This window comes from Ixodes scapularis, unplaced genomic scaffold (genome assembly GCF_016920785.2).
Source record: "Ixodes scapularis isolate PalLabHiFi unplaced genomic scaffold, ASM1692078v2 PGA_scaffold11__112_contigs__length_91849675, whole genome shotgun sequence".
NCBI classification, from domain to species: Eukaryota; Metazoa; Arthropoda; class Arachnida; order Ixodida; family Ixodidae; genus Ixodes; species Ixodes scapularis.
Window position 1 is genome coordinate 7688448 of NW_024609837.1, and position 144179 is coordinate 7832626.

General features: G+C 44.5%; 3 protein-coding genes across 3 annotated transcripts; all 3 read left to right on the forward strand.

The window, feature by feature from the left end:
* The first annotated feature begins 3248 nt into the window (after nt 1-3248).
* LOC121047722 (adult-specific rigid cuticular protein 15.7-like) lies at nt 3249-92440 on the forward strand. The gene is made up of 3 exons (XM_042289129.1): nt 3249-3293; nt 90279-90368; nt 92102-92440. The coding sequence occupies exons 1-3, from the start codon at nt 3249-3251 to the stop codon at nt 92438-92440; spliced, it is 474 nt and encodes a 157-aa protein (XP_042145063.1).
* Nucleotides 92441-112924: 20484 nt separating this feature from the next.
* LOC120844672 (adult-specific rigid cuticular protein 15.7-like) lies at nt 112925-117079 on the forward strand. The gene is made up of 3 exons (XM_040216589.1): nt 112925-112936; nt 115414-115497; nt 116765-117079. Exons 1-3 carry the CDS (start codon nt 112925-112927, stop codon nt 117077-117079), a joined length of 411 nt encoding a protein of 136 aa, XP_040072523.1.
* Nucleotides 117080-119746: 2667 nt separating this feature from the next.
* On the forward strand, nt 119747-131479 carry LOC121835171 (cuticle protein 14-like). Its single transcript, XM_042289130.1, has 3 exons — nt 119747-119924; nt 123894-124015; nt 131138-131479. The coding sequence occupies exons 1-3, from the start codon at nt 119747-119749 to the stop codon at nt 131477-131479; spliced, it is 642 nt and encodes a 213-aa protein (XP_042145064.1).
* Nucleotides 131480-144179: the final 12700 nt, after the last annotated feature.

A 144179-nucleotide genomic window follows, 5' to 3' on the forward strand; every position in this document is an offset into this window, starting at 1 on the left:
TCGAATCTGGAGAGCCGATCGCTGTGAGGACGAGTAAATTGGTTCCCAGAAGCGTGTGGGCAATGGGCGTAACATTGTAACCAGTGGAGTTTCCATCTTTTTTTGCGGTTTGGGTTGTAACAGGAATTCTGTCGGCGATGGCAGACTCTGTGTGACCTTCCTCTCGTGGTAAAGACTCCGTCGTTGCAGCCGTTGATTTGACGGCTGAAAACACAAAAAGGTATGCCTCAAGCTCTGCACATTGTATAAGATCCGAATATTGCGTGATTTAGTGTGAAATTTAAGGAATACAACCTCGAGGCCCTATGCTTGAGTATCTGCTTGACTACGAAGCAGGTCACGGGCCAATCAATTCTATTTGCGATGCTCAAGAAACGATTTCGTTTGGAAGCGAAATCTACACAAGTCATGGACAAACAGAACCTCGCGCTCCTGTTGCTGCACTTAAATTTTTAATTCGTGTTTCTTTTCCATGTGTGAAGGGGTCAAGGCACAAAGATTAAGGAGGTAGATTATTCTTAAAGTGGAATGCTCATAGGCTACTTAGTACATACACAACGTTTCGTGATTTTTAGAGCTTTAATTATTGCAATAATCAACTTACGATGGTTGATCATTATTACCTGGCAACTAGGCAACACTGCCTGTAGGTAGTCACACCATGGTGCCCATAAACCACTTGATCATGAGGAGTAGCTGAACAGTCTCATTCTAGGCGTCCCCATGCTCGCACAAGCTCGCCTCGCTACGGTACAATAGCACACTCCCAAGCTACTTGACTACTCCTAAGCTATTTTCGTTCTCGTGCCCTTGTCTTTTGACCTTATACCCTGAATGCACGTTCTCAATCTCCACGTACGACGGCGAGCTCGTCCGTGACAATCTTGTCGTCGTCGTAACTAGAGCTGGTTGCTAACGGTTCTAAGTCGAAATGACCGTCTTCCAGCATATCTTGATGACAATCACTCTCATCGCTGCTGCGGTCAGTGTCGAAGACTCCGACGAAGCGAGCGATGCCGTAGACGTAATCGTCTCGAAACCTCGTGCTCGAAATGCGGTAGGCGTTAACTAGGAAGCTGAAGCACAAGACACCGAGAGAGCCAGGTGTACGAGTGCGTCCAGGGAGACGCCGTTCGTTGGGCGAATTACGTCACCGACCCACCAAACATCGCGGCCTTTCCCAATGGGATCAATCCGAGTGACCCGCACATAAATCAGTTTATCCACAGAACTATCGTGCCATTTTCAAGACAAATTTCGCAAAAATATAGGAACGTACAACGGGTCCCAGCAGTAAAGGTATTTCCATTTTTATATTTTGCGTGTGTTGACCCCTTTAAGATTACTTTCTAATCGTTTTGCCAAGTCTTGTAAAAACATGTTACGAAAGGAGATGACTTTTGTTTACTACCACCAGATAATGCTTGACTCCCGCTAGTGACTTACTGCGAGCCGTGGCAGTACAATTACCTTTTAAAACGCCGGTATCAAGAACTGCTGTGCCTGTGATCCCATACTCGGTGGAATCTTCTTTTCTAGAGGGCTGCGTTGTTTCTTCTATATTCGATGAGTCAGCGCCTGAAACTTAAAAGGGTTGAGTTCAAGATATCCTAGAAAGCATCTTTAACATGTGGCTGCCAAACTCAGAGAGACAATAGAAGGTTATTTGGTGCTCGCATGTTTAAACGTGGAATGACCAACTGTGTGATCATCAAATATTAATTGATCAATGATTTGTAAATTTTTTAACGAAGTGGCAAGGTATTTTTTTTTTATTTTCATGTATGTGTGATGTATGTGTGCGATGTGTTTCTATTTAAACGAGAAGTTGGCCTATAAGGTATTAGACGAAGTTTAGCGAAAGTTTCATCGTTCAAGCAAACATTTACGAGAAAGCTACATATTAAAAATTGTGCTAAACAGAACTCATTAGTGGTAGAAATAAACAAGTGCTTAACGACTTTGTTGCCTCGTCGTTTTGTGCACAACTTTTTATTTCATAAAATCTAGCAGAAAAACAGAATATAAGTTATGCTATTGTTTGTTTTATGTTGAGAGCACTAACATCAAGAGTGTCATTGACTCCTCGGCTAAAAACGTACCGAAATTGCTTTCTTGTTCGTAAACCCGAGTTGGCCAAGGCAGGAAGTCAGTATCTTGTCCGGCACTCTAGTTATTGGCGGTTTCATAAAAACACCACTTCACCCCGTAAAACATCCAATCGACGCTGCAACATGAAGCCCACAATACCTTTGTGACGTAAGTTATTTCATAAATTTCGAAACGTCTTCCTTGACATCAATTTTCAAGTACGAATTGTGAGCATATATTGCCTCCGAGAGTAAAGAAAGAATACTGACGAAACATAACTTACCAATGACCTGAACAAGCAGGACGATGAAAAGCAAGCTCTCGACACCCGACATCTCGCAGATGACTCTTCAGTTCCAGACGCTTCTGCTAGCGTGGTCCTGAGGCAGTTTGTCACCGAACCACCGTAGCTGCTTTGTACACTGGCTGAGATACGTTGAAATGAAAAGTCCGGACGTGGAGGAGAGTCCATTGATGGATTGTCCATCGAACTATACTTCGTTCACCCCTCAGGTAACAATGCAGTGGAAGTGACGCGTTGGCTAGGGCAATTAACCGCTCACCCTCTATCACCTGACCTAGCTCTCTGCGCGTGGGTAAGGACGGTGCCATTATCACGTGATGAAAAATACACGTGTGACGGGTCCAACGAGCATGAAGCATTCATCGTACTGTCAGCTTAGGGGTGAATGGAGCATGAACGGGGTCATACCGGCGGAGTCGATTGTTTGCGAACCTGACGCTTCCCTTCCCGTCTGGAGCGTTGACCTGCTCAGAGGACGCATGTTGCTGCCGATATGGTTCATGGGCTCAGGATGCGGAATCGCTGCGTTTGAGTTTTGTATGAATCGGTAATTTGTTTTTGTCGTTACATGTTGTTGTTTCGCTTATGTTTGAGAGAGGCGAATATGCCCAACGTAACTTTCCACGTGAGCTGAAAAGACTGAACCGGCGATGCTCACACGCAAATGCGACTTTCTTGTTACTGTCCAGGAAGCCATTTCGGTGATTGTTCTCTAGATTTATTAATGGCGTCCGACACTTCGCGGCACCTTTCGGTGTCGGTTTAGTGTTTTCAAACATTGTAATACATAAAGAAAAAACGTATACATTTCGGAAGTTTGAGACTTATCAATGCTCCAGGTGTAATTGGGAAGATGCTACATATCGGTTATCTAGTGGAGCAATTGACACAAGAGCGGGTTAGTAAGACCCAAAAATGCAACTCGACAGCAGAGGCGGTTACTCTTCCGCAATATGAACGTAGATTAAAAGTTTCATTACCGATCTGTAACAATCTCGCACGAGAACATTACATTAGCATACCAGACATATTATATTCAGTGTGCCAGGTTATCAGAAGCATCGTGCTGGCAAAATTGATCATTCACAAATGAAGCCGCCTGAATTTAGCGTCGTTTAGGAACTAGCGAGCACAATTTATTTATTTATTTATGTAGTATACACTGCGGATGTTTTGAATATGCATTTATAGGTTTTACAACATATAAAATTTCGCAGCAATCGCAGGTAATAAAAGAAAACGTGTTGAAACATATATTTTATGGAAACAAGACCTAATATATTATGGAAAAATATAAACAAACAACGGCAAAATACTCTGTATTTGCTCTGCCAGGGCGTTACCGACAGATACAATTTTAACAGATTATTTTATTTGCTATGGGAACTGGTTATTCATGGACACCAGTTCTTAAACTGCGCGGGCATGGAAACCAAACATGAAAAGAGAAATAATAAAAATAAAAATATTTATAATGCGAGATTAAGAAGTAAATAAGCGACAAAGGCTATTCAATATTGCATTATTACGATCTTCTTTCATGGTCAACTTACTTTGTGAAAGCGCAAAATACAAAATAACGCTGCGTTTACTGGCAGCTGCCAAGCTGCTGCCAGCAGAATTTCAAATGGACAAAAATGTACAGAACCAGCAATTTAAAACGAGCGCATGTATTTACCATCACCATGAAATCACGTGCTTTTCTCTTTTACTTTCCCTAACATGCGCTCACGACAACGCTAGTTATGCTTATTACGCGCGCTGGTTTATTACATTACGAGTATTTATAAAGTAGTCACACTTGTCTTACTTCTTATTTTTATAAGCTGGCGTTAACGGCTAAGCATGGCGTGAAGAGGATCATTGACAAAGGCTACATATGGAAGCAAACAATAAAGGGATTACTCCAAATTCATTATTGCTAGACACCCTTGCAACGTGTTTCACTGGGGGAACTGTATAAGGCCGGAGCACGGTGTAAGATATACATATAGGTGTTCCAACCGCGCACGTGGTAGCTTCCAGATAAAGTTCTCCCCTTAGTTGCAAGCGGAACCACCAGTTGACTCTTCGGTAATAGGCCAGTAATAGCTTGTCGCGAGCCCGGTTTTCCACGCTTCTTTGTGATGCTCGTTTTTAAAAGTTGTTTTTTTGGTGTGCCCTAGTTTGACCCTAGTTTCGGGCCTCAACGGCGAAACTAACAGTTTTATGACCGCGTTGTATCGGAGAGATATCTTGGCCCGGTGTTCAAGCCGGCGTCCGTCGAGGTGAGAATAAATACGCCGAGGGGGGAGCACGTGTGCCAAAGTGCCATGGCATAGCTTCTTCTATACTCACAAAGCCTGACACTTCGACGACGGAGCCATAGAGTGCCCGGTCGCAAACTCAGAGCGCGAGGATCTGGTAGCACAGAGCATCAAGGAGCCATTTCTCGGGGAACCTGGACGTCAGCGCACAGCTTCTGCAGCGGCGAGGACCCGAAACCCACTTGTTCCCTCGGGAAAAGTGCGTTTCGGCGACCCGCCGCAGCAGGGCGCCAGTCACGTGGCTCTCCTCTACCCCGTTGTCTGCCGCCCCTCTTTTCCACTTCGGCGGCCGCTTCTCGTGGCGATCTGCCAGGCTTCGTCAGTATATGGAAGGCTATGGCCATGGCAACGAGACTTTTTTTTTTTTAATCCTCGGTTGGACTGTCTGGCTGGCGGAGACACTGTCAGGATAGGCTGCTCAAGCGCGCCCCACTAGGACTTTATGGGATCGATCGCGTCGTAGCTTTCGCCATGTTGAATCCTCAACCAAGGAGTATCTTACACAGTATGTAGGAGTATTCAAAAAAAGAAAACAATCTGCGATGTCTTGCGCGGCACCACTCGCGCATCAGAAGACAATGATCGGACTTGCCTGCCTGAGCTCGTGATCTGAGAGCGTGGACAATAGAACTGCGAGATACCAATGACGCGAGCTAGACGCTGATGTCCCGGAAAATACACCTGCGACTAGCTAGGGCTGTAGTGTCTTCCTTTATTACGCGGATACAACACATTCCCTCCCCTATCGGGTCTGTAGACTAGTCGTCGTGGCTAATTCTGTAGCTCGTAAACAAAGTTCTTGGTTTTCGGACGCAGCTGTGGAGTTCCGAAGGTCTTGGTCACGCGGGGAACTTTGAGGGCTACTTGGTGTGCGGGCTCACGTTCCGCAAACTTTCGCGGTACGTGAGCTCGTTAAATGAAGCGGCTGATTGAACTTTTTTTTTTTTTTCGTTACGGAGAGGCGGACGAGCAAGCACATATTTAGTTTAAAAGGAAAAATATTTATCATCTGGCAAAGTGACCCAATGTTTATAAATTCCTGGCAGAGTTTGTGGAAACCTTGAACCGAAACAAGTATTGCTACAGTTCGGACTCCAGTAAACCATTATTCCCCAATCAATATGGGATACTCTCCGATAATACGTCTTTCTTTTTTTGTCGTTATACAGATTACAAAATACCGAAAATGGGCTCCTCATCACTGCTCAGTGGACTGGCTCATTATCAATCTACTTAATTGCACTTGACATCAAGTTCGAGCGCGGCTTGCCTAATTGTGATTGGTCAACCGATTGCCCACGGTAATATGGGCCGCGTCTCAAAGGTTTTCAACCTCGCCGTCTTGTACTTTTGCCTTCGAAAACCACACTTGCTCCACAGCGTTGCTCTATTTGTGCTGCTATGTGATCCATTAGAGTACATTTGCAACATCGCCATGGTTAATAGTGCATAAGAGCAACCGTGCAAATTTTCCCCCTTCATTGATATAACTTGCCTGAACAGCTCAACGATCCACAAATTCGCGATCGATATATAATACAAAGACATTAACGCGTGACCCATCTTCAAAGCTTTGGTGCGGCGTCGATTCTTGATTGGTATCCAAGCGTGCGAAGGCACAGAAACACAACGCTTCGGCGTGCCGAGGAAGCTTTAATCAAGCCGCGATACCGGCGAAACTTGCTTTCGACGAGTTGTGTCGTTTTCCTGCGGCACTGTGCTTTCGTTAAAATGTCCACGTGTTTTGAACGGCAAGTCTCACAACTTACACAGGGTTTAAAAAAGAACTACTTCGGTGAATGACGGCGAACGAGTAGAAAACGTGTCTTCAGCACGCTGCAGCCAGACTCTGCAACGCTAGAAAAAAACGCGGTTTCGCCGCATTCAAGATGGCCGACCATGGCCGCACTCACGAAGCGGGGCAGCGCGATCCAGCAACTGACATAGAGATCAGTGGTGCGTACACGACATGGACAATGAACAGGTGAAACGTCATGCTCGCCGTTTCTGCGCACATAGGATTTATTTTATCTAATCATATTCTCAGCTTTCTATCCTACCACAGCAGCACCACAAGTGCATAAAAGTGGATTAAATTGTGTTTCCAATCAATCATATCTCTAATTCGCGGAGACCCTCCTGTTGTTTGCCGTGATTTGATGTCTTCGTTATCCGCCGGAAAATAAACTCGGAGACATTTTATTTTATCTGTATCGAGTGTGAGCTCGCCTGTTTATCATTGGCTTTCGCATCGCGCTACAATAGTCACTCATAACGTAAGAAACGCATAGCGTTGCGAGAACTCTTCATCTCCTTATCACTGCAGTGTCAATGAAATTGCTGCCTTAGCCGATAACAACAACGAAGAAGGAATCAAGAAACGATAAGGGTAAGCAGGATATACCACGCCCAAGCTGTCAGCGTGCATGCAATTAACTTTTTACGTATCATTTATTGGACGGCCAGGACTTCGTAGTCAACGGACGGCGGTGGCGATTACGCCACGGACAATAATAACAATCACTCTTGGCGGCAGGGTTGGTGGAGGCGTCGGCGGTGGCGGTCTCCGTGTCGTTGGCGGCGGCGTTGTAGTTGGAGGTGGTGGAGATGTAGGTGGCGGAGACACGCAGAGGTACCTGGCATATGAGACGATATAAATAATATATATACACCGGGTAATATTTGTACAGCGGAGCAGTTAAGGGCTATGGTTTCCTAAGAGTCGCGTCCGCCAGCAAATAAATGTCGACACAACACTCCTGACAGTTACCGCCATCTATGGGCGACGGCGGCAAGCCGGCTGTCTGGTTGCCGCCGTCGCTCATAGATGGCGGCAACCTTTCCAGTCTTTCCACTTTGGCTTGCCAACTTGTGGCCGGCCGTTACTTCATTCCCACCATAGTACAGCTTCAATCGTCTTCCTTCTTCACCAGAGTGGAAAGGCTAACAGTTTTTTGTTGTTTTTTTTATTCAAAACTGATTTTTAAAAAAGGCGTCTTTACTGCTACGTAAATGCCGTCTTAACTGTGTGTTTCTTTTGCTCGATATTTGAGAGGCGAACAACCGGCACAGTCTGGTGAGAAATCAACAAAAAATCAATAATTCACTTCTTAAATAGTGAAAATAGACATATGGTTCTCTATAGAAACTCGATGAGCGTCATTTCAGATAACTATATCCGTAATTTTCAGAAAGACTCTGAGCGCGGGAGAAGCGATGTAGTGCGCTAAATTTACCACATGTGTAGGAGGTACAAGGCTGGGGCTATGATAAAGAGACGGAATATTACGCGGGCGTCTTATCGGATTGGCAGCCTTGTACCCGCTACACAGGTGGTAACTTTAGCGCACTACATCGCTTCTCCCGCGCTCAGTCTTTCTAAAAATTACTGATTCAATTGTTTTAAATGACGCTCAGTAAGTTTCTTACTGGACCCATATGTCTATTTTCCCAATTTAAAAAGTTAGTTAACGAGTTTTAGTGAATTTCTCACCACACTGTGACGGTTGTTCGCCCCTCGAGTGCCCTTCGAGCTCAATAATCACATTGTGAAGACGGCATTCACGTTGCAGTAAAGAGGCGTGTTTTTTTAATTAGTTTTTAATAAAAAAATATCACCCGGTATGTATAAATATATATATATATATATAAAGTAAGGTAAATATAAAAACAATGGACCGGGAAAAGTTATTAAGTCAGAGATACGTACTGTCGGAGTTACTAATTCGAAGTTTATTACGACGTTTCGAGCGGGGACCGCTCTTCATCCAATATATATATTGGATGAAGACCAATATATATATGGATGAAGGATGAAGAGTATATATCCAATATACCGCTCTTCATCCAATATATATATATACATATATATACGCGGGACGACCCTGTGAATCAGGGACATTTGCTAAACTCGGTGTTCTAATTGTCTCACTATTAATTGTTATCTGTCTTCTTACTATTGATGGTAATAATCATTCGCACTCATTAGTAATCACTCATTGTTATATCAATGTGGTTATGTTTCTTAGTACCTGACAACAACCGGTACCACTTTGCCGAGTGCCGTGACCACGTAGCGGATACCGGTACCACACGGCACCAACCGAGTGCCGGGGGCATTGATGATCACTCCTGGCACGGTCCTCACGTGCGGGAAGAACAGAAGGTTACCGGAGCTCGAGGCTGGGCTTCTAGCAGTGCGGTTCAGCGTGCCAACTTTCATCTGGGCCTCTACGTCGCGGGAGAACAGCACTAAAATAGTGAGGTGAATAGCTTGGTTAAGCATACCAAACATAAATAGCGCGAAAGACAGACAATGAGACGAAGTAGTCCAGTCTTCTTCGTGACCAGGGTGTAAGATAGACAGGTGGGGAAACGGCCCATTGAAGCCTACCGCAGCGCCGTGACCGGATTGTGTACTCGTCTGCTTGCGGGTACCCCCGATTTGCGAGAGATGGCGCTGCGGCGAGAGGAAAAAAAGTCGGAATCGGATTTACGTGGAACTCTATGGGAGAGTGGGCAAAATAAACTGAGAGCACGACAGTCCTCTATTGAAAATTTACGAGGAACCATCTCCCTCAATTTAGCCGGTCGCCACCGGTCGCCCATCCTGAGTGAGAGTTCGCGGTGCTCCACATAGATGGCGCCACAGAAAAAGAGAGAACCGAGGGGTACACAATCCGGTCGCTCATTTGGCTCTCGTTTCCCCACCTGTCTATCTTACACCCTGTTCGTGACCTTGTCAGTCGCGCTATTTATCTTTTATAGAAAGGACCGCGAAGGTACGACTGCAATAATTATAATTTAAATATCTCATCCGGTAGTGGACTGCCAGTGGAATTGTGTTTTGTATCAGACAGTGTAGCAATGAAATTAATTACGCAAGTTGGATCGATCGTAATAATGCCGTTATTAGCTTCGATGTTTCCTATTAGACGCTAACGTATAGAAGTTTCATACGTCAAATCACGCCAACCTATTTAGATAGAAATTAACAGGTCCTGGCGTTTGAATTTTCTGACCATATTTCTGTAAATGTGGTGTCGTTTTAACTTATATTTGCTTTTCTTTGAATATTTTTGGTGCATAAATCTCATAATGATGAACAAGTTAGCCAGGCTTCCTAATGTTATGCTTTCAATTTTGCAGTTGATAGACAAACATGCCGATGATTATTCGCGGCTCTACAAAACAATTTATTCGAGCATTGGGAAGCCTCGCTAGAGTCTGTTGTAGAGCATTGTAGAAACGCTACCATTTCTGGTTATATTAAATGCAAACTTTAAAACACGGCAAGTTCACCACCACTTTAGCAATGTGTACCGCGCGTTTGGATTGCATTTGACTACAAAAATTTAGCAACCTATCACAGATATCAGCATTTCTATTAACTCCATATTAGAAGCACTAATAAAATTGAGGATACCAATTGAAAAATATATTTATCTCAAGAATAGTTGCGCAAATCTATAAATGTAAATACCGGAACTGGTCCCCATAAATACTAATTACATACTTTCACCCTCAGTTACTGTATTACAACTTTAAAATTATAATTCGTTAACATACAAATAATTCTCTGAAAGTCATTGAAGAGCAAATGAAGCCAATGTGTATTAGTAGCCTATTTCAGTATTTTCTCTCTTTTTTTGAGAGATAAATTAGGAACTAATGTTTTGGTGAGAATAAAATGAAGTTTATGAAGACACTTTTCACACAAAAGAGACACTTTTCACACATTCCAGCATGGCACTTTGATATCGGTTCAAGACGATCTTACAGGGTAAGCTCGGCAAATTACAGGGCAGTAAAAGTGCTTTAACTAAACAAGAAGTTTGTAATGCTCCACTGAGCACGACGTGAGTGCGCAAAACGCTCTGTTCAATATTGCATTCCATATTTTATAGCTACATTTCTGTCGGCCTAATCATTTGCAGTGATTGTTTCCTCGTGTAGGCTGAGGAAAAGGGAAATGAAGGGAATTCTGGAATGGATATGCGCCGAGCCATTGGTACGATCGGTTCACGCTTAGTTTCGTCAATTTGTAAAGAATGTATTGATCATTTCGTTTAGAATTTGATATAAAATTATGGTGTACTTTTACTGAATCATACAACCATAACATCAGGCTTTGGGAGAGCCCTCATTGCCCATTTAAAACAAACAACAACAGTGGTCGGAAAAGGAGCGGATTTGTTTTGCACGCAATACTAACACCATGTAAAACAAATATTCAATGGCGTTTCATAAAATTGATCCAGTGTCTATTACTGACGCGCAAAACAAAATGTACGTACCAGATCTGCAGTGGGAGAGCAGAAGGACATATAGGAGCCAGGCGACCGTAAAAATCATAGCAGGGTTTCACAAATGGCTGCGATCAGCTGCAACCTGTCTTCTCAAGGCAGTTCGCACCTCAAAGACACGTGTCACGTAAAGTGATCTCGATTCATTTTGGACGCTCGTTCAATATCAAGGCCTCGGAAACGGACAGGGAGTTTGTGTGAAGGTCATGGATTTGCCGCACACCCTAGACGACAGCGCTTCAGAACAGACAGCGGGTGTTTAGTTTAGGTACACAGCTTTTGTCCCTTTATTTTGTTAACGCCGTTCGACGCAATGTAAGTTCCGGCAGGTGAAAGTAGAGCTAGCTAGACCCGCCATTGTGTGGTATGTCATTGGTTTTCGGGTCACAAAGCGGGCACAAGAGCAGTTGGTCCCCTTTTATTTTCCTTCTTTTGTTAAACGAATCACTTTTTGTAGAGGCATGTTGGAAAGTCCTGCCCCATCCAAGCCTCTACGTTCGCGAACCAGTAACTTACGGAAAGTGCATGCTTTGATGTGATTTTACACCCTGAGAAATCTGGTGTGCCTACCTTCCTGCAAAGCCTTTGGGAAAGTCAATTGATGTAACCATGTTCACTGCCACACCGCAGACCGTTTCTTTTTTTTTTTTTTCTTGTCTAAACATATTTTAGTTCCGTCGTTAGCGGAACACCTTCTTAAAATACAGCGATTGACTTTCCCAAATGCTTTGTGAGGAAGTAGGCGCACCAAATAATTGTTTAGAAACTCCTTCTTTAACATTTTTAGAGCCCAGCCCAACGCAAGAAATTCTACTGAAATACCTTTTCTTTTATAACACCGGTGTTGATTTGAAGAAACGGCCAGTGCGATGAGATCATTCTTTGAAGAGGAAACTACAAGCCTGCGACACATGCGTAATACAGACCGTAAAAAGCTCTCACACTTAAATATCGCAGCCCAAGGCAAAAGCACAAAGTTACGTGACTTTTTATTTAGAAACCGTTGATTGGCAAAAGTAACGTTATAATGGAAATTTGAATCAAGCGTAAAATTGTGTTCAGTGTTTTCTTTTCTATCTTAGAGATAAACCCAGTTATTGCCTTTGGGAACTTTACGAGTATAGATCATGTTCAGTACAGGTTTACGCCATATCATTGAACAACGAATGATATAGCGTTATTCTGATATGAGAAACACCATTAAAAATCCTTACGCACCCTCCTTTTTTATTCGTTAATAACCCGACTAACCATATCTTGGGCTGCGGGACAGCCCATAATTTCCGTCACCCGCTGTATCTGGCGCTCTTCCCGTGCCATACCCGTAGGTCCCAGGCACACCCGACGCCGTCACCTGGACACCGCTTCCAAGAAGTACTCCCGTTCCGGAAGCCGGTCCCGGTACAGCGACTGGCTGCACGTTCACGTACACCGGGACGTTGAGGATAGCTGGTCCGACTGGCACGACGGGCCTAAGCACAGCCGGGTAAGCGTAGTAGTAGTATACCATCCGTGGTGGTACCAAGACGACGCGTCCTCCTGTTGCGGGATAGACAACTGGAAAGGCCACCATCTTCCCGGACTTCTTGTCTCGATCTAATTGGGTTGTACTATCAGAGCTGGGGCTTGGCATTTGTTCCTGGAGACTGACTGACGACGATTCTTGTCCGTCAACTCCCACGGCCTTCGATTGAGGAACTCCAGACGCATGAGGACTATTATGTGTCCTTGCCATCTGTTCGGGGAGACTCCCTGCTGACGGTCCTTGCCCATCGCCTTCCATGAACCTTCTTTGGAGAACACCAGGCTCCTGATGACGGTTATGTACTGATGGTAGTTTGGGCGTGCGATCTGGAGCGTTCTGTCCAGCTTGGTCCAATTCTGCAGCTCTTATTGATCCTCCCGCACGACGTCTTGGTAGTCCTTGCATAGCCCTCGTCGCGAACCTGCCTGAAATCATATCTGGGCTCTTGTGCTGCTCCTCTTTCACGGGGTTTGAAACTACCCCTTCAAGATCTGTGGGCGTCGCAGTACTGTCTAAGCCTCTACCTTCGCTAAATGAACCATCAAACTGTGAGTAGAGTGGTACCGCCCTTGATGCGTCGAAGCTATGACTTCTGCGTAGCCCTGGTAGCGGTTCCTGTACAATGCTAGCGATATGTGTGTACGGGTTGGGTTCGCTGCTTCGACGTTCTCGGTGACTCGAGATAGGTGAGTACGAGAGAAGATTAGACTTATCATTTGTTCGTAGGTTGTTTCTCCTTGGACCTTCTTGACTGATGTCTGTCGGTGGTGGGCTGTCAACATTGTACCTCTCGCGATTGTGGTCCACCGGCTGTTCCGTGTCTGTTAACTTTAGGCCACGTTTAAGGATTGAGCTTGAAGTTAAGCTGCCCCCTGTAATGAGATTTTTTTTTTAGATATATCAGTGCATGATTTCAGCTGTCGGGCGAAATTACAATGCAGCGCATTATAAGCAGAGTTTTGTGTCTTTAAAGTTTGTGTTTGGTAAATTCAAAGCATGTTTCCGTGTTCATTTTTATCAAAATCTCGGCATTCATCGGGTACGGTTTGGTTCAATTTTCGATTCTATCGATCGCTTGTTGTTTTTATGTAATATTCCTAAATCCTCGAACTTGATAATAAATTACATATAGCTATATACCAACCAGACATAAACCTCATTTTCAGTTAAGCACATTGTTTACATTAAATCTGTGGGATCATGCTTCCACAAATTAAAATACTGGCTCCTCCTTTCCGTAAGACAGTGGTTTCCACCATTGAAGTTTCGCGGACCCCTTGTAGATCGGCGGAGATGATGGAGGACCCCGTTCGTGGTGAGAGGAGAGGAAAGGTAGAGATTAAATATAATAATGATTTAATAAATTGATATAACTAACAACTAGTGTGAAGTAGCCCTCTTTTATTGACATACACACGAGAAAACTCGCCCGAAAGCTGAAACATATCTTCTCGATCTGCAAAAAAAAAAACTTTTATTGCCGTGATTGACTGATGAGACAGGGCTTCGCGGGCCTCTAAAATGCCTTCGCGGACCCCCTTTTGGGAACCACTACTGTAAAATATCTGAATATTAAATGTTAAATGCAAAACCAAAGTAGTGGCCTGCACAATTACATTTTTATAATCGATTTTTTTGTAGTTCCAAAAATAGTGTTAAGGCCCATTCACACTCTTGCGACTGCTTGCGACCTCTTAAACCTGGGTTCCTTAAAACTTCTTAAACCAGAGAACACACTGGCGCCATCTATTGGGAAGCAGTGTAAACTCGGCGGTCCGGCATATTTTTTTTTATTTCTCGCGCAATATCCTTTCTTTTTTGGCTCGAAAAGCTTTTGTCAATGTTATAAACGAGCCTTTCTATGGGTATTACGCACATTTGACCTCAGAAATCCCGCAAAACCTTCGCTTTTGTGAAATGCAGTTCTAGGGTCACCGCATAGATGGCGCCACAATGTCAGTGTGTTCCCTCATTCTAGAGACATTTAAGAAGTTGTAAGAGATCTCGTCTCTCTCAGTCGTACTCGGTCGCAAGAGTGTGAACGGGCCTTTAAACTGCATGATTTATTGGCCTGAAAAAAATGTTGACAATATGCCCTTTTTTGTTTACACAATAGGACTAAGAAAAGATATGATGGTCTCTCTTCAGGATTGCCTTTTCAGCACTCCTGCCACGACAGATTAGAATAAACTTGAATTGCCCAAAAAGAACCGACAAGGGTGATTCAATTTTATTTTTTTCATTAAAAAAGAAAGACTGCGAAGTAGGGGAAATTATTTTGCTAGAAGACAAGACCAACAATGTTTCAGAGTATTTTTGTTACGTGAAAGCCCACTTATTTTTTACTAAAACTGAAAGATGTGATTATAGACTGATATCAGGAACACAGCAAGGATTTTACAGACGTCGTGCTACTGCATAAAGGCAAAAGATTGTGACTACGAAATGTCCCATTTGAAAACTCGCTCCATCTTGAGAATAGTGACAGCTACCCACCGCCAACGCCCTCATAGCTGGACAAAATGGACCAACCCTTCTATGCTGTTTAAGACCATCATCTAGCCCCATTCTTGTCCAACACGTTCAAAACCTGCTCGGCGAAGAATCGAAGGCTACCATAACGAGCTTTGCACACTGAGGCAAAAATATGCGTTTTCTCTGTTTCTCTCTTGAATTTTAAAAATAATTAACGTGTAGTGCAAGCGGTATATGATACTAATAGTAATTTTCTTGAGCACGGCATTCGTGACAACAATGCATTAAGATAGAGTGGCCGACACACTATCAGTAATGCCTGTGTAACGCTAATTAGCTGTTTTTTTTTAATTCTTTTTAAACAATGAAGGTTTCCTTAATTTATCTGTGAGTTATAAATTAAACACTGAACAGCGCAGCCATCATTCATATGGTACAAAAAAGTGAAGAAACCTTCAAACATTTAGTGCTGCACAAAAATAAGCTTTTTACATTTACACCTTTATCATTATCTTAACTTGACCTTCACTGCGATTAAGAACATACCACTCAATGTTGAGCGAAGCAACTACGCTGATTGAAGACAGCTTGAACGATTAGGTTTTCGGTAAGCACTCATGAGGTCCGAAAGATAAAGATTTAGTAGATCGTCCTGACACCTTCGGTTTTGATACACGATACCCTATCGGCGCTCTTGCACAGGCATCATATTGTTACCTGAGCGCATAAACGATACGCTAAAAACCTAAGAAAATATCCGCCCTAGCGATTACCGAAATAAGGAATACCTACCCGCTGCAAGGCCAGTTCCCATAGCAAGCAAGCCAAGATATAACAATATCCCGTCATGTTGATATAAGGTAGCCGACCACATCCACGATGCCATCGTTTCCTGGAAGTTCTAACGGAACCTCTGCAGGAGCGCCAAACTTGATGATAGCCTTGAAATATGTTTTAATGGACGAGAGTCACCCTTCTGTTAAACAGAAAGCAGTCGCCCGTTCCATCGCACATGGCAGAGAGGAGTGCTCCATCAACTACCCTAGAGTCTTGTTTGTAATGTCATATACCATGGGATGATTGAGTACTTCTTTGTTCAGATGGAAGAAGCGCACGTGTGTGCAAACTGGATAATCTAAATGACTGTTTTCTCAGGGACGATGCCAGGCGGTCATCAATCGAGTGAGACGACGCTTCGGCACAGAGACGACACACTGGATATTATTGTACCCACCTTCAAGAACTATTTATCGATATTCCATCGAGCACCTTTCATAAATTAAAAATAGGGCTGAAAAGAACACACAAATTCGCGAACACAGCACTGCGTTGATGTCTCTTCGCAGTTGGTTTTGAAACTCAGATGTTTCATTCGTCAAGCTTATTTAATTAAATCGTCGAAATTTGCAGCGTCATAAGCGGAGCTCAAGTTCACGTTTTCCAGTTGTATTTTATTTGTTTAGCTCAACTGCATAGCTGAACAAATCAACTGAACGGGTCAAAATGGTTGAGATGTGTTTCTTCCTGGTCCGATAAGTTTATTGAATTGACCTTACTTAGAATACCCAAGGCAATATTCTACTAAATTTTGTTGTCGGCCAAATTTTATTTTAGCTAGTTTTAGTATTCGCCTAGATTATAATTGACCTCTAGTGATTCAAGATAACCTCTTGTATATTACACAAAATTGTACACACAAAGCAAACAAAATTTTGTCATATGCGGTGCACCAAGTTTATATACTTGAAATATTTATCTCTAGCAAATTAATAATACTTGTACAAGGAAACACTATCACTAACATACCATTTGACAAAAAAAGTTTGCAGAAAAATATTGACACGAATAAAACTTTCTCGTGCGTTCATACCTGAGAAAAATCTGTACAATATGCCATATAATCTATTGCACGGTAATGTGCTCTAGCTTACTTATAGGCGCTATAAAATTTTTGAATGGATGTAAGTTCATTTTCGTTGACACTTCGATTAAATGCATTTTTCGCAGACACGAGACCTTAGTCCGCTTAATTTACGACAAAGTTTGCTTCTCCTATATTGCGTTTTTTACCGGTATAGTGCTTTAAGATATTTATAAAACTATGCTAGTCGTGGGTGGAGCCAGAGTCTCGCGAAACTTCTCCGTAACGCTATGGGAGTGTGCTAGTATCGACAAGGGAACCAAAAGCCGCCCCCCCCCCCTTCCCCCCTCCCCCCAAATATAGCCACCAAGAGATTGTAGCGTTGCGTCATCGCACTGGCAGCGTCTCTCGTTAATGTAAGCGTCTTCACCTTTGTATGCTCAGTCAACTGCTCAAACTTTATTTTTTTGTAACATTCACCGCAATATTATCGCGCATAATTCCTTCTTTCTGCCTTAAAAAAAATATCTCAAAACTGGTTTTACCGTCAACATTCTTCGCCGTGAATGGCGCCATCAAGTACAGGCAATGCGAACCCGTGTATTAAGTTGCCGGGCACGTATTTCTTTTTTTTTTTTTTAACAAACAGCAAAAGTTTGTTTGTAAGTTGAAGATTTAAAAACAGCGCGAACAAGACGAATGGCAAGACGAAACGTAGACAGACAGCGCTCTCTCTGTCTACGTCTCCTCTTCTCCTTCGTCTTGTTCGCGCTGTTTTTAATTCTTCAATATGCAAAACCGACTCGCCCAATTATTCACCCTACTGCTTGTTTGTAAATATTTTTGATAAATCTATAGTGATCGGTGCTTGAATACAGTCATGAATTACAGACGTAGCAAAACGTTGGTATATCAGATATTGTTTGTTATTTAACCACATGTTACTGCGAATTTGGGGTGGCTCACTGAGAGTGGAGTGACAAAGAAAAAATGTCCCCTAGGAAGAGTAGCACCCCTGGCGACAGCTATTGGCCCTGTGTCAAACTTTGGCCGAAGTTTTGTGACCAGTTGCGTATTGAGGAGCACTGGTAAAGCTTACAACTAAGCACTCTGCTGCTTGGTTTCGTCTCGAAAATTGCGCGTCCGACTCAGAGGCAGATCCGGAAGAATCCCTAAGGGTTGCCCCACAATTAAAAAAAAAAACGGAGGGGGGGGGGGGGCAGAGAGGGAAGATTGTTAACATGTTCATTTATCCATGAAACCCCAGCAGCACGCCTCATCGCGTGTTGGACCTTTGCTGAAAGGCACGTATAAATAGTAGAAACGGGGCTTTACTTTTCGGCAACACCAAGTGTCTTAATTTAAAACGTGATTGCGATATCTTCTGCTACGAAGCGGGAGAACATGGAATCTCCATTTAACTCTATGCCCACTTCGCACTACCTAAGACGGCCTAGTGTTTCTGTAGTTACCGATAAACCACAAAACTTAACACCCGAGTCGGTTTTATCAAAAGCGGGGACAACCAAGAAACTTCGAGCTAATGGTGTCCTTTAATAAAAAAAAAAAGAAAAATACCCCAAGCTTTGCGGGAAGAAAATCTTCATCTAAAGTTTTATTTTGACTCAAAACACCGCCACCAATGAACTGTAGGCGAGGTTGGCTCTTGCTCTGGAGCCCCCCATCCCGTTTCTTTTTCTCGTCGGTACGGGAATGTATTTCGATCATTCCGGTCACACAAATGTTCCACGGAACTTGAGGAATCCCGTGCCCTGTCTCCTACGTTATCTCCGATAAACCCCGTTTTTAGGTCCAACACCAGACGTTGTCACCAAACAACACCGAATCTGCGGGGAAAACTGAACACCTATAAAACATCTCCCATTCCGACTAAAACTAAAAACACGAAACCCTGCCTTAGACCTACGAGCTAGGCAGTACCAACGTGTGAAGAAGCGCTCGAAGCAATAAAAACTCTAGCTAGCTAGACGGCGCGCTGGAGGTTGACCAGGCTGACTCGCGAATGTTTATAGGGACTTACTTGAACAAACAAAAAATACATGAGATTCTCTTATCTTTAAGCAAGAATGCGTGTGAATCCTGTACTGATGAGAAAAAGGAAGGGGTTCAGGAGTCCGAAGGAAGAAGCAGCCTCGCAGACAGTTCAATGTGGGCCGTGTTCCTGTTCACAGGCAGTTACAATTTTTTTTTCATTCTTTCTGATTTATAAAAGCAGTGCAGGGGTAACATTCAGATTGTCACCATTTTCCGGAAACCGGGAATCCTGCTTATGAGCGACACAAATTCTGATCATCGGCGTCGAGTTCGATAGACAACTATCTCTTTTGGATCTTCATAAGAAGTTTCAACTTCTGAGCGGGGGAAATTTGTGCATGGGCTATTATGTGACGAAACGCTTGCCTAAAAGCTGTAAACCAGAATGCGGGGTATAATAAAGCCGGCAAAACACGTTCGAATATATTATCCAATTATGCCCTGAGTACACTTTTAGCCTGATCCGCTTGTTTCAGCATATAGCCAGAAAAACGAGCGCTAAAAAGTTAAGGGCAATATGAGAAAGCTTACCATCTTCGCTGCGCTGAATAGGGAGTGATTTATCCGATAAGGTTGAAATTGGCCCGAAAAACCTGGTCGGCTCTGACACTGTACGAAAACCAAACACTAATCACAAATCCCGGAAATCAAGTGTGACCATAGGGCGCAGGCTTGACCACCTTCACCTAAGCCAAGCGATTTTTCCAAGTTCCTACGCGGGGACCTCACAAGCATGGAGCGACAGCCAAGAACGTTGAAATTGTACAAAATGACGCAAGCTGCTCCCCTTTTGTTTCTCGGAATGAGTTTTTGGGAATGGCAACAAAAGGTTTTGGAGGTTGGTAATCAGTAGCCTTTGCCATACAGAAGTGGTAATGGTAGCTCGAAGGCAGCTCGCCTGGATAAAGTACTCGAAGGAAGGTGATGACTCTCGAAGACGGGATACGCTGCGCCCGTGGATGTAAGATCATTCCATTCCACTATTCCACTGTTGTGTCCAACTCTGCTTATTTTCGACAGTTCTTCTTCTCCTCGGGGATGGCGACGTTAATCCCCTCTTGCCGGCCGAAGCCCCACGAGAACGACGGTGTCTCAGTCCTTAAGTTAGTCTTTTTTTTTTTTTTTAACGCCGCGTTGTTACAAAGACGCAAATTAGCCCCCTTCCCCCCTCCCCCGTACCCCGTCCTCTCCCCGACTACATTTCTGAGCACTGCCTTGAGTTGTGGCGCCATCTCATGGAGACCGAGTAAAGTACACATTGCGAAGTGCTCTGTAAAGCGCAGCCCGAAACCGTAGCAGATAAATGACAGTTTTTGTTTTGACCCCATCGAAACCGACATCAAGTATTTCATTAGAACTCAATTGCTAAACGCTATTAAAACCGCAATACCGAAATGATACGCAAAAAAATCCTCACGCTCCTTTACTTTTGAAAACAAATTTCCCGCCAAAAGGGAGTCTAGTTGGCAGCGCCGCCAACAGATGTCACTCCTTCCTCGGGCAAGGGGGTTTCATAGCCTCACTTTCTTCGCACTGTGGAGCGAATATAGATTTCACATTTAAATATTCTAATCTTAAATTGTAAAACAAAATGGCTAGGTGGCGTAAGCTACCGCCCGATCCAAAGGGCTCAGCCGTATTCATCCATCCATCCATCCATCGTGTTGTGTCTCTCGTACAAAAGCCACTACGTCGCACGATGCCAGATAGACCTGCCGGATGCGATCGCGGATCTTAGTGGTCTGTGTGACCCTTTCCCCTTCCCCTCCCCATAAGAATGTACCGTTTCACGTTTGTGTGAACGTTTGCGTCTTATGTGCGAGCATATTCAGATTGGTTGACCCGTCTTATGATGCCAAACATTAAATTACTAAAAACGCCAAAACAAAATGCTTTCTTTTGTGTCGTGCGCGTAAAATATCGAAGGCAACGGCTTAAATGAACGCGTGAATGGAGCTGATGTGTTTCAAAGGATGTGAGAAGAGGTAACACACATCATGATCTATCAGGCACTTCAACAGAATATAATATTTCTTTCAACTTGGTAAAAATTAAAAAGCAAACACATCAAGAATTAAAAGCAAGTATTCGGAAAACGTTACCCTAAGTTATCATAATACCATGAACCTCTAAAAAATAAAGAATGCATGATATTAGACCAAATAGTTTTATGAAAGTCTCATTTTTTTTTATAGATTATCCATCAAATTATAAGCGTCCAGTAGGACAAGCCATTAGAAAATTAACGCAAGCTAGTTGAACTACTGTATTTATTTTTGAGAAAACACAAAAGGGTCGGGGGTCAGTTTAGAATTTTAACATTATGTAAGTTGGGAAAAATAAAGACAACGTTGGCTATAGCGTTAATGGTATCGAAATAACTGCTTATAGTGTGATCCAAGCGAACCTGTAGGACATTCTGATGTGCTTGATTTGCATAATGTGAACTAATGGAGATCTGAAAAATCGTGTACGAAGACATCAATGCGATAACAATATGAAAAAAAAGCAAATAAGCAATATATTTAAGAAGTGCCTCGGGAACGACGCCGCTGAGATCCCTCATATATTCAAGAGAGGGAAAACATTCGACGGTGATTAGCTCCACCTATCAAAGATTTAAAAAAAACTATCGCAGGACAATATCTGACAAAACGATGATAACAAGACGAAATATACAAGTTTCTGTTATATGACAAGGGCGGTAAAGAGGCAAACAGGATGGGTCTGAAATTCCGTAGGAACAGCTATTCAATATCGAAATTTACAGAGCACCAGAGTGTTGAACCGAAATTTTTATCCGTTCGGTTCGGGTTCGTGTTTACGGCTTTCGGTTCAGTTCTGGTACAGCTCTGGGAAGCAAAAATAAAGGTTCGAACCGGTTTGAACCGCAAACTATATATAAATTTTTCGTGTTTTTTTTTTTTGGACATAGTCGTTATTTGTGCCGTGAAGCGCGAAATTTTATAGCTTTTTATCAGTCATACGATCCAGTTTTTACAAAAGAACAAAAAAATGCATTATTTAATTTCAACGGAACAGTAAAACAAAAAAGCTAGATTAACATACAAAACGTCGTGTTTATACGACTCAACATCCACTTCTATACCTCCGTCGCAAATATTTTACCTGAATCGAAAGGTCATCGGTCTCGTATGTCACCTAAGATAGCCGTGATTGGTACGCCTTTGCGTCACAGTATCAAACGTTGATTCCTACTCGTGCTCTTGAACTTTGGAATTAATTACAGCGCATAAAATGTTGGAATGGGCACATCCTCGCCGTATATATCTTGAAATCTAGTTTACGAAATAGGTTTCTCATTATATATGATGACGACGCAACTGAGCTAAAAGCAGTGTTGTACACGCTCCTCAAAAAAAGGAACGAAAGATCGATCCTCGTTCCTTCCGATTTTCGGAACGCGTTCCCTTTACAAGGTTAATCTGTGAGAAAGGAACTCGTTCCCGTTACCGTTACAAAAAAACGGAACGTATTGTTACATATACATTACATTTCTGAACTGGTGAAGGCCGAGCGGGTTGAACATGAATACATAAAATTGAAAGAATAAAACACAGAGGACAAGCACAGGACAACCACTTTCTCTGAACCACTTTCTTCCTTTGAACAACCACTTTCTTTCTTTGAACAACCACTTTCTTTCTTTGAACAACCACTTTCTTTCTTTGAAAGAAAGTGGCTGTCCTGTGCTTGTCCTCTGTGTTTTATTCTTTCAATTTTATGTATTACATTTTTGTTTTCCTGATTACCACATTTAGTTGGATCGAGCAAAGTTCTTTTTTTATCTATCCCATCAAATGGGAACATAGGAATATGAATGCCGAGCTGCAAGAGCACCAGGAGAAGAAAACAAAGTGGAAGCGGGGTTTCATTGTTGATATATTCACCTTCAAAAATTTCAGCTTTTAATCATATTCATGTTTCTCGTGGGCGATTCAGATGAGCCAAATGTACTGTTACTCCACATTGCACGAGCGTTTTACAACAACTTCACACGTTTCATTCTAACAAAGTCTCTTGTTTTTCGTACTTAACAGCAAATGATTCTCGATGTTGCTGTCCGCAAGACGAGCAAATCAAGAAGAGGGTAGGGCTTTTGGAAGGTCAGTCTTGAAAGCTACAGGTCCTTTTTCGTGAAGGTTGAATTCTCTTTCAGTTTGAAGTTGGGGACAAGGGGAAATTAATAAAGGTTAATTTTTGCGTATCTTTTAAGTGAACAATGTTAGGGATACAAGGGTATGTTCCATGTCTGGTAACCTGTTCTTTTGTTGTAGCTGTAAGTCTTTGTTGGAAGTTCAGTGGTTGCTGCAGTCAGCCTTAGATTTCTTGGTGTATGAGAATTTGTGGATGCAAAGAAAGTAGCTAAGCTTCAAACGTCCCTCTTTTTGTTTCTTTCCCTTCGACTGAAAGTTTTGCTTTGTGAACCGCAGTCTCGGGCACCGAAAAAAAAAAAAAGATGTCCATCAGCTCTCCTGCACCCGACTGTTACCAAGCGAGGACCATACTAAATAAACCCCAATATAAGTAACCAAAAAGTTAACGATATCCTGCTCTTCGTAAGGATATGCCTTTTATACTTTGCGAATGTCCCTCTTTGAAAAAAAAATACACTACTGGACAAAAGAAAAAGCAACGCCGTTCCTTCTTCCGTTCCCGTAAAAATGGAACGTGTTCCCGTTCCAGTTCTTCCGACGCAAAAAGAAACGTCGGTGTTTCTCCGTTCCTCCTAAAAGGATCCCGTTCCAGGAACGTCGTCCCTTGGCACGCCACTCCATACAACTCTGGCTTAAAGTAATATTGCTTTAAAAACGTGACGCCAGTTTCAGAACAAGCCCTCGCAATCTACTTTTTACAGAAACAGTGATCGGCAATCACAAAGCTAGTTATCCTGGCCAAATATGTTCACTTTCTGCACCGTGATGCAGGCGAATAATCATGGAAAAAAAGTGTGATTCAAATTGTCCGCTCTAATCGATACGAACCTTCATACTCAGATCGAATCTGTACTAAATTAGCGCGAACCCTAATGAACATTTTTGGCATAGCTTGGTGTTTGAGATTTCTACTTGACAAATTGCCGGTCGACTCATTTGGCAAATAAGCCTCACCCTTGCTAATTAGTGTGTGCGTGTGTGTTTTTTTTTGTTAAATAGAACAAATTAGTAGTTTTTATTCTACTCGACATTGCAACTACTTAATTGGTTACTTTTTTTCGCTCTGCGTGCACAATAGTCATAGTTCAGCCACGCGCCTCTGTGTACTTTGTTTTTGACCTGCCAAAAGACATAAAATTGTTGTTCATTACATAAAAGACGCAAGAACAGATTTTTATATGTTTGAGAAGTTAAATGTATGTTAGAAACACAGTTATTTAAACATCTTCAAAACCAAACATTTGTCCCCCCCCCCCCCCCCCCCCCCCCAAGGCTCTCCCAAATAACTTATAGACGTGCCTATCCAGGACAAAAACGGCGAATTAGAGTTCCTGAGCTTATTTCAGATAATTTGGGCGTATATTGGCTTATGGGGTATATCTTAGGTTATCGACCCTTTGTTCAGATTGTCAAATATTCAGTCAGTAAATCCATACATGTTTATTGTCATCAATAGATTTAACTGTATCAAGTTCACATAACCTCTTGAGACCGACGTGGGAGGACGATACCTGAAATCGTCAGCTGTTGGGTCTCCGGCAACTTGTTTCTTTGTTCGCTGTCTGGCAGTGCGAAATAACGGGTCGCAGAATATGCCAAAAATGACTGTGTGCTCACAAAATAGACATGAGGGCAAGTACACGAAGTGTTCAGAAAGAGAGATAATGTTATTCTTCGAAGTAATCCCATACACGCCTTACTGCAAAAAGAAATGCATAGATACGCATGCAATTATATACCTAATTACCCAAAAATAGCGGGTATGACAGACAATATAATTCTAATATATACCACATTTAGGCATCGGCTTACACGCGCTCGAAACTCCGCATAATACTGTCTCGGGAGACTTATGTTATATTCGGTTGTTTAATGTGCACTTGTTTTGAGCCTTCACTGTACGACTCTGTGCTTTATCAGTCATGCGCGTTCTGATATTTTATTAGGCTGCCGCATATAATCGCGAGATTGCTATATATACTGCAATACTTTACAATTTAAACATTCAGTATTGCTAGTCTTGAGAAGATCGCATTTCACCAAAACACTGAACTGTTTAACAAGGTTTGCACGGGACGTCATTCCACTATATGCTGGTGGCCATTGTGATTTGTTCTTGGTGAGAAAATCAAATCCGGTGTTACAAAATGCACGCTGCAGAAATTTCGCGCTCAGTGCAAGCCATGTATTCAAGAGACAACATTATTTTTGTTTGGTGCAGCGTCGTGATGAACGGCGCGAGCGTCTGGCACAACGAAAACGCGCTTTCTGGCGAGTATTTTTTGCTGCAAACAAAGCAATTTCCAGGACCACGCTTTCTGGTCTGTGCCGAAGGTGCGGACCAGGGGAACATTTACAACACAATGTTTTTACAAACCCCTCCCCCCCTCTTCCCCTGGTTTTTTATTTTTATTGTTGCGATGCTCCTCCAGAGAATACTTAATATTCCTGAGGGACTATCTTCTCCATTTGGGGGTATTATTTCGACAATTGTATTTGCGTCATATTACTTATTAACAGTAATCCTCCATTTCTGTTATTTTGCACCCGAAAACTGTGAAGTTCAAACAAATACTGAGGCAGTCAAACTTCGAGAAAGAGCTCGAAACCGACACTCCTGTGAGAAGGGCAGCGGCTGCTAAATCGCTCGGCTGCCCCCCCCCCCCCCCCCTGCCTTCCCCGCCAAGACCGGAAGAATCTTTCTTTTCAGGTATCCCTCCCTTAAAGACTTGTAGTTTTATTTATGGTGAGATTAATAACTCATAGCTAGTCCTTCCAATGCTTCCATTCACGGGGACAACTTTCTGAGACAGTCTAGCAAGAACAAAAACATGTTTGGGTGCCTGAATGATCTGTACATGTAAAATGGGTCGTGCAACAGTTTTTTCTACTTTCGGCGAGTATACCGCTGAGAGTTAACCTCTGATGTTGATAATTTGCAGAAACACCCATTAGTTTCCCTTTCGCTCAATGGCAGACGAAAAAAAAAGGAAGAAAACAGCTTTTCCCTTTTCAACTCGCTACTAGAACAAGCGGCCTCGTGATCTGATGCTAGCTATATACCGTAAGAGTTCATCATAGTCATGCGCAGGGGTTGGCAAAAAATAAAGCATGTGTTAAGCTTTAGACAATGTTAGAGTTCGGCTATTCTCAGCTTTGATTTAAAACGAGTAATTACCCCAATGTTTGGCGATGCTGATCGTCGAGAACACGAGCACTCGACTCGGGCTCATGATAATCGAATACATTACGGTGTCACGTGACTCGTGGTGAGAAGTCGTGATGCCATATGACGTCACGGTGTCAACAACGCTAATGAATCTTGTGACGTACTCAATTTAAGTCGACTTAACGCAATGAGTCACATGACTATGTCACTGGGTCACGTGGCGTGACATTATTTGACAGGATATCTTGATACCAAGATGTCACATGACCACGTGACATGATTAATCATAGTGCCAATACAAGAGTGTAACAAAAGCCCACAATTTCTCATGCATTGCAATGCGCTATTTGACAATTTGGTCACAACATAGAAACACAGCTGCCAATTTTATTTCTCCAAACATTCATTATGTACTCAAAAAAAAATTTAAAAAAAAGATTACCGTTAACCGCTTGGAACCAGTTACCGTTTTATATATTTTTCCGGTTCAGTTTCAAGATGGCGGCGAAGATTTCAGTTAGGTTCAGTTCCCGTTCGGCTAAAAATAGCGGTTCGGTTCCGGTTTTTGGTTCGGTTTGTTTTCGGTTCGACACTCTGCAGAGCACTACAGGTCAAGAACTCGTGGTCCAATAATTTACGCTTTGAGTGATGTCTAATTACATGATATTAAAGAATTCAATCATGAGTGCTTAAAATCACCTTAGGGAGGGTGAATAAATGTGTAACTGTTGAAACCGGAATGAATGTAGCGCTAATGAAGAACACATCTATTTGTAAACCCTAGCAGCACCCCGGGTGTAAAGAGAAAGGCAAAAAAAAAAATGTTTTCCTTCATTCAGCGACTTATTTGTGTACGACCGAAATCGGGAACCGCCGCTTCTGTAAAAAGTCAGTTATTAAAATATGCACTTGTGAGGCAGAGCCTCTACTTCGAGAACATTATTTTTTATTGTCAAAATGTACGCAGAATAGAATGCGCTGACATCCCAATATTTCCACAAAATAAATTTTAAAAAAAACAACAGGGTATCCAGTTGAAAACAATGACACTATAATGCGTTCTTTTCCGTTCAAAACGCAGAAAGCAGTGACGTTTTAGTACCTAGATATCGCATCCCTCTGAATGCTAGTTCCTAAGAGATTACTCGTTCTAATTAATATTTTAACACCTTCAAATAACTTTCGTTAATTAAAGTTGTTGCCTGGCAAACACGTCTTTAATGTCAAATACTTCGACAGTCCGCGAGAGTTTAAAAAAATCGTTTAGTAAAGATCGTCGTAAGAATTCCGTTCACCTTCAAGAGTAAGTCCGCAGGTTGCAGGGGGAATAGCGAGTGAGCGTGGTCAGCTTACATAATACATTCAACTCACGCCTCTGACAGATCACGTATACACTAAAAACAAACATCATCCGCGACACGCGGTGGCCGAGAATTGTTTTAGGAAACAGAACGAGTAAGCGTACGGTTTATCTATTATGCATTTCGTGCCTTCGCTGTTAAAGGGGTAGTGAAACGAAATTTTAGCGCCGATCTTGTTGCATAAATATGGGCTAGGGACAGGCACCACCTCGGAAATATAAATATTGCGCTGTAAAACACAGGAGAACTAATTTTAAACATAATTAAACGATTTCAAATTCTCATCTGGTGGATGGGGGGAAGTTCTCGTGACATCACTTGTGCCAAAATAGCAGCGCCGTTCTGCGGCAATACGGCGTGCCGGCAGAATTCGCCTAGGCCTGAATGCGTTTGCAAAGCCTTGGCGGAGAAAGCCAAAGCGTAGTTGGCCACAGTGAGCTCGTTCTCGTTGCGGCTCTTTGCACGACACGGCCCGAGCATGCTTCTGGCACGGCCGGTATTAGTTGCTGCGAGCCGCGAGCTGCAAGCCGACGTTAAAAAGGATATGTTTGAACTACGAGGCTGTCAGCAAGAGCCACGCAAATGCCAAATACCTGTTCACACTGGGAGCGGACACGCGCGTTTGATCGAAGTGCTGGATTCGCTCTGTTAGACCGCGTTTCGGTAAGCGCTTCTGGACCGATCTTTTACGATTGCAACTCGATACTGACATGACACTCGGCAAAGAAAGGTTAGACCGACATCGCGAGCGTCGAGTCAGAATAAAAATGGCATACTAATAACAGAGTGTACATACCGAGTTGCCAAGGTAATCCGTATGGCGTTTATTTGAGCTCTATATCACACAAAACAAGGAGATAGAATCAATGAGAGTCCCTTTTCGACGACAGCGTTCGTCACCGCTGTCTCGGAAAACAAGGAGATCGAGATGACAAGGGGAAAATATTGACCTCTGAAATTTAGTTCAGGGATCAAACTACTCATCCGGTAAGGGTCCACAAGGGTCGCGCGGGCATATTCCATTCGGCAGGCCAGCCGGTCATGGACAGACGGTCTTGGCCAAGGACCGCCGGAGCAACGGTGCGCCGAGTCGATGTTGCCGCTAGGCCTACTATATTCTGCCGAGCTCGCTCGGTCGGCAGAATCGTGGCTGTTGTAGCTCTTCTCGTGTGTTTGTGGATCCTGCGTTCTTGATCGTCGTGGTCTGTTTTAAGTACTCCTTCCTTTTTTCTTGCTGGTTGAAGTCGGGACGCACGAGAAGAGCACGAAGAAAAATAAATGTCCGTTGGTGGCCGATACCAAGTAACTGAGCGACGCTGTCGGCCTTGTTGATTTGATCGTAAAAAGTGCGTAAGACAGCTTCGGAGCTGTCGTAGGATTCTGTCGTAACCTGCGCAAGGGTTACGACAATTTCGTTTCGAGAGCACGGGTTTTCTCTTAAATTTGTCGTGCGCACTTTTTTCGTCGTGAATTCGCTTTGAGAATCCGGCCTCAAAGCTGGTTTTGTCAGTGCTGCCGTGGTTGCCGACTTGCCGTGGTCCCGTGGTGCAGCGTGCGTGCAGCCCTTGCACATCTCAAACGGCCACGTTGTCACAGGTCGTAAATCGTCGACGCGTCACCAAGTGGCAACGCTCGTAACCACAACATTCACGCCGTAGCCTTTCCCGACCGGCACAAGTGACGTCACGAATGCGCCCAATATCCCAAGACGCATCGCGCTCTCCGATGGCCGATTTTTGAGCGCGCGCCCAATCGGGCCCATCAGGGTGAAAAATATAGCCATCCGTTCAAAATACAAACGCGCGATTATGATTTATGAATATCATTGATCATATTGAACCTATTTCTGACCATAATAGGTGTATTTCAAGTTTCGCTTCAGTATCCCTTTAAAGCCTTTCTTTCTTGCATTTTGCGCGGAGCACTACTACTCCGCAACTATTCTTTCCTCGTTCCGATTTTCGTCCCATACTCCGGCTCAGCGCAACTTGACAAAGAGCGAACGCTACGGCCCCTCCTAGCCAATCGGAACGAAGGAGGCGACCCACGTGACAGCCCTTACCAGAAGTACGGGGGCGAGGGCGTATCCGAAGCAGTTGGAGAAGAGGGAAAGGAGGAACTCCTACTCCTTACCCGGACACCCTTTCATGCGCCCCAGATGTCGTTCTTTTTTTTTTCTATACCTATAAGTTCCTATACCTATAAGTTCCTATACCTATAAGTTCCTATAAGTTCGTCTGGTCCTTTTGCAGTTGTTCTGGTGACGTCAGAATGCCGACCTCTGATTGGCTCTGGTTGAAGGGTAGTGGGTAGACATCATTGGCTAGTGAGCGGCCATAAGGTGCTCGGATTCACCTTACCCTACGTTTCTTAAGTTTGTCAATCACTATAGAAGATTGACCCGTCACTCAAAATTCGTACTTTCGAAGCATGCTACTTTTTTTTTTCTTTCCACCCGCGGCTTTGACAGCATTTCGAGCTACTAGTGACTTAAGACCAGTGTCTCCCTCCGGGACTCTGATTGGTTCATCGGGACCGTAGCCTTCGCCTTATTCCAGGTTACGGTGAAACGGTGTAGGGTTCTTTCTTTTTTTTCTTTTTTTTTTGGTGGGCCGGGGGTGGGGGAGGGGCAGATAGGGCGGGACGCGCCTGTTCATTTCAGGTAGTCGCACTTACCGCGGCGCCCGAGTAAAAATAAATACAAATCATGGGCCACTGAGAAAGAAAGAAAGGAGAAAATCAGGGAGTGGGGGAGCGAAAAGTAGAAATGCGAAATTTCCGAGCGTAGAGACCGAGAGTCAGCGAACCGGAGCGAGCGCACCAGGTAATTGTGTTTCCGCGGACAATCGCCTGTTTCCGTGTTTTGGCCTCCTCGCCTTTCTTTCATTTTTGTGTGTGTGTGTGTGTTCCCCTCCTTGCCTACTTACTCTCTTTCGCTTCCTTTATTTTTCTTTGCTCCTCTTTGTTTTCTTTCTCATTTTTTTTTTCGGTGTAAGGCACTTTTCTTCCTCTTTGCAGGCGAAGCCAGGAGAGAAAGTGACGGCATATGACTGCGCGCTATACAAAAGAAAGTTTCGCATTCACGGTATTATTTAAGGAAGATCTATTCGTAGTAACAAAACAAAATATATATATGAATGTGTCCAATGGAACAAATGATAGCATGTATGATCATATAACGACTCACATGCTCCTTATATACCTTATATTAGTTTTAGAGCAAATCAACTCTTGGACGTCGCGCCACTTCGGTGCGCCGATGTCGTTACTGCGCATGTGCGCACGAAAATCCGATTACTGCGCAAGCGCAGTGCCCACACCTTGTGTGGGTAGACGCGGTTCTGTTTATAAACAGTGTGTTGGTATATGTGCTTCGCATATTTACCGAACAAATCACGTATAAACGTTTTCTTCTTTTTTTTTTAAATAGGGAGCCGGTAAACCTGGATAAATAAGTGGATGGAGGCAACAAATAAGGTTCAGTGGCAACGACAACCGCATCATTCATATTTTTGAAAATCGATTCATCAAAGGACCACAATAATTCCTGCCGTCTATATACTCACAAGGTCGGCGTACTTTTTTTTACCTGGTTCCGAATGCACACTAGAAGTAGCTTTTCACTCACCCCACAAAGCGTTTTTTTATCGCTTCATACTTTTATTATTTATGAGTGCCTTTTTGGTCATAGCTACTTAATTTGCACGTATAATTAATAATTGATGTTACTAAAATCAGACGTACTATTTATTCATTAAGTAATGGCTAATTTATGTAGCGACACATTCACCTCAATATCTCAGAAGCTTCTCCTAGAACAGAGAAAAAAGAAGAAAAAAAAACGGCAAATTACTTGGCGATTGCGTAGCACCTGAAACGTGTGGCGTCTTTACTGTCTTGGCTCTCTTCACCAATTAATTTCACGACTCGCTTAACGTGTGGTATGTATACACACGATAGCGTTTCCTGGAATGGAGCTACCGGCGCTAACCCGGGTTTTAAAAACATGTGGCAGGGTGTCAAGTTGATATATCTGCCGGACCCAAGGAGGATGCTCCCCCGCAAGGCTTTTTCCTTTAAGTACCACCTCTACTCACGGCGATGTGTCGCGTGGCCTGCTGGACAACCCGTTCCATCGGGTGCGTCATGGGGAACTAGGGCTGTCAGATTTGTTTATTAGCCAAATCGTGTCCTTTTTCTGCGAGAACAGGAACACCCTTTTATAGGTGTGTCTATTCAAACTAAGCCATTACCTCGGCCATTTACCGTTTTTTCCGCGTTTCTTCTTCTGAAAGCGAGTTGACCAGACTACTTGGTTTTCATACAGAAGTCATGGATGCAGTGAAGTCTTTGTCCGTCCGGTTATTTTTCGAGCATTTTTCTTTAGTGAGCCAGGAAACTCTCACAGGGGATTTTGGTGGTCAGTTTGTCCCCGCCGGCGATCTATCGAACCAATATTTTGGTGAGAGGGATGGCGGCTAAGGTGTACTTCAGAGGGTGAAGCGCATGTGTGTATCACCCTCGGTGAGAACATTCTTTCTTTTTTTTCTAATTTATATACCAATTAAGGTGCCCGTTAAGGTGTGGTTGCCAGAAACGTGTATCGAAGTGCCTTGGACTGTTGACTGCGCATTGTGTAACACATCTGAGACAGCGGATCATGTTTTTATATTTTGCCAAGGTGCCATGTGTTTTTCTGGGATGTGCTCAAACGCATACTGAAAAAAAAAAAAAAAGAGTATTGTACTCGGGCATCCACTTTTTGAGCGGGAAGAGCGATGACGGTGTTCCCCACAATATATTTTTTTTTCTTCTCGGCCTTTCCTGTATCTGGAGTACGCGTATGGCTACCAGGCATGCCGACCCTACTGCCAAAAAAGTAGGCTTATTTTATTTCCTCACTTATTAAACAGGTTGAAAGTGGTGTGCCCTCCTTGAGCCCAGGCCCCACTGGCTGGGCATCTGTAAAGCTCTTCTCGAGATTCGAGTATATTAATATTTACTGCAAAATTTTGCTGTTCTTTTTTAGCATGAACTCCCATTCCGTGTTGTCTCGCAATAAAGAAAAAAGCTTGTGACATGATGTGCTGCAAAAACACTCGCTTAATAATTTCTACATGATCCTGGGATCGATTCCCGTCTGGCGCACTTACGCTTCTTTACTGCGCAGTTTCGAGCCTGTCGGTCACGCTTTTATCCGTGCATCACTTTCTGGCTTCCCGAAAGGCCGAACACATAACCTAAGTACGTCTCACGTTTAAAGGCTCGTCGTTAACATTATTAGCGTATTTTCATCATACTTTTCAAATATCAATTGCACTATAAGAAAATCTAAATAGTACCTTAAAATATATCTTGATTAGAACATTTTAGTATCCGATACACACTATGAATTTAAGTATATATATAGAGTACAATACACTGCTTTAGGATTATGTGTGGCATGTATCATAGATTTCGAAAAACCTTTTGAAATCATGCATCGCAATGGGGAGGGGAGGAGCATATCGCAGCTCTCGCTGTAAAAAGTGATGTCCCATGTCACCATCGACACACTGGACTACCCTAAGTAAAGAACACATGAAAGGAGGCTAGTCCTTCTTTCCGCTGGGGCTCTAAACTACACACCATATATTATGTCACGTATACGCTACCCAGATAATAGGACGTTGTTCAAACAACGTTCTCTTTAAAACTCAAACGACAAACAGGTTAAAGAAAACAATTTCCGGATTCTGTTATTTCTTAAGCTGGGACAGCCTCTTAAAAAACAAGAGTCCGCCTGTTTTTTTCTCGCGGAAATTAAAATCACGCCGTTATACACCACCATTCCCTCAGTACTACCTTCTTATTCTTTCAAATAACTTGTCTTATATTTCTTTTTTCGTCAAACCAAGCTCCACTTTCACTGAAAGACCGAAGTACGAAAACAAAGCGGGGCCACAAATCCCGCAAACCGGAAGAACGGTGGATTGCCGAAGCAGATAAATTAACTCTGCAGCGGTCTCGCTCAAGCGGAAATTACACAGCGCCAGACTGGTTTCAATTCCCAGCGGTGTGTCGAAACGAACAGCGCGAATTAACGCCAAAAGATTGTTCATTACGCATTTGATAATCGGCATCACGTACGCGCTCTATTAACTCCAGTGCGTCTACTTTCCCGTAAAGCACTTCGGAGAGCTATCGCCGGGGATCTACAGAGGCGGAAGTCAAGGCTTACGATATCTTCAATTTCTGCACGCGGGCATGGTTCATTTGGCTTCTGTTTGTGTTATTTTTGTTTTATCCGAGTGTTGGCGAGTCTTTCAGTCCCTTGTCACCGCCGCGAGGAGGCGGATGAGGCTTCCCTCTCAAAGTGGTCCACGAAGATGGATGTCGAGCGACACGGTCCGTGTTTTTGTTTGAGATGTTTACGACACCCTGCTACACGGACCGTCCTCGTACACGCTTGCTTTGATAGAGCAAAGTTCATGTGACTAACTTTTCATGCGACATGCATGCTGTGCGATAGGCGCAAAAGCATGGCCACATAGACTGTGTGGCCGACGCCAACGTGGGCATTGGCGTCGGCATAACCGCGCGTTGCATCATGAGACGTTTTCCCACTAAAGAGGACATTTTTCCGCTAAATTTAGCGGGGAAATTTTTTCACTAAATTTAGCGGGGAAATGTCCTCGTTAAATTTAGCACAAATAATTTCCCCGCTAAATTAAACGGAAAACTTCCCTTTCTAACTGTAGCGGGTTAAGTTTACCCGCTAAATTTAGCACGGAAATTGACGTCACGTGACTTCAATATCAATTTAGTTTCCCCGCTAAATTTAGCGCGGAAAATGACGCCACGACGTTGTGTCACGTCACCCATGAACAAATTCAGCCGCAGGAGGAGAGGACGAGGAAAGGACGAGAAGGTAAGAAGGAGGGGGAGAAGTGGAGGATGAGGGCGCAAGATGAGGAGGAGGAGGGGTGGAGGAGGGGAAGGAGAAAGAAGAGAAGGGTAGAAGGAGGGGGATAGGAGAAGATAAGGGTACATGAGGAGGAGAAGATGGGGTATACCCTCCCTTCCGTACCCTCCCCTTCTCCTCCTCAAGAGCTGCGCTCTAATTCGGCGTTACAGGGAGTTGTAAACGCCTTTCTTTTTTTCTTTTTTTTTCTTCATGTTTACGGCCCCCAAGTACACGGGCCGTCCTGCCTGAATCTCTGGCCCTCGGCAGCGGGTGACACAAACTGAGTCAGGTTCATGAAATTTGGAAATGATTTCCACGTGTTGAGTGGGGGTTGGGTTTTGGTGTTCCATAGATGTGTTGCGTTGTTTATCTACTCGCGTACTTCCTTTCGGTTGCTGACTTGTCTTCTGCTTGCTTGCTTTTGTGATATTGGCTTCGAATGTGTTTCGTATTGTTTACAGCTGCACTCCTGAACTTGGTTTGAATGTGTTTTATCTCGTGTATCCTGTTGTTTTTTGGTGTTTCATGTTTGCTTTTGGGCTTCCAGCGTTTTCATTCGTGCTAAGAAAACGCTGCGGAATTGGTTGCGTGCATGGCCCCAGGATGCTGCTAAACTTGATACAAGCAGAAACCAGAAGATTGGCTCCTGGATACCAAGCCTCGATCACCCCTTTGCCTCTGGAGGCCAACCTGCACGTCTGACGCCCTCTGGTTGTACAGACTTCCGTCCGCTGACTCGGAAACTTGGGACCCCTTACGGCTGTGGAGGAGTTTGGCTCGCCCGCCCTTGTGTGTACTCCAGTTTATCGAGTCCGACTGTGGTTGGAGCACCTGCTGGAAATGCGGTCAAGGAGAACGGCAGGGGAAGTTTCCTTGGGTTAGAAATATTGCCCCCGAAGTGTCGATTTCTAAATCGTGTATTAGTTATACTAATGTCAGTTACCTATTAATAGGCCGTTATTTGGACTGCTCGAAAGAATAAGTGAGAAGAACCCATTTACTATGTGGCATTGTGGACAGACATGAGAAAAACGACTGCGTTGTGACACTGAGCGTGACTTTAGGATTTCTTTTGGGAGCGCGTCAAACGTAAAGAAAAAAAAATAAACTAAACATTTTGAAAATTATATTTCCCTTATTTTGCGAATCAATGGTCGGAGTAACTATTATTATTTTTCCATTCTCTGGAGGTTCCTTACGTATTTGCTAACACCCCTAAATACAGCACTACAGCATTGGCCTCACAGGCGATTGCACTTGGTCTCAGGTAAATGGCGTAAAATACAGGCAAATATACACAAATTAAAAGTTCAAAGTCAGAGCGCACCTGCGAATGACTGGATGAGCTTGCTGATGAGCAGGCGCAAAAAGACGGCAAACGCCGTGACCTTGCGCTTTCAAACCTGTTTGATTGACCCGTCGGTTCAAAACTAGACTAGACCATACACCTTTTTAAATATCTTCGTAGAGCACACACACACACACACACACATATATATATATATATATATATATATATATATATATATATATATATATATATATATATAGGCAAAAGTAATGTGCACAGACACAGCAGCCGTAGGATGATAAAAATAAAATTCTAATTTATTAGCGAAAAAAGTCACGCAAGAAAAAAGGGTGAAGTGCCGGAAAAAGTTGTATTAGTTTACGGGAATAATGAAGACTAGGCACAAGAACGCTAATTACGCGGAAAATAAACTTTTAGACAGGGCGGAGTGAAAGTCAAGGTTAACACACAAGAACTTACACAAATAAATTGTTAAATGAAAAACAAAATAAAGAACTAAAAATTAAAAAAGTGAATAAAAATAAGAAAGGGGCCTGACATCCGTTATTTTTATTCATTTTTTTAATTTTAATTCTTTATTTTGTTTTTCATTTAACAGTTTATTTTTGTAAGTTCTTGTGTGTTAACTTTGACTTTTACTCCGTCCTGTTTAAAAGTTTCTTTCCCGCGTAATTAGCGATCTTGTGCCTAGTCTTCATTATTTCCGTAAACTAATACAACTTTTTCCGGCACTTCACCCTTTTTTCTTGCGTGACTTTTTTCGCCATTAAATTAGAATTTTATTTTTATCATCCTACGGCTGCTGTGTCTGCGCACATTACTTTTGCCCATATATCAACGGAAGCATTTGTCAACATTCGTCCCTCTTCATATATATATATATATATATATATATATATATATATATATATATATATATATATATATATATATATATCTTCCGTCTTGCCCCCCCTACCCCCTCTCCCCCTCACAAAAAATAGAGAAACACGGAATTTAGCCCAATATTTATACTCCGAGACATCGTACCTTTGAGTTATGAGCGAGTCCGAAACGTCCTTCTATTTTCTGTTTCCAAACGTCGACCCCGACATATAAGCCTTTCTGAAAATTTCTCTCTATGAGTCTGTCAACGTAAGTATCACGCTAATCTTTGCTTTCTTTTTGTACGGGGGCGTTTCTTTTTTAATCTAATCATTCTAACTAGGAATTTAAAAAAGATGTATAGATTTTTTTTTTTCTTTTTCCCGGCAGCTCTTTACAAAACAATTCTCTGAGGCATTTTTGTTTTTGCCACTCATATTTACGAAATGTGAGGCATGACTTGTTAGTTGCACTTCTTGCCTCGTGATTGGACCTTCGGCCCTGGTATGAGCTAAAATTGTTGTGGGCGTTACCAAAAAAAAGATACCGAAATACGTAAAGCCCTGCATATCCGTGGATCACCAGCGGATCATCCGAGGATATCTGCAGTAAACTGCCGGATTGCGGATAAAAATGAAACCGATTCGGCGGTTTCATTTTTATCCTCCCTTTGACAAAAGGGTGCCAATTGGAAAGAAGATTATTTTTACGTCAAAGATGATTATATTCTCACCAAGGATCGCCTTTAGGACATTCTATCTCGCCAAAAATACTGTCCGTAAAAAAAAGTAAAGAATGAGGAGGAGCATCAGTCGACCCCGGAAAGCGTGTCCTTGTTTGGCAGGGAAAAAGCGGAAAACGTTCTTTGGGCAAAGAAAACCCTAAAACGTACAAGCCACAAGAAAGTGGAAGCCTGCAAGTCGCTTCTTCGGCTTCATGTTGATCGAGGGGAGTGGATTCGATCCTCTGGAGTGGTGAAACTTGCACCAGCACGAGTTTCCGCACCTGATTTTTGTAGGGCAGTTCGTGCATGCCATCAAAGCATCAGGTGCACCCACGGAGAGAGACTTCCCGTTAGCGGGTATACATTCAAAAGAGGCAAACCATGTTGACTACGTCCATGTTGACGATATTCTTTTTCTTCTACGCAGCAACCTCAAGAAGTGAAACGGTGCGTGTGTGTGTGTTTTCTTTTCTCGACAGTTGGTACTGAGTGGTTTTTAAGTGTGTGGTTCCGAGCATGCAGTTGAAGGTCCGCGTTTGAAACTGAAACCGATAGGAGGTGTTGCCATTGCTGAAGATCGTGATATTTTCCCAGTGGTGTACTAGCGGCTTACCACATATAGACGAGTATACTTTGCTTAAGGATGGCTAGTTGTGCTAGTTGGTTTTGCATCATGGTGTAATACGCCAAAACAACAAGGACGAAAACGAAGGGAGAACTGGACAGGACGCGGCATACATGGCTGCGGTGAGTGAGTGCTTTTCCTTTTCCACCTTGTTATTGTTCGAGCTAAATAAAATGGCACAATGTTAATAGTGTGCCCTTGGTTAATTTTCATATTTTTTTATAAATTATGCGTCTGCTTGAAGTCATTGACGAAGCAATAAGGAAAATAAATATTAAAATGTATTTCCTCTTGAGCGCATTTTCTGAACAGAGTGTCAGTGCCTCGGACTCCCAAGACAATCTCATAATTACTACGATTATATTTCCATCGATGCAAAGTGTGTCTGAAAGGATGATCGCTTATTGTACAAATACGATCAAACAGAACACGAGTTTTTTTTTTTAATTTATTTACGATACTGCGAACTTTTCGGTTCACGCAGGAGAGAAAGAAAAAAAATCTTTCAGCCTTTCCACCCTGGTGAAGAAGGAAGACCAGCGGAGCTGTACAATGGAAAGCAATGGCCGGCCGCAAGTCGGCAAGCCAGAGTGGAAAGGCTGCCGCCATCTATGAGCGACGGCGGCAACCAGATGCGTGGCTTACCGCCGTCGCTCATAGATGGCGGTAGGTGTCCAGAGTTCCCTGTCTTCATTTTCTTGCGGGCGACACGATCCTGGGGAAACTAGTCCTTAACAGCTCAACTGTAAAAAAAGTTTGTACAAGCAAAGCAAACACATTCTAGCACTCGGATAGATCATCTCACTAGATGACTTTGAATGACATTCACTGTATTCTGACATGAGGAGTTCTCTGTACAAAGCGAAGCATACGGCTTAGGGAGTACCATCCAGAAGCTTTTTTTTTATTATTTTTATTGCTGTTTGATTTAATTATGTAAAATGAATGCGCGGATTGAGGGTCGGATGCGGTTCCGAATTTTGTGGATGCGGTTCGGACGCGGATACTAAGTCTACGGATACGGATCGGATGATCACACTGCATTCGCGCAAGGCTTTAGAAGTACGTTACTTCTTATTCGCAAGTAAAAGTAATTTGTTACAAACTTACGTACCACCAAAATAAAAGGAACGCGTTAACGATACCGTTAAAAAGAATGCACGTTATTTTTTCGTTACGATTTTATTAATTAATTACATCGTTTGACTGTTTAAGCGTTTCAGGTATGCATAATCGCCCTATGTCAAGAAAGTGAAAGTGCACTGTCTGTGGACAAGAGGAAACATTTTGAAGGTAGGATGACGGCAACAATTCGTATAACTTGGCGCCCAGAAACGCAAAAACCATGGAGTGTAAATTTGTTTCAGACTTCGGGAGGAAGTATTAACGAGTAATGTAACCACGTCACAAGTTACTCGAAATGAGTAACGTAAATACGTTCTCCTTCACTGTTTTCAAAATGTAAAGGGTACGTTACTACCTTGCCGAAAAACAGTAACGCGTTGCTCGTAACGCCGTTACTTGTAGCGCGTTACCGCCGGCACCGCTATAACCTGACTAGGCGCGATCGAAAATCGACAGGGCTGCTTTCCCTTGAAATTGCCCGCGTCTTTCCGGAGAGAGCCGGGCGGTTTCTTGGTAGGGGGGGGGGGGGGGGGGGGGGGGAGCGCAGCAAAGCGGATCGACGCCTTGCGTTCCTGACCTCGAAAGAATGGCGCAACGGGCGTCCAAAGCGGCCCTACGTCCTTGCTCCGCTGGACACGGACCCCTGACGCTCTGGAATCCCAGAGCCAGCCTCCCTCGGGCCACGACGGGCACGCCACGCGGATGGATGTCGGCTCACGCGAACCCCGCTACGATTCTAGGCGCGCACGCAAACATACACACACACGCTCCCACAGAAGACCGACACCGGCATCTTCGAAGAGAAATAAACCTTCAAAGTCCGCTAACACAGCCGCCATTTTTTTTAATTGGTTATATTCTTTCATGATGATTGTAATATTTTATGTGGAAATAAAATGCGCAATTGAGAAACGACACGTAAAATGCCCCACAGAAAGCTAACGCATTGGGGCCGTGCCACAAAGACCTTTTCTTTCGAACTATTTTGGACTATTTTATTCAACACATATAGTACACCCGACGCATATGAAAAGTACACGCCAGTGTAGCCGTAATATAGTAGGTGCACTTTAATAAGATGGTAGTGCATGTTTTTGTTTCAGTCATATATTATAGAAAGGTATTCATGCTCAAATTATATTTTTATGCACTGTTTTGTGAAAAGGGGAAGAATACATACACTCTCAGTGTGTTGCATTTTTGTTCTGTGATTCTGCACTTTAATACAAATGCCTGCGCATCTCCTTTCTGACGGGCAGAAAGGAGATGTGAGATCGGCGAAGGGCCCAAGCCGGAAACACACTTTGACCTTTAAATGAAATATCATAAGGGTGCAGGTGAGCTGGTGAATATTAACTATGTTGGATTAACCTAAGACTTCTACGTTTAGATTTCTCCTCTCTACCCCAGTCTCAGGTTAATCCAACATGCTTAAAACTAAGCTTGCCCTGTGTAGGTGTTTAAATCACTTTTAGTCTAGCCTTCCCATTCGCCGAACTCACACCATTTTTCGGTCTGATTTCCTCTACGAGTGCTAAAAGGGAATGTAAAAGTACCGTGATTTTGTTTTGCATCGCAGTACGTTCAAATGCTCCCATTATTAATTTTATTTTATTTTTTTAATAAGAAGCAATTAAATGACAACTTTTTTATACATTTTTAGGAATGAAAGGTTTCCGATAACTTAAATCCAGAATGTTAGTAATTGTGGTAATATTTTTAGTGTCCAAAGTTATTACCCGATGCTATATTTTAAGTAAAACACACACAAAACAAATGCTTGATGAAAAAGCGGTTATATAGCATTTCTGATGGCAGTTCTATCATTCCCTTCAGACAGGACTTGTCCATGAAAATAGTTTTACCTTTTTGTTCGAATTTAATATATATGACTGCTATATGATTCCCAAAATAAGATGTTTGCTATTTTCGGCTGCGACACGACCGTTACCGTTTTTGTAGGCATCTTTTTTCTTTCTTTCTTCCTTTTTCGTTTTTGCTGCAAAGGCGATTTTGCAACTGAATTTTTCAATCAGATTTTCTCGGTGAAAGTCAGGCATGGAACGTTTAAAATGTAAACGTCATTTAGTTGCGCCTTAAATTAGAGTTCAAGAGCAGAATCATGACATTCTTCAGGAATGCGTATCTAGATTACGAACTTTTATCTACGTAGTGTATAAGGTCATGTCCAACGTACAAAAAAAAAAGTATCGAATTTAGGTCCGCCACAGCAATAATTAGATATTTCTTTTGGATTACAAAAGAAAAAACTAATACTTTTTTTTGGTTAACAAGAAATACTTTTGCTTTCAGCAGGCAGCTTGCACTCCCCCACAAAAAGCAATGAGGGTTTTGTTGTCAAATGAAGCCCCATGTACCCCCCTCCCCCCTTAGTCTATACTGTCTGCCATATGAGGTCTGCTTAGAGCACGCCCTAATAATCACCGCAGTAGCAAAATCTTCAAGCGAGAATCGGCATGCGCCTTTCTTGCTGTGACTGTGCTTTTGCAGCAACATCACTCGTATGTAGCAACAAGTGTGATCATCTTGCAGAATTTTTTTTTCAATAAATTATTAGAACGAAAACATGCGTGCCCTTTAGTAGAGGGCACCCGGCAGCTCACTCTTCAAACGCAAAACACACTTCAACACACTCGAACACAAACCCAACGGAAAATTGGGATCCAGTAAATGATTAGTCGAATATTACCCAGCAGGACGTAATGTTAGTTCGCACTTTTGTTATATCCGATAAAACTTTACTTTCGATTTTGAGTTTCGTAATTAACACTGGACCCTGAATTGTTCATGGTCAAATCAAAATTGTTATATTGCCGAATTTGGACGAATCGACTGCACTTTGGAGGAATTTGGGGGCTCGAAGAAATTCGTAAAAATGGCAAGCTAATTCTCCTCGACCAATAATTAGTACCTAGCCGAATGTGATGTAGCAAAATATGCAGGAGGCGAAAATATATAATATACAACTACTACATGCAAAGAGCATGCCTAAGTATGTATTTTGTTTTTCAGGCGTGTAAGTGTTTTTATCGCATCTTGTCTTCATAAGGAGCAACATATTTTCATCCAGTAATCATTTTCTCAAATTTTGGGAAAAATCATTTACAGACACATATCGTTCCCTAGGGGCTGAAGCTATAGATGCCATAAAAGCCACTGTTCTCAAATATGACTTTCTATGACGTTAACTTTATTGGACATCGGAACGAGCACGGGTACCTTTAGAATCGATTACGCGTTCGATAACGCAACCGCTGAAAGCCGGTTAATCAACTGAACTTTAGGCTTACATAAAATTTTTGATATCAATAAAAGTGCAGCGTGTGAAGCAGACAGATAAACCAAAAATCGCTAGAATGGGGCACAGAGCGATAGATCAGGTTCCGCGCTGCCCAGCGCTATTCAAGTCAGTCAAGGCCGTCAGTCAAGTGGCACCCAATTCTCCATTTTTCTTTTTTTGCCGCTGCCCGCTGTTGTTATTGTCGCCCTTTTCCCACGAACTTCGATCGGAAAGTGACGCCAAGCAGAAAAAGGTACCACCGCCGGTAATACGAGGACTGCATTCTTGGTAAAATGGTGGTCACAAAACCCGGTTCCAAAAAACGCCCCCCCCCCCCCCCTCATTTTCTTTTTTCTTTTTCTTTTTAATACAAAACAAGAGAGGCGTTTCACCCGGTGGCAAAGAGGTTTGTTCCCCCGGGGCCTTTTGGTGTGTCTTGGTATATAAGCGTACTTGCCCCAAGCGACTATCAGTCTCGAGCAGCGCTCCAACAGCCGCAGGTCATGATCGCAAAGGTGAGCCGATCGCAAGCCGGACATGGATATGCCACTGCAGTACTTGGAGACACCGACATAGTTTGCTCTAGGACGATTGGATTGCCATCCGATGGAATTAAATACAAGTTATTCCAAGTAGCGCGCCACATGGGGCCGTTATGAGGCCATTGCGGGCACAGGGAAGAGTCACAAGAGCCCCGTGTGCTCATACTGGGGTCATGTGGTGTCCTTCTTGGGTTGGAGAAGGAGGGCTAAGTTAAACGAGAAGCGCAATGGTGTATACTCGTTTAATTCAGCTTTATGTAGAGTCATCGTAGAATATTGCGAGTCAGCTATGAGTTCGCTCTAGGTTTGTATGGCAATACTGCCATATCAGCAGATAGACTTCAGGCTTCACATCTGGGATTGCCAAGTTAATGCTTATGTCGCCGTTGTCTTAGAAAAAACATTTCATAGTTTAGTTGAGAATATGTCTGGCTTGATCCATTAACTAAATTCAGCAGGTTTCAAAAGTAATTAAGAACTTTAACCTAATAAGTGATCTTTCTTTTTCGACCCCGATTCAGAACGCATCTCACGTGTTTAAACAATTTTCAAAACTATGTATGTTTAATGTCCCACATTTATGCTACAACAGCACGTGGCTAGAGGAATCAGTAATTTAATATCTCAAATAAATATAATTACATCTATATAACGTGCATTACTCTGTTTCTAGTTGATATAAAGCTTCGTACTGTAATATCTGAAAATTGCAGAAATTTATATTCGAAATATTCTTTTGTCAAACATCACCACTCTTTTAAATGTAGGACAAAATATTTTAATTGGTTAATGTAACCTCCTGTCAAAGTTCAATGAGTCAATACTTGGGGCTAGATGTTACAATAGAACAGAGACTAGACAAGTAGTAATAATCGCGCTAATATTCTTATTTGTGATGCTAAAACATTTACCTCGTCGATGCCCATGCAGTCTTACGTCATACGTTTTGTAATGTGGTCCTCGTTATAAATCACCTTCCTTTATTTTTCTAGTTGACGACGTTGTTGGCTCTTGCCGCCGTTGCCTTTGCGGGCTACGGAGGTCATGGTCATGGCGGATCCAGCTCCACTTACCGCAAGCAGGACGTGAGTTTCCTTTAAATCTATTCCGTGGTTCCGAGCTTACAAAAACCAGCTTGTTAATGCCGTGTCCACAGAAGGCGCTAGATGTTCTCCGCACACACACACACAAAAACAGAACCTGTAATTCTTGCAGCTCAGGATTGAAATTGATCCTATTTTTAAACTAAAACGCTGCCTGAGATTCGCTTTGTCTCTGGTCTTATGAAGCATCCATAGCGGCTGGTTTCCTGCCAGCTCTGGAGGGTGTCATAAGCCAGTGGGTTACCCTTGTGTGTATTGCTTGTTCTTAAAATGGGTATGTGAATTCACTTTTCTGCGTAGCCTGCAAAGTGCCGATCACTCTCATAAACTGTTGGTGCTTGGCGAATCATCATTATCAGATAATACTTTGATCAAGAAAATAAAATCGACCCCTGAAAACTGAGCATGGCGCTTCCAAGCGCACGTTGCCTCAGCACAAATTCGTTTAGCAAAGTTTATTTCGAAGGTTGCGGTAACGGTCGGTTCACCTGCTCCGCAGAAAGGTAAAAGCGCGAGACATTTCAGAGTAGCCCCTTCAGATACCAAACGTTTGCTCTGGCACGCGTACAGAGCCCTCAAACTTAATACCGCCACAATAGCAAAACAATGCCGAGTGACGATAACCAACTCCGTAAGAGGTGAGTTATCGGACCAAAATTCCTTTCATAAATTGCCTAAGCAGCAAAGGGCATGCTCCACGTGTAGTTGCACGCATTGTACGTGATGGCTTCTGCAGCAGTAACTGTTCTAAAGCAAAACTCTAAAACAAATGGCACGACTCTGCAAGTTCATACGTTAACGTCTTATTTTGAGTATTTACTTTAAATACTTGATACAGGCAAGGCGGTCGCGTGCAGAGCGTGTACTTACTTTCCCAGTATTCCCCTTGGTGCTGGGTGAAATTGGCAAAAGTTCTCGTATCGGACCAGCCAGCCCTGTTCGAGTACGGACCAAGGCTTCTGAAGGTGCTAGCCGCAACAATAATAGTGTCAAAGCCTTCGAACATGAAGACTCTCTTGATAACCTATATGTTGGACCCCTCGAAACATCATTCACTTGCCAATCCCAGGACCATGGCCACTACAGCTTCGGCTATGACATCAAAAACGGCTACGGCGCGGTAAACGGGCGCCACGAGACCGGCTCTGCCTATGGCCCCGTCCACGGCTCCTACTACCTGGGCGACATTGACGGACGTCATCGACGCGTCGAGTACGTGGCCGACAAGCTCGGCTTCAGGGCCATCGTCAAGACAAACGAACCAGGCACCAAGAGCAGTCTTCCAGCCGCCGCGCCTTACCACTCTGCCCACGGCAAGAGCGTCCCGGCTTACGGACATGGTGGTTACGGAGGGCATGGTGGTTACGGAGGCTATGGCGGTTACGGCCGTGGATACGGAGGTTATGGCGGCTATGGTGGTGGCTACGGAGGTTACGGCGGTGGCTACGGCGGGCACGGATTCTACGGTTAGGTCGTCTGTTCCTCTAGGTCACTGATCTTCTTTGTCGCAGATGTGAGCTGTCTTGTCTGCCGATGTGTGTTGTCGTAAGTATGGCAGTTCTTTTAATTTTACCGTTTTGTCGTTCTTTCCCACGTACTGAATTTAATAATTGTTTTCTCCCGCCCCCTCTAATTTAAATGGAGTATCACCGCGGCCAGGAGTTGCAATTGGCAAATGAATACATTTCAAATAGCTTTCTTCGGATGCCTATTCTGCAACTAAAACAGCTTCATATTTCTTTTTCGTGAGTGCTTCTTAGAGTGGACTCGCAGATCAAAGCAATTTGATAAAAAAATGCATTAAAGATGTCACGCGCATCATTAATGGCGTGCAGACATTTGCAGCATACAAAAGCCAGCCTGTAAAAGAGCACTTTGATAATCGCAGTTAGCACGTGCAGTTTTTTTTTTATTTAAACGCATCATATTGTGACACTCCAATGATTTTATTAATAATATTTGTAACACTACCTAGTAAATAACGTGCACAGTGAGAGGTATATCATTGAGGTTCTACAGGGCCAAAGGTAGTCGAAATACAAATAGACCTTGAGGATTCGGATTCAATGTTTACCTGTAGCAGCAGATCTATACACAAACTAGGCGCACTAAATATGTTTTTGTCGCATATTCTTTTCACCCAAACCACCTCTATTGCGCATAACTAGCTTTATGTTAATCATCTGGGGTCTGGGCCATGATGCATTTAGGTTAGCGATTACTGAACGCATACCACAATGAAGGCAATCTAGTAAAATACCAATTTCGTGACTTTAACACCAACCGGATATAATTTCGTCACTGAGAAAAATAAGGAGGGGAACTGTTCCTTATAGCTGGTCCGCGCGTAGTTTGACGATTTCCTAAAAATATGCAAAAAATACTGGGCACCGTCAAAAGCCTGTACGCCAGTTCAGAATTAAAGTTAAGTGATTTAATGTTCATCTTGTTTAATCATGACACCAACTCGTCTCTTTCACAGCTCTCTTTGTCGGCCTCCCTCTGCTCCCTCTCTCAACTAGCTGCCTTCAAGAAGAAAACAAGAAAAGAAAAAAACACAAATCCTCTCCAAATGTTGCGCCAATGTCGAGACAACGTCCAGGAGACCCACTTCCCTGCCTCTGAAGCCACTTTTGAATACACGTTCCTAACTCCCCTTTTGCGCTTTTTTCCTGCCAACGTCCGTGCTTAGTGTCTAGGTGTGTAAATAAATGTACAATACGCTCTTACTCTTCGCCTCAAAACTCTTTGATTGAATCGTCGGTTCTGCACATAAATAGCGGCACACTAAACCGTGGTAGAGCGCTCGGCTCCGCCCGTCAAGCTTCCTTTCACGCAGCATGTACAACTAAACACAAGGGGAATACACCAGAAGTACTGCACCATTAATTCAATTGTACGCATGCTAAAGAAGGACCTATCCGAACGCTTAACAGCTTCCCTTCTTTTTATAAATGTTGGGGGCCTTCTTTAACCCCGTTCGCTCCGGCACTCGTCCGTGAGGGTCACTCCCCGAGGAAAGCAGAAAAGACCGGAAGGGCGAAGCTTTCGTGCTGTTTATTCTCCGTCTCTTCGATCACGACCTTAACCTTCATCCCACCACCACCCTTTCTGGGGGTGGTGCTGCCATCCCCGCCGCCGACGCCGCCTTGCGGGGGTGCCCACCGTGTGAAGTTAATAATGTGCAAAACTACCAGAGAACAAATAAAATTGGGTTTTCCGCGCAGTAATACACTTTTAATTATTTACACTTTAACTCGTGCTACGACAAAACTGAGGTGGTCGGTTGTACAATTGTGCATAGCTCGGCGTTTTAAGTACGCTGCGTTGTCAGCACCAATTCTCTTCGTAGGCGGTTTCACGTGACTCTCACAGCCGACTTACATGAATATCCTCCACACTAAAATGCGTCTTCATGTAATCAGTGCATCTGTAAAACTATAAGATGTTTAATAGTTAACGTCCATATGCAGATAAAATATCTCAAGCTTCTTAACGCAGTGGGCTGGTTTCCATCTGAGCGTTAATACTATAGCCCGGTTCAGCCTTCAGCGGTATCGTTTGGTGCCCAACGCCTTCTCTTGTTTTCTGCTGGTAACTTGCAAGCAAAGTCACGTTTGTCCCCAGAGATCGGTTTTCGAATACCTGCGAGTTGGCATGCTGAATATCCCGCTATAGTTTAATACGGCATCTAGTATAAATTACGTCCATATGTTTATATCACAGTACCGCGATGCTTGCTAGAGATCCTACTACTGCTCTGACCAAAGTTACGTAACATGGCAGGCCGTAGCTCAAAATCTCAGGTCAATAACAAAACGTAATGACGCAATCTCCCGCGCCAATTTTCCTCGCACGACAATGTGTGTCGTTTCGTAAGCAACGAGCTTAAACGAAACGAGCACACTTTGGAAATGTGTCTTAGATTCAGAGTCCTCATTTCCATTTTACTTTGCTCGGGTTCATCGCAAGGAAAATATGCCTGTCCGTCGAATTTCCGGCGGCTCGTACCCAAGAATTGTCCATGTAAGTTTCCGACTATGCTGCAATTTCCCAAATCGTCGCTATTTACTTCTCGTCAATGGCACACCACATGAAAACTCGAACACAGTCCCGTTTATATACAGACCATAGGCACATTACTATATCCCTCTGCTGCTTTCTGGAGCGAAGCACGTGGGCAATCTTCTTTTTTTTTTCCTTTTCCTCCTGAAAAGCTCGCACATCAAACCCAGAACAGAACGGCAAGGAACTGCGAACCCCGCAATTTTTTGGGGCGAGGCCGATTGCCGTTTTTTGCCTTCTCTCGTCCGTGGGAGAGAGAATCAGTTCACGTCAAGCGCAAAGAACCGCTTTAGTCTCGGCAAGATTGACTAAAAGAATAGACGCACGCGAAGCGTCAGGGTACATCTGGTGTGTGTGTTTTCAACGGTCGATCGACACTCTGACGAACACTCCACTTTCACCATAATGCAATGTTTTTTTGTGTTTTTTTTATGACATTATTTGTTTATTTGTTAAGTTTCGTGTCAATCATGCCTTTTATTTCCGAACATACAACGACAACGCTTTCGATATGGTACAAGCCAGTTTGGGCCCCTACTTTCGTCAACTGGTCCTAGATCGACAAAACTCCGAAGTTGGTAAAGCAAGACGGACTGCATAGAAAAACGCAGTCTGAATTTCAAATTTTATAATGGCAATGCCGCTGACGTAACTACATCCGGCAATGCGACTTTTTCTCTTTCTTAGTGACAAAGCAGCTCCGCTCTATTAATTTTGCGGCGTACCCTGTTTTCAAGTTTATTTTTTGTCGAGATTGTTGTGGTTTTTTCGTGATCCAGATATCAGATGAAAGTTTCAATTGGAAGTGTGTTTCGGGACCATCGAGAGGGTGTTAACGAGAAACTCTCTTCTCGAGAGCGTATGTAGCATCTTCTAACAAAAACCCCAGCTTTTCACATAGGGCAATCTAAGATTAGAGAAATGCTTGTAGACATGCGTTTTTAATACGCATAGAACATATGCGTGATGGCGATGTAACTGGCGTCTATTGGCAGAACACCCCCGAACAAGGTCACGTGTCTAATTTCTACTTATTAGCCGACGCTTTCCGTTCTCATCATTCGCAATTACGTGTTAGACACCGTAAACAACACCCCTATCTTCTATGGAGGACAGCATAGTTTCAAGGATTGTCAATACTTGACATAAAGTTGCCATTCAGAAGCGTTTAGGACGATGGCATTGATTTAGAAAAGGGCAAGGGGGGGGGGGGGGGTTCATACACAAGTGCAATATTCCCCAATGCCGCTCAGAATGAAATGTTTTATATATACTACTCATTGGAAGCACCAATTAAAAAAATTAATACTACTGTCAAATACAGGCAAAGCCAAGCTGATCAAACTTCTGAAGTGACAACCGCTGCATCGCTGTAATGAAAATACCCTACTTAAGTAACTATCACATTATGGTAGACAAATGACAAAGAAGCTTAAAGATGGAAGAAAGTACTTTGAATCGCCTGTAGTTATCAATGTGTTAGTGAATTATTTATTCATATACTAAACCTTCAGTCCTTCGGATGAAAAGTCTTTTAAGAAAACTTGACCTGTCATTTTAAAAACTTTCGGGATGCCCATTTTCACATTTACATAGCAAGATATAGCAATTTTGAAAATAATGAGTGAATGTGATCAAATAACTTCTAATACCACATTGAAATGTATCTTACTCCTTACGTGTAATCTCGGCGGATATGCACAATGTAAACTAACACTTTTAAGGCACTTTAGACGGGCCGCTAAATATCGGTTTTGAACGTATCACGCTGCAATTTAGTACAGTGGTGCAAGCAAATGGTGGAAGTATACAGAGAAAAAATAAAAAAATGACCCTACCACGCTCAATAAAAAAAAAAACAGAAATCTCTTTTTTTTATTGTACAGCTAAGGGCTGTATGCGAGGCTTGCTTGTTTACACAAAGCTACATTTATAACCCTGAAAGTGTGAATATTCTACTTTTATGAGCCCCCCTCCACCCCCCCCCCCCCCCAAAAAAAAAGAGAGAAATCCCAGGTTTTATTTCTTTTACGCACTTCGGCCGTACATGGTATTGATATTCTGCAATGCCTATTTTATGCTGCTTTATTGTTTCCTATTATATATTAAATTAAATATGACGTAAACCCCAAGACTGCAGGTAAAAACAACAAAATCACTGAAAGGTCTCCTTTTTTTAGAGCTTTTAGTGTTTGTGCTATTTTAACCTGCAGTTTCAGGGTTTATGTCCGGTTCAATTTCAACCAGCTCGTTTGCGCCCTTACATTCAATTTATATGTTAATATTGTGTAAAGTGCGTATGCGTGGTTAGTGGCATTTGATTTTGCCGTATGCTCCTTCATCCATGCAAAGACTCTCAATATGGCTATCAGTCTTAATAAATAGCTAATTAAAATGAAAAACAAAAACCTTAAAACACTAGCTATTATGAGCTACCTGCGTTGATTATGCAGCCAGCAATCCCAAGACATTCAAGAAGGCACTAAAGTCAATCGGTTTCTATTTATAATAAACACAGTTATAATTATCGAAACGCTCAAAAAGCTCGTTATATTAAGAAATGTCTAGTCGAGGTTTATTGTTCCCGAAAACAAGCAAAACAAAATTATTGCATCGCTCTTTTCCACTTTATATGAACACAAAAAATACTGCCGCGCGACGACCTATTGCTGTAAGGTGTTATTGGGTAGCAGTGCGCAATCCAAAATAGACTTCCTCTACGTATTAAAAAAAAACTCATCCATTGGTGAATTCTTAGAGAATGAGTTACGTTTGACGAAAATAATCCCAGGAGAAGGGGAACAAGAGAGACAAAGGACAAACACAAATCTCCAGCCTACATGCCACACGTTAAGCCAGTCGCTAAACAAACCAATGAAGAGCGCAGACAGCATAGATGTCATACGTTTGACGTGCAATCCAATTGCCCGGCAGTTTGAAATGTTACAAACATTCCCACTGTGCCCTAGCGAGTATACAGATAACACAGTCCATCAAAGAAAATAACAAAAACTTCAACAACATTTTTAATGTGAGACGTTTTTTGGCTAGGTGCTCGACAGTTCGTGAAGCCAAGACAAAAGTGAAGCCTGAATAAAAGCGTGGCCGCGAGGCTCTGCACTGATTGGTTGTAAAGGGGGGGGGGGGGAGGGGTCATCGTAGTAAAAAAGTGTTGAAAAAGTAAAAAAGGCCGATAACAAATAAACATTGTCACACGTTTTAACGTGAAACGTTCTTTGGCTAGGTGTTCAGCATTTCGTAAAGCCCAGATAAAAGTGTGGCCGCGAGGCTTGACACTGCTTGGTTCAAAGGTGAGAGAGGAGGAGTGAAATGGTTGACGCTGATTGGTTGACAGGAAGGTCATGTGACCTGAGGGGTAAGAAGGGGTAAGGTAGGCGAGGAGGAGCTCGACCACCTGTGAGCACAGAGGGAGAAGAGCTCGAGAGTATGGAAGGCTCGGGAAGATCGCCAGCTTTATCAGCCGGATTAGCGATTGCATCGCTTCATTCTAGGAACAACTATGAAGTGTACACATGATATGCATTAAACTATCTTATGAAGAACGACGTGAATGTAGGCGTCTGGGAACTCAAAGTATCGCTAACCGCATGTGATGCTAGAAGGCTTACATATGCAACACAAATGCTTTTTATTTTATTTAAAATTATGTAGACAGTTTTCTTTGGCAATGGTTCCGGCCTCAGAAGGGGCAGCACGTGCTCGCAGAAACTGATCCATCAGCTCCTGCGTGCACGAGTGCATGCGAATGGGCTGACGAGTCCATTCGCTGGCAGACTTGCAGAAACGTGAAAACGGATTATGTTGGATAATGTTGCTAGGTGTCGCTGCTGATAAGCAATAAAACAAGAATGAGTGACAGCGGACAGGTATCCCAGTGTGGATACCTGTCCGCCTCAGTGTGGCATCCAATCCTAGCTTTCGTAAAACCACCCCTTTCGTTTGAGGATTTTTGGGGGAAACTCTGGGAAACAAAATGCGTCTTTGGAAAGGCGAGGGGAAAAACCTTCATTGTACGAACTTTGGGCTGAAATATGAGTCACAATCGGCCAAAAATCGATGTTTTTCTTACGAACTCAACCAAAGGGGTTCTCCAACCAAAGTCACCTTAGCTAATCGGAGCAAGCAACAGGATTTGGTCGCTCGAAAGAATGTTCACGTTTACTCGTGCCACGCCCACGCCACTTCACACCGAAAAACTCGAAAAATGGCGGAATGTCAAAAATGAATTTGAGAAACTAAGTACAAGATACTCAGAAATGTATTTAAAATAGACTATTAAATACTCTCGATCAAAAGTATTTGCAAGATACCAAGATACTTCAAAAAGTATCTGAAATACAGTATCTTGAGTAGAGTATTTGAGATAGGCACAAGTTTGAAACTTCTACTGTACCATAATGAAGACAAGAAACTTTTTGTGCGCTCAAGATATAAGTGAGTTTTCTAATAGTTGTTACTAATATTACTTAATTGGTTCTAGTAGTAATATTAGAATTAGAAGTACCACTTATGATGGTTGTAGTAGTAGTTGATTTTTACCATTATAAGATATTTACTAGGTTGAGGACTGCAATTTAGAGGAATAGATCAAATTAAAGTACTAAGATATGTCCAAATTAAACAAGCGGTTTTCTGTTAGCTGCCATCCACCTATAAACATATGGTGTTTCTTGTAAAAGCAATTCTACGTGTGTCCCCCGCCTTTTGTTTGTTCGTTTATCTTATGCCCACGAAAAAGGTGCCAATAACAGCATAATAAAAACAATTCGAAAAAAGTATATAATTAGACGTGCACTGACGTGAAGGAATTATATATACCACTTATCAACTTGCGGTAAACTATAGTCTAAGATACGAGCCACGATTTCCTAACACGAGCCTGTTAGAGACCACGCGCTATATTGTCCAGGAGTTCGTACGAAGGCGCCGCTCTTATCGGAGCAATACTAAATGATTTTCTAACTGAATTGCCGCTCGCCCTGGCGGCCCATAGCCGAGAACGTAGTCTACCATACGTTGAGAGGAAGCGTAATAAAGCAACTATAAAAAGGTCAAGTGAGTCAGTGACATCAAACACTTCCTGTCCTCTTTAAAAAATTAGAAAAGATATGGGCTATGATCTGCCCTCCTTTATACTCACAAAGCTAGCAGTTCGACGACGGAGCCATAAAGTGCCCGGTCGCAGATTTCGAGCGCGAGGATCTGGTAGCACAGGGCGTCAAAGAGCCATTTTTTGGAGAACCTGGACGTCAGCGCACAGCTTTCGCAGTGGCGAGGACCCGAAACACACTTGTTCATTCGGGAGAAGTGTGTTTCGGCGTCTTGCCGCAGTGGGGCGCCATTCACGTGGCTCTCCTCTCATCCGTTGTCTGCCGCTCCACCTTTTTCCACTTCGGCGGCTTTCACGGCTGCCGAAGTCGTCCGCGTCAGCTTTCATCAGACGCGAACGACTTTCACGTTATTGGCAAACGCCAATAACGACACAACAAACAACGTCCATTATATTCCTAACCAGCGTGTTGGTAAAGTATACTGGATAACAGAAAGAATACAACAGAGAGGACGAAACACAGACGAGTAAATTCACTACTCGTCTGTGTTTTGTCCTCTTTATGTTTTATGCTTTCCGTTATCTAACGTCCATCGCGACTCGACATCTCCTTCTAGGTTGATGCAATTCTGGACCTTTTGCTCATACTTTTGGAAGATGGTTTGACGCATGCTGTCGTTCGCACGCGGCCCACATAGGCCTTTCTTGTGATGAACCCCCACACGAAAAGAATCGCACACGGTTACGTCAGGCGGACGTGAGGGCCACGGCATCGCTGGAGAGGCTCTGCCCATCCATTTGCCGGTGAGACTGCTCCAACCATGCCCTTACAGGTGACGCATAATGCGCGGGCGCCCTATCTTGTAGGAATACACAAAGGGAGATCTGCATTTGGAGGTGTTCCAACTCGGGCACAAATTCGTTCTGCAGCATGCCCAGTTAAAACTCACCTAATACTGACCCCTTAGAAAAAGAACGGCCCGATGACCCTTCCTCGAAATGCCACACTATACGGTCACTTTTGAGGTGTGAGGCACCCACTCCTGATTCCGATCGGAATGGAGTCAACCTAAATCCCGCAGCTTTGATTGACCACCTGGTCGTCAAAGTGAAAGGCGTGAGTCAGCTGCAATCCGGTACTGCTTCGCCTGACAAAAGGCGTGGCGTCTTGCTTTATCTTCTGCAGACAGCGCACGCGGAACCTGCAGTCTGAATAAATGCATCACCAGCATCCCCAGGACGTGGTGAACGCAGGTGGCACTGACGTTCAACAGCCTGGCCGCTCTTCGGGTTGATAAATTCGGGTCGAGTGAAAAGGCACCAATGATCGCACTCCTCAAGAAGAGGTCTCGCAACAACACGGACGAAGTCGGTTCTTGGTTCTCGATTCTTCCTTCATTCCTAACGCGCTGTGCACATTTTCGTATGGTGGACCACGGGGTCTCTTTCGGAACTCTCCGAAATGCCTGGCGAACAGCTTTCTTGCACTGGTACTTCGAGTACCAGAAAATGGCCTTTGCGGTTTTAATAGGATGTTAACCGGGCCATTACTGTACGCGAAAATAAAAGCGTCAGGACACAGAATATGAAAGGCAAGACAATTACAAAGCGCTTTGTTTGTCTCGCCGTTCTTGTCCCGTTTCCTGCCACTTTTATTTTCGCAGAACGCACCAACTAGACCACTTTTCCATTCTATTGCGTTACGCTACGTAATCACCGCCGACACGGCACTCCGGGAAAAATATATTGAAACTCTGAGCGCGTAAAGCAAATCAGACGGCGTTGAAAAGAAATCCAAACTGCGGTTTACACAGCACGTAAGCCGACGACAAATTGATGGAGATAAACTCGAGTTGTAATAAACCAAACAATACGTTTTTACGTTTATATTTATTTTCAAATCGGACCAAAAGATATACAAAATCAGACTTTAAGAAAGCGCCCTGCACTCGAGGAAGAATAATAAAAAAAGGACCAGTCCAGCTGCGTTGGGTTCACAGTACAGTGACAGCGGTCAGCAGCGGCACATCACGGCGAAGTCGTTGTTGGGCGTCGGCGTCGCGTTCACGCAATGTGGGGTGTGTGAACAAAAGCGTAAGGAACAAAATGGAAATCAGACCGACTTGTGGCAAACGTTTTTTTTTTTTTTTTTTTTTGTTGTTTGTTTTTTTGAGTATTAGCGCGTTTTCCTGCACGAGCTCTTGGCAATGACAGTGTTATGGCGGCATTTTGTCATCGGCCAGTTCTTTGAATTTTTCCAAACAGCGCGTGCAGTGGGCATGGGGTTTTAGAGAAACCCTAGATATAAAACGAGTTCTTAACGCTGTGGCGTAGCTGCACAGTAAAGAAAGAAAAACGCAATAAAGTAGCTCTGTGGAAACGCCTCGGCTTCGCACGGAGAGGACCCAGGATCGAAACCCGCGGGCGGCGGCCGATCGTTCTGCGACAATTTGCCAACATCGACGACGGATACCTTACACCCTTCTATGCCAACCACGACTACAAAGGTCAACCACGGGCGTCATTTCCAGTGGAGGAAACAGCCCATAAGTAATTTTGTGTTTTTATGCGAAAGCATTAACTGTCCGACGGAACGAAGCCGGCGTTATCTGATATCTGTAGAAGCGAAAAACGGCACCCATATACCCATTGACTGAGCGAAACGGCACCTAAATACCCATTGGCTGAGCGAAAACGGCACGTAAATTCCCATTGGCTGAGCGAAACGGCACATAAATTCCCACTGGGTGCACCGCAGAAAAAATAAAACACAAAGAAAAGCACGCCAAAGCAATGCTTCGTCACGGAAAGCCGTCGTGAAGCCGGCGAGGTTCGCTGCGCATGCGCAGTGGGAGAGCGTGATGTCAACCGCTGGTGCGCTGTTTGCGATAGGAAGACGTGGCCCTCTGCTTGTAGGAATGCGCGTCGTGTAGGAATGCTTTCGCACTCCTACACGTAAGAAGTTCTAAGTGCCTCTGCCGAATTTTTGTTTAAATCTAATTCGATAAAATTCCCCCCCCCCCCAAAAAAAAAAATCTCTCGACGGTAAAATTTTCGTTAATTCGGATTTATCCGAAAAACTTCAAATTTCGATGTCCCGATGAAGAAGGAGCTTAAAAACGCAGTATTTTATAAAAAAAAGCTTGGTCAGAGTACAGGGTCACTGGTCCCAAGAAGAGGCCTCTCCCGTTCCCTTTCAAATATCGTACTGTTGACAAAAGGGGGTTCACCGTTTTTCTTGCCAACTTTTGTTTCGGACAACGGGTCATTGTAACCTTGGATCACGACAACAGCCACTGTCGTTTTCACGTGGTAGTTCTTAAAGAAAGGCGTGGTTGGTGGATTTACAAGAAAAAAAAACTACCCTCTAAAAAAAGATTCCGGTCTTGAAAGATACTTTGACACATCAAGCACTATCGCCCCCTGGCTCACTAGGGAGGGAGCTAGACAATGAAGAACTAAACTCATTGGCATAAAAAAATAGCTTAAAACAACTCCTTATAGGTTTCTCACGAAGAACCCTTTTAGGGGTGCTCAAAAGACCTTTTTTCACGGTTAAAAATATGAACAAGCAGAAGAACCTGTAATTGTTCTTTTACGACCAGATTTTTTTAATGCACTATTACAGGGGAGAGGGAGCAGCTTAAGGTTCTATCTCGCCACTCCCTCCTGTACAACGGCAGGGTGCAGCGGTGCAAGGGAATGGAAAGAAAACGAGCTTTCCAGAGACTAGGCCACGGATTGTAGTGATTGCAAAATATCGACACTTATTAAAGCAATATTTTTTTACCAAGTTGTGTTGTGGGCAGTTGGTATTACCTCTGACATGGGCGGAGAGGCCTAATTAAGCTGAAGAAATTTCATTCGAAACAGGTGAGTTCTTATGGGTTAAGGGCAGGTTTTGTCCTAAATATTGATTTTACTATTGAATTTCGAAAAATTCCGCGCACACAGCAAATGTAAACTACGAACTTCAGAGAATCCGGAATCTATCAAAACTAAACTCCAAAAGATTCTGAATTTTTTGCGAAAAAAAAAAAATTATACGTTTCAGAAAACATTTTCCGATTTTCACGATAAATAAACTCCGTAAACACGGAACCCTACCTATAAAAGCTATCGCTGAAGAAAACGCTTTTGGAGGATCGTCTACTACCGTAACCCGATTTGGCCAGGGCTCCCTCGACGCGGCGTACGCCATCTGTCAGTAGCAATTTTAACTACGCTTGCGTCGTCAGCGAAGTGGAAATTTTATTTTTAGATTTATCACTGAAAGCTTTCACCAGCCGCTTGCGTGTCTGTAGTACATCGCAGCGGGATAGGTTGAGAAACCGGTTTTTGCGGGTCGTTGCGTGTTCAAAGTCTACCTGGCCTACTCAGTTGTGACACTCTAAAAATAAGTTTGTCAATTTACTTTCTTACATTAGAGGGACAGAGTCAATCACGGCGAACAATCGAAGGGTCCCCATGAATGACGGCATCCGGAACGGCGTTTCATTTTCCTTTTTGTATATATATTTAGTGTTTTCAGGATTTAGAAGTCATTTGTGCTTTTTTTTTTCTGTAATCGACTAGTTCAACCTCCGGCTTCAAGTGATTCAGAAGTAGCCAAGGTGTAGTCGAAAACAAAGACTGGAACAAATATGACCGTAACGACATGGCACGTAGTTCGACGTGGACATTTTTACCATCTTGCTTTATTTTATCTACAAATTACTTCACACAATATGTCGTTGAAACAAGCAAATGTAACGTTAATGAACGACAGGTTCCGATCATATAAACGTAAAGGGAACATGTGTTTTCTAACCACTTGAACTTGTAAAGGGAACACGTTCCAAGGTTGAAAGGAAATGAGAAACGAGCTTTCGTTCCTGTTTTGATGGAACGTGTACAACACTGCTCAAGATGAATCACCGAAGAAAACAACCCTCAGATTTTCGGTGGAAAATGTTTTACTGCATAGCTGTTTGTTCTGATGCCAATGAATTTTACACGATCACTTCTTGCTGAACATATTGTTTTTTGCGGTAAAACAATTGTTTTTTTTAGGTAAACCTGCACATGGTAGTTTTCTTTTCGGGCAATGATGATGTAGTTAAATTTCCTTGAGTCATAAAAGCAGTGACACTTGGTAGTGTCTGCACTTTGAAGAGTTGCTAAAGAAAGAAAAACACCGGCCCAGATTGTTACGGCAGTAAAGAATGAAAACTTATAAAGGGGAAATTAAAAAAAAAAGAAAATCATAATTAAAGTTTGTTTGATGTTCTCATATTAATAATATATACATCCATATATTTCGCGAGCACACATTACACAAATCCGAACGAACGTTTGGCAATGCTATAAGATGAAATTTCGCCCCTGGACAATATTTCACCAGAGGAAAATGTGAACAATCCGAAATAGACGTTCTTAGCCACCGATCCGAACTTAGACGAGGGCGGCAGCACACCCGTTCCGAAAACAGAAGCCGCGTTTTATTTTCTATAGCAATTGAAAAACCGATCGCCCGGAACACAAAGACGCCGTGCTGTTTCCTTTTTTTTTAATGTTATTTCTTTATTGTTTATTTGAGCGCTCGGCTTATACTCAAAACGTTTTTGTTTGCTTTCAGTTTTTATTATCATCGTTATTATTTGTTTTATTTAATGAGAGAGCCTTTCCGCATCCGGCAAAAGTATCCTGAACACGTCGATTGTCTGTGGCTTCCGGGCCCAACAATGTCTGTGTTTTTGGTCCGTTTTTTTTTTTTTTTTCTTTCTTTTTTTTTTGTGTTTAGCTTTGTTGCGGCTATTCTTGTCACGTGATCTGCACAAGGAAAACTCCGACAAGATCTTGCCGCCTTTATCTGAATAAAACTAATCCCCGACCTTGTCACGTTTCATATGTAATCTGTGTCGCGAAACAAATTTTGTTTGTTGCTTGTTGGCGCCGCTGCACGCGTAATGGAGGGCTACGGAACAGGATATGTTTGTCTGGGAGCAGAGTTTGTTGAACGTTTATTTGTATAATAACTGAAGGAGATGCACATATCAGCTGCCGCCTTCATGTGCATTCATTACGAGAAACATTTGTATTAGCAAATATACAAATATTTGTATTAGCGTACCTTGAGTGTGATCATGTTTTGGTTCTTATAGTGTTTTTGTAGAAGTGCACCACTCAAAGGCCATTTTTTTTAATTAAAGTAGTATTACTATTATTAACTATTACTATTTTATATTATATATATTACGATCGGTGCTACCTTTGAATGCTGGGTCTGGTCCTACAAGTTCTTGCTGGATTTTACCAGCCCAATAAACTGAACTTCCTGCATCTAAGCTCTCCATTAAATATGATTAGTATTTTATTAATATTATTATTATTATTATTAATATTATCTTTTATACTGAAATTCCTTATTAACGGCCATAATTTGTCACTTGGGTGGTGACTTTAACGACATACCTTCACCGACGGAAGCCTCAAAATAGTCGGGCTGAAGGGTACATTTGGTAAGCGCTGGAGGAATCATTGAAGTAACGTAGCTGTAGGAGGCCTCTGAGGAAATACCACTGTTCCGGTACGATGGTGAGCAGCGGCTTTCCTCTGCAACTGCGCGAATCGGCTCGACCAAGCCCTGCGCGCTTCACGGCGTGAACGCTGGCACCCAGTTATGTCGGCCAGTCGTTCAGTCGGAGCGCAGTGCCGCATCATCCTGACCAGTTAGCTGCCCCAATGGCACGCGTCGATACTTGGAAGAGTGCCTCGATCTCCCGACTACATTACCCACACCAGGCACGTAGCCAGGATTTTGTTTCGGGGGGGGGGGGGGGGGGGGGGGGCCGCCCATGACAAATTGCTGTATGAGGAGGAGGGGCGAGAGGAGGGTCCCAGCAAAATCGAAGATTTCGGGGGGGGGGGGGGGGGGGGCGGGCCTCATGGGCCGCCTCCCTGGCTACGTGCCTGACCCAGACTTCAAAGTTTCAAAGTTTAGTTTATTTAGACAACCGTCGAGGAATACAGCTGTCTGGGGAGCCGTCACAAAAGGCATCGACATGCCTGACAAGGCGACAGCCCCCGCCATCTCCACGGCCAGACAAAATGAAAGACTTAGATGACGAAAACTACTTGATCATGCAAGATCAAACATAAAATCCCATAAGCGGTACAGAACACTGTATACAAAGAGAAAACAATGAACTAAAACCAGACTCTCCGCCACGTAAGACAAACAACAACGAGGCACATCAATTTTTATGCCTGCACAAACATGACAAACAAAGGGGCCACAAACAACAACATAGTGCAGCCAGCCAGCCATCTCTACAAAGAGATGCTGCACATAAAACAACATACGCGGCGGATTCCCTTATGCATATGTAGTCCCCTAAAGTCTGCACGATCGGAAGCACGGCGTATAACAAGTCTACAATCAACGATGCCAGGCACATGTCGTGTTCGGACTTTCAAGTTAAATTACCACCTCGGACTATCCTACTCCGGGATTGCTGCTAAAACCTTCACCGCCAAGAGACAAACGAAACGCAAAAAAAAAAAATTTAAGTGCCGATCGTGTCGTGGAAAGGATGGTGAGGCGGGATCATCTGAGGCGAAGTCGTCAAGCTCATCTGAAGTTATAGCACTTCTTTCTTCACAACTAACAGCTATGAATGAGAAGCTGGATGGGTTACTCTCCCTAAAGGGCAGCGTAGATTCTCTTATGACACTCTTGGCGAAAATAAACGAAATTTTAGCCTTCAAGCCTATTGTCGAGAGCTTAAGGGAGACTGTGAACGGACTTCAACAACCAAAGGATTTCTTTTCGGCCAACTATGACCGAGTCCTCAAGCTGGCGACCACCAACGAACAAAATGAAAGAGCTCTTCCAACGAAACTTTCACACTTAAAGTCAACAGTGGAGGCGCAGGCGTCTGAAATCCAAGAGATATGGGTAGCCCAAAACGACAACGAGCAACAGAGCCGTCTGCCAAACCTGGAAGTGCACCGACTCTCTGTCTCGCCTGATGAAGCTCTGATGTTTGCCGAGGCTCTGTTGGCAAAGCTGAAGATCTCAAACATTCAGAAATCTGACATTCTTGCATTTCACCGCTTGCCAGCCAAATATGCAAAAACAAAAACACCGATTCTGATAAGATTTGCGTCTGTGAGCATAAAGGAATCCTGGGTCAAGATAGTTCACTTCCCAGATTGTACTTAAATGACAACCTGACCTACGCGAACCAGGGCTTGTTTGGCAGGCAAGACAGAAAGGCGAAGAGCGGGGCTATAAGTTCGTCTGGGTAACAAGAGCGAAGATCTACGCAAAAAAAGCGGTGCAATGGGGGAATTAACAGTTCATTACACCTTAAAAATAATATTGAAATTTTCTAGGAATTTTTGTAAACTGTTTAATATTCATATATATATATACTCTAACATGCCAGCTTTATTAGACATTTCACCTTTTATATCGTACAATATTTTCGAGTTCTATGCATGTTCATGAACTCTAAACAGTTTGTGAAAATGTTTTCGTCCACGTCACCGGCCAAGATTCCCTCGTGAATCGCAGTAATTTAATTGCCGCTGCGAGAAAAAAAATATCAGGTGTGGGAACCTGTTAGGAACTGAATTTTCGGCAGACGACACCCATCACCTGCCGTAAATAACTGGTGAGATACAAAATGAACTGACATAGAAAGTGATTATGCTTTCTTTTTTAGTTTCTACATGGCTGTCACAATAGAGGCCAGGGCTTTCTAAACTTAGGGTCGCCTTTGTACAGCGAAGTTCAGGCTGAATAGGCCGAGACAGCCCCTCACTTAGACAAGACAACAAGAAGCAGCCGCTGAATGGAGGGCCGTGAGTTGGAGGACTCGGGAAGAAGGTCAATATCGACGACGGTGGAGTGGGACCGAACCCTCTGATGGACAGGCTGCCTCGTACGCAATTCATCGTGTTCCACTTCGTAAATATCATGCGCTCCCCAAGAGCAGCCGCTGCATACCAGCATCCGACATTTCATGCCTTCTCGACTTCAATTTTTAGGTACCTCTTCTTGAAAGGCCTGTTCTTGGACGGTCCTGAACTCTAAAACAGCTTCTACAGTTTGAAAAACGTCTCTGATTTCGCTTTCCTGCAGAATACGGAAAAAGCCAAGTAAGGCGAAATATAGCGAGATCCTCAGCGAATCACGAAAGCTCATTACGCGATAGGACCTGACAAATTCAATGTGGGCAGGTGCACGTCATGTTCATTGTCCAAGCGCAGATCGCATTTCATTTATTTCTTTAACCTTAATCTGAGCTTTATCGTCCTCCGAGATCTTTGCAGTGTTCACCGTGATTGGCGGTCTCGGTGCTCTGCCGAAAAGCGAACTCACAGACAGTTTTTTTACAGCATACTTACCCGCACCTCACATGGTACACTATATAGTGTATGACGGCTTAAGAACTGCGGGGTGTGGCTTACAGTGTTCATATTTCCTATACCTAGAGCCCTCGTTTTTCTTTTAATGCAGATCTCTAAACAATCACCCCGGGTCTGTGTTACCGCACGACCCGCGTAAAGTAAACGGCATCAATCTTCAGAGGGGGATGGGAGCTCCGCAAATGATGAGGCCCGAGAAAAAGTTTTGAGCATGACGTTTCGCGTACAAGGAGTCACCCCTCAAGCGGATGACTGAACTAAATGACGCAATTGTGTTCCGGCGGAATGTGCTCTGTCATTCGTATTGGTTGTCTTTGCTTGCTCACACTAGCTGCTTCGTGAGATGTTTTTGAGCGTCCTTGTCGGTTGACGGCGCGATCTCGCTGGCTGTAGAGTGTCAGTAGGGTATTCGTAGCTCGCCGTGTGCCATGTTTCTCAAGCTCCTGCCAGGGGTTAGAGAGCATTGCGTTTCCTCGTTGTCATTCTCAAGGACCGGCCACTTGTATTGCCCTTCTAAACTGGTTCCATTAAAAATGAACTAATATTTATCTTTATTTCTTAAAACTATACCATACATAATTAGCCCAGTTTTCAACCTCAAAACGCGGGAAATGTTATTAGACTCTAATGTGTTATTATCCCCTGCATCCATGGTTCTTTTTTTTTTTTTTTTTTTTTACTTCGAAAGCTTCTATAGCTTTTTCTGTTGTTGTTTTTTGTTGTTGCTGTTGTTGTGGTTGTTTTGGTCAAAGGAGTTGTTTTGAGATTTGGCGTGCACGAAACCGAAGTGTATATAATGTTTTGATGTTTGAGGCGTTCTCATTATTCATCGCGCGCTTCGCCGATTCCAAACGTATTCCGACCGGAAGTGTCCCGTTCCGCCTTCGTACGAAGATCGAGAGGCCGTCGCAATCGCCGTTCGTGCAAACAATTACGTCGAGCGGCGCTTTCGATCGAAGATTTCATCACAGGCAGTAGCACGGCGAGTTTACTGGCTTCGCGTGTTCCACAGAAGAACGCTACCAAAGACCGTTGAACGGTGAGTTACGCTTTAGAGAGAATCTGCTAGAGTATAGGTTCCGCGATGATATATTGCTATTGAATCGCCAGAACCGCCAACAGGCCTTCGTCCATTTACCCAAGTGCCAAAGAAAAACACGCCGTGGCCGCTGACAGCTTATGAAACCCAGAGTATTACGGTTCGATGCATCTCATTAGCGCCCCGCAGCCAATTAAATTGCAGCATCGGTTAGTGAGAAGGTCAAAGAACCAATCAGAAGGCGAGAAGCGAAAACATAGTGAACCCTAAGAAATGCGGAGCGTCTACTTTCCCGCAAAGCACTTGGCAAAACCAATCGCTGCAGTATAGACCGCTGAACCGACTGACGTCACGCGAATGCGGTGGCGCTGTTGTCGGCACTGCGCATGCGCAGATGCTTCGGTTCGGGCAATGGTTTCTGCGAGCGCGCAGTGCTGCGGTTTAACGGGGGCTTGAATATAAACAGTGTGTTGGTCGATGCGGAGAGAGTTTAGCGAATAACCATGTTGAAAATATGCATGGTGGTAAATACTCTAAAAAAAAGGAACAGAGAAAGAAGTACACCGGACAATGCGTATCGTTAGTTGCTCGAGTTGGGCCAACTAGCCCAACTCGCAGTGTTGATACAGTTAACAAAAAGTTTACGCGTTAAAAAAATGTTGTTCGCGCTATTGCGCTGTGCATGGTGCGACCTCATGTTCAGCGTCACAACTTAAAACTTTTTTTTTTATGTTTAAGGATATTTTTCGCCTATTCATTCGCCAAGTTTCCTCCGTAGATTTCATAGATTGGCTCTCGCAAGTGCTTTGCTCAAAAAACAAAAAAGTTGATGTTACAGATTTTTTAGAGTGTGAGCTAAATCCCGGGTTTCTTAAGGTGCTGAACTGACCTTGTACTGGGGCGGGGGTTTCTAGTCACAACTAGAGACGGGATTTCCGGGACATTCCCAGATTCTGAATAGTGTCCCGATAACAGTGTCAGCCACAAGTACACATCTGCCCAGCAATTTCTATTTGGATTTCGTCAACTCTGTTGTCCCGAAGTGTCCCGATCTTACGTGTCCCCGAAAGATGCAATATTGTTCAGATTGTCCCGATTTGCTATTAATCGTCCAGTTACCTAGCTGAAACTCTTGTATACAATGTGACTTTTACCGATTGATAATGTAAAATTTGTATCGGCAAGGAGCCAGCGTGGCATTAGGAAGCCTTTCGTGGACCGCGTTCCCCCCTCCGCTAAGCCCTCCGCAACGAAGAAGCCACTACTGCGCCTGCGCGCCGATAGCCTTGACTGCAGAGTTCGGGGTACCGTACCGGGTTGGGGCGGAGAGCCGTTGCGGGACAGCGGAAACGATCTACAAAAACTCCCTATTCTTTCGCCGATGGCTTCAACGGCGTTCAAAGCGTATGCGCTGCCTTAATTGAGCCGGCTGCATTCCCTGTCTTCTACAAGCGCTGGATTATGCAGCGCCACCGACCGACAGTGCCGTGCACGCTCCTAATGGCTGCTGCTGACTGGTCGCCTTAACTCAACATCTGCACCAGAAAGAGCCGTGCGCGCTCCAATAGGTTTGCGATGGCTTCCGGCGTTGCGCCGCCGTTTTGCGTGCGTGCTCCTTTTGGACGGCTCTCCAAAAGACGAACTTCGTAAGTTGCGTGACAAAAACCTTGACGTAGAGTGGGTACGTTCTAGCGAGGCAGAGGGGCTTAGAGCGATAAGCTCGTATTCCCTTTCACCAGGAAAAAGTGACTCCCACTTGGCCGCCGCCATGTTGTGCGATTTTGACCACTAGACACGTGATCGTACCCAATCCTGAGGCTTTTACGCAAAACTGAGCCGAGATTTGTATTGCGATCGCTGTAGAAAAGCATTATAAACTATTTCTTCGATATTGTTAGCCCCAAAGATCAGTGTCTAGCTCCGATAAAAACCCAAAATGCAGCACCGCGGCTCACGGCACCTAGAGGAGCCATTGCGAAGCTGCCAGAGTTTTTGTGGTAAACGCACCATTTTGGACTTAAAACAAACGAAACAAAAAATTATCTCGTCGGTGCTGTTATTAAGGATCAATAAGCAATTATTTGTGCGCGGTACTTCGTTAAACTCTAGACATAAAACTATAAAGTCACGTGTTTAGCGGTCAAAAATGTGCAACATGGCGGCGGCTAATTGGGGGTCACTTTCAGCTGGTAGTTTACCGCTCTCAGGTTCTTTACCTCGTTTGTACGTTCAGTAAAAATTTAAAATGGAGCTTGTGACTTGATGCCAAACGAGCCCGTAGGTTTTTTGCTGATCCTCTTTATGAAAATAAAGCGATTGTTCTCCCACATAAAAAAATTTTTAAGAGACAAAAGGCACAGCCTAAGCAATCAAACACTCGATATGTCCTTGACCATTTTTTTTTTCAACGCACGAGAGTAAAACGTGTCTTTTGGATTAATAAAAAAAAATAGAATAAATTTTTCGACGCTAATAAACACACTGAGCGCACTCACAGAAGCGTACATTGTCTCGGAAAGTGTCCCGATGTTTTAGCATTTTCTGTCCCGTTTTTGTCTCAATTTCAGCGCTAATATTGTCCCGGAAATTCCAGCTCCAATCACAAAACACGATCCCAGGGGTAAGAAACCGCTGATTAGCGCTGGTATACTCGACTTATTAAAAGATCTTGAGCGTCCATTTTCCTGCGAAGCACTCGCTAAAATCAATCGCTGCAATTACAGAGGAAGCAAGACAAATTACGGGACTGAAACTATTCTTAAACTGAAAAACACAGTCTTTGCTATGACACTGGGAATAACCATGCTCAGCGTCACAACATTTTAGGCCTAAAGATATTTTCAGCGTCACCATTCGCCCAGTTCCTTCCGTAGCTCGCAACGATTGGCTTTTTTTCGAGTGCTCTGCGGGAACTTGTAGAAGCAGCACATTTCTTAGAGGGAACATTGTCCTTAAACACACTCTAAAAACCTTTTCCGAGCGCATATTCTCCTGCCGAGCACGCGAAGAACCAATTACTGTAATCGACAGAGCGTGCCGGGCAGTTGCAATGCTCTAAACGACTGTCGAGCTCAAAATCCCAATCTGCGCGGGAGACAAATGAGCGTGACGCTTCGCTCGCTCCCTGCGCAGAACAGGTTTTTCGATTCAATGCGTCCTTTAGCACCTCATCGTTTCTATGACGCGCTACTTAGATTGAGTAAGTGCAGTGTGTTGGTTTTTTTGTTGTTTTTTTTCATGGAAGTGTATGAGCAGGCATTCTCTATAGACGCTTTGCAGCGGCTGTGCATGGACACCGCCATAACTGACCTTCAGTTTTTGTTTCCTCTTATTTCGTTTATTTCACTTCATCATTACCATAGCAGGCAAGGTTATTGCCATATTAGACTCAACTGTGTCCTTTTCTAAAGCATCGGCCTATGTAGAGGATCGTCAACTATCCTTTCAGTTGCTCGGCATCTCGGTAAGACAAGAGAAGGTCAGCAATGGCGGCTTTAATTCGGCGCGTGTGTAAAGCGTCTATAGCCACGCTAGCCACTAACAACTTAATGACGACAATGATAATTATGATGACGATGGTGGCGATGATGACGATGCTGTTGGTTATGATGATGATGATAATGGTGATTACGGACTCGCCAAGCCTTGCTTTTCTTAATCTGTCAGTGAGCATATAGACTGCACTTCAAGAAGCGTCTACATGTGTACTGTTACGCAAGTTATTCGGGACACTAATAGACCTCTCCAGAATTATGTGGCGCCCCCAGCATTAACTCGACGCATCACGGCAATCCAATGTGGGGCAAATAAAAAAAACACTCATAGAAAAACTTTAATGTGCGTTTGACCTTTGTTGATTTAGAACCCAAAGCCATAAGAAGGTATCAAGTTGGTGTTTGCGTCCGCATCGTTTTTTTGGTTTTTTTTTTTTACTTTTGTAATATTTAGTTTATAATAATAAGAAAGGATATGAATGGTGACAGTTTCAGAATGCACAAAGTGTTCAAGTCGGCCCGGTCTATACTAACTGAGAGTTTAAGAATTGCAGGGTGTGGCGTGCGCCGAGCACCTTAATATAAGTCTGCAGCCAATGACATTACCGCATAAGCAGATAACAAAGCCGAAGAGCGAATCACAGAGCGGGGGAAACATGACCTGCCCTTCCTTTCTCAAGGGAATGCTGAACCAAACATTTCAGTGTATATAATAAGTGGCGCACGGTCTTTCCACGAGCCAGCAGCCATCGGTGTGTGCGAGTACACGCAACGAAGTTGACGTCATCCTATCCCCCCTTCACGCTTAATAAGCTTGAATGGAGGATATGATGACGTCAATTTCGTTGCGTGTGCTCGCGCACACCGGCGGTTGCGGACTTATGAAAAGATAGTGCACCACTTATTATAGACACTGAGATGTTTGGTTCAGCATCCATGTAAACTTTAAGTTACTATATAACTGCCTATCACGTAGTGAGAATCAAAGCGACTAGCAATTCAGGGCAAGGAACCGAAACATCATTTTCGCAGCGAAAATATTATAATAAAAACCGGCTAGATATTTCTTTTCTTTTTTTTTTTTATTCTCCGGAAAAGCTTGTTTGTTTTTTTTTACTTTCCGTGACTTGTTTATACTCCAAAACAGTGCCGCACACACGATGGCTAATTGCAGCTAAGAAACGAACCCGCGGGGCAGGCGTCATTGGCCTGTTTTCTCTGGATAGCAATCGGGTCGTCGCCGGATATTTGGGTTCGCGTTCGTGGTCAATTAGTGCGTTCACGGAAATAGCCGAACTCCACAACAATGCCTGGAGCGTGGCACGTGCTCCGAACATTGCCATTCCAAACACGTGTGCCTGCGATCAACATCGCGCGGCACGGGCCGGCAATAGAACTCCTGACAGCTTGTTCAGGGCGCGAGTTGAGGAGGTGATTATAGCTGATATAGGGAGTATTCACTGGCGGCCATATCTGTGTGCGCGGCTGCTGAGCGCGTGCTGACGGCGAGCTTCCGCAGTTCTTTTGCAACGCGCATTCCGCACCATCAATATTGCCGGTTTTAACAGCCTATTGATGTGAGCTCGTTCTGAGCATGCGCTCTAAACAGCACCCACAAATATGGCGTCCAGTGAATACCTCCTATAGCGCTGATGGAGTATCTTCGGTGCTTTTCGCAACAACTGGTGCATGGAGCTAAAAACAAATACCGGTGTAGTTCAGAGTGCACGTAACGTTCCCCCCAAAATTGTCGAGGTATCCGTGGCCTGTACATTCTATACCGAAAAAAAAAAACAATAAGTATGCCACCTGCACACTACGACAGTGCAACTCAAGAGGCTTTGTTTGGCAACGTTCTACTCGCCACATTGATGTTTGCGAGTACATATAGCGCCAAACCTTAAAATGGAAACTATTCGAGAAAAATCAGTACGCTTACTTTAGTTTTACAGCGGAGCTGTTCAGGGCTAGTTTCCCCAGGATCGTGTCCGCCAGCAAACAAATGATGACACAAAACTCTGGACCGCTATTACCATCTATGAGCGACGGTAATCAGACAACCGGGTTGCCGGTTGTCTGGTTGCCGCCGTAGCTCATAGATGGCGGCAACCTTTCGAGCCTTTCCACTCTGGCTTACCTGCTTGCGGCCAGCCATTACTTCGTTCCCACTTTAGTACAGCTTCGCTGGTCTTCCTTCTTCACCGAAGTGGAATGGCTGAAGGTTTTTTTCTTTTTTTGTTTTCATAGTGGGTTGTCTAAAAAGTTACGCAATCACTAAATTCAGTATAGAAATGATTGACTTTCAGATTGTGCTAGCCGAGAATATTTAAGGCAAATTCATGACACTGGTTAAAAGGTTAAAAGGCGCGAACCAAACGGGGACAATGAAGGCACAAAAACGACAGGACAGGCGCTAGTTGTCCCTTAATGGAACCTGTAATGTCTTTTTTGTGTCTTAATTGTCCTCAGTTTGTTCGTGCTTTTTAACCTTTTTAATCAGTACGGGACAACTGGCCCAAATCCTGGTTTCAATGCATCAAGACACCGCCTAAAAATCGTACCGGGAAAAGTTAGGAAAACAGTATAATTCAAACACGATGCTCCTAGTATCGAGGAAACGTTGTATTGAATTCCACACAAATAAACTAGGCTAACTTATTTGCAAATAGGTAAAACTAATATTTTTAAGCTACATATTCATCGATAGAACAGGAGCGATATAGACGAGCTGGTGAACTTTTAACCTCACTGAAACCCGACACCGAAAAACAAAACAAACAAGACTGCTGCACATTTTTTTATCTTGTTTTTATTTTGATTTCGTTCCTTAGACATGTATACAATTTAAGTCCTCTGATTTCGTCATTTCTGATTTCAAAAATGTAGGCCATGGACACCCTGACAATATTATTCTAGGATACAACCGCATGTCACATAAACGTCACCGATGGCGTCAAAGCATCGTTTACCAAAATAAACAAAAACGACGTTTCATGGTTCCTATATGAGCAAAAACAAAGGGCTTTCCTCGCCACAGTTTCGTTCACGGCAGCAGCAGCCCCCGAACCAAGAGATGGGAGGCTCCCGGCGAAGCAGTCAAGCATCGCTTCCAAATCAGCGCCTGACAAAAGGCGAGAGCCCGAAACGACCCAATGAGTTCTGGAGAGGAGAGCTTTAGGGCGCGACGCTGGTCGCTCGCCGAGCGCGTTGGCCGCTATAAAAACGGGACTCCGCTCGCCGGTCGAACCTACTCACTGCTCGTACCGGTTCCAACTTCGGACATTGCAAGCATGATCGCTCAGGTAAGTGCGAGCGTGCGTGGTTCGGGCGTGTTCGGAGTGCACCGCGTGCCGTCGAGACTTGGGCTAGGCGCTGACGTCAACGAGAGCTGAAAAGAGCCCAGGTACTTCAGCATCGTGTTTTCGCTTTGCATCCATTCGGACTTCCGCGTGAGCTAGTAAGAAACTCAGAATAACGAAGCATACGGAAATCATTCTGTTAAAAGGGCACCTAAAACGCAATTCACTCCAAATGACATTCTGTGTAGATACCATTAAGTCAGTGCTACGCGGCAACTCAAATGGGATTTTGGGCCAGATGTCATATATTTATCCTAAATATCATTCACTGTCCTGTGGCAGTGAATGAATTGGGGATTGCGCTGAATATTAACTGGCGTAAATGGCATATCAGGTGCCTGTCTGAAAGGCATACAAGCCATGAACATATGCTGCGGCCTGCATTTCTTAAGCCTTCAATGGCCATGTAGGCCCTACGAAATCTGGTGCGTTAACTATTCAGCAATGCGTTTGGGAAAGTCATTCGGTACAGTAGACAGAAAGGGCTAGGCGATTGACGAGCGGTAAAATACGTTTAGACCTGAAAAAAATAATCTGCGCTATGACACCGAACGTGACGTTTCATCACACTGTAAAAAAAAAGTGCGCGAGTTCAGATTCCTGCGGAGCGAGGCGACAGTCAATCAAGGCGAACATCGGAAGGATCCCAGTGGATGAAAAGGCTCAGAAGAGGATATTATCATAAAAATACGTGCGCAGGAACAAAAGCCGCGAACGCATGGATGCGACTGCGGCGCATCGAACCCAGATATGACGATTCCGATTGGGTAGAAGATGAAGAAGCAGAAGAACTTGGCGCGTGCGAGTGATTCCATTTCAATAGACTCTTTTGAAAATTCAGTCTGGCAACTATAATCACTCTCATCATCTCATGTATAGCATCTGTGTCAAGCTAATGGTGGCCTTCTTGATGCTGATAAAGGAAGAAGTGGAAGATGTTACCGAACGGAAGATAAGTGAGGCATGAACGTTCGAGGCGTCAGTACAGCAGGACTCACGAATTAGATACAACGGCTGTGAATCGATTACTTCCGAGTGTGGTCAATCAATCCCTTGGCCAAACTTCGGTTTTAAAGGGATGCTGAACCAAAATTTGGATTTCGCAAACTAAGGAGTGTTCAACGGGACTCTAAGAACTACAAAACATCTTATACATCGATATCTCAAACGGACGGACGTATGTTTAGAAAAGAAGGGCGCGATCGAGCGAGAACTATGACGTCACGATCCTCTTGGAACAGTTGAGAATGAGGGGAAGCGGCCTCGGTTTTCGCCTCCTTGCCTCGGTTCACCAGCAGCTCGAAGCACGAAGCGAGGAGGAGAGGGAATGAGAATTGTGACATGAGATGTCTTCTGGTCGACCCAGAAGGTCGTGGTCAATCGCGCAGTTCTTTTCCGAAAATACGACCACCCGTTAGAGATACCGCTGTATGAGTGGTGTTTTGGGGTTTGGCAGCGTCCCGCCTATCGGTCCAGCCTTGGTTTGTGAGTTCCGAATTTCGGTTCAGTTTGGAGGCGGAAATTTAATGAAGGAACTTATGGGACGCCGTTTTACACTTGCCGTACTTATTCTCATACCATCGAAATTTGAACAAATCGAGAAAGAATGATGAGGTGATCCAAAAAAAAATTATCATCCGCCAATGACGTGCGAAAGTGACGGCGCCCGATGAAATACAGTTTCATTAACACCATTAGCTTGTCCAAAGTAAAACTGCTTTTTAAGCCACCTGCTCGCACTGAATTTTGAAAAGGGCCTGTTTGATGCGCGAGTGTAAAATTCATGCAAACGCAATCCATGAGTATGAATGTTACCCTTACTTATTGTCTTTCCAAACATCGCTCTTTTTGTTTTCCTTGCCCAGTCCTATTTTAAAATCCATCATTGGCAGGAATCCATCTATAGTTAGCCCTGATTGACTGTCAACCTATTAGAGAGGCAAGTGAACTCACAGACGTTCTTTATAGTACGCTCTAAAAAAATCTAGTGAGTTTGCTTTCCATCAGAGCACTTGCGAAAGACAGTTACTGCTATCTGCCCTCTGTGGAGACAGCTCGGCGAATGGCAAGGCGAAAAATATGCTTAGGCCCCAAAATGAACTGTTTGCGCCGTGGCACTGAGCATGGTAAGAGGTCATGTGTAGGGCCACGGTGCCATCTTTTTTTTTTTTTTTTTTATTTTAGCTTTAGATGTATTTTCAGCTTCGACATTCCGTAGACTGCAGCGATTGGCTCTTGCAAAGATCTTAGCGTGGATGTAGAGTCTCCCGATTTCTTAGAGTTTGGACGGTTCCGGTACCCCCCAGATGACAAGGCCGGCCGCGTTCTTTCCCAAACGTCAGCAGAAGTGGATCCACGGAGCGCCGCCCACATCGCGTCATCATCGCTGCCAGCGCGTTGTCTCGCAGTGCCTTACAATGAGCGCGACGCCAGCAGGCGGCAACTAGCGTCGGTCTTCGGCGTGTTTGCCGCACGGGAGGGGATCCACTAAAGAGGACGTCACGCACAGGCCTAGCCTTCTCGCTGGTAATTGGCCAGACCGACTTCGGCGCGTTTGTACGCAGCTCGTCACGGGCGTGGAGACTCGGACTAGACGTTTACGTTGAGGAAACCCCGTGCGGTTCGCGTCACGGGTTGCGTGCGGAGATATCAGTGTCGCGGGCGTGCGAGCGCGCTCCGTCAGCCATGTCACCCACAACACCGGAACATCTTTTATTTTTATTTTTTTTTTCGTGAGATGGATTGCACACTTGGCGGTTTTTAACGATATTCTTTCGGTGTACTTTATGTTTTATCTATGACGTGTATAGGTGATTTTTAGATTCTTTTTTTTTTGTCCCTCTCTTTCTTGCGAAGAAATATCAACAACTCTAGCTGAGTGACATTTTAAGAACTGCAAGGCGTGACGAGTTACCACGTTCTTTGCATAACTTCGCAGCCTATTGCAGATTTAAGCGATAAGAACGTCGAAAAATAAATCACGAAGCAACTCGCGCAATAATATTGTGTCTGGCCCCACGTTAGAAGGCTGTATAAAGGGCAAGTCCGCTCGAACTCCCAACCAAACTAAATTAATATTATTGTTTTCGAGCTAACGCCAGAATTTCGATCAAAACCGGCATTCAAAATGCTATAATAATAATAATAATAATAATAATACGTGCTCTGCAGTCGCGTGGGCCTGACGGCGAACAATAAAAACTCGACATACATTAAATCTAAAAAAAAGAGATATTGGCAGGAACAAGGAGCAATAGAAACGTCATGCTTATTGCCCCGCGAACATCGAGTATTTTAGATCTAATGGTATTCTGAGCATTGTCAGTAGCTCCAATTTATTTATTTATTTATTTATTCATTTATTTTCCTTTAAGGTTCTACGACGGTTCAGAAATGAGTGTACAATATTATTGTTCGCCGTGATTGACTTTCTTTGTGTCTTGTTTGAGAAGTAGCTCATTGCGGTTAAGAGTGCAGCTGCTGCACTCAGCGACAACTTAAAGGCCGACAACCAGACTCGAGATTCTCCAAGGCAGAAGATCCTCCTTCCCATGGGAGAGGAGGAAACAGACAACGCTGAACAGGGTAGAAGGGGGAGAGGAGAAAGGGGGAAAAGTGGAAAACGCGAACTGGTCGTCGGTAAGACACAACCCGTGGATTGGTATGGTCCCGTTTCTCGCTTCGTCGTTCGTTCGTCAACGCACCTATCGACTAATGTCGCCATCCTAATGACTGCACAGTGACACTAGGGAGTTTTAGTATAGACCGTTTCCGCAACTCGCTAAGCACCCGCGTCGCCCTCACTAACCCTCAACCTCATAGCCACACTCACCTAAGCCCCTCACTCATCCTCACCCTCACAGCTACACTCACCTTTAGCCCCTCACTCACCCTGATCCTCACAGTCATACTTTCCTTCAGCGCTTCACTCACCCTCACTGAACCTCACGCCCCTCACGCAGTCATGGCCCTCACGCCCCTCACGCACTCACCGCCCTCATGGTTCCCCTTACAAAAATCTGTAGTTAAATTCTTTTGAATTTTTGTTGAAAATTTTCTGGAGTCCTATTGAATTTCTTTTTAAACTGTTTTGATGTTTTTTAGACTTTCTTTTGACAACTTATTTAACTCCTAGTTGAAATTGGCCACTTAAATTTTTTAGAATTCCTTCTTACATACATTCTTTTGAATTCCTTCTTACATACATTCTTTTGAATTTCTTCTTACATACATTCTTTTGAATTCCTTCTTACATACATTCTTTTGAATTTCTTCTTACATAAATTTTGTTGAATTCCTTTTGACAAAACAGCAGATTAACGTCTAAAAAAAAACACTAAATTTTTTAATATATTTTTTAATTTCGTTAGGAAATAGTGTCTTTTTGATACATACACCCACAAATAAGCAATGTAAACAAACACAAACACCATGAAGCACTCAACACCACAAACACAGTACTGTTGACAGCACCAGAGCCTTATATAGCCTACATATTGAAGGTAATCATTTGGCCGGTGACCACCTCAGCACTTACTAAGTTTCCAAGTCTCCGGTCTCCTTATCGAAAGTCTGTCAAAGGAAAGACAGTGTTTCGAAGATCGTGGACTGTATCTCTTACTAAAAAGCATTGATACAACTAGTAATAATTTCTTGTAGTCGCTAAAACAACATCCACAAAAACGGCTGATAGAACAAATGTTTATCGCTTCTCTGCATAGCTCCACTCGGGACGAAGCCAGTCAAGGCGGTAGCTCCACTTTAATATAGCTATTTTGCTCTTCTTTACTAGTTGAATAGGGTCAATAATGCAACGATTGTCATTTACAAAGTGAGAACGGCAGGGCGTGTTTCTCGAACGCCTGCCCTCCAGCACGCGCTCCTTGCCTTCCTTCGTGCTTTGACTGCGCAGTCGAGCTCGAGGGGCGCGAGACGTCGAAGAGTTGTCAAGGATAGAAGGCTCGCGCTGGAGGCAGGAGAACGGAAGCTCCTCCCTATGGTTCTCAACTTGTCAGAGACTATTAAGAAACTTAGTGACTTTTGACATTTAGTCAAGATGTATTATGTTCAATAAAAAGTCAACAGAAAGTCTGTAGCTTTTCTTTTGACACTGGCTACAGAAAGTCAACTGAATAATTTAAACACGAAGTAAATAGAACGTCTGCAGTATTTCTGATAACACTTTCAACAGGAAGTCAACAGAAAAAAGATCCAACGTAGAGTTAATAGAAAGTCAATAGAAAATCATAAAAAAGTTTCAACACAAAATCAACAAATTTTTTGTTGACCATGTCAACAGGAGGTCAGTCGAAATAAAGTAATCAAAGTGAACAAGAAGTCAACACATTTTCAATAAAAAGAAAAAAAAACATCCGTCATATCGGACCCCGCACACGACCGCAGACCAAATAAAATAATAAAAAAATGTCTCTTTTTATAAAATATTATAAAGAAATAATGTCAATAGGTTTTATTTTTATTTTTTAGAAAATAACCTACAAAAACGTTGTTACAACTTCTTTTTATTTTTTTATAAATACGTCTACAAAACAAAATCAATTGTTTTCCCTTTTGAATTTTTTTAGAAAATAATCTACAGAAAAACGTCTTTACAAGTTCTTTTTAATTTTTTTATAAATAAGTCTACAAAACAAAATCTATTGTTTTTCCTTTTGAATTTTTTTAGAAAATATCCTATAGAAAAACGTCTTTACAAGTTCTTTTTAATTTTTTTATAAATAAGTCTACAAAAAAATTCAATATTTTTTCTTTTGAAAGTTTTTTGACATTAGTCAAAACAAAGTGCGTTTCTAAAGAAATTCAGTAGGATCGCGGAAAGTCAATAAGAAGTCTAAAAAAATTAAAAAGAATGTTGAGACCCGTTTTTGTAAGGGACGCACACATGGCCCTCACACCCTTCACCGCCCTCACGCACACATACCCCTCACGCCCCTCACACACTCACGGCCCTCACGCACTCACCGCCCTCACGGCCCTTACGGCCCTCACGCACTCAAGGTCCTCACAGCACTCACAGCCCTCACGTACCTCACTCACCCTCACACTCATGAATTTTCCTGGTTCAGAAACTCACTCACCCTCACCTCACATATAAAGATGAGGGTGAGTGAGGGTGAGTGAGGGCTCGCATGAGTGAGGTTTGCCGAGGTATGTCCGCGGTTAGCGCTCTGTAATCCGCCACAAGATCTTGAACTATGCGGACAAGGCTGGCGGCGCGTGTGCGCAGCTGCGGAATGTTTCTTTACGGATATCGAAGCGAAGGAGAAACACGATCTATACTACAACCAGCTACTAGGTTGTTCAGAACTACCCACGTTCCGCGTTTTTTTTTTTCGTTTCTTTTAGTTGTTAGTGACAATGGCGAGTCGTTCAGATTACCCCCATAACAATTCTTGACACTCCGCCGTCGCCTTCGTGGATTCCTAGTAGACCTACGTCGTATCGTTATCGGAGTTATGTCAAAGAGCCGCTAACACTCCCTAATACACCCCTACAGCGAACAGAAGGTAGGCAGCTCGACGTTGCTAGTATAAAAAAAAACCAATCGCCGCTTGTTTGTTTGTTGCTGGTTTTCAAAAATTAGAAGTTGTCATTTAGGTTACCCTCCTGATACGAAGTTCTCGTCCACACAGCTGCCTTAAACGGTAAGCTTTGGCGCTATTCAATATAATGCTCGACTTGTACACCCTCATTGGCCGCGGAGGCAGCGTTAAAAGGTCGGGGTTCGAAATGCCCGGAATTTGTTTTTAAGCTTTCATCGACAATAGCCCCGTACGACACCAGGAACCAATTTCCAGTCGGTTCATTCAATTCCCCGAGGTGTCCTTGAGCGGTTTATGCAACATCCAGACGGCATCACGAAGACAGCGCCGCCTTTAGACGTACATAATTGTAACATAGGCCGTAGTTTTAGGCGCAAAACTCTCGGCGCTATTCAACGTGACTTACCAAGTGGACCATAGGAAGCGTTGCCATAGCGTTAGCACCCGCTGTTACCATCCCCGGCATGTCACAATTTGGGCCGGAAATGAGCCACAATACATGAATGTTTTTGTCAACCGTCAACATAAAGTAAAATGTTATGGCCGAGGAAAGAGATGAGGAGAAAGGGGGGGGGGGGCGGTTTTGTAGAGATGAAACGTTACGGATAGAAGTTACGTCCCGAATGGATTGTATGTAGCATCGTGGACAATTATCCGCGACTTCAGCTCATTGCTGTCCCCCTCGCGGCGGAAACGGGAAGCGCTCTAGTGAGGGTCCCCCGGTTCTCCTGCTCGGCGAGCACGGCGCAACTGCTCGCGATTATGGCCCGCGAACAGCCATTTCTGAATGGAAACAACACTCTTCACTGTTCCAATGTAGTGCTGCAATGTAGTGTTGTCCCAATGTAGTGCTGCAATGTAGTGCTGCCCCAATGTAGTGGTTCGTATAAACGCTGTGGGTGTCCTATTGCCCCTGCCCGCTCGGACCGCGCTCCGCTCGCTCACCGAGAAACCAGATGACACCAGCCGACAAAAAAAGAGGTTTTATAAATACAGTTCTCTGCTGTGCCGGTGGCTTGGCCTCCCCGGTTGTGGTGACCACCGCTGCCTCGCAGGTCTGCCTCGATGGTGCAGGCCCTGGTATGACGTGAAGGTCTGGGTCCGCGACCCCGCGATGGAAAGGCTTCTGTCCTCGAGCTCCGCCGGATTCGACTGCCCCGCCCGTGCTGTCCCGTCCCACCTCTTCCTTTTTCCTTTTTCTTCTTGTCCCTCGTGCCTCGCCCTATTCCTCTCTTCTTCCTCGTCCCCTACAAAGCTAACGCGAGCGGTGTGCGTTCCCGTTAGAGTCCCGTGTTCAACGCTGCTGATGCTCCTCGTCGCGAAGCGTCAACCCAAGGCCGCAGTTTTTGGGCTCCGCGCACGCGCAGTGTGAAACACGCAACGCAAACGCTAAACCCACAGTGCGTGCGTTCCCTCGTATACGCAATACTCAAATTCACTAGCGAAGCACCGGTTCTCCAACGCCAACGAAACTTGCTGCAGTGAGCAGACCTGCAAGCGGACAGGCGCTCTTTCGAACTGGAGAGGCTGAAATTGGCAAGACGACGGCACGTAAAAATGAAAGAAAATAAGTGTACTAATAAATTTTATAATAAAAAAAATTTCTTTTCCCTTTATTTTTGGGCAATTGGTTTGGAAAAAATGGCGGAGAAGTTGAGAGTTTCGCTGTTTTACGTGAATTTCTCAGACTAGTTAGAATTTCCTTTATTGATTTTATCCTATTTTAGTTTTATAGCCTGTTAATTAAACATGCTGCAATTGGCATCGGTGATGATAGCTAGCCAATATTTGTATTACCATAGTTGTTCACCCGTGCTAAAATTAGATAATAAGCAACAAAATTATATTAGAGCTTCAAAAACTACGTAATCAAATATCCTAATTCAATTATTATTTGGGCAAATGGCCGGCAATGTAGGCCCCCAATAAACGCCACAATCGCGAAAATACGCCATTAAACCACAAGTTTCTTTTTGTTTTCTGTGAAATTGTGAAAACATCTGACATCGTTAACAAGATACGCATAAAACCTAGGGTGTACTATAAAGTCGCATGCGTCACGCGTTGCTTAAAAACACACACACTGCTGCCCTCTGACTCGGATCCCATTTATGACTTTTTGTTTGTAGTGAGAAGAGCGTTTCTTAATTTATACGTTTTGTGAACATCTTCGAAACTAATCTCTTGAGAGAATATTTGATAAAATTTGATCGATTCTGTTATGCTTGAGTTGGGAATAATGCTATTGCAGTTAATCATTTAAATACTCAAAAACCCATTAAAGAGCCCGGAGTTCTCAATTATACGTGACGATTATCTATAAAAAAAAGCTGCAAGAACACACAAATGTCAGAGCTTATTTCTTTTTTTTTTTATAAATACTATATTTCTCTGTCTTTAAAGAAACATGTGAACACCCCACATATTTTGAAGTTCCAGGCTAGGAAACGTATGCCACAAAATAAAATCTCAGCAAACAATTCTTTTAGCTCAAGAATTTGGCTGTGAGACACATCTTGAGTCAGGCGAGAAACCGAAGTTAACACCTACATCGAGAAATTAAGACCAAAATAAAAGTTAGTTTCGTTTTCATCCCTGAATTAAAACGCGCCTACTGGCGTAAATTTTATGCGAAACGCCGTTTTTGTTTCCAGGATAAAAGTGGCGACCTGCGTTTATAGCACCTTGGCTTCCTCGTATAGGCGGCAATAATTTGAGTCGCTCACTGTAACCAGCACACTAGGCAGGCTCAACAACTGGTATACTAGCACGCATCTACGACCCTCACTATAACCGCCATTTTGGAAAACGAGTGGCGCCATCTACAGACTGATGGAGTCGCGAACAGCATCACCGAGAGATGTAATAGGGAGTTTTCGTAGACCGCGTTTTTTTCCCTCGCAACGAAGAAGCCGCTACTGCGCCTGCGCGCCGATGGCCTCGAGAGTAGAGCTCCGGGTATCGTAGCGGGTCGGGCGGAGAGCGTTGCGTGACGGCGAATACAATCTACGAAAACTCTCTAATGTCCGGGACAGCCTTTTCCCAATTAAATATGGCAGGCAAAGTTTTTTTGTTTTTTTTTTCATCGCAGCTTTTTTTAGTTCTAAAATTCAAACGAATACAAATTTTTCATTCACAGCAGTTCGGAGGACACTAAGCAGTTCTTTCTTCTGTCGGGTAGCGTTGTACGAGACGACGCTTGGCCGAAACGTTTTCTTCGAGGTATGCACCTGGGTTAGTTCTGGCATAGTGGTCCGGGAAACGGTGTGACGGTAACGTAATAGTAAGTTTCTCTCTCTCTCATGTCCCAAGGCCTTACAACAGAAAATATGACCCTTCGTGATTAGGATTGCCGACACAATACTGAATCGACAACACCAATGGCCGAACAAAAGGTGCATATGTTAGCGAACCTATCATCAGATCAAGCCCAAGCCGCGAATATTACTGTGAATGCGGAAGGAGACAAAACAAAAACAATGTAAACCCCAACCGGGTATTGAGTTTTAACGTCAGTGCAGTACAAGGTTATTACTTAACTCCCGGTGCTTTAAAATGTGGTGCGCCTTATTGGCGTTCAGCACGAACCAGACCTGGACGGTCATCATTCCAAGTAATCAAAGTACTTGTAATCGATCACTTTAACGAGTAAATGTAAATGGAAGCAATCATATGGGTAATTTAATTACTTTTAGAAGTACTGAAATTATTTGTAACCCTTATTTTTTCTCCCCTCCCGTTTGTAATGGCGCACTTTGTTCATTTGTACATGCAAGTTTCCCAATAAGGAATTCTGGACCCAAATCCCCGACAGGAGGTTGGATTGCTAAAAGTGGTAGATTAAGGGGGTGAGTAGTTTACAGTTCCGTGATTCTAATCAAATAATGAAAAGCGCTAAAGCTTCATTTTCAAACCGGCAGACTTCCAAAACTCGTTTTGAAAATTCTAGGTCATCGGCAATGTACCGGTTACCTTTTCGAGGACCTGCCAATTACATTTAGTGTCGAGTAATCAAGTAGTCTAATTGAATACTTTTTAAACAACAATATTTGTAGTCGATTACTTATTTTCGGGTAACTTGTACAATATTGGCAGGGACTTATACAAACGTTGGCGTGACATCCGCGTCTATCCTTGCTACACGCTGGCCACCGATAAGTGACGCTCAAAAGTCATACGGTCTTGTAATCTAAGAGGACTCAAAGGAGTTGAGCACACACGCCACTACCAAAAAAGGAAAGGAGCCGGGGACATGGAAGGATATTTTGGGAACAGAGGGGGGAGGTCACGGTTAGGAGAATTCCGACACAGCCCCTCTTATACGTTTTGATCGGCGACTTGAGATCACGCGGCGCTAACTTTAGCGCCGGAGACAATTCGACGATCAGACTTTAGGAGCCCGTGTTGATAAGTCAACCTTCCGCTTTTCTTTTTACGGTCCGCCAACCGCGGCCCAGAGGAGCGGACCCCTAACTGCCTAATAGAGCGCAAAGAGCGCGTTCGATGGAGCGCAGCCGCTGAGGCTCGAGGAAGTGAGACTGAAGGCGGCTGTGCCCAAGATTACTTCCGAACGCGATGGCTTGGAGTTCTCGCGGCGCGACAAACACCTGCTAGCCGGCTCTTCAGAGACACTTTGTGGACCGTTCTTGTTTCTTTTCCGCTCGACTGACCGTCGCCAACTGGCCGAGAAAATACGCGTTGCGAGTAAGGGGTACGACGGAATAGTGCACCGGTTCCTAAAGAAGGAAAGATATCTGATTTTGTTGTGTTCGTGAACTACGCTCACCGACAAGTTAAGAGACGATAAGAATTTCGGAACTCGCAACGCCTTTGTTTGTTAGGTTATCAGTAACAATAGTGACCAGGGTGTTAAACCGGAACCCAACTGAACCGGAAATCCGAACCGAACCGTTACTTTTAGCCGAACCGGAAGTGAACCAAACCGTAGTCTTCGCCGCCATCTTGGAACTGAACCGAAAAAATATAACGGTAACCAGTTCAAAACGGTTCACGTTTTTTTTTTCTTTTTCTTTTTTGCTTTTTTGGTAGTAGTACAAAATGATTATTTGGAAATAATAAATTGGCAGCTGTATTCCTATGTATTGATCAAATCCTCATACACAGAATTGCATTGTATGAGAAAGTGTGGGTTTTCGTGCCGCTTTTGCATTGTCACTGTGATTAACCATGTGTCACGTGACCCCGTGATGTCACGTGACTCACTGCGTCAAGTCAATTTAAATTTAGAACGTCACTATACCTCGTCTCTTCCTATAACAAACTAAAGGACAAAGCTACATACTGCCAGGTCCAATCACGAGCCAATTAGAAACCAGGCGGTGTATTGCCCCGACGTGCGTACGAGTGCCCAAGTCTTGGAGATACGCACGCCGGAAAAACACGTGGTTCCTAACCCGCTCGTGATTGGACCTGGAAGCCTGTAGCTTTGGCTTCTAGTTCATCGTAGGGTGGAACGAGGTTTAGATTTATTTACGTTGTTGACGCCGTGACGTAACGTGACATCACGACTTCGCACCGAGAGCCACGCCACATCTTGACGTACGCGATTTTCCTGACCCCGAGTCGAGCGCTCGGGTTCATCACAATCAGCATCGCCAAACATTCGGGTAACGGCTCGTGTTCAATTAAAGAAGACAATAGCCCTGCTCTAGCAATATATCAAGCTCGGTCCATGATCTGTGCTCTGCAAACCCCAGCGCATGACTATGATAAACACTGAGAGTATATAATTAACGTCAGATCACTAGGCCGCTTATAATAATTCCAAGCTCAGAAGGATTAAACTCCTTCTTTCCTTTATTTTTGTAATGGGAATGCATTAACTGTCCCAGGGAGTGAACCGACGTCATCAGCTTTGAAGCCGCGCCGAACGGTACCTAAAGTCCCTTGTCCCAAGGAAGTCAAGTGAAGCCACGATCTGATGGATAGGCTTCCATTGGCTGGCGCGGGTCATTAAGGAACGAGGCTCTCATTGGCTATCGCGCGGAGTATTAAAAAAAAAGAAAAAGCCACCAGAGAAGCCCTTTCCATGGCGGCGCAGCGCACGTAGTGGCCCGGCCGCCGGTAAGAGGTGCGAGCCTGGCCGCAGAGCCCGCACGGGCAAACTCCGGAGAGGCGGCACGGCCGAGCTCAGCGCGGCGCGGCCACTTCACGAGAGCGCGCGCTCGGCCGTCGGCCGCTACCTCGGCAGTACAGCGAAACGTGGCCGTCCACGCCAGTACACTCCAGACGAACTATACTTCGTCTCACCTTAGTATAGACTATTGTTAGCCGCGCGTGCTAAAAGCGCGAGCTAGTCGCTTTGAATGAAGCCGCGGCGGCTGCACGAGCGCTCGTGCAGCAAGTGCTCTAGTCAAGGCGGTCAAGGCTAGCCGCTCGCGCTAGCACAGCCTTCGCGGTTAGTCCATGCTAGGGTTAGACGAAGTATAGACGCTTTGCAGCAGCTGTGCATGGACGCCGCCATAACTGACCTTCAGTTTTTGTTTCCTCTCATTTCGTTTATTTCACTTCATCATTACCATAGCAGGCCAGGCTATTGCCATATTGGACTCAACTGTGTCCTTTTCTAAAGCATCGGCCTTTGTAGAGGGTCGTCAACTACCGTTTCAGTTGCTCGGCATCTCGGTAAGACAAGAGAAGGTCAGCAATGGCGGCTGTAATTTGGCGCGTGTGTAAAGCGTCTATAACAGAGCGGAAAAACGACACTCGTGCTTTCGCATTCACAACATATAAGAAGTGCTTGTGTGTCCTAGGACTTTTGTCTGCGTCTGCCATTGCGCGGAGAGAAAAACTACTTAGTGTTTCTGCAAGTTATCAACGTGAGGGTATAGTTTTTAGCTGCAATTATTCTATCTACAAAATTGTTGCACGTCCCATTTTCTATGTACACATTGCCCCAGAACGTTATCCCCAAGGATAGGAGTATTGAACGGACTAAATGTGACTTATTAATCCGACGTTACATAGAACTACAAGTGTGTACAGAAGGGATCCATGAAAGAAAGATACTATACTTGTTTTCACCTCAAGAACCGTAGTAAAAAAGTCCGGCTCCTCGCGGAGCATTACTAATTTTCCCCTTTATATGGAGAATTAAGGTATGCGTGAGTGCATTTTAGATAAGATATATGTTATCTCATCAAGACGTACACGTTTGGAACGCCAAAAGTATCGCTGCTTCCACTGACAACCAAATATTGTAAGGACTACTTCGCGCGGCGTATGAAGAATGCGCAAGACTTCCTATTTTCTTGGGGTGAAAACGAGTATAGCGTCCTCAGACGAACAGCCGGACGTCGGCAGCCCCTATAAAGCTTTTGTTAGACTCCAACGTTCAGCGCAGCAAACGCAGCGTAGTGCAGAACGTGCGCCTTTCATTGGCTGGCGAGCAGTAACTCGATATCTGCGACCAATTAGTATCCTTGTGAGCAGTGCTACCCCGCGATTGCTACGCTCGACGCCAGAGTATAACAGAGCCTTTCTCAAGTTCTTGCCCAAGTTTCAACCCCCTCTGCATTTTCTTTAAACTTCACAGCTGGGTGCGAAATCAAATCAATTGAGAATTACTGTTAACAAGTGAAACAAATATTGTTCTTGAATTAACAGTTCCAAACGAAGGAGAGAGAAAGTGGGGTCGTTTAAAAACATACTGTGTTGTAAAGGTTCCTCTGCTTCGCATCTTCGGTACAGACCAGAAAGTGTGGCCCCGGAAACTACTTTGTTCGCGAAAACACTCTTGCCAGAAAGCGCGTTTTCGTGGTGCCAGACGCTCGCCCCTTTCCTCATGATGCTGTACCAAGCAAGAATAGTTTGTCTCTCAAACACATTACTTGTACTGAGTACCAACCTTCTGTAGCGTGCATTTTGAACCAGCGAATTTTATTTTCATAGCAAGAACAAACCGCAATGACCACAAGCATATAATGCGATGAGGTCACGTGCAAACTATGTTAAACAGCTTAGCTTCCTGGTGAAATGCGATGTTCGCAACACTAGCCATAGATTTCTAAATTGTAAAGTTGGACAGTATTTATGGCAGCCTCGCGATGATATACGGGAGCCTAATTAGGCTCTACTAGAAGGGGAAGATTGAAAAACGCAGCTTTTTCCCGTGTGGTCCCTCTGCGCGTTGATGTCACTAAGGGTAAATTTGGTGCTGTACCTGGGGGAGCCGTACGTGTTTGAGTTGTTCAGTGGTAACGTGCACTAGAACAGCTCATCTATGGCTCCTAAAGCTGTCAGGTCAGGGTATGCCAGTTTATCTTGTACAGAAAAATGTTCACTTAGGTAAGCGCTATTTTAGACCAAATTCCATCCGAGTACGAAGGTGCTGGTCAAAAAAGTTCGGCCAATCCTTTCTGCGTGATTCGTCGCCTTACATTACGGTGCTGAGTGTGAACAATCTTGGTTAGAAAAACAAGCATTGTGATTGCCGCTTAGTATTTTTTTTATAAAAGATAGACTGAAAGGGCTTGTCTTAAAGCTTTCGAGACATTGTAAATATGTTATTGCTTTTAGCTCAGTTGTTTTGTCTTCATGTATGTGCATAATGTGGAACGTATTTTGCAAACCATAGTTCATAATATATATGGCGACGAGGTGCCCATTTAATGATTTTATGCACTGTAATTAATTCCTCAGTTCAAGGGCACAACCACGATTTAGCTTTCAATACTGCGACACAAAGTTGTACCAATCACGACTATTTTAGGCGACTTACCTCAATTTATGGCATTTTGATTCGGATAAAATATATGTAACTGGTAAACAAGGGGATGTTGAGTCGTATAAACACGACGTTTTGTATGTTTATGTTGATTTCATTTTCCTGATGTGTCGAAACTAAATAACGCAACTTCATACTTTTTGTACCTAAAACAAAACTGGATTGTACCAACAATAGAAAAATGAAAGACGTTCACAAATCTCTATAATGCGAAATTAGAGCACGGCTATTGGGGTATTTGGATTTTGCCTTATACAGTTCTCAGCAATTTAGAAAGAAATATGTATATATGTAACAATATAGATCACTCTCACATACGGGTTCTGCACCCTTCTCCTCTTCCTCCTTCGTACCCTCGTCCTCCGTATGTTCCCCTCCTCCTCCTGAGTACCCTCTTTTCCTCCACCTCCATACCCTCCCCACCTCCCACAACTTGCCCGCTAATTTTAGCTGGAAAATTGACGCCACGTTAATTCAGCACCAGTTCGATTTCCCCGCTAAATTTAGCGGGGAACATGACGTCACATGACTGCGTGTACCATCACCCATGAACAAATTCAGTTTCTCCGCTAGATTTAGAGAAAAAATTTACGTCACGTGAATTTAACACCGAATAATTTCCCCCCTAAATTTAGCGAGGAAAATGAATTGGTGTGTAGGACTGTAACGTCCCATAATGCAAAACTGCGCGTTCAGTTTCCCCGCTAAATTTAGCGGTAAACCTGTCGTCACATGACCTCAACACCAATTCAATTTCCCCGCCAGATTTAGCGTGGAAATCGTGACGACCCATAATGCAATGACCGTGGTTACGCCGACGGCGACGGTGACGCCGACGCCGTTCAACGCGGAAACGGACGCCTAAAGGCGCATTCACACTGAGCAATAAACGCGCGTGGCGGTCCACGTCGACGCCGGCCTCAAAAAAAAGATGAAGCAGTCACACAGGGCCACCCGACGTCGATGTCTTCTCGAAAAACCTCGCGAATTCGTCGACAGAACACGGAATATTTTTTATTCGTCTGCTTCGTACGATTGTCGTTGACTTGCCTTCGTGATTGCATAAGCGCTTGGAGACAACCGTCTTTACCGAATGGACAACGGCCATAATTATATATACGTTTACACTCCGGTTGTATGCAGCATATGCGAAAGGCAGGGACCGCGGGCAGGTTCAGGAGGTTTCCTTTTGCCGCGTCTTTGTGCAAACAAAGCACGGTGATACGCCCGCGTGTCCGTACCTTTAACACTACACGCAGCTTGTGCGGTAGTGTTTTGGAGGGAGAACTGTTGTACTCCGTGGTGGTGGCGTGCACGCAAAGAATGCACAAAATCAGATTGGGAGTGATCGCCCCCGCACAGTCGGAGGTCGGAACACACTGCGCAAGTTCGACGGCGGTTTTCGCGCAAACGTTTTACACCGTCGTACGCGCACATAAAACATCTCTCACAGTTGGATGTTCCAATCGGCTTGCCTTTCTCCACGCTGAAATGCTTCAAGTCACGTTTGGCAACTGCATGAATCTCTCGACCCTTCTGCCTTTTCGCCTTCCTTGTAGATCGAAAATTAAAAAAAAAGCAAAAACATGTCCGAACCGGAACAGAGCAGACACGTCACGTCCGGTAGCTCGCTGATTGGTTCAAGCGCGCGCGTCGAGGGACTTGATCTCCGTGCGTCGTCCTCCTCGGCGCGCGATTTTTTTTTTTTTTTTTTTCAATACAAAGATAAGCAAAACAGAATTCACCCCACGACGCGTATTTTCCCCAGCTGCGAATCTAAAAAAAAAAAAATAATAATAATAAATAACTGTATAGTTAATTCATTTCACGGTGTAAATAGTGCCTATTATCCAGAAAATAACGCAGAAAGATATATTCTCAGTCTAGCGGTTCAAACCGTAGCGAACCGGCTTGAACTGTTCTTTTTGCTCCCCGGAACTGAACAGGGACTGAACCGAAAGCGATGAGCCCGAACCCGAACCGAACCGATAAAAATTTCGGTTCGACAACCTGATTGTGACTATTCGCGTCTCCAGCTCGACGCTCGCCCTCCCGCGGCGGAAACGGGAAGCGCTCTAGTGAGGGTCCCCCGACTCTCCTGCTCAGCGGGCATGGCGGAACTGCTCGCGATCATGGCTCGCGAAATGTCGTTTCCGAATGTAAACAAGACTCTTCACTGTCCCAACGTAGTGCTGCAGCCGGTATGGGATTGTACCTTACTGGAGAGTTTTAGTATTGCGCATAGAAGCAAACGCAAGCGGTATGCGTTTGCGTTAGAGTTCCGTGCCCCGCGTTGTGCGTGCGCCCCATCGCCATGCGCCATACAAGACCGCAGTTTCGGGCTCCGCGCACGCGCAGTGTAGAACACGTAAAGCTAACGCAAACACACAGGGCTTGAGTTCGCTCGTATACGCAATATTAAAACTCACAACTGTTTCACCGGCTTCCAACGCCAACGAAACGTGCTGCAGTGACCAGACGTGCAAGCAGGTAGGCGTTCCTTCGAACTGGAAAGGTTGAGATTGGCAAAACAACGGCGAGCAATTACAAAAGTAAATAAATGTTATGAAAAAACTAATAATTAAAAAAAAGCGTTTTTATTTTTTTCGAGAAAAGAGTCAAAGTACAGGCTAGCTGGTGGAAGTCAACCATTTCGTCGTTTACCCTGAGACTGGGGGGGTTTTTTGAAGAGCAGAAGAAACAGAAAAAACAGACAGGTCTCCTGTCTGTTTTTTCTGTTTCTTCTGCTCTTCAAAAAACCCCCCCAGTCTCAGGGTAAACGACGAAATGGTTATTTTTTTCATTTTCTTTTTTTATTTTTTTTATTTTTGGGCATTTTGTTTGGAAGGTTATTGGCGGCGACTTTGGGCGTTTCGCCGGTTGTCAAAAGTCGCGACTTTGAGCACAATATACTTTATTCACAATTAATGTAATTTTACATGGATTTCTCACATTCGCTAAAATGTTTTCATTGATTTTAGACTATTTTTTATTGGTAATTAAAATGCAGCAACTGAAACCAGTGATGATAATTAGCACAGTTTTTATTGTCATATTTCTTCGCACGTTTAAAATTAGATCATAAGCAACACATTATATTAGAACTTGAAGAATTACTTATTCAAATATGTGACTTTTAATATTATTATTATTATTATTAATACAAATCGCGGCAAAGTATGCCTCCAATTAACGCCAAGATCGCGAGAATACGCTATTTAACAATATTAGTCTTTCCAGAAAGGTATAATTCTGTTTTCTTTTTAGCATATGAAAAACTCTGACATAGTTGTCAAGATAGACAAACAGTCAAACAATGGATGTAATATGAAGTCCTACACGTCACGCGGTGCTATAAACACACACACACAGACTTCAGCTGTCTGACTCGGATTCCGTCTTTGGGTTGTTGCAGTGAGAGCAGCGTTTATTACTTTATACGTTTCGTGGACATATTATAAAAATTAGAATTATTTTCTTATTCTTGTGCTGGAATAATTGTCATTATTTCCCATGACAATTATCTGAGCGAGAGAAAGGCTGCGAGAACGCACAGATATCAGCACTGACTTTTTCAGCAACTACAAATATCACCCTGGATCGAGCAATATGTCACAAAATAAAGTTTCCGCGAACAACTTTTTTAAGTAAATAATTACGATGTGAGACACATCTGGAGTCGTGAAATAATTCGAAATTAAGGCCTATATCGAGAAATTAAATTTAAAATAGAGGTAAGTTTCGGTTTCGCTCCAGAATTAAAACGCGCATCCTTCCGTAAAAAATACGCTAAACACCGTTCTTGTTTTCAGGTTAAAGGGGTAACCTGCGCTCATAAGACATTAGCTTCCTTGTATTACCAGAAATAATTTATGTCGCTCAGTGAAGCCAGCACACTAGACGGGCTCAACAGCGGCACGCATCTCTGACCCTCACTAAACCCGCCATCTTGGAAAATGAGTGGCGCCACCTATAGTTAGTTGGAGTCGCGGATAGGAACCAGAGACGTTTAACGAGAGGAACTTATTCCTGTTTGTCTCACCGAGGAATTCTCGGCGCGAGCTTAAAGGCCGACGTACACTTCGCGCTTTCCACTTCCTACCGCCTCCCCCTTTCCTATATCCTCTCCACTTTTTACCTTGGCCCAACTTGGCTCCCCTCGCAGCTTAGGAGAGGGGAGCACTAAGAGGATCGTCTGCCCTGCAGAAAGCCGAGGTTGTACGTCGGCCTTTAAGGTGTTATGGGACTTGGTTTCCTTGCTTTGTTTTTCTTGTCTTTTTATTATTTTTTTTTTACAGAAAGAAATATAAAAAACAAAACTTATTGTCATTAAAACTTGTTTCTGTTTGCAGTTGTCCGTCGTTCTTCTTGGGGTAGTAGCCGTTTCTGGAGGATTCCACGGAGGTCATGGAGGACACAGCAAGCAGTACAGGAAGCAAAATGTACGTATTTGTTCTGTGTTTTTTACATTGGCCGATAATAAGAATCATATTCTTCTGGAGAGCCATCAACACTATAATTTTTCTGCTTACGAAACGGAATTCTTTCGAATTCGAATAACAGACTTTCACGTTAAAAATGAACCTCCTGGAAGCTTTATCAGGGCTACGATGTTTCGCGAAATTACCTCGCTGCTTCAGAGACTGAAGAAGCGGTTTCTTGTAAAAACAGGAGTTCAATGTATCCGAAGCAAAAGTTTATAAATAAAACTCACTGTTGTTGTTGTTGTTGTTTTTTTGTTTTTTTACACTATTAGCTTGTATTACATTACGAGAAACAATCAAAATAATAGAAGGATACGTACAATATCTCAAATATCAAGGCTATATTCAAACTTAAACGGTCTTCTTGGAGTTGACACACTGCTTTGACTTACAGACCGCCTCGGTTACTTAGAGCTAAACTTACAGTCGTTAGATCTCCAGTTGGAAAGTTGGACTCTGGGCCAAGGTGCTCGTGATTTCACACTCGCTTACCAAAAACAAAGCAAAAAAGAAATGCGTCTTGTAATACAAGGTTTTGTTTCCACTTCGAAAGATCTTCCTGATGGTCTACATAGAATTCCTAGTTCTTTACTTGGACGTGCCAGGTGCCTTTCTTTAAAATGTAACGTTCCTTTCGCTCAGACACAGAGCGAAACAAAAGTTAACGTGGGTGTACTTGACATGTGCCAGAGCGTGCAAAGCTCATAGTTTACAGTTGGGGTAGTACGAGGACCCTAACACAACGAAGACAACAAAATAAACAATTATGTTGCAATCCTTCGAATAAAGAAAGACGAGATGCACAGAAGGTGCAGAGAGTTTTGAGCTGCATTGAGTGTGCCTGTATGAGCCTTTCTGAGCTCGGCAATGACGCTAAGTTTAGCTGAGTGTTAGCGGACTTATGCCCCGCTACATTTAGTCAGAATCGTCTTTCCGCTAAATTCAGGGGGAAATTTTCAATTGGCGTATAACTGCACGATTTCAATTTATAAAAATTTACTGGCGGAACCCTTCTCGGTAAATTTAACTGGACGTAAATCCGCTAAAGTTATTGTAAATTACACTTCCACGTTACATGGAACTTTTTTTTTCTAAAAAAACCCTCTAAACACTGAGAGTATTAGAAAAGCATAAAAAAGTATTTAAATTGTCCCGCCTCCGTCGAAAGCTTTCTACCTTCAACAACGCTTCGGCGTTTTTCGATTTTCAAGCGTTCACCCTCTACCAAAGCAGGGTAGAAGGTAACGAACGCCTGCTAGAGAATCCCAAAAACACCCCCTGACGTTCTGGCCCTGTCAGTTACCATAACTTCAACCGCAGGAGAGACGCTGCCAAAATTCGAGTAAGCATCGCTAGAACCATACATAGCCTTGGAGCGGAAGGACCTGGTAGCACAGAGCATCAAAGAGCCATTTCTCGGGAACTTTGAACGTCAGCGCACAGCTTTTTCATCGGCGAGGACCCGAAATACGCTTGTTTTCTCGAAAGAAGTGTGTTTCGGGGTCTCGCCGCAGCGGGACGCCAGTCACGTGGCTCTCCTGTCATTCATTGCCTGCCGCTCCACCTTTTCCATTTGGACGGCCGCTTCTCGTGGAAATCTGCCAGGCTTTGTCAGTACATAAGAGGCTACCGTAAAACACATCCTTCATTTTAAAAAAAAAAAAAAAGCGATCACGAAACATTCTTTTTAGGACCACGGCCACTACAGCTTCGGCTACGACATCCAAGACGCCTGGGGCAACGTGCACGGGCGTCACGAGACCGGCACGGGCCACGAGGGCGTGCACGGCTCCTACTACCTGGGCGAGGTGGACGGACGCCACCGATACGTTGTCTACGTGGCCGATAAGTTCGGCTTCCGGGCCATGGTCAAGACCAACGAGCACGGAACTAAGACCAGCCTGCCCGCCGCCGCGCCCTACGTGTCGGCCAACGGGAAGCACGTGCCCTCGTACGGCATCGGAGGAGGACACCACGGCCACCACCACGTTCACCACGGTCACCACGGACACCACGGACACCACGGATAAATGGGCCAGTACCGATAGCACCTAGAAGGCAAGGCCTGCGCAACCCCTCCCCCCCCCCCTCCCCCCCATTTCCCCCCAAACGTCATCAATGGTGGATCAATTCGCAAGGTCATGGATCCTCTCAAGATGACATCATCCACAGGCCTTTTCTTCTAAGTGGTATTGCTCGTACAGACTCCGGTGGATCGACTTACGTCAGGTGTGTACTTACCATACGGACTGGAAGCAGTTGCTTACCGTCTTTACTCCAGTAATAGACGCACTAGTTATAAACGAGGCCCTGTCGTCTGCTCTTTTGCAGAACACACATAAAGCCAGACTTGTACGTCAGGCGTTACTTGTACCTAGTTTCGATTCAGGTGAAGAAAAACGACCTAATTACTTTTAAGAGAATGCGCGACTAACGTATTTTCGATGTTTTTTTTTTTGTTTGTTTGTTTTTTATAAAGAAACAAGTATCGGTATTTGGTTACGTCTGGGGAGTGTGTGTGTGTGTGGGGGGGGGGGGGGGTGCATACAGTGTTGTGCTAAACTGTTCAATATAAATGCGCGAGCAGTGACTGAAACTGATAACAGAGCCGCTTAACGAGGAAAGCGACGATACTGCAAAAACTGAAGCTGCCCTTCCTGTGACTGTTGCTACTCCCCGATACAAATACCATGTGTCCTCTTTGTTTCTTTCTTTGACGCCCTCAGTTTCAATTTTCAAAGTGTTTTTGTTATTCGGTGTACAATTTGACTAGAACTGCATTGCTGTTATCATCCTTCATAAGTCGGCGTGGCACGTTTATTGTGAGGCGCTGCCCTTGCCCGGTTGACGTGCAAATTTGTTGATAAAAAAAAACCAGAAACAACAAAAAATAAAGAGGTAACAGCTTTGTTTGTTTTTTATCGCTAAAGCACGCATTGGTTACCACTTTGAAATTAGAAGTTGTTACTTTTCCCGTCGGTTAACGAGGGAAGCGGACGGCAGTACTCATCAGCCGAGTTAGGTGCCATTTTCTGTGTTACATTTGACTCATCCTGAATACACAGGCACATCTACTCAGAGGGAGTTCCGTAGGACTGTTCTATGCAATTTGTTCACTTACACTTTGTTTGTTATCATGCACGTTATCGCTCTTTGGCCATTCTTCTAGAAAGATTATGACTTTGCACGCAAACTCAATGTATGACCCGTCATGCTGCGCCTTGACTCACGAAATTTCAATCTTAGGTCTTCCGTGGACAAGCTGCTTTTTCGCCCCAGTTGAAACTCGACTTTTTCGTTAGTTACGCGCCTCTTCAACAATAATTCTTGCGAGGACGTCAGCAACCCAGCTTTGGAAGCAACGCACTAAGTCTTTGAGACCAAGTCTCTTTCCCAACACCTGCACTAGTACACGTCCTTTCAAGGTTCACGAGTTACAGGCTGAAGTCGTTGCCAGCAGAAAAAGGCTGGGAATTAATACGCTCATGTAAAACTATTCGCGACGTGTGGCCACCTCAAACGTGGCAGCCCTTTCTTCGAGTTTGCGAAGTTGCGATTCCTTTACCCCTAACTCAACTTTGTGCCCTCTTAATTAAAGGGAGACCGCCTTCCAGCATTCTTCTACTTCGTCGCCTTCAGGTCCGCATTTGGATATTGCGTTAACAATTACGGGTTGGCGCATTGCCTTTAGCATCGTTATGCCAAGCTCTTGAGCCAGCATAATGAGCTGAGGCTTTGTTAGCGACGCGAGACCGATAACTGCCTACTCTTCAAACGTGACAAAAATAACACGAACGCTAAGTTTAACCTGCTTATCCTAATGGTGGCGGTGGCGGCCACCAGCTGTTACATCTCCTCGCGGTTGACGAGAGAAACAGACCGCGAGAAACAGACGACTTTCACCTCTGGAAGAACACTCTCGTTTATTGAAAAAAGAAGCCCGTTTTTAAGCATTTCGTGAACAACCCGGTACGAGCAAACATATTAAATTAAACTATAGCGATTAAAAGCCTTCTTTGATAAGTTGTGCACAGCACTGCGATCGTATGAGAGTGTAAAAGCCAGAAAAGAACTACCGTGTCACCTATGGAGGCTGTGCCGACAGATGACCCACACGCAGTCCCTCAAGTCACTGCTCTTGCATTGTATTTACCAGTTTGAGCACACTGTACAACATTGTCACCCGAGCTGTGGCCTGTAATTTTCACGACGAGAAGACGCTAGATATACCATCAAATATTGTACCCAAGGTATGTCATTATAGCCACTCTTATCCCTGAATGAACGCGTTAAAAAAAAAGGAAATATTAACGAAAGTAAACATTGAAAGCTGCTACTGTTTCACAAAGAGGACACATTAAGAGTAACAACAAAAGATGCCTCACTTTCAAGCTGAGGTAAGACGTTCCTTGTGAATCGTACACTCTAAGAAATACCTGCGCGTCTACTTACCCGCAACACACTCGAAGAGCCAGTCTCTGCGATCTGCGAAATCAGGTCAGCGAATGATGAGGCGCAACATCTGTTTAGACCTCAAAATTAAGTCTGCGCTGTGGCATTACGCAATGCAAGCATGATGATTTGCATTGCGTAATGCCACAGCGCCGACTTCATTTTTAGGTCTAAACGGATGTTCCGCCTCATCCTTCGCTGTGCTGATTTCGTAGATCGCAGAGATTGGCTCTTCCAGCGTTTTGCAGGTAAGTAGACGCGCATGCATTTCTAAGAGTGTAGTAACGAGTTGTGTAACGAGTAACAATATTTAGTTACTTTATTTTAGCAACGCGTACACATATGCATACAGCCAATCATTGCAGTCCGAGTACGAAAACAAAAAAAAATAGCGAATCACCGAGGCCCGGGTCACGATTCTCTAAAAATACGCGATCCGCACAAGTTAACGACGTCCTCGACCACAAGCATCGCTGTGGTCAAAGTTCGCGATTGGCCAAATCATAGCTTCCTGTATTATGATAATGCATGCCCAAGCGCCGATTCACGGCGAGGCAAGTCCTGCCAATCACGGGAAAGAAAATTTCGTTCGTGACGTGAAAATAAAAATTAAAAAAAACGTAAGAGGGCGCCACTGAAGCTTCTCAGCGCAGATAGCGTTTTTGCGTGAAGACTGTGTCCTGTAAATCGCGAGCATCGTGCTTTTGATCGAGGCGATCGGCTCTCCGCGTCATCTGCGAGAAAGTGAACCCACATACTTTGTTGGTAAACAGCGCGTCGTTTACTCGAGTAAATACAGCACTTTTCTTCGGTAATTTTGTGACTGTTACCGAGGTCTTATTTGCCCGTTGGCCATAAACTCGCCGGAGCCATCGATTCTACTTCTCCTTACCTTAATTCTGGTTTATGTATACACTCGGAGAGCAAATCAGACTGTCAACTTTCCCGCAACGCCCTTTATAAACAGATGTCTGCAAACTACCGTTTCAAGAAAAAAGGGTGTAAAAGGGTGTATCTTTACGACCTTCGTCCCATATAATACACCCTAAACTTCATTTCGACGGACTGAGCCCTATAGTCGAACAGACGGCCCCAAAATTTTACAAGGGGCTTGATAACCATGCGATGTAACTTTTTAAATAGCTAAAGTGCGTATCAAAGACCACATAAAGAAAACACCGAGTGTTTCTACAGTAAAACCAAGAAAACCCGAATTTTTTTTTTTTTTTTTTTGTATTTAGTAACACGTACATTAACTATTTTAATAAGTTGTACCAGACGGCTATCAAGCCCCTCGTAAAATTTCGGGCCGTCTGTTCGACTGTAGGGCACTGTACGTCGAGTTGAAGTTTTGGGGTGTATTATGCGGAACAAAGGGTGTAACGATACACCCTTTTACACCCTTTTTTCTTGAGAGTGTACGGTGAGAGCTAGATGAATGACTAGGCCCAAAATTTTATTCTACCTGAAATTGCTGAAACAAATAAGAACGCAATTGAGATAGCGGATGAAATCGTCGTGAAAGTGTTCGAGACTGAATTTCCTAAAGCCGCCATCACACTGATAATGCAAAAGAAAGCCTGGAGACACTTTCTGAGCCTTTTCTCGTACGACGGTCTAGTCAGGTTGGTCATACAAAAACAGTCTGTAGATAGGTTTGAAGCGTGCTTATTCACGAAGACAACACGCTTCGAAGCTGCTTGAGGTCGCGGATAATGCTGTCTTCATGCCTGCAGGAACACTCCGTGCCTTTGTATAATGTATGAGCGGTGTGATTGCAGCTCTATGGTACATCAAAAACCAGCTGGGTTCCCCCTCGAAGTAGAACAGACTATGTAACCTCAGTACGAAGACGAAAGAAGAGAAAGGAAAGGACCAAGTGGCCGTTGCGCTTTGTGCTCGAACCTCTCTTATTGTTTTGTCATCCTGATCGGCGTTTTATTGTAACCCTCCCTTTTGTAATAACGTAAAACCTTAAAGGTAAATGCCTTTCCACTCTGGCGAAGCAGGAATACCAGTGGAGCTGTACAATATAAAGTAATGGCCGGCCGCAAGTCGGCAAGCCAGAGTGGAAAGGCTGCCGCCATCTATGAGCGACGGCGGCAATCAGATACGTGGCTTGACGCCATTGCTCATAGATGGCGGTAGGTGTTCAGAGTTCGGTGTCTTCATTTCTTTGCGGGGGACACGATCTTGGGGAAACTTGTCCTTAACAGCTCCGCTGTAAAAACTCGAGTAATTTATCCAATTTGCAGGTGCTTCCCAAAACCAGTGTTGCTGTTCCGCGTCTTCGGTGACAGAGATGGAGATCGTCGTGATCGACGACAACGTTACATGTGCGTGTGTTCGTATACTGTTGTGTGTGCTGCGCGTTTAGTCTGGTGCATCGTGGCAGTTTGTGCTTCGTCTGCTGTTCAACGTCCTGCTGAGTCTCGCGTGACCACCCCCCGGTTTCCCCTGTAAATTGTGTAATATAAATGTACATAAATAAATTATTGTCCGCTATGACCACGCCAGACTCCATTTTCTTTACTTTTAATGCTGGAAAATAAGGTAAAAAAAAAAACGGGGAGTGTTTTATTGGTGCTGAGCACCAGCGCAGCCGGCGCGACAATCTGGTGGAGTCGCTAAAAGTGCATTGTCGCTACGCTTGTTATTGTTGTTTTGTTGTTGTTGTTGTTGTTGTTTTTCGTTCGCTATTACCGGCATGAGCAAATACGCGCAGAGTAATCCGCTGTGATTCTGCCACCTTTTACGTGCCTACCTGTTTAGTTCGTAATCACAAAAGCGCAGAGCCGACGAGCGCCTTGGTGATGCAATTTTGGCGCTTCATTTCATTGCTTCATTTTCAAATTTTTATTTCAATTGTACAAAAGTTGTTTGGAAACAACTTCATCGGCTCCATCGATTTGCAGCGTTGGGAGCGGTCGAACATAACGTAAACCCGAGCATAGACTGAAAACGGGGTATACCGGGTGTTTCAAATAGCGGAGAGGCTCTTTAAATCGACCGCGAAATTCGGTTTCTTAACCTATCGCGCTACGCGTTTGCGCAGCTTTGCTCACAGGCGGTGCATATTTTTCTATGAAATTTGCAAAGAGCGAACTTACCTGTGGAAAAAGTTTTAAAAAAAAAGCAAAAGGCTTAACTCTTATGGAAACGCAGCGAAGCCACCGGTCTTTAAACAACAGGGTGCCGTTTGGCACGAGATACAAGAGAGGGCGCAATCGGTCGTCGCGACGCCAACTGCCGCCAACGAACGAGCATACGGCGCCGAAAGCCGGCGTCAACTAGCAGACTATATTTTTGACTCAACAGCGGTGCGCATTCCGCAGGCGGCGAGAACTCGGAAAGAGGCAGTCGCAGCACACACTCTATCTTGTTTCTGCTTACCGCGGCCACGAACACACAAACATGTTCATATGGGTATACGTGTGTTTTTTGTTTCTTTTTCGTTCGTTTCAGCAGCAACTGCACATATTTTAGGTGGAGCGGAGACAGAGACATGTCTGGAGGCTTCACGGGAGTGATGCATCCAAATGCATGTGTGGTTGACCCTAATGAGCGCTGTTTGGTTGTGGGCACAACTCAGCCCTCAAGACGCTTGTCAAAAAATACAAACAAACGAAAAAAAAAACGATGGGAGGCTTCAAAACAAGCCACACATACACACACAAGAAATAAAAACTGGGCGGTACGTTGAGTGGAGGTCAACGCAACCACGCAGCTGGCGGCGGTACTCCTCAAAAACTGCGCCCTGCATCCTGTCAGAAATCAACAGGAAGGCCTCCTCAATGCGAGCCTTCAGGTCGGCCGATGCGGCCGACGTAAACCTTGGACTTAATAAATCCCCAAACGAAAAAATCGCAGATCGTCAGATCCGGGGAGCGTGGCGGCCACGTCATGGTGGAAGATGCCCTGCCCATCGACCGGCTAGGAAGGTTCTTTTCCACTGTATTTTTTCTTCGCCCAAGTTTCCTAGCTTTTACCACAGCCTCGGATATTCTACATCATGATCAACATCTACCAGCTCGCCCGCACACTCACTGTTTTTTCATAGGAAATCTGCTGTCCAGCCAGACGCGCGAGGTGGACGCGTAGTGCGGAGGCGCCCCATCCTCTGAAATATGCAGGTTTCTTTCTGCATGTGCAGCCGCTCCAGTTCGGGAAGGAACTCTTCTTGCAGCATTCGAAGATAAGACTCGTTGGTCACTGAGTTCTCAAAGAAAAAGGGCCCGACAATCCCGTCCCTCCGAATCCCGCACCATACAGTAATCCTTGGCGTGTGGGCAGCTTCCGTCTTATGCCAATGGTTTTTTTTTTTTCTCACTCCAGTACCGGAAGTTGTGCTTATTTACATGGCCATCGAGATGGAAAATTGCCTAGTCGCTGAACATAAGGAATTTGAGATGGCCTGGGTCGGCTGCGATTCGGGCTAGCTCGTCTTGGCAAAATGCGAGGCGCCTCGCCTTGCCATTTGCTAAAAGCTCTTGGAGGATCTGCATCTTGTAAGCAAACGAGCGGTTCTTCTTCAAGACCCAGTGAACGTAGCATGGAGGAGCGTCGAAAAGCCTGGCCCTCCTTCGCGTCGACAGGTGCGGGTCCGCAGCAAACGCACCGAGGATTGCATCCTTCAAGAACACCTGCTGTGAAGGCGACAGACGGATCCGTTTCTTGTGGCGGACGTTTCCGTCCTCTTCGAAGCGCCTCACCTGGCGCAGGTGAGGCGCAAGACCGTCGCCTGAACGTCCCATTACACTCCCCGTACCAAAGTACGACTTTAACTCATTCGCTGGGAGTTACACATTATACCGACTTTAAACGTCGAAGACAGAGCGGATAACAGTCGCAGAAACAAAAACAGGCGCGGTAACAACAACGAACTGCAAATCAGACGCCATGAGTACTCCGAAAAAGACAGTAAAAAGAACCCGACAAAGTATTTTTTAATCGATTATGTGTCCATCCAATGTGTTTTATTAGTAAGGATTATAAAATAATGCGTTGGCAACTGACATCGAAGAAGCTCGCGCCGGGTTTGAGTCGAAAATATCCTCTGCTATTTGACGCCGGCTATCGGCGCTGTATGCTCGTTCGTTGAAGGCGGTTGGCGTCGTGACAGCTTGCGCCATCTCTTGTCTCTGTGCCAAACGGCGCACTATTGTTTGGAGGCCGGGGTGCTTCGTTGCGTCTCCACAGGAGTTAAGCCTTTTTTATTCATTTACTTTTTCCTCGAATAAGTTCGCTCCTTGCTAATTAAAAAAAAAAAAAAATCTACCACCTGTGGGAAACGCTGCATAAAATAGTAGCGCGAAGGGTTAAGAAACCGATTTTTGCGGTCGATTTAAAGATCCTGGCCGCTATTTGAGACACCCTGTAGATTCTTCGTTGCGTAAAAATTAATAAACCACGGATGGGGGTGTTCGGTAGCGGCTGCTTAAAGAAACGCCAGCTTGACAGCACAGCGTGCGAAACATCGGGGAACACATGCACAAAAATCAGAAGTCTAAACAGAGTTGTGCAATACTTTTGGATGCGTGCCTTCTAAAGTTACGACATTCATACGTTAGTGACGATAACATGCAAACATGCAAGACAGGAAGAGGAGATTAAACTAGACCCCAATATGAGTTCGAGCTCAAGAGAAAGTTCAATACTCACGAAAGAAGTCGCATTAAACGTACCATATGACGGGGAAGATAAAAGGAAGAACGCACCCAAAATGTTGTGGAAAACATATATACCTTCACATGGTTGAAAAAAACCCGAGACTGCGGGTAAACGACACAACACTAAAAAGTCTCTAAGTCTCGGGGTTTTTTCAACCATGTGCAATGTACACCAGCTCGTTTGCGCCCTTACTTTTTGCTCATATATACCTTACCTTTTGGAAGAAAAAAAGCAAGTAAATGCAAGAAAAAAAACAGGAACAAACGTGGGGCGCATCAGAATGTGAAATAATTAATGTAAAACTTTGAAAGATAAAGTGAGATCCTGTCTAATCAATATTTCGTTATAAAATAATGTCGTTATTAATGGGCAACGGAATGGATGAGGTGCTCAAAACCATATTACTTTGACCGGATAAGAATTCAAACTAAAAAGTGAAGTGCAGTAAAAACGATGTAGGAGCACACTTGTGCTCGTTACTAGGAAAATGTAATGGATTAGAATTACAAATTGCAGAGCCTCAAATGAATGAATTAATGTTACAAATTACTTTCGCTGAAAAGTAAAAGATTACTTTACTCGTCACGTTACAAGTTACCTTCATGTTGCTTTTTCAGTACGCTTATTCACAAAAAAAAAACAAAGAATAGAAACGATTTTGATATTTTTCACAAATAATCTGCAAAACTACTTTTCATTTCTCATTCGCCCGTATTATGGTAGTCCTTGCAAAAATAAAACATTGTATTTAAGGGAAATAGTGTAAGTGCACTCCCTTCATCTGTAAGCTGGCGAGGCAACAAGAGCTGCACCCACACCCACCCTCCCATCACTAAGAAATTCCTGCGCGTCATCTTACCCGCAAAACACCCAAAGAACCAATCTGTGCGATCTACGAAATCAACTCAGCGGATGATGAGGTGGAACATCCGTTTATACATAAAAAGGAAGTCTGCGCTCTGGCATTACGCAATGCAAAGCGTCATGCTTACATTGCGTAATGCGACAGCGCAGACTTCATTTTGAGGTCTAAACAGATGTTCCGCCTCAAGAATTGCTGAGCTGAAATCGTAGGTTGCAAAGATTGGCTCTTCAAGCGTTTTGCAGGTAAGTGGACGCGCGAGCATTTCTTAGAGTTATAGTTTACGGCCTCCGGAAATGGTCCCTGGAATTGTGCACAGAAAGCTAGCGGAGCGCATGCTCAGTAACAGCGCCTACCTCCGCTACGAGATTCCGAGCTAAAGAAGCAATTTACGAAAGCTCCCTTTCGACTCGGGTGCTTCGCCTGTTATTCACAAGAAAAGAAAAACTTGGTTCTAACGTTACAATGTATAGCCAATGCAGAATGCAGGTGTCCCAGTCAGTGGCGTAGACTTTCCATTGTCCCGGGGGAGGGGGGGGGGGGGGGGGGTACTGAGCGTTACTTTTACAACGAAAGCATGCTGGGATTCTATTTCCCATGTAATTTATCAATAAAGGCAACGTGGGCGTTATTTTGTTTAGATGCCGCTACTAGAAGCTTGTTACATGGCGCTTAACGCGTAAACAGCGTCTCGGTAAGGATCATGGCCCGGGCCCGGGGGGGGGGGGGGGGGGGGGGAGCACAAGCCCCGATGCCCCCCCGATGCCCCCCCTATGGTCCCAGCTTACCTGGATGTGTTTTCGTAGATTAGTGTTTGTTGTTCTTGCTGATGACTATGTGTGTGTCTTTTGGCAAGCAGAGTATACACTGAAACTCTCATTAAGAAAGGGCCATAGAGACGACGGACACTCCATGACCGAAAACTCGGCCAGTCAGAGAAAAAGCGGCGATTACGGGTTATCGATCGTTCATCGGTTCTCACTTTCATACCAATATTTGTGGAGGCCAGGGGACGAGAGGGCATAGAGAGCGAGAGAAGCGGTGGCCATCGGTCTCACAGAGCAGTAGAGGATTACACCACTTCTACGCGTTCTCTCGCGCTCTCTGTCGGCACTCTTTAAATGGCCTAACCCCCCCCCCCCCCTTTCCTCTTTATGTTGACAGTTGACTATAAAGTGAGGTGTGGACTCGACCACCATGCCCAGGTAAGTAAACCAAAACAAGTACCGTACGTACCCTCTTAGCCTCGCTCCGGGCGCTTTTCAGCCATGCCTCAAGAGCGTGCGAGACTAAAGTAGCACACATCAAAGACAAAGAGAGTTCGACCACCTCGCGCGAGGCTACATCGTCTGTTACGCGAGCTGTGAACCCGCGAATCGAGGGGGTATGGACACGCGTTTCATGTCTCTGCAGGTGGCGGGAGACGTCGAAGAAGTTGGAAAGGGTGAAAGGTGTAAAAGACAAAAACAAATAAACACGAAGAGCTTTTTTCAGCCTGAGAGAAGAAGGAAAACACGATGGAAGGCGACGGACAACCTACTCGGCGTTGTCTTACTTTATATTTGTATTTCGTATAATTGTACATGCCTTGCCCGTGACCTTGGGACCGGGACCGGGTTTTATGCACTCTTGGGCAGTAACTAGTTACTAGTAACGCGTTACCGGTAACTAGTTACTTTTTCCGGTAACTTCTACCTGTAACGCGTTACTCTTTAATACTGGTAACTTGTAACTGTAGCACTGTTACTTTTTATCGGGAAACTGTAACTGTTTAGGCCATTACAGTGACTTTTTTTTACTATATAAATTTAATTAGAACCCACTGTCGCGGACATGGAGAAATTGCCATTCTCGAAGTATTTTTCTCCAAACTCCTCGCTGAGAAAAAAAAAAATGAAGAAGAAGCGTGGCCACGCACTAAACAAACCAAAAATTGCCTGGTTTAGCCCACGACCTAGAATGTACGACGGACGAGTCAGCACGAAACCGGGAGATAAAGGAAGCGGCGCCCGCGGTGGTAGGGGCGGCAAACAATGTGTTTCACCGACTTTGGCTCACTCTTCTCTCGTGGGGACCATCTGCGGGTGTCGGTGGTCGTGTAATGTCTCCGAGTATTCCGTCTGGGCTGTGTCTGGGATATGTCCTTGCTGTTGTTCTTACACCCAGCCGTTCGCCGTTTCCTCATTCCTATTAGTTTTCAAGGAAACCGTCCCCATATTGTGTAGAAAGCCGGCGCTTGTTTAACTTATTCATTCTCTTCGGAGCCGTTCGAGTGAACACGACTTCCACAGTTGGCGTTTCCGTACACTCGTAAAGCACCAGAAGCTAATTGTCTCTCTTTCCCCTTTTATATTTTCGAAGCTGTTTGATCTGTTATGTTCAGGCCTGCCCATAAGGGGATTATGTGACCATCTCTGTCCTCATTCATTTCGGAGTGAAAACTAAACCAAAACGTTCATTGACGCGGGCCGACGACAATTTTGAAAAACGGTTGATTCTAAGTTATAACAACTATTGCAAATAAATTATGCACATCAAAATGCTAAAACGGTGAATGACGCAAAAAAGAAACACCCTTCAGGTTTAAATTTTTCTAAATTCTCAGTTTACTTTTCTTCTCACTATAGTGTAACAAATAAAATAATACTGTTTTGGTTTACGATTACTTGTGTCCAATTTTTCTACTGTAACGAGAAAGTAACGCCGTTACTATTTTTGCAGTAACTCTAACTGTAACACGTTATTTTTTAAACCGGTAACTGTAACTGTAACAGAGTTACTTTGTCCCCCTACGTAACTGTAACTGTAACACTGTTACTTTTTACTGGTAACGTGCCCATGACTGGTTTTATGCCCGGCCTAGTGACCTGGCATAAAAAATAGTGTTTTATTTTCGGCTATATTCTCCCTTTACTGATGTTTTATATTTTGTTTAACTTGCTATTCTTATGCTGCTGAGTGTTCTGCTCGTATTCCTCCAGTTACGGTATCATGCTCATATTTTTAAAAAAAGTAATGACTAATTAAAATAATCCGTTTTCAATATATTGCAACGAAATTACATTACAAATTACTTCCCTAAAACGTAACATGGCAATTACAAAATGGCTTGAAAATGTAACGGATTACTTCCCAAGTCTGTGTAGGAGGGACGCTTGAATCGAAGGAGCATAAGGGATGAAAAATGCTCAAATAAATGTTTCCGAAAGAATTTTCATTACTAACTAGAACATCTATAACAAGGTTGTGGCTGTTATTGGGCATATTATCTGAACTAATCGAAAAATATGAGAGTCATTGAGGCAGGAACTACATGAGAACAGTCTGGAGGCCGAAGTATTGCTTCCACAGAACTTAGTTTACATTATAAAAGTGGACGACCTTATTTTTAAACAAAAATATAGATTATTGATGGGCAATTATTAATGAGTAGAATATCCCATGTCAGTTTATATCATTACTATAAAATGCAGAAACGCGAAAAAACATCAAAATCATACGAGGGCAAAGCAAACCCTGAGAGATACTGGGATACCTTATTGCATGTAACAAACTTTATCATTAATTGATTCGCTGTTGTTCGCTATATTTCATTCAAACTGCGCTGATGACATGATAAATGCTTCTGACATATGACCCATTTCGCACCGGATTCTCTGAAATGTCACGTGGAAAAAACGTAATTCCAGTTAGCATTATAATATTTCGAGTGTCGTTGAGTTAACTCGTGGAAGTTGCGTCGTCACCAAAAAGCCATAAGGTTTTATGACTCCGCACTATTTAAAGTTATATTTTAAAACCAGCACGGAAGCCATTAATGAGCCAACTGAAAGGAAGTGCTGACGTGGTGTGAAAGAAGCAGGCAAGATCGCGGGATGAATGAAACAGCGGCCACTTCCCTTACGATGTTATACATGAACACCTGAATTAAGGGTAAAGCGACGTGCCAGTCAGGTCCAACGTCGTGAACAATTTTGAATTTCAACCTCGCTTAACGTTTGAAAATGATCGTACGGAGAAGAATAAGAAAGTTCACTTGAGAAGCATATACGGCGCGCAAGTTCGTACGCTCCTTGCGCACCTCGTACGTTTGTTTACTCCCCAAATGCGACCACGTAAGTTTTTTTTGTGTTTTTTTTTTTTAATGCGAAAGCATAAATTGTTTTATGGAGCGAAGCCGGCGTTGTCTGTAGCCGTTGTCTGTAGCAGCGAAAACGGCACCTAAATTCGTATTGGCCAAAAGCACAGCAACGCAGATGCTTCCTCGCGGAAGCGGGAGGGGCGCTCAAGGTCAAAGTGGACGCGCCTCAGAAATAAAACAGAAAGAAAAGCACAGCAACGCAGATGCTTCGTCACGGAAGCCGTGGAGCCGGCGGGGTTCGCCGCGCCTGCGCAGTGGGGGAGCGTGACGTCACTGCCGGAGCGCCGTGTGCAAAAGGAAGACGTGGCGCGCTGTTTCTAGGAATGCGCTGCGTCTAGGAATGCTTTTGCATTCCTACACGTAAGCAGGCTTAAGTGTCTCTGCCGATTTTTTCGTTTCCGACTCGTATTGATAGATGGCGTCGGGAGCAGCGTCCGAAGGTGTAGCCGACCAGTGGAAGAAAGCAGACGACACGCAGGCGAAATTCATGGGGAGCAAAAGCGCCGTCGTTACGCAGGCGTGTTTTTTTTTTTAATTTTTGCATTTATTGTTTGCCTTTATTTTTTAATCAAAGATACATTTCAAAAAGATTATGTGCATTGTAATAAACCATGGTAGTCGCGAGCCGTCGCGATAATGAGGTGGCGCCATCTATCAATGCGAACGTGAAACACACCCCGCAACTCGACTTGGTCGTCTGCGTTGGCGCCCGCCGTAGACTCTGGCAAGTTTCTTGGCCCTAGTTTTTACAGAAACAGAGCTACGCTTTGCAATTTTAGAAGAAAAAAAAATGAAAGACGTTTACAATCCCCTGTAACATCGAATTAGAGCACAGCTCTTGGGGAGGAGGAGGGGAAGGTACGGAGAGGAGGGTTTGCCCCTCCTCCTCCCCTGCTCGCCTCTCATTTAGTGTCGTGATGAGTCCTATCATTATGCTCCTCTCCATGCAGTGGACCCTAACCTCTCAATCCAGCTTCCACGAGACCTTCCTCGGCGGACTGAAGCAGTCACACAACGACTACGACAGGGTGTCGCCTACAGGCAGTCTTCCCTGTAAAAAATGGCGCAGGCAAGAACATCGAAGTGTCCAGGTTGCGCAAGCGACGAAACAATCACTCACGTGTTATGTGACTGCGCGATATATGACATCGATGAAGAATCCCTCAAGAATGTCCTTGGTCAACTTGACAACCGACCATCTTCTGTGAAAATAAAAGTTGCTCGGAACCTGGGACAGCCTTCCTAAAGAAGCCAAGGCGTCAAAAGCTCTACTGTGTTTCCTCAAAGACACACATTTGCCTTTAGAAGATTGGCGTGATTTCGGTGCACGGGTGTTTTTCTTTTCTTTTTTTTTCTTTTTACATGTTAGATGCTGTTTCCTTTTTCCCTTCTATCTTCTGTCCCTTTATTTTGTTTCCACGCACCCCTTCTCCCAAACAGAGTAGCCAACCAGGAAAATTAGCTTAGGTTAACCTCTCTGTATTTCCCATTCCGACTTCTCTTGTCTACTTCCCTGTCCCTATTTACTGGGAGCCTTTCGTCTAGCACGAGTTATTGTCTATTTGTACCAAAGTGACGCGGAAGAACACGCTCCCTTCTTACGTAGATAGGTGAAATTCTCTCTACTTAATACACCCTCATTGACTCTAAAACGCTGTGGAATGTTTGTCAGGTGTGTTACTGGGTTTAATACGAAACAGGCCTAAGCTGACCCTACGGTACGCGCTTGTGCCTTAACCGTTCATTCAGTCCGTCTGCTCCGAAAGGACACATTAGCTGCTCCAACGTCACACCTCAGCTGTTGCTGTTCATATGAAGGTTTGCGTAAGCGTTTAAACTTTTTTTTTTTTTTAAATAGTCACTTTGATATAGATAAAAAGGCAATAACCATATTATGTGAGCCTTGCGTGATTTACACCAATCAGTGAACTAGAAGTTTGAAATTACCATATTAATATCAGCGTCCATTCAACGCGTATAAATCATTACGCGTTTTTCTAGAACGCTGAATAATCACAAACCCTACCTGGAGTTGTTTTTTTTTTAACTGTGTAACGGACAGACTTGTTGCTTCGCGTATTGATATTTCATTAAATTCAATGTGTTCCTTTGTACCTTCTTGCTTTCTTTTTATGATTACCATTATATGAGTGTCACAAGCCTAGAAACATAATCTAGGACGGGGCTTTGAGTGCAATTAATTATATGTTAATTTTTATATACTTGTATATCTGCTTCTAATGTGCATGAAAATGCCATAAACGTTACAAATCCTATATTAGCACAAGCTATGGTTTAAAATACCAACCATTGTCCAAATTTGTTGTACAACACATCGGTTTAGTATTCATTATACTAAGCCCTGCTAATCAAATATGTGCGAGTGATGGTACTACAAACTGGAATCGCGTACCTTTTCATAATTGGGGGCTTGTATACCAAACGGGAGTGGGTATTATTGAAACTCAAGATCATTATCAATTTTATAATATTGTATGTAGCTAGACATTCGTATTCAGAAGTATTTCACAGCTGCGACAATACTCCATAAAAGAAGTTTAAAATAATTTGTCCAGAAACATTTATTTTTATAAATTTAAGGTCACACAGCTCAACTATATATGGTGAATTTTGTCAATAAAAACTTTTTTTAGGGTGATATTAGGTCTGAAGATATCTGTCGTCAACAGAACGCTGATGAACTAGGCTTTGATAATAACCTCTTAACTAATTGTTTGAATGGTCCTATTGCAATTGCAGTATTAACCACAATTACTATTCGAGTCTAGACCAATTAAAAATCAATTTGCGATGCAATAATATGTTGATATTTATTACTTTCGCGTTTCTTCGCCCGATTTTAAAATTGAGTGTGAAAAAACGTCGAAAGCCCTGACCCCAATAACGCTTGGAACAATTATGTACTTTTTCCAGTCACTGCGTCATTATCTCGGCACTGCGCCGCTTCACATTCATTAAGGACTCGGTGCTAAGATTGTAACGAAGTGGTTTAAACGACCATGTTACTCCTCTACACTCTCAAGAAAAAGGGTGTAAAAGGGTGTATCGTTACACCCTTTGTCCTATATAATACACCCCAAAATTTCAAATCGACGTACAGCGCCGTACAGTCGAAGTGACGGTGCAAAATTTCACGAGGGGCTTGATAGCCGTGTGGTAAAAATTTTTAAATAGGTAAAGTACGTATCAAAGACCACATAAAAAAAACACCGAGTTTTTACAGTAGGGCCAAGAAAACCCAGATTCTTTTTTTTTGTTGTTGTCAGTAAAACGTACATTAGCTATTTTAACAAGTTGTAACACACGGCTATCAAGCCCCTCGTAAACCTTCAAGCCGTCTGTTCGACTGTAGGGCGTTGTACGTCGAATTGAAGTTTTGGGGTGAATTATATCGGACAAAGGGTGTAACGATACACCATTGTACACCCTTTTTCTTGAGAGTGTAAGCGTCTTTGTGGGCAGGGCTGGCGGAGGATTTTTTCGCACCCAATTTTGAAATCTGACCAAAAACGCGATAAACGAGAGAGCGTTGTAGACTCGTAATATGACCTATGAAACCTTAAATTAGGCAGTTACTTAACATATTTTAGTTAATTAGCATACTTACTGTGACGGTTATCCCGCCATCTCATTTACGCCAGTTTCAAGAAACATGCATAACAAAGGCGGAATCCAGGCCGTAATGAACTCACGTTTAAAAAACAAATTGTTTCGTTAAAAATAATTTTGCGCTTAATTTTGCTTATACCTTTGTCACTTGAATTGAACTCACGGGAGCAATATAGTTTTTATTTATTTACTCAACTCATCCTACTTCGTTTAAAAAAAGTCATTGCAGTGTCACGAAGAAAATTAGGTCGTACCCCGCACCTCCACCACTTTTGTAACGAAGAGAATTTAAAGGACTCCTCTTTTCTCCGTTGATTAAAGATGCTGACATTAACAAATACAACTTTTTATTTAAGTGATAGGATATAAAATCTTTACAACAACTATGGCCAATTCGTCATTAAATGTTGGGGGGAACAATCCTAACCTAAGGAAACCTTCCCTGCCGTCCTCCCTGACCACACACACCCTCAGCGGGGGCCCCGACCACAGCCAAACTCGACAAACACAGTTCCACACAAAGGCGGGCGAGCCGAACTCCTCCACAGCCGTAAGGGGTCCCAAGTTTGCGAGCTAGCCGACGGAAGACTCCACAGCCGAAGGGGGTTCGGACGTGCAGGTTGGTTTTCCAGAGGCAGGGAGATGTTCACGGCATGGTATCCGGGGGCCAAGCGCCTTACGGCCCCTCTGGTGGCCGCTTATATTGAGTTCAGCAGCATTCTGGGGTCCTTCAGTCCACCAATCAGAAAGTTTGGGAAGGACCAATCAAGAGGGGTTTTCTTAGAGCCTATCAAAGGCTCGGAACCTAAAGCAAATACGAACATTCCAAAACACGCGCATATACGAGACAGAACACATTCCAAACGAAGCTCACAAGAGCAGCCATAAACAACAGAAAGCACATACGTACGTAGACAGAGAAGTTACACATACACAGCGCAAAACCACCTCCGAAGTAGAGATCCCAAATGCAAACATACACAAGACAAAACGTTTCCAACACGGGGTTCTATAAACTAAGTGCAGCGTTACGGCGTTCACGTTCTCCCCCATTTGGGGCCCCCCGACTTCGGTGGAATCCAACAGCCGCCCGTGTTAGACGGAAAGAAATCTCGGAGAAGGCAAAAACATAAAGTGAAGCTAGACTAAATACTCGCGCGAGCAAAACTTCGCGACAGCAGGACCATGATAAAGTACATTGCGCTTGATATTTTTTTTCTATCAAAGCAAATCTTTTAAGTCACCTGTTTTATGTTCTGACTTGGTGTATAGGCCCTTGGTAGCCCGCTTAAAAAGATTTCTCACCTACTTTCACATCTCTTTTTGGTTCACATACACCAATAACTACATGCTTACTACATTCAATCGAACGGCCATATGTTGCTATGTATGTGTTACCGTCTCAACAACTAACTTCAGTCAGTGACAGGTACAGAACGCTCTAGAAGCTCCGCCTCCAGCGCGCACTTTCCACCTTCCATAGCACCGCGGCGTTTTGTGAGCACGCACACCCAAAGCACAATGGAAGGCAGCGAGCGCGTGCCGGAAGTGGGGCTTCGAGACACCATCATTAACCTGTCACAGATCATAATGGCAAAAGCACAGTGAAACCTTTTTTTTTTTTTCATGCGGCGACTTGTAACCACTGTCACGACCTTCGTCAACCTCCTAGTTTATTTGGAGTGCGTGACGGCCTGAGTTGATCTGTTTCAGAATATCATGGATTGAAGCAAAGGCTGCATCAAGTCAGGTCAACCAATCAGGCATTCCCAATGCAGATTGGCACTGAGTCGGTTCATTGATCAGTCAAACAACTGTCGCCAATCCGGCAAGTCACTGCCACTTTCAACCGATTGACTTACCCAATCCAGGTTCAGAAATGGTTCATTGCGCGCGAGTCTTTCAAGACGTTGGGATTCTTCCGCGGCTTCTTTACAGTTCAAGTAATGTTCACACAAACGTCCGATCGAGCGAAATGCGCACCGACTGCAGCATGCAATATCGGTTATTGGAACACTCCTATTAATGAAAAATCGCCCTCAACCAGCGGAAGTCGAAATGCCTAATCACAGGAAGTCGCACTTTGCTTATTACGCGTTACCGTAAACGGCAGACAATAATGAAAATATTTATAGAAATGTTTAACACAACGTTCTGTTATGGGTGAACTATTTCACTTCAAGAGTTTAATGTGAACAAAATGCTAGAAAGAACTTTCCTGTAGTATCATCCACTAGAACACTGAGAACCCACTTACCCTGTCTAAAGAATGAATCGTTGATAACATATAAATAGGCAAATAATACCAATATTTTATAAAACATAGACTGTGAACAATCATGTGCTTGCACAGTTTCCGCGGAGCATACGAGCACCTTATCCCGGCTATTTAGAAAGTCTAACGAACGACCAACCCTAAATTCCGTCATGATTGCATATGGGATTAAGACACAAGCACTAAAATCAATTCCTGTTTACTACCGTCAGTAGATTATTTGGCTGTGTTTTCTTTTTTTTTTTCAATTTGACAGTTCCTGCATTAACCATAAATCTTACTGATCACCTTTCTCTGCGTTTCCCAAAGAATTCTACGTAAGTATGTATTCAGAAGCGCCGACAACATCAGTATAATGAATTTTAATACAAATATTAAGTAGCGGTTGAACGTTCTCAAAAGTAGGGGCAGCGCTTCAATAAGACTATATCTCATGATTTAGACAAATGTCAGCATTTGTCTTACTTCAGTTCCAATTATTAATAACCGCTGAAAGGTCAAGAACCATAGTGCAGGACATATATATCCCGGCATTTATAATGTTGCGATTTTTGTTTAGGTCTTATACCAAGTGGTGTTGCGACCAGATCAATTGTACCCACCTTCAAACCATATAGGGCGTACAAATTAAATAAGACGAACCGCCTACACTAACTAACATACGGCACACGACAAGTTATGTGTCGTGTGCTGAAGACAGGAGACAGCCAATCACAACGAAGAATAAAAAATATACTAGTAAATGACGAAGCTCAGAATACCATAGGCAAAAAGAGTGATAAGCGTGGTAACAATTAGTACGTCGTTTCAGTTTTCTATGGTTCCTGCTCGTATCGCGCTTCCACATCTAATCGCATCCTGATGTTAACCATTCTCTGAAGGAAATTGAATTCAAAGACACTTTTAGAATGAAGTACCCTTCTGCCCTTACCCTCGGGCCCAGGCCTTTCACCCCCAAAAACACATATTAAGTTTCAATGGCTTCCTATTGACAGCAAGATAAGAAGATAACGTAAGATAAGATAAGAGTAAGATAAGGTAAGACTGCCCACTCCTCGTTGTATTGAAGTTGCCTGTAAGTGCACACAGAGATATAGTCCCTCGACAAGGCAGGGTTGCTGTATAGCCGGAGTCTATACCGCGTAGCAACAGGCTTCTGCGACAAACCGCCTCGAAAACGAGAGATAACAACAATAAAAAGAGTCGAAGCAAAACTACATTTCGCCTGAATGGATACTGGAGGGACGCCGATTGAGCCGCGGGACCCATGACCCGAGCAGAACGAGATTTTAAGGCGGGAATGGCGGCATTCTTGAAGACGAAATGACGTCAACTTCCAAACAGCGTTTTCTTCGTTTTCGTTCCGGGCTGGACAAGACCGCAGCCAATTGACCAGTACGCACGATACGGCTCCGCGCAGTATAAAAACGGCAGACCCTTCGGTTGGACGGCAGTCGCAGTCAGCCTCTCTGGACACTGGAAACATGATCGCTCAGGTGAGTAAGTCGGTCCCCGCCGCTGATAGACGAAGAACCGCTCGAAATGCTAGAATCCCTACTTGCTACGTTCTGACTGACATCTATGCATCCCTTAAACAAGGCGGTTATAGGAATGCTTAATTAAGAAAGTAAATATGTCGGTTGTAATACTTTTCAAATCAAGTTTGGGGGGTTTTGCGTACGAAATCATCGAGGGGCATCTGGCACGCCCCAGCAAAGAATCTGAGTAATAATTTCGGCCGCGCGTGGATCTTTTAACGTGCAACCACATTTTTCGGTTCGACGGCACCTTATCCGCAATAAGCCTCCGTCGGATTGCAGGCACTTCGGCTGAGGTTTGAACCGGCAAACTGGAGATTCGTACGTCAGAGCTTTGCCTTCAACTCATTGAGACTTTTCCTGTAATATCGAGCAGCAGTAAGAGGTATCGACATTCGAAACAGTTGCTGAGGCTTCAAAAAATATGAAACTCCCTATATTATCTTCTCTAGATTGAAGCACTCTATTTAATTCTTTAATGGGTTCAGAAAACTGGTAAATAACTCTGCTCGCCGACGAACGTGTTTGACACGCCGAGAAACGTTACCGTTCCAACCAGGCTTCAGCGGCTCTTGGCAGAGTCCACTGTGCTCTGGAGAAACTGACTCGTTTGACATTGTGCTGCAAGATTCTTTACCTATGTTAATGAGTACGGCATTTACCTTTTGAAATACGTGTTACCGTTTAGCTGGCCGACGGCGAGAAACCTTGTGTGCGTCACTTTGTGTGTGTTACTTTTTGTGCGTCACTTTGCGTGCGTCACTTTGATCTCCTGTATGATAGACGTCGCTCCAACGAACAAAAAATTAAAATGGCCTTACTTTGATCTCTTGGTGGATGACTGTTCGAGGCAATGATTAATCTCACTACGACGACCAAGAGATCTTAAGCTGCCATGCTATCTTGATTTTCTAACCATATGATAGCATTTCTTATCAAATTTCTATAAATCACGATAATTACTTATTCACGTGTTCCATGGAAATGTAGATGCACCGCTGTTGATAAAAAAGAGTCCGACCACATTCAGGCAAATATTAATAGTAGGAAGGTAAGTTATCGGGATATTTGCTTATTACTGCATAAATGTAATCGAAACATATTCTAAACGAAACAGGACAAAATATTGTTTATTTTACACTCACTGTGCATATCGGAAATATGCTATGGTTTTCGGTGTTGTAAACTTGTTATGCTTACTTTTATTTAATCCCACAGAAACGTTTTGCTTTCGTGCCTCGTTATAATTATGTGTCTCCTTAATTAAGTTTAAAGACGCATTATGTTTTATGTGAACCCCGTTCTTGTGATTTGTCGAATAGAAATATCCTATTTATTTCCTTACTATGATATTGTAAGAACCTCGAGGTTTGATAGAGAATTACCAAAGTAAATTTTAGTGTAAAAAATGCACATGAAAGAAAAGAACGAATGCGCATAATCCTTTATTTCGAGAAATAAATATGTAGTATTCCTAAAGTATAGATCTCAGTGATATGTCAAAACCGGTGGAAATGCAGCAAAATTAAATCTTAATTTTGAATGGAAGCGTTCTGAAAGTACGCTGTGAACAATCGCGTATTTAAGACAGTTAAAGAAAATATGAATACGCAGCAACACTAACAGAGTTCTAAGAATCATGAGCCACAAACTATGACCCCAAAACGTAAAGGAGACTGTCGTTCACAGGCGCACCATTTTTTGTTGAAGTCTTGGGGTTCTTGCTGCACCTAGACATGTGTGTGTGCCATTTGTTTTTTTTCCTAGGGAAACTTATCAGTTGTATTTAAAGGCATTACACAAGCATTTCGTGTTTTTTATGTTTTTTTAGGTGGCTGGTAATTACTTCTATTTTCATTTTTATTTCGAATTACCGCACAGCGCCTGAGGCGTTATTTCCGGTGGACTGGAAAGTGTGTGTGTGTGTGGGGGGGGGGGGGGGGGGGGGTACAAATTTAAAGCAGAAAAATAGAGTAAATGTTCATATGCAATAAAAAAAAATGCGCAAGCTCGCGCGATAAATAAAGACATCCTTTTTGGATCGCTCACATGTACTGCTTTACGTTCAAAGCTAACAAAATTTAAATTTATAAACCACTTTATTTTATTGCACTAAAACGTGAAAGAGAAACTCCGTATTAAAGCCATTACTTGTTAAAGTGCGCATACAACATAAGACAGCGTGTCGCGAGTCACCGGACCCTGTAGACCTAAAGCAATCGAAATAACGATGGTCACTCTGAAATTACCTTCATCATTTTGTCTCTGGCAAAAAAAAAGAGAAATATCCGAATTATATAACTTTTGAGCATAGGCAATCGAAACCACAATCAAATATGTATATTTTTACAAGTATTAAAGAGTGTCTGAAAAAGCAGCGTCACAACTCGAGATGACTATCAATTAATCTAATATTTCTCTTTTTACCTCTCCAGGTGACTCTCGTTCTGGGCCTCGTAGCCGTTGCACTTGGAGGAGGACACCATGGAGGCCACAGCCAGACCTACAGAAACCAGGACGTAAGTGTCCCCAGAAAACTTTTCCTTTTCGTGCGGCCGCTGGGGGAGGTGTTAGAAGAACGCCTAACGTCGCGGCCGGCGTTTTAAAGATCGTTGAAGGTCTACTCGCAACGGCGCCTCAAAGTCGTTTGTTCGAAACACGCCATATGTGAAGCGCGCTGCTGAAAACTTCAGATATCCAAAGAGATGCGGGAATTTGTCTTCCCAAATTCGGTATAAACAAAGCGTTAAGGTAGTCGAAGACACTTGGGGTTCAAGCGTATTTATTCGGTCAAATGGTTAGATCACAACCTTATGATAAAACGCATCTCAATAAATAAAAATATTGAAGATACTAGGAAGAACTTGAAAGTTCTCGGAAGCCTCCTCTGACTTCGATGTTTCGTTTAGCATTGGTACATTGTGACCCTTCTCTATACTCTTCTTCGGTGGTTCCAGGACTAATCGTAGCCATTATGATTACACTTCCCTGGTGGTACAGCAATTTTATGGCAGGCGACCATTTTCTCTAGAAACGTTAAAGAAATATCTTCAGAGATTAATTTATTTTGGCTTTTTTTGTTGTTGTTTTGTTTTTCGTGAAAAAGTAAACTCAAATAAAGTTTCAAGTCTAGGCTGCCTATCCAAGGTTTTTAGGCTGTCAAAGGTTCTAGAAACCTCCAGATTGCAGTAATGTCAAATAATTTCCAAGAATCAGAAAGCTCGCCAAAGATTCCAAAACGCTTCTTTTTTTTTTTTTTTTTTTTTTTTTACAGCGGAGTGGTGAGGGCTAGTTTCTTTCAGGATTGTGCCCGGGTACCAAACAAATGTCGACACAACACTCTGATTGCCGCCGTCGCTCAAAGATGGCGGTAGCTGTGCAGAGTGTTGTGTTTGCCGGTTGTCTGCTTGCCGCCGTCGCTCATGGATCGCGGCAGCCTTTCCAGCCTCGACAACCAGACAACTGGTTGCTGCCGTCGCTCATAGATGGTGGGCAACATTTCTTCGGAGGAACAAGGGTGAGGACGGAACGAGCGGCGATGTGCGCAGCAGCGCGAATGGTTCCGCAACCGCCGCGAGGCCGCTATCGCCTAAAATTCCACTGCGTCGAGCGCTTCAGATTCCCTTGCGAAAGAAGGGCAGATCGCTCGCCTAAAAATCCACCGCCGAGAACAGAAGCTACAGCTCCGCTGCTCTTCCTTCTTCACCAAAACAAAAAAACTTAATTTTTTTTTTTTTTTTTTTGCTGTTGTTGCTTTTTATCTGATTTTATTTGTTGGACACGCAGGACCACGGACACTACCGGTTCGGCTACGACATCGCCAACGGCTACGGCGCAGTCAACGGTCGCCACGAGAAAGGTGCCGCCTACGGCCCGGTCCACGGCTCCTATTACCTGGGTGACGTCGACGGGCGCCACCGCCGCGTCGAGTACGTGGCCGACAAGCTCGGCTTCCGCGCGGTCGTCAAGACCAACGAGCCCGGCACCAAGACCAGCCTGCCCGCCGCCGCCCCCTATGTCACCGCTCACGGAAAGAACGTGCCTGCTTACGGACACGGAGGGTACGGCGGCGGATACGGAGGTCACGGATACTTCGGCTGAGAGGTGGATGGTGCACCGGCGAAAAGCCTTCGCTGAGAAGTAGCGGTTCATCGAAGATTGATGTGAACGCTGTGGCTGATGGGAGGGTAGGGATACGGAAGTTTGATTGAAGGCGAATAAATAGACCATTTGAATTTGAGGTATCGCTTGCTTTGGAAGTAAACCATTCACGGAAAGAACGTGCCTGCTTACGGACAGGGAGGATACGGGGGCGGATACAGAGGTCACGGATACCTCGGCTGAGAGGTGGATGGTGCACCGGCGAAAAGCCTTCGAAGAGAAGTTGCGGTTCATCGAAGATTGATGTGAACGCTGTGGCTGATGGGAGGGTAGGGATACGGGAGTTTGGTTGAAGGCGAATAAATAGACCGTTGGAATTTGAGGTCTCGCTTGCTTTGGAAGTAAATCATTCACGGGAAGAACTTGCCTACTTGAGGACAGTGAGAATACTTATACGGAGGTCGCGGTTACTGTGGCTAAGTGGTGGACGTTGCTCTGGCGAAAAGACTTCGCAGAGAAGTAGCGGTTCATCGAAGATTGATGCGAACGCTGTGGCTGGTGGGAGGGTAGGAATACGGGAGCTTGGTTGAAGGGGAATAAATAGACCGTTTAAATTTGAGGTCTCGCTTGCTTTGGAAGTAAATCACTCACGGCAAGGACTTGCCTACTTGCGGACAGGGAGGATACGGCTACGGTAGACACGGATACTAAGGCTGAGTGGTGAACGGTGCTCCGGCGAAAGGTCTTTGCTCGGATGTAGGAGCCCCATCAAGGATTCGCGTGACAACATTGTGGCTGGCGGACGGGTAAAGGTTGGGAGAGTTTTTTGAAGGCCTATGATTAGATTTGAAGCCCCGCTTGATTTGAAAGCCGACCCCGCTCACTGAAGAAATCTGGAGCAACTTCTCTCCCATAAAGCTTTTGGGAGGGCCAATATCTGCAATTTTTCGAGGGAGCTCGACGAATGACAATGCTAGTAATAGGTTTAGACCTAACCAACAGGCTGCGTTGTGGCAATGAGAACGTTGAAACGTCAAGCTCAGCGCCACAGCACATACTGGAAAGGGTCCATAACAGATATCGATGTAAAATACCCGCCTGTTTACTTTTCTACAGAGTATACGTTGTGAGAAAGTCATAACGTTCAACGGAGAGCAATCAGTGATTGACAAAACCTAGGTAATAGTGCAAATTGAAAAAAAAAAAAAATACCGCGAAGTATTGTTATTATGATTCTCTCGCGCAGATGGTTTTTTCTTGTCACATGTTTTTCAGACTTGGGCTATTCGCTGGGAATCATCCGTAGATTCCAGTGATTGGTCCACCGGCTGTTTCGCGGGTAAGCACACACGCAGTAATGTTTTGGAGTGTTAACTTGACAGTTGCTTACTGGGAGACTTTCTTTCATCATAATGTAACACTTGAGACTGTCGTGCAGGAAAGTTAATAAACTCTCAAGTCGACGAAAAAGACAACAGCAGGAAAGCGTTGCCTTTTCCTTCGACTTTAAAGTTCTTAATTTTCCCGAATCACAGACACTATCAGGTGTTACATTATGATTCATTCTTACCAACTCGTCTGTACATTGACTGGCAACAGAAAGAATAAAAGAAACTAGGGACAAGGGACGACGAACTTGCTTTTTGTTGCACATTCCGCACGTTCGAGATGATCCGAACAAGTGTGATGTTCTGTGTGCGTTGATTAAAGCACGTTTTTAAGAAATAGTCGCTTCCATGAAACATTCGTATTCTGCGTGCAATGTACCAATAATAGGCTTATCTCTTCTCTAATTTGTACAGATCTTAGTTCTTTCCAGCCACATGCTCTACCCTAACCAGTACTAGCTTATTAATTCTACTCATTTTGCTCCACGCTAATAGGCAACGGCACCACAAGCACTTATCTCGTGATTATTGAGCAACTAATCCTTAAAAAAAACCTCACACATATTAGACGCCCGTTACACTATGCTGGCGCACCTGCTCTATCTAATCCCCCGTTAATTGCAGCCCCCTCGGACTTCTCCACAGCAGTTACCACATCCCGTGACGATGCCACCCACAGTACAAAAGGGTTCCAGCCAAAAGTTTAAACCCCCTTTTCGTGTGTGTGTGTGTGTGTTTGTTTGTGTGTGTGTGTGTGCGTGCGTGCGTGCGTGTGCGTCCGTGCGTGCATGTGTGCCCGCGTGCGTGCGCGTGCGTGTACGTGTGCGCGCGCGCGTGTGTGTGTATGTGTGTGTGTGTGTGTGTGACCTGCCAAACTACGACTCTTTCTTTTTCCGCTAAATTTCCGCCAACATCTCAGTTGTTCTTAGAAGCGTGCGAAGGTCACCCTCCGCGTAACGCGAGAAACGCATAATGTTCTCGCTTTTGAAACAAACAGAGAAGCTAGTACGTTTCTCTTTTTCTCTGTATGCGGCTGTCTTGGTGGCGCAGAAAAGACCCACACGCTCGCGCGAAATTGCCGGCCTCTGTGAGCCGAGAAGGGCTACGCTAAGCCTCTGCACGAGTCAACAGGACCCACCCCCACCCTCCAGTTATGATCGCCCAAATTCGCCTCAATGACCGCCAGCAGCGCCTGGAGACACGGCGCAGGGTCATGAGCATTCCTGAGCAAATGGAGGTCCGACTTACTGCCCAGCAATCACGTGACCTCCTCTCCATTATGGCACCCGACATACCCCGCCCTTTTACCCTCTTTAAGCTCACCCACGTTGAAACCGAAAGTAACAAAAGTGACGACAAAAGAGGAGGCGCGTCGTCTGGTCCTGGTATAAAATGGGAACTGCCCAGGGGTGCGGTCAGTGGGAGTACCAGGATACCGTGGAACCATGTTTGCACAGGTGAGAGCTCGATGTCGAGCACCGCGCTGTAGGTGTTTTCCTTGCAAGTTATCGCGAATCGTGGGTTGTCCACGCAGATTAATGTTGCAATCGAATCACTTTGCAACAAGGGTGCTGCTGGCGGTTGTCTTTGCAAGTGTTGTTAATACTCCGAGGGATTCGATGCGTCAATTTTCTCGCGGGGTACTTGGGAGAGCCAGTAGCTGTAGTCTACGGAATGACGAGGCTGAAAATATCTTTATACCTGAAAAACATTCTGCGCTGTGTCACTGAGCATGACGTAAGCACTGCTTACGTCAACTTTGTTAACGTAAGACCATTGTGCTTACGCTTACAATTGTGAGAGAGAGTAAATCTGTGGCTCGATCTGACATTTGATTGGCTAGTCGAGAATTCAGCCTGAATAATCAATTAGTTTACTTAAAATGGACAGATAGTTTGTTCACTTTTCGAGAACTGCAGTAGGTCTAGAAGAGAAGGAAAACTAAAACTTAATAATCATTGTTAAGAGCTTGGCAGCCTTAAACTTGTTTCGCCAAACATATTGGAAGATGACATAATCACTCGCGCCAGAAGAAAAAATGACGAGGCATCGATATAAACTCGTTCAAGAAATCAATCTGGATTGTTTTCGTTTCACACCAAGTTCCGCAGTCGACGCTTTAGTCAGTTACAGGTTAAGAAAAGTTTTCGAGGGAAAGGAGGACAGGGGAGGAGGAAGCAGACAAAATGCTGGAGAGAAAAAGAGGAAACCACCTCCTCTCTTCAACATTCCGTCTGCTTCCTCCTACCCAGCCAAAAAGCGTTTCTTAACCTGTCACTGACTATAGCATCCGGTGGAACCAATCAAGCAACACCAAAAGTTCACCATCGCGCATCGTGGCCGTCGTGGAGATAAGGCCCTTCCGTACAAACAGCACATCACAAACAGAAGCAGTATACGTTACGCGCGCGAAACGGAGACAGCTGATAGCAGGAGAGCGTGACCGAGAGAACCTGGTCGTCATGGAAACCATCAGTCTTCCTCCCCGTCCAACTTATTCGAAGTCCCGCGGAAGAAATATTCTATACAGCGCGGACCGACTGGGTCGCGCTGTTTCACTTTCTATACTATATATATTGAAAAAAAAAAAAACAGTTTTGTGCGTTGAAAGAGGTTATAACGAGAGAGACGGACATCCGTATTATCCATGTGTAGAGTAACGTGTAACGGAACCGGAAGTACGCGTGGCGCGAAATTTCCTCCGAGTTTCTCGGCCAATGGGAGACTCTTAATGGGCACCGCGATGTGAGTATGGGACAAACAACCGCGTTGTTAAAGCATTGCCGTGACAACGGGATTGTTTGCCCCATATTTACACGCTGGCGACACACGTATACTCTACTCATTACGAGTGATCAAATTAACGTTAATCAATTACTTTTAGAGTCATTATATAATCATTCGATTACTTTTATAAGGTAGTAATCGTGAGAGAAATCCGTTACTATGTTTCCTTCTCCACACAAGTTTCCTACCGAGAAATTCTCAAACCAAATCTCGGACAGGTGGATCGGCGGTTTACCACTATTGGTGGATTACGAAGATTAGTAATTCGAAGTTGGTCGATTCTTGTCCAACAATGAACAGAACGAAAGACACGTGTTCGGCCCTGCAGAAAAATGTGTCGTTTTGAAAACCTGAAGTAATCGGAAAAGTAACTGTTGCTTTTTTAGGTAAGAGCCAATTACTTTTTCTTGAGTAATCGAGTAACCCAATTAAATACTTTTAACCGAGAGTAATTCGAATTGGAATCGATTCCATTTTTCGATTAACGCTTACAGACTGGGTGGCGTTCACCGAATCGGTGTCGAACGGGTGAGGTTCGGAGCCCGACACTCGCCTGGCCAGTTGAAAGTCGGAGCGAGGCAGACGTTGAGAGACACCTCGCCGGGGTGCGTCATGCAGCGCCGGTCGTCGTAGCCCAGCTTTGGAAAGCGAGCATATCAGAGGTCCTAAACTCGTCAAGCACAAAGTTGGCGCCAATAGTTCGCGGAGCGCACCGATTCGACGCCGGCGACAAAATCGCGACGTCATCGTCGTCCCATCGACCCGCTCCATGAACTTCGGACCCAACTCTGTGTTTGACGAGTTTAGAGCCTCGGGGACTCTAAACTCGTCAGACCCAAAGTATGGGCCGAAGCCCACGGAGTGCACTAATTGGACTATCCCGACGATGACTTGGCACTTTTGTCGCCGGCGTCCAATCGGCGCTCTCCGTTAACATCCGGCACCCACTTTGTGTTTGACGAGTTTAGGGCCCCTGATGATAGAAAACCCGCAAAATGACGAGGGCCCGTGACGATGCGCACTTACCGCAGCTTGATTGACTCGATCGGATCCTGGCATCGGCTGCTCGCGGACCTGGTACCAAACAAAGTGTTATAGAACTTCGCAAAAAATCGCCTTCTGCGCGCATCCATCTTGGTCTGCTGGGCTGTGGAACGCATTCTGCGCGTGCGCTGTTGCTCTGCTGTGGGGTAGATCAGACGTTGCGCATGGGTCCACAGCTGAGTGACTCAGCATTTTTCGCCCAGGGTGAGAAACGATGGAAAGGCCTATGGAACCAGCGTCTTTACTAAGACTGCGTGAAAGAACGCCTGCCAAAGCCTGAAGCGCCCGAGCACTTGAGACTCGACTTCACGTGTCACTCCGCTCGTGCGCTGGCCTTGGCACTCTATTCTGTCGCGCAGTCTTCTCCGAGACTCTGTTTCTATGCTTCGTTTTACGCTAAGTCCGGACGCAGCCGACGCTACGAGCTGAGGGAACCAATCAGAGGGCGTCAAAAGCGCACCAACATAGTGTCCCTCGTGTTTCTGCGCGTGTTCTATGGACGCTGTAGCAATCGTAACCAGAAAAGGCCTAGTGACTTCCGCTTTAGACGCTGCTTGATTGATCCCGTTACCTCGTGGCTTCGGCTACGGCTCAACTTAAGCTCGAAAGAAGTATTACGAGCCGGACTGGGCAACGAATTCTGAGCAGATGAACGCCCTGCTCAGCATCTCAAAGCCGCACGCAACTTTAGTGGCAAAGGTTATCAATGTCTGGTCAGTTGCTAAACCCCTCGCGTATATCGCAATGTCTTTTTTTCTCTGAGTGTTTCCCCAAGAAAGTAGTCCCAATATGTTTTTAGGGCACACATCCGAACAAAGTGAAAACCAAATGCCAATCTTCACTTTACTTCTATTGTTTTATGTTACATAGAAAATCCTAAAGAACGTTAGATTTGCGCATACCTAATTCTAAGACCGCAGATAGTATATTGTCACTTAGCTTATACATCTGCCTTTGGTCACAGGGCCTTATTTAAATCTACTCATTTTGCTGGCACGTTCAGCGCTGAATATCCTCAATATACAGTCATTATTGAGAGTTCATAATTTGAAGGTTAAGTCTGAAAGAGGTCGGTATCGTGAAAGCAGTCAAGAAGATACTGATCCAATCCCCCGAATGGTTACATACGGTCCTAATATGATTCCCTAGAAAATGTAATAACGCAACTACAAATTGTTACGAACAAAAATTGGCTACGAGCGTGAATTTTTGTGGCCTTACTCGTTGTCACTGACAGCTTAATAAATACCGGGTGCGACTAGGCTCCAGGATTTTCTTATCGCTCCGCACTCAATAAGATTGTGCCATCTGCAAATCTTATTGAGCAGGGGTTGTGGTACGCCGAGTTCCGACTGGCTTAGACTAGAAGAATAGTAGGTAGACCGCGATGCTGGATGCCTTTAGGTCTACCCACTATCCTTTCAATCGGAGCCAATCGGAGTCGGCGCTCCAAAGTCACCGCAACCCCCCTCCCGCTGAAGCGGACGAACTTACGCTCCGCGTAGCAACGCCGAAGAACTAATCGCGAAGTAAGAAACGCGATCGTGCTGGGGCGACGTCCCGCAATCGTTAAGTTGTCAATCGTTATAGATGAGCAATTTTAAACGTTGAATGTCTCTTCGAACAGATTTCGGTGATCTGCGGACTAGTCGCTGTGGCCACGGCCGGTGTTGTGGGTCCCTACGGTGGCTTCAGCAGGCAACACCGCAAACAAGATGTGAGTGTGATACCATCGTTCGTACACCCGTGCACCACTCACTGACGGATGTGGCGTCGCGGCCCTTCCTGCGCCTGGTACCGAATTTCTTGCAGTGTGGCGGTACACCAATATGTAAAACAAGGGCGCCGTAGAGCCGCAGACAGGCCGCTCAGACATCATACAAAGGACACAGCGTTCGTTGCAGACATTATACTTCGCCTCATCCTACGACGGACTAGAGGCCAAAGCCACGGGCCGCTAGGTCCGACCTTGTTGCAAGCTAAAATATGACACGCTTAGCATTGGTTAGGGGTGGACGAGTGATACTCCGAGTCCAAAAGCGCTGCATCATTTGTATAGCTTCGACACTGCAAAGAGCCTGTATGACATAGTTTTCTTTGCAATGTAAAATTGTTGAGTCACTCAGTACTATCCAATCCGTACTACCGTCCGCCCCTCCCCATTAGTGATTTGAGACGCGGGCGCCGATACGTACATCGAAGCGAAATACCACGCCACTTGTAAGTGGCTCGTGATCGGATCTGGCGGTCTGTAGCTTCTGCCTTTAGTCCATCGTAGGATGAGACGAAGTATAGTCAGAGAACTATCTGCGGAGACGCCCGAAGCCTGTTCGAATAATGTTCCATACATGTGTATTCATCCAACATCTCCGCAGATAGTGTTTGTATGACCATAGTCTCCTATATACTCACAAAGCCTGGCAGATCGCCACGAGAAGCGGCCTCCGAAATAAAAAAAAAGGTGGAACAGCAGACAACGAATGAGAGGAGAGCCACGTGACTGGCGCCCCGCTGCGGCGAGACGCCGAAACACACTTCTCCCGACCGAACAAGTGTGTTTCGGGTTCTCGCCGCTGCAAAAGCTGTGCGCTCACATCCAGGTTCCCCGAGAAATGGCTCTTTGATGCTTCGTGCTACCAGATCCTCGCGTTCCGAATCGGCGACCGGGCACTGTATATGGCTCCGTCGTCGAACTGCCAGGCTTCGTGTGTATAGAGGAGGCTACGGTACGACCCATGTGACAGGGACAAGGAAGAAACATGCCTGAGGCAGTCTGCATGCATACAACTCTTGTATGACCAATGTGACAGCCGGACTGTCGTAGAAGGAAGAAACGTGTCTCAGACGGTGTTTGCAGACTCACTTGCATGATGCATTAGCTGCGTGACCGCGACTAAACGAGTCAAGAACCATAGACAAAACGCACTTGAACATTTAAAAAGAAATATGTATATGTGAAAGCCGACTAGAAGTTCACAGTCCTTACTAGCTTCGTTCTATTTACCTCCTCCTCCCGCACCGGTGTATAGGCTCCTTGCACTGACGTCATGTCGCACACTTTTGAACACCAAGTAAAAGGAGGAGAGGGAAGCTGCTTTTGTAAGAATTTTGAGTGACAGGTTTATCTTCTATAATCTTCTGGGGGGAGAATAGCGACGCCTGTACAAATCCGGAAGGCAGAAAGGAGGGTCCTGATAAGAGGGGAGCTCCTTCTTCCCCTCTTCTCTGGAGGGCAACGGAAATGACGTTATGTGCAAGGAGTGTATACACCTTTGCAAGTGGGATCCCGGCTTAACCTCGAACCGCGCGCCAAGGTGAGGCGGACCTACTCTCCAGCCAGGACGTTCGCTGGTTGTCGTACAGTGTTGCCAAGCGTCTCTCGCCGAAGCGCACACCACTGAGCGCAGAAAGAAATTGAAAAAAATATTTATAAAACGTACACGCGTCGTCTTCGACCGCGAAAGAGCACGGATAATTAAATAAAATGCCTAAACCGGTAACAAATCGAAAAATTTCAAAAAGATCTAAAGTCTTAAGGCGCTCTTCAGAATCCGCCACAAGTCGCATGGCCTTTGCATCAACGATGGCTGCGCTCAAGGCAGCTCTGGCTTCCACAACATGCAGGAACAGAGGCTGCGATCGTTATAGAGTCAGCTCCAACCCTTAAAGATGCCCCGTCTTACAATATGTGATGATACGATTCTGTGGGGATACCTCCTCCTGCGTTCCGAGACGGTAAGTGTGCCGCTAACGTTAGCCATCGGCGATGCAGCAAACGGCACCATCTTGTCATCGCGCACCCCACTGACGTGCCCCTGGCGCACCCCAGCATGGCGGAAACGGTACGGGGCGCCAGCATCGCTGAAAATGGCAGCGCACAGGAGCCTTTCGTGCAAACGTGTATAGAAAAGTGTAGGAAGGTGTACTTCCGGTCCTATCTCAATATACATACCGGAAGTACATTGCCCTAGACTTTTCTGCACCGATGCAGGAGGTGCAGGTGAACAGAACGAAGATAATGTGATAATTCTCTCATTATAACCGTAGCCATTCTCAGATAATAGAGAGTTTTAGTAGATCGTACGCTGCAGAAAGCGGACCCAGCGGGGGGCGCGTGCTCGATCCTCGCTTCGAAGTGACAGCACGAGCTCCCTCTAGCAAAGCGAACGTCTAACGTACGGTTTCACTAAAATTCCCTGCTAGGGAGTTTTAGTGGATCGTTTTCAAAGGCCCGCTACCGCTGGGGGCGCGCGCTTCGGAGCATGCGTCGAAGTGGCATGCGCGAGCCCCCGCTACAAACGCTGTGGCCCGAAAACACGATCTACCAAAATTCTTAATACCCGTGCCACACGGGCAACTCGAATGCCATTTACAACGAATGACATTTGAGCGGACGGCCAATCAGCGCGCGACACTCCGGGCGCAGCGCATTCCACGTGCGACAGGTTGCGAGCTGATTCGCCGATCACAGAAATGTCATTCGTTGTAAATGGCATTCGAGTTGCCCGTGTGGCACGGGTATTATACTCTAGACGCTTCGCTAACATGGTGTGTACCCGTACTCCTAATTTCAAATTACCGGTGAATTTCTATTTAAGCTCTAGTTTTGTATCGTGCTAAAACGCTGATGTCATAGGATGCGGGGACACAATTGAGCATCTGTTGCAGCGAGTAAGAACTTCAACTTAGATAACAGTTATTACGGTTCCTCAATTTAACGACACTCAACCTGCTGGGGATTCTTATAATGATGTTAAAGCTTAATTCGTCCGAGCTAAAATGCCTTTAAAGCGTTCCGCAGGTTTTGCGTTCCGCAGGTTTTGAAAAAAAAAAAAAAACTAGTCAATCATATTGAGTTTTGTATTATTTCAATCCGAGTAATAACAATTGATTGTTGCACAAAATGTGTTTAATATTTTATACTTATTTCCCCGCAAAAAGTTAAGAGCGGCTACAAAGTGGAATATTATAAACTTTCAAACCCTTATTCATAAAAAAAAAAAAAAAGAAACAGATCCCGTCTATATTATGTCGCTAGGTTGCACTTTTTTCAAGGCCGTAGAACGATCGTACAAATTTTCATACTCTCGTTTGTCCAAATTTTCTTACGACTTCAAACAACTTCCGCTTAAGTAAAATCGACACCAGCCCTTGACTCATATATGCTTGACCTGACCTGAATTGCTACACGTAGCAAAAACACGAGTCTAATTATAAAAAAGCGCACTTCAAACCAGTCATCAACCCTCTTTAGCGTCCACGCATGCGCAACCAAGTGAAAAGTGCACACTTCAACATCCGTTAGTCAGGAAGAAACCTTCAAACGGCATTGAGCGCAGAAAATACAACGTGAGTTTATCATTTTTTGACTTGACTGGCCTCGCTTACACGCACAAGAATCTAATTTTTTGTTTTAGGCAATAAAACTCTCACTTGACCTTCACGCCTCTGCAGTTTCACTCTGGTAAAAAAAAACGAAGGTCTTTCCTGCTCGACGCTAATTTGGGCGCATCGAAAAACTTTAACTTCATTCCAAGAACTTTTTTCGTGGGCCTGGGCTATATTTCCTGATAACTTCAGAAACGTAGGGAGCTTCGAGTTTTGAGCCTACTGTTACTCCGCAGAAGATGAGATTTCAGCATGAGCCGATAAGTGCTCCAGAGAACGAAGCACGAAGCAAGAAGCGTGGACTTAGTAAGCCACGTCACGCGTTTCCTACACTCTTTCTGACTATGACTACTCACTAAACCTCACCCTCGCACCTGCATTGAAAGATATCAATGTAGAGCGCAAGTTCATCTGCTTCTTTGCTCCGATTGGCTCTGAATCAGTGTTGTGGCCGTTACCGAAAACAAGTAACGAAATAGCGTTACTCGTTAGTCTGGTAAAAAGTAACGCGTTATCGAGCTACGTTACTCTTTTACAAACGTAACGATATACCGTTACCGTTACTTTTCAAAAATAACGAACGTTACTTTTACGCTACTTTTGCGTTACTTTTCTGTTCGAGTACATATGTTCGGCAGAGATGTATGATAAGCCTCCTTAACAAGCTTGGATAAAGATAACAATTTACAGAGTGGTTTCATAGTGTTTTGATGCGCGAAGCAGCTTAATTTTCGGCATGCAGATTAGGCATTGAAACTGTAAATTATCTGATTCTGTCTCCTTTAGTTGATACATTTCATTCAGACCTGCTGGCCATGGCGACGGACTTTCGGTATTCATGTCAATCTCACGCGCAGAATGAGTCGGAGATGCTAGTCAATCGGCTTTTATAAACTACAGCATGCGAACGGGGACTGCTGGAACACAACCAGCCAACCAACACCCCTCATCTGTACGCCGGTTTTAGTAACAGTCCGGTTCATACTATTACCAGTGACTGATTTACTTCACTATCTGGAACAGGACACCGGTTACCAGCACACTGGCTATAATCCCTTGCTGTCTCTTACCAGCAGTAGCTCTTAGTTTTTCTGTTAAAAAAAGAAAAGGTTTCGTGTTTGTAAGTTTTCTTTCCAGGTTTAAAACTTTTTTTTTATCTTTTTATCATGACCTTAGAGAATTAAAGACTAATCAAGCGAAAGATTCTTCTGTGTACAAAAGTGGGTCAGGAACTTGCAGGCAGCGAGGGGGAGAGCGATGGTAAAGATATTCCACAAAGGGTGTTTCTTTTTTGTTTTGTTTTTTTGAAACTAGAAAAATGAGCAAATCGCTTCGCCACTAGTTGTCCACTGTTGTAAACGAATGTCTCTCCACGGCTCTCCCCCCCCCCCCCCCCCCCCCCCCCGCTGTCCATTTCTGCTGCACAAAGCAGGGGGGGGGGGGGAAGAGGAGGGAGGGGAGGAGGCTGTAACGCAGTCGTTCGTTCAAGCCTTGTGGGTGGTGACACGATGAAAAAAAAAGAAAAAGAAAAAGGAGGATGAACAGAATTAGCTGGTAGCCGAAGGTTTGTTTCGCCTTCAACAAGTGAGTTTCTTTTTTTTTTTTTTTTTTTTTTTTACTTTACTGTGACGGATGCTGGTTCCGTGCAGCGATAAGCTGGTGCAGGATTTTGAGATAAGCTCGTGCAGGATTTCACCAGCTTTGGTCAAAAGTAACGAGTAACGAAATTTGATAGCCGATACCGTAAAAAAGTAACGCAAATACTTTACTCGTTAGTCATTCAGAATACTAACGAGTACGTTACTGCGTTAGCGAAAAATGTAACGCGTTACCAGTAACGTCGTTACTAGTAACGCGTTACCTCCAACACTGCGAGTCTGAATGAAGGATAGTGAGTAGACCTCAAGGTACGTTGCTTTGAGGTCTACCCTAGAGTGCCTTCATGTGCGCTTCGCATAGAGTGATGCCAACTGCCTGTTTCCCTTTCCCACACCCTCTTCCACCGCCATTTTGTTCCCCTCATTGTTTCCCCGTGCGCCGGAAAGTGGCCTTTGTGTCCATCGGTACTCCCATCCGAGGGGGAAAATGCTAATCCTCCCTCCGTGGGTTCTACAACGCTGCTCCGAACATGTGAGATAAGGTGCTTGTTTCCGGGAGGGTTATAAGCCCCACGGATTATCGCCGAGGAACAAAATGGCTGCTGGTTCGTCGGCGAGTGGTATTACAAAGGGTGGCATCACCCAAGCAAAGCGCACATGAAGGCTCCCTAGTCTACCCACTATCCTTGAATCAGAGCCAATCAGAGCTCGGCGTGGTTCTGACGTCACCACAACTCCTGCGCAAGAAGCAGACGACTCGCTCTCGGCATAGCGCAAACAACTGATCGCACCTTAGAGTAGGGAGTCAAGTGCACTCAAGTGTTGACGCCGGCATCCTACGACCCAAGCATGACACGGGTTTAGAACGAAGGCCACGTTAGCGTCCTTGCTGGGACTTGCGTTCGGTTCATGCGTCCGACGAACGCTTGGCGTTGAGCTCCGAACATAACGGTACCGTCGTGTGTCATGTGTGTGTCATGAAATGACACACACATGGCACACACCGTCGTTTCATGACACACCGTCGTGTGTCATGAAATGACCGAGCATTACGGAAAGAACTGAACGCGCTTTGATTGACCAACCGTCAATCTTAAGAAACGCAGGTACTATGATAACTCTTCCTGTATCCTGCTTCGGTGCTTGGCAATCTTATTAGACAATCCCAAAATCCTAATCTATGCGGAAAGATAATAAGAATCTGGGGACTCGGTCACTCCCTGCCTTTCTTAGCTGTCCTTAACAACATATATATTACCTTTGCTTATCGGCAAGAAACAGGACGAGTTCGGGGAAATGAACGTTTTAAGAAATACCAGACGCGTGGGTTTTGATATTTCGCAAGGTAAGGGTGACTCAGAACACGACTTGGAACATGCTCAGAACACGACACTAAGCCCAGTAGGAAAAAGCTCTCAGCTCGCAGAAGGCAGATAACGAAATGGTCTATTGGTGGTGTTGGCCTCATCGTGGGTTCTACATAAAAACAAATCCTCCGCAATAACCTTCTTGACGGTGGAAGAGGGGGGGGGGGGGGGGGGGGGGGGGGGTACGGTGTATTTGTAATGCCAACCGAACAGGTCTCATCACAAAATTCAAATATCCGCCCTCTCAACTTTCCTCACCTCGCAGGGCTTCGGCAGCTATAACTTCGGCTACAAGGTCGCGAACGCTCTATAAGTCCTTCTGGCTCCTCACGTTTTCTGCAGTCAAATAAAAAAAAGACGTTTTGTCTTTTTAGCGCTTGAAAAAGGGGGAAGGGGGGGGGGGGGGGAGTGTATTCGACATGCGAACCAGACAAGTCTCATAAAAGCACCGAATCACCACCGCCCACACTATTTCCACCTCCGCAGGACTTCGGCCGCTACAACAACTTCGGCTACAACATCGTGAACGGTCTGGGCGCCACCAACAGCCGCTACGAGAGCGGCTCTGCTTACGGCCCCGTTGTGGGAAGCTACACCCTGGCCGACATCGACGGCCGCGCCAGGCGCGTCGAGTACGTGGCCGACAAGCTGGGCTTCCGGGCCGTTGTGAAGACCAACGAACCTGGCACCAAGACGAGCCTCGCCGCGGCCGCACCCTACATCTCGGCCAAGGGACCCGTGGTGCCTTCAGCCGGCTACGGCTACGGAGCTTTCCCGTTCGCCGGAGGGTTCCGTGGATACGGTGGATTCGGCGGTTTCCACGGCTGATGTGCTCCTTGTGCCACGTCTGCACCCTGTAGTGTGTACCAGACGTTCTTCCCTGTTGCTCGCCTGGTGAGTCGAGATCCAATTTAGAAATGTCTGCCTGCCTTATTTGGAAAGCGTGCAGTGGGCCAGTCAGTGTAATCTATGAATCACGTCCAGAGGTGGTAAGTGAAGGCTTGACTGCGTTGTAGGGGTTTGCATCAAGATACGACTGCGAGTTGCCCATTTAAACAAGTCTGCGAGCTCCTTGCCCGTAGAACGCGGAGACAGCCAATCAGGACGAATAATAAAAGGATCCCAGCGAATGATAAAGTTAACCCTTTTTTGGCGACAGTTGCCTACAGGCAACAAACCACATAATATATTTTTTAATGGTTTCAGTTTCATCACTTTTTTTTCTAGTATTTTGGCAACAGTCTTGACAATCAAAACTACAGCGCCTCCTTGTGAAAATATGCGCGAATAGTTGACGAAAAAAAAATAAGTTTGTCGCGCAAATACGCGGTGACCGAGAAGGGCGTTTTCTCAGGCTTTCGGGCGAGAAATATGGATAAGTGTTTTTCTCTTGCCAATATTATTTTACGATAGGTTACCGGTTTACTTGAGGCTACCGTATGTGTAGATATTATTGTAATTGCACAGTGGTCTGTAGAAGTTACGCAACGGCGCCACCTCTGGACTGTGTTCCCATATACAAGAAAGCTTTAACTTGCAAGTTTGATTACCTTACGATTCTTTTTTTTTTTATTTCAGGCTTTTGCTTTTATTTAGTCTTGGTTAACATTAGTTTCTTAAAAATGAAAGTTTTAACCAATTTTTGTATATCTCAATCAAAGATGCGATTTGCTGAGGGACAATGGGAAAGTGAAGCGCCAAGCTCCTAATTATCACCACCATTATTTATTATCCTTGAAGTTCCTTACGGGAATTACAGAAGGGAATGGTACAGCTACGGAATTTTACACACTAGACGAAGGAACTATTCACATAAATCAGACCTTAAAGTGGTTACAGAGGTGGCAAATTTATTGCACATCTACATAAAATTGAAAGATTAAAACACAGAGGACAAGCACAGGACAACCACTTTGCGTTTCTGTGTTTTTTCTTTCAATTTTATGTATTCATGTTCAACCCGCTCGCCTTCACCGGTTATTGCACATCGCTTGCATGTTTTTTTTCTTTGATTAGCCTTTTTTGTCGTTCGTTGGAATTCTATTGTTCGCATTGATTCGACATATCGTGTTCTGCAGGAATGAGAACTCGCACACTTTTTTGTCTGTGTACCAAAACAACCAAGTGAAGCAACACGTGGTCACAACGGTAACTCGCAGTGTGCTCTAAACAACGCATTCCCTTTCCATTCCACTCCCATTTATTCAATCGCTATACTGAGCAGACGTGCTTTATAGCATCAAAGTCCAGACTGACGGAGAATTAAAAAGAGTATGAATAGGACTGAAAGAGGATGATGGTTCAACTTTTGTTTACCGTGGCTCGGTATCTACAATAAACCCTATGTGATTTATACGCCGATCAGTCAAAACATGATGGCCACCCACCTAATATCGTGTTAGTCCTCCTTCTGCACGCAAGACAGTTCCGACCCGTATTGGTATGGATTATAGAAGTCCTTAGTAAGGAAGAAGATATTACCAGATTTACAAGCACGGGTCGCGAAATTCTGGTAATTAAAAAGCATCTGGTTTATGAGCTACTAACCAGCACCCCATCAAATCCCAGAGATACTCAATTGGATTGATATCTGCCAAGTTAGGTGGCCAGGACATCAACCGGATTTTATTATCCTGTTCTTAAACTCACTGTAGAACAATCCTGGCCTGATGAGTTGTAACATTAGGCAAGGAAGAGCCATGAACGGGTGTAAGTGGTCAGCAATGATGTTGACATAGTCCACAGCTTTCACAGTGTGCTCTCCTTTGTCAAAGTCGCTTAAATCCCCAAAACAAATTTCATTACACGCACACATTGTACAAAATAACACATCTGTATCTCCAGCAGTCGTGCATTACCCTCCGCATCAACTGCTGGTAGCTAATGCGGATGACACGTCAGCTAGGCCTGCTCAATTCCACAGTTTAGGCGTGGTCGTAATGTTCTGGCTGATCAGTGCATGTCCTTCGAGCATTTTGAGTGTGAAGTGACTCTGAAAATATTGTCGAATTTCGGCGATGGGTCACTTCATCAGCGACGAGTTACTGAACATTACTTTATCTACCATCGGTAAATACGAAGTATAACGACTGACTACGTTCAGTTCATTCACAGAGGCTACGCTTAGCCATGGTGTTACCTGAAGGTTCGCTCATACTTCTTTCTATCTGTTTGTGACGCCTACGCCTCCTGACCGGACAAATATATTCTTTATGGGGAGCACAAGTTCGCTTGCTTCTTGTGCAGAGGTTGCGGCGACGTCAGAACACCGAACTCTGATTGGTTGCGATTGGAAGGATAGTGGGTAGACCTGTTGGCAGACCTCAAGGCATCTAGTATCGAAGCCTACCCATTATCCTTTCAATCAGAGCCGATAGATCACTCGCTAAATCCCCAAGCGCCCCGGCCCGCAATTGAGGAATCATGAGAGCAGTGTTCTTCAATCCCCTAGTGAACGGTAATGTCGACCAATTGGATGCTTACGCACGTTTGAGTGCAATCCGGAATCATCCTGAATAAGCGGCGCATAGAGCCCAAAAACCTGTCCTATCACTTTTTTTTTTTCGTCTATGTCATTATTTTTGATACTGTGAATACAAGCCACCTTTCAAAGTGGCCTGACCTGCAGAAATTTCTTACAATATTATAATCCTCGTGGTTGTTGTCTTAGCATGAATTGTTTTAAAAACCAATGCTTCGCAACAACCGAAACAGCTCGGAGTCAGCGGAACGTTAAAAATTACAGAATTTTTAACGTTTCTAAGTTAATTTCACTGTCTTCAAAGCAGTACCACAATGTTAATATTGTAAGAAATTTCTGCAGCTCAGGCCAGGTTGAAGGGTGGTTCAGCATCGAAAACGCTCACATTGACGAGAAATTTCAAAAGTGATATGACAGGCCTTTGGACTCTACACGGCGCTTATTCAGGATGACTCCGGAATACACTCAAAAGTGTGAAAGCATCGAATTGGTCTCAAATGCCGATCACTAGGGAACTGAAAAAACACCGTTCCCGTGATTCCTCGAGTGCGGGCCGGGGCGCTTAGGGGATTCGGCAAATGGTCTATCTGAGCTCGACGTCCTGACATCACCAATCATTATCATCATCATCAAGAAGCAGACGAATTTGCGCTCCGCATAGTTACTGAGAGCTTAAGGAACGGAGAGCGTGACCATTCCCAAGCACCTCATTATCGCGGCGCAGTCAATGGAATAGCGCCGTTAGTCACCGAGAACGAAAAATAACGAATCACGAAGCCGGAAACGTCAACACAATAAGACAGCCCATTGTTTCTTAAACTGCAAGTGGCTGTAGAGTACTGGAATGAATGATGACATTTTAGGTGGCAAGCGGCGATATGAGCTGTAAACGTTATTCCTTATTTATTTCCAGATTTTGTGCTGTGTCTGCTACCACCAGACGGACAAGCTCGAGAGAACTGACCGTCTTCCCTGTTGTGTACATCTTCGTTTTCATTCCTCCCCGCTGCTGAGGTCAACTCTCCAAACTTTGTCAATGTCCTGCGTCCTGCTTTGCCTCGTCTCTGCTCAGCCCTGTCCCGCGTGCTGCTTGAATGTCCTCTAACCATGTTACGCGCCCCTAACCAGCTTCACTGTAGAACCCTTGGCGAAATATTGTTCCAGTGTAAATAAAAATATTAAAATCTCTATAGCTTCTCAACCGTACAATGTTGCTTTGTCTTTGCGCCACCATTGCACGTTTTGATTCGTTCGCTGCATTGTGCGTTATTATTTATATCCTCCTTAATAGTGGTCATTCACGGGGCAAGGGGTCAAGCCGAGTAAACTACACCGTGCGAAATTCGGCTTTCGAAGGACAGTGGTACAAACGGTGCTTCGTTTAATCGTTACCAAACAGCTCGTTCATTTTACGCTGGGCTCGAAAACATGTCGCTAGACTAGGTTCTCAAAAGCCAGAACACATTCTTGCGTGGTAGCGTGTTGAGTTGTTGGCATCCTGTTTGCTGCACCCTCTGTTATACAAACATCACAGCTATTTAATGAAGTCAATAGTAATTTATGAGGTCTGTCAGTGTACCGCTTAAGTCAAGCAGCATTAACTGACAGTCCAGCTGAGGGGAGGGGTGTATCACATAACTAGTAACTATGAATAGTTTGGCATTCCAAGGTCATTTCCATTAGTAAATAAATTATCCCCCATACCGAAATATATTTTTTTTAATTTACTGGTTTTGAAGGCCCGTTAGCATTATAGCAGATTTAACGACGATTGTGGACGCCGTTTTTCTGGGTCGTAAAGCGTCAGCTATATTAGGCCGCGCATAGTGGCAGTGGTAAGGTTAGAAACTCCGACGAAGTAGAGTTGTGGAACATAACCATTCTCGATTATATCGCAATGTTTGCGGGCGACACTCGCGGCTGCTCAATACCTCATAATTAAACAACCGCCTAATGACGTAAAAACCGAAGGAACCAGAAACCCTCCGAGATAGCGCAACCCCAATTTTGGGTCAGGTTAATTCGAGACGATGCCCCAATTGATGTAAGCATCGCACCAAACCTCCGGCTATAAATAGAACACCGGAAATAAAGTAAAAAGCACTACGGTGCGCGGTCAAACTCAACAATGGGCTTAAATAAGCCAACAATGGCGAAGGCAATGACGGGGCACTTATTTTTACTAAGTTTGTGTTCCTCATAAACGGCGATTACACTTGAAGTTTTCCCAAGCTTTCTTTTTTTGGATTACTTTGCTTTTTCTCAGTAATCAAGGGTTACTCTAGCACGTGCACCAGTAATAAATATGGAGATGAGGGCACCAACATTTCTTGGGTCTCAAAACGAGCCACTGGAGTAATTGGAGGTTATTATCCGCTAGAGCGAAGCAACCATTGTCCCTATCCCTGCTTTGGGTTCAGAACACTGTTGCCATGTTAGCAGACAGCTTATGGAGCGCGGGCGTTTATGTTTGCGTTCACGCTTCTGGCTTCGTCATTGGTTGTTTGGCCTTCGTATCGGGAAAGTTGATAATTCTCATTGGCCGATGAGCGATAGTGTGATGCTCAGAACGTACAACGCCCGGCGATTCTTAAGCCATCAGTGACATAAAGAGGATAATAGAAATATCGGTCTATGAAGCCGCAAGAGATACGCTGGAACAAGAGATATGCTGGCTTTAGGTTTATCAGGGCTCAATTAAACAATCGACCATTCAATCATCGTGGCGACTCAATTCTGGTTTTATGATTTTGTAAGATATGATGAAGTATTTCTCCGGGGTTATGCAGCGTTCTGATGGGACCGGCATAATCAGGATGGAGAGATGTTTCTGGTGATCGCTTACCGATTGAAAAGACCCCGCTTTAAAACTCAGTACAGTATACATTGATCGTTGATCGGTCTAGACTAACAATCTAATTTATTACAGACGCCAAAGATCATGTCCTGAAAGAATTGTCGGTTTACGGGAAACGTTTTAGGGTTCTACGAACGTGAACGACATCGTCAACGCAGAGGGCTCACTTTAATATTCAGGACAGCACTATTGATCTGTGTGAACTAGCAGCATTAGTTTGTTCGAAAATAGCCAACGAATTGTACACCGCTCACTTTGAAATTCAGGACTGCAATATTGAATTTGTGCGGCCTTGTACAAAAGTCAAACGAAAAACAATCAAACAAAAAACCAGCGCCGAAAAAAAAAAAAGTCTTAGGTAGGTTTGGCACCCCCAATCAGGCCCTAAAGAAGTCATTGTTTTAAAAGAAACTGTCCATAATAATCCATATGAACGGGTTATAGTAGGTGGTAATTTTAACGACTTCTAAAGAAATATTTATGCCAACACTCCTTCAATAGTTCATTCCATGCTTTATAGCACTTAAAAAAAGTCGCTTCCGATGTGTGTGTGTTTTATTTTCAGTCTTCTTTTTTTATATTCTATTTATTCACATTGCCAGGTACTGGCTTCAAGAATAGATATCATCTCAGTCAGTTCTGAAACGACTTCCGGACGGTCACGTCGCTAGTCTTTGTTCTATTGTAAAAAACAGTTTTAAAAGCCACCCATTGTCATTACGCCTCCAAAAATATTCTGTTCGCGAGCCAGTGCTTTCGAGTAGAATCGATCCATATTCTACAGGCAAGCACGAATTGCGTGAGGTGAAATCATAACTCGGACGCTAAGTTCGCAAAACCAAACAATAATTCTCTTCCTTTTTTTCTTTTACTTTCGTGCCGGTTACGATTTTATCGAATAATATCATTAAGGGACCCACGGCGTGCATCGCCAGTGCGGAAACACAAGGACCCGAAATTGCTACTCCGATTTATTAGGCGGTTGCCACGTGACGCGCTTCCGGTTCCAAATCTCGCCTGACGCCATGTTGATGAAATTTCGCCTCGTAGCTTTCTATACACGGAGGCACTGTTTTCTTTTTAGATAGTTCGAGCTCTTTCACATCGTGATCGACTGCGCCGATCAAGGTAGTCGGGAACATTACGATTCATCGGCTGATGCTTCATTCTTACACAGGGTGTCACAAAAGAAATTTTACACGGTATTTTTTACCGCAAAAATAAACTAGGCATCGCCGAACGCTCATTCTCCGCCCAAAAGTAGAGCTAGAGGTCACAACCAGATGCCAAAGTTTCAGACCGATCCGATAACTTAATCAAAAGTTATAAGTGGTTTTGTGAAAATTTCAATAGGAAAATGGAGCCCATTTTTGCCCGTTTTCGGTTTCTGGAGCCATAGAGCCCCATGAGTTTGAAAACTCCGTCGGCCGTCATTTTCCCATTGAAATATTCAGAAAATCCCTTATAACTTTTTATTAAGTTATCGGATCGGGCTGAAACTTTGGCTTCTGGTTGTGACCTCTCGCGCTACCTTTGGGTGGAGAATGAGCGTTCGGCGATGCTTAGTTCATTTTTGCGGTAAAAAAGACCGCGTAACTTTTCTCTTGTGACACCCTGTACATAACGGTCTTCATTAGGACTTGAAACGAGCCGGCTATAGAGAAATCGAGCCGACGGCTGCCAAAATGTCGCGGTATACATGCCGCCGAGGCGACTCCAAAAGGTCGAAAAAAGCGTAGTAAGCGTGGGTTTACACGGCCCAAAAGCATCCCCGGCCATACTTACTGAGTTCTGTCGCTGACAGAACCACTCACTTACCATGGTAGTGCATTTCACCAACCTTAAAAACGACGCAAATAACTTGGCGTTTGAGGGCATACTAGTGGGGAAAGTGTCGGACGCTGTAATCAATAGGGAGTTTTCGCAGACCGCGTTTCCCCCTCCGATAAGCCCTCCGCAAAGCCACTACTGCGCCTGCGCGCCGGTGGCCTTGACTGTAGAGTTTCGGGTATCGTAGCGGGTTGCGGAAAGCGTTGCGGGACGTCGAAAACCATCTACGAAAACTCCCTTTAGTGGCGGGACGCGGCTTACCGTATGGTAGGAGGGTGTTTCGTAAAACCGCCTTAGAGCACAATTTCTCGCGAGAAGAGCGAGCCATTAGGCAGTTTTCGTAGATGATTTCCGGCGTCCCGCCACGCTATCCGTCCCCCGCTACGGTACCCGGAACTCTACAGTCAAGGCCATCGGCGCGCAGGCGCAGTAGCGGCTTCTTCGCTGCGGATGGCTTAGCGGAGGGAGAAACGCGGTCTACGAAAATGCCCTATTAAGAACTAAAGTGTTAAAGAACTTCCCGATAAGTGGCGTCGATGTGCCAGTCTGCTAGTGCCTTCTCTCGCCGTAAGCAGACAACAACCAATACCAGTTCGAAGACAAGGCCATACGACATGATGATGATATACGTCATCACTAGTGGGCAGCGACGTCAAGAGGGAACGCGTCTTCCGCTTAAGCAGGGAACACACGAGCGACAAAAACGGGCGCCGCGCGGTGGTTCCCATAGCAACAGCCCAGAATGCTGTGACGTGGACCTATGCCAAGCCGCACGTCACAGCGTCCGCGCAAGTTGCCATGGAAACTGCCGCGCGCCGCCCGTTTTTGTCGCTCATGCGTTCCTCGCTTTAGCGGTGCCTCTTGTCGAGCTTCAGCCTGTTTGCCGCTAGAGGCGGTCGGAGGTCCACTAACGACGACGTCGTGCGCAGCAGACCTTGTCTTCTAGATGCTAGTGGCACAATACACTCGGTGACGCTGAAACGCAAATATGTAAACCGGCGACACCACGTGGGGCCTTGCAATTGGTAATGATAATATTTATTTGCACTCAGAAAGAGATGCCGGTGAGAGCAGAAAGACCGAGGGTCCACGCCAGAGGCCTGCAGCACCAAAAGAAGAAAAAAAAATAAAGAAAAAGAAGGAGGACTGGGAAATCCCTATTAGCCCCGTGCGCGACCGAAAGCGTCGCTGTGGTCGGTCTTCCACGATTGGCCGAACGCTGACTATGACGTAGGAAAGGGGATTTATCATCGATGGAAATAAGAGGAATGAAAGAACTTTAATTTTGACGGTGTTGGCAGTGTTGCCTTAAGACCTCAATGATTTCAAGCTTCCACCATGCTATTTACAAACACCATCGAACTTGTTGTTCGCAAGGTAATGACGTAACAAGGGGGAACCATAGGAGGGCGCCACCAAAACATCTCGCCGCTAATAGTGAGTCGTGGCCGACACCGCGGAAGCCCCAAAACCAGCCAGCGGCGCAGGCGCCCCACTGCACCCTACAGTCAGTGGTCACGTAGGGCGCTCTGCGACACCAACCTGCTCGATGGTCAGCAGCCTCCGCCACAACCCACCCCAGGGCAAACCGGGATGCTACATTACACTTTCGGTTCATTCAGCACGCAGGTGTCTGGCGATGGCACTGCAGAACGTCCTACATTCATCCTTATTTGTGGGCAGATTGTCCGTCAGTTCACAGGGCAGTGAGCGCCATAGGTCTACTGACCGCACCAGGAAAGAGCCTCTATGACGCTATGTGCGAGATAAAAGGGGCTGTAGGGTCCCTGTACGGGTTTTCCGCACTTGCAAAAGAGGCAGCGATTTTTCGTCAAATTGGAGAACGAGAGCCAGGAGTCGCATCGAGGAGACTTTGCGACGAGTGGACAATCGGTAAAGGTACGTGAGTCCTCTAACCATCTTATAGACCAACTTTATTCTCTGCTTTCGGCACTGCGCATGCGCAGATGCGTCACCTCGGGAGAGCCTTGTTTGTGCGCACGCGCAGTGACTACATCCACTGTGCGCAAAAGCGGGCTCGTTTACAAGCAGAGCAGCGTTTGCTTTCTGCGCGTGCGCAAAAACCAAATTCTCGCGAAGCGAAGCTTCCGCGCGTGCGCCGTGCCTACAACAGCGCCACCGCAGCAGTGTGGCGTCAGAGAGTTAAGTCGGTGTATACCGAACCAAAAACACCGCGTTTATAATCAAAAGCCAGCCTACGTTTTGCATCGAGCGCACATATCTCGTCGATCTGAGTAAGCAAAGAATCAAACGCAAGCACCGCACAAGGCACATTTCTTAATGCCGGTTGAGACACTTGCGTTTGAGTGCGCTACGTTGAGAACCGAAAGCATGTCACCGGCGCATCTGTGCTTCGTATGCAGCGTGGAATCCAATTCAAGGAATCGTCTTTGTACGCAATATAAGCAGCAGGGCTGTCCTGGTTTCTCCCAGCCGCACCGCAGTCAAACGCAGTCAAACGCAACTGTCTGAACCTGGCTTTAAGAGTCAAACCACGTACGCGCTCCTGCGCGCTCGCGGGATAGCATCGCAGACCGCGAGATGGCGCTCGTTCTGGTGTAATCGACGAATCGCGCATACGTGGGTTGACTCTTTCGATAAGGTGGCCTACATTTCGGTTCACGTCGAGTTGGTGCTCCGTTAAGGATACCCACACGGGCGCACGGACTAAAAACACAAGGTCACGGCGAATGCGGTGCGCTCGATTGGCTTATCCGGAAGTAGCACGCGCCCAGAAAGAAGACGAACGCCGTGACGTCGCAGTTTTGGGGCTGCTTGATTGGTCCCCATCAGCTCGTAGGGTCGGCTGCGCTCTGGCTCGTGGTAAAATGAAGTACTCGTAAATGCAACGGGAAAACTCCGATCCTATTTTTTTTTTTTTTTTAAATGGGATCTTTCGGGACAAAGGGCATTCCCTGTTTCTTCATCTGTGTGTCCTTTCTGCGTGTTTCGAAGCTATAAATGAGGACGGCGCAGTTGCTCAAAATCAGAAGGACGCACTGAAAAGGCCCACTTTGAGTCGAGGCGAACCGAAGGCATCATCGCAGCCAGAAGGGTGGCACCAATATTTCACTCACCGCCGCTGCAGTGTGCCATAGAAAGCCTTCTCGCGCGGTTAGATCACATATGGTCCTTCCTCGGCAAACTCAACCTCCCTCACCCTCGTCTTCACAGGTGAGGTTCTGAACCCCGAAAATTCATGAGAGTGAGGGTGAATGAGGATTATGAGGTGGTGAGGGCGTGATGGCCGTGAGGTGCTGTGAGGACCGTGAGTGTGTGAGAGGTATGAGTTTGTGAGGGCCGTGATAGGTGTGAATGCCGTGAGTGCGTGAACGGTATGAGTGCGTGAAGGGCGTGAAGCCCGTGAGTGCGTGAGGGGTATAGGGGCCGTGAAAGTGGTGAGGGAGTGAGGGGCATCAGCTCATGTGGGATCTGAGCTCTAGTGAAGCGCTTGCGTTTGCGTGTTGGGATTGTGCGGGCCGATGAGTTCCATGTGAGGCCTGATTTCACTTGAAGGCGTAAAGAATTTGTGAGGGGCCGCGCGGGTAATGTGAACTCTCGCGACCATACCTCGGCAAACCTCGCTCATTAGGGCCCTCACTCACCCTCATCTTCACAGGTAAGGTGAGGGTACGTGAGTTTCTGAACCCCGAAAATTCATGAGTGTGAAGTTGAGTGAGGGCTGTGAGGACCGTGAGGTCGTGGGGGCCGTGAGGGCTGTGAGTGCGTAAGGGGTATGAGTGCGTGAGGGCCGTGGGGGCGGTAAGTGCATGAGGGGCGTGAGTCGCTATGAGTGCGTGAGGGGCGTGAGGACCGTGAGGTTCGGTGAGGGTGAGTGAAGGGCTCAAGGTGAGTGTGAGGGGCGTGAGGGGCTCAAGGTGAGTCGCTATGAGTGCGTGAGGGGCGGGAGGGCCGTGAGGTTCGGTGAGGGTGAGTGAAGGGCTCAAGGTGAGTGTGAATGTGACAGTGAGGGTGAGTGAGAAGCTGAGGGTGAGTGTATTTGTGAGAGTGAGGGTGAGGGGGGTTGAGGTGAGTGTGGCTGTGAAGGTGACGGTGAATGAGGGCGACCTAAAATGCCGACCTCTGCATATAGTTAGCAGCGTTACAAGTAGTTCTGAATTATAGAAAAACATATTTTGAACGCAATGATGTCGAGTTTATAGTCATTGACAATTAAGAGGCCTGGCTCATTTTATTACGTTCACGCTTCTAGCTTCCTGGTTCGTTCTTCGGCGTGAGAAAACTCTAGTTGCTTTATGTAATACCCAATTTTGACATGAGAAAATCGTACACAGGCTACAGAACGTTTTTCTTCGAGTTGCTTTGTCTGGTGCAACTGCGAAGTTAATCAAAGCAGCTGTATTACTGCATGTAAAAGTAGGAAATAACGGGTGCTGTACGCGCAATATACTTTGAAAACAATATACAGAGAATCATCAGACCCATTGATTCAGTATAGAGGAATCATAAAAAACACTCATTCGTGGTTGGAAATGTGCTCAGTTTTGAGGACACTAATTTATCACGAAAAGCGATGGAACCGTGAACTCTGATAAATATGGTGCATCTGCTTCCCTGCAAAGCACTTGGGGGAGCTTAACACTACAATCTACAAATAGAGCTCGGCGAATCACGCGGCAAAAAATATATTTAGACATAAAAAAAACTATACGCGCTGTGACGCTGAGCCTGACGTAACCGCGTGAAGCGTTATGCAAAGTGTCACAGTGTGTTTTGTTGTGTTTTTAGGTGCAACATTTTTTTAATTTATTCGCGATGTGGAGTCTAAACATATCTGCAGCCTCGATTAGCTCTCCCAATTGTTTTGCGTAAAGCAGACATGTGTGCTTTCTAGTGTGTACGAAACAGATACCTTTTTTGTTTTTTATGCCGCAAGCCGTGCAAAGGAACCTCCTGCAAACCTTAAAATCGCAGCCAATATTTCACTGAGGGATTTCAAGAGAGTGGACCAAGTTCGTAATGGAGCTCGAACAAATAAATAGTTTACTAAATTTGTGATCCGAAATGTTATAGTCTCTCTCTCTCTCTCTCTCTCAGATTTCACGATGGTAAACACCTCAGGAATGAGAATACCAATGATCTTCGCGTACAAGGAGGTAACAAATTTAATTCGACTTTCTACGTGTCTACCGTATAATCATGTCCTTTCAATTTGACTCGATTATTGAAGACGCTGACAGCTTAAGCAGGGCGTGGCCATGATGGTCACGCTTCTTGCTTCGCGGTTCGTTAATCGAGGTTTTCTTTGGCATATCACGTGATCCCATTGGCTCGGTGCGATAATAAGATGCTCGACACTGACTATAGTGGTGGAACTT

Coding starts and splice junctions, on each gene's coding strand:
- LOC121047722 (XM_042289129.1), top strand. CDS start 3,249: ATGCTACATATCGGTTATCTAGTGGAGCAATTGACACAAGAGCGG. Junction 3,294..90,278: donor AGCAATTGACACAAGAGCGG/GTTAGTAAGACC, acceptor TTCTGTTTGCAG/TTGTCCGTCGTTCTTCTTGG. Junction 90,369..92,101: donor AGCAGTACAGGAAGCAAAAT/GTACGTATTTGT, acceptor CATTCTTTTTAG/GACCACGGCCACTACAGCTT.
- LOC120844672 (XM_040216589.1), top strand. Junction 115,498..116,764: donor AGACCTACAGAAACCAGGAC/GTAAGTGTCCCC, acceptor TTGGACACGCAG/GACCACGGACACTACCGGTT.
- LOC121835171 (XM_042289130.1), top strand. CDS start 119,747: ATGGCACCCGACATACCCCGCCCTTTTACCCTCTTTAAGCTCACCCAC. Junction 119,925..123,893: donor GTGGAACCATGTTTGCACAG/GTGAGAGCTCGA, acceptor GTTATAGATGAG/CAATTTTAAACGTTGAATGT. Junction 124,016..131,137: donor GGCAACACCGCAAACAAGAT/GTGAGTGTGATA, acceptor CCACCTCCGCAG/GACTTCGGCCGCTACAACAA.